General features: G+C 25.7%; 9 protein-coding genes and 1 long non-coding RNA gene across 11 annotated transcripts; 6 read left to right on the forward strand and 4 right to left on the reverse strand.

The window, feature by feature from the left end:
- Positions 1 to 3,661: 3,661 nt before the first annotated feature.
- On the forward strand, positions 3,662 to 12,231 carry LOC127279758 (uncharacterized). The gene is made up of 4 exons (XM_051302294.1): positions 3,662 to 4,808; positions 5,080 to 5,322; positions 11,283 to 11,447; positions 11,757 to 12,231. The coding sequence occupies exons 1-4, from the start codon at positions 4,428 to 4,430 to the stop codon at positions 12,180 to 12,182; spliced, it is 1,215 nt and encodes a 404-aa protein (XP_051158251.1). The 5' UTR covers positions 3,662 to 4,427; the 3' UTR covers positions 12,183 to 12,231.
- Positions 12,232 to 12,875: 644 nt separating this feature from the next.
- LOC127279753 (hormone-sensitive lipase) lies at positions 12,876 to 19,114 on the forward strand. The gene is made up of 10 exons (XM_051302281.1): positions 12,876 to 13,507; positions 14,950 to 15,151; positions 15,455 to 15,668; positions 15,995 to 16,185; positions 17,019 to 17,301; positions 17,558 to 17,780; positions 17,859 to 18,043; positions 18,112 to 18,431; positions 18,537 to 18,662; positions 18,770 to 19,114. The coding sequence occupies exons 1-10, from the start codon at positions 13,149 to 13,151 to the stop codon at positions 18,851 to 18,853; spliced, it is 2,187 nt and encodes a 728-aa protein (XP_051158238.1). The 5' UTR covers positions 12,876 to 13,148; the 3' UTR covers positions 18,854 to 19,114.
- A 714-nt stretch (positions 19,115 to 19,828) lies between these two features.
- On the reverse strand, positions 19,829 to 22,028 carry LOC127279765 (probable N-acetyltransferase san). Its single transcript, XM_051302307.1, has 4 exons — positions 21,833 to 22,028; positions 21,389 to 21,545; positions 20,268 to 20,434; positions 19,829 to 20,166 (listed from the first exon to the last, which is right to left on the reverse strand). The coding sequence occupies exons 1-4, from the start codon at positions 21,838 to 21,840 to the stop codon at positions 19,995 to 19,997; spliced, it is 504 nt and encodes a 167-aa protein (XP_051158264.1). The 5' UTR covers positions 21,841 to 22,028; the 3' UTR covers positions 19,829 to 19,994.
- Positions 22,029 to 22,356: 328 nt separating this feature from the next.
- Positions 22,357 to 27,462, forward strand: LOC127279764 (upstream stimulatory factor 2-like). The gene is made up of 5 exons (XM_051302306.1): positions 22,357 to 22,523; positions 22,782 to 22,852; positions 24,052 to 24,332; positions 24,844 to 25,011; positions 25,662 to 27,462. The coding sequence occupies exons 1-5, from the start codon at positions 22,483 to 22,485 to the stop codon at positions 25,878 to 25,880; spliced, it is 780 nt and encodes a 259-aa protein (XP_051158263.1). The 5' UTR covers positions 22,357 to 22,482; the 3' UTR covers positions 25,881 to 27,462.
- Positions 27,463 to 28,153: 691 nt separating this feature from the next.
- LOC127279755 (V-type proton ATPase catalytic subunit A) lies at positions 28,154 to 36,264 on the reverse strand. The gene is made up of 12 exons (XM_051302291.1): positions 36,148 to 36,264; positions 35,027 to 35,111; positions 34,767 to 34,879; positions 33,702 to 34,067; positions 33,539 to 33,595; positions 33,242 to 33,336; positions 32,636 to 32,907; positions 32,029 to 32,212; positions 31,813 to 31,930; positions 31,443 to 31,723; positions 31,072 to 31,261; positions 28,154 to 29,803 (listed from the first exon to the last, which is right to left on the reverse strand). Exons 2-12 carry the CDS (start codon positions 35,097 to 35,099, stop codon positions 29,711 to 29,713), a joined length of 1,842 nt encoding a protein of 613 aa, XP_051158248.1. The 5' UTR covers positions 35,100 to 35,111; positions 36,148 to 36,264; the 3' UTR covers positions 28,154 to 29,710.
- On the forward strand, positions 36,204 to 37,522 carry LOC127279768 (uncharacterized). The gene is made up of 2 exons (XR_007842692.1): positions 36,204 to 36,343; positions 37,114 to 37,522. It is a non-coding gene; the product is annotated as an uncharacterized LOC127279768 (long non-coding RNA).
- A 10,595-nt stretch (positions 37,523 to 48,117) lies between these two features.
- LOC127279767 (transmembrane protein 151 homolog) lies at positions 48,118 to 72,647 on the forward strand. The gene is made up of 9 exons (XM_051302309.1): positions 48,118 to 48,234; positions 50,506 to 50,607; positions 53,020 to 53,151; positions 59,867 to 59,947; positions 60,016 to 60,243; positions 60,463 to 60,666; positions 60,762 to 60,956; positions 63,429 to 64,708; positions 65,027 to 72,647. The coding sequence occupies exons 2-9, from the start codon at positions 50,587 to 50,589 to the stop codon at positions 65,601 to 65,603; spliced, it is 2,718 nt and encodes a 905-aa protein (XP_051158266.1). The 5' UTR covers positions 48,118 to 48,234; positions 50,506 to 50,586; the 3' UTR covers positions 65,604 to 72,647.
- Positions 72,648 to 73,185: 538 nt separating this feature from the next.
- On the reverse strand, positions 73,186 to 78,256 carry LOC127279757 (Golgi resident protein GCP60). The gene is made up of 4 exons (XM_051302293.1): positions 78,048 to 78,256; positions 75,309 to 76,375; positions 73,920 to 73,979; positions 73,186 to 73,485 (listed from the first exon to the last, which is right to left on the reverse strand). Exons 1-4 carry the CDS (start codon positions 78,226 to 78,228, stop codon positions 73,384 to 73,386), a joined length of 1,410 nt encoding a protein of 469 aa, XP_051158250.1. The 5' UTR covers positions 78,229 to 78,256; the 3' UTR covers positions 73,186 to 73,383.
- Positions 78,257 to 79,739: 1,483 nt separating this feature from the next.
- LOC127279766 (uncharacterized) lies at positions 79,740 to 81,490 on the reverse strand. Its single transcript, XM_051302308.1, has 4 exons — positions 81,009 to 81,490; positions 80,334 to 80,592; positions 80,144 to 80,252; positions 79,740 to 80,031 (listed from the first exon to the last, which is right to left on the reverse strand). Exons 1-4 carry the CDS (start codon positions 81,034 to 81,036, stop codon positions 79,978 to 79,980), a joined length of 450 nt encoding a protein of 149 aa, XP_051158265.1. The 5' UTR covers positions 81,037 to 81,490; the 3' UTR covers positions 79,740 to 79,977.
- Positions 81,491 to 82,602: 1,112 nt separating this feature from the next.
- LOC127279759 (homeobox protein vnd-like) lies at positions 82,603 to 113,430 on the forward strand. 2 transcript variants are annotated; one of them, XM_051302296.1, is made up of 4 exons: positions 82,603 to 82,909; positions 105,783 to 105,889; positions 106,111 to 106,344; positions 110,164 to 113,430. In XM_051302296.1, the coding sequence occupies exons 1-4, from the start codon at positions 82,827 to 82,829 to the stop codon at positions 110,829 to 110,831; spliced, it is 1,092 nt and encodes a 363-aa protein (XP_051158253.1). In that variant the 5' UTR covers positions 82,603 to 82,826; the 3' UTR covers positions 110,832 to 113,430. The 2 variants fall into 2 exon arrangements, with proteins under 2 accessions (XP_051158253.1, XP_051158252.1); XM_051302295.1 differs by lacking the exon at positions 82,603 to 82,909 and adding an exon at positions 102,040 to 102,492.
- The last annotated feature ends 4,827 nt before the right edge of the window (positions 113,431 to 118,257 follow it).

Genomic DNA, 118,257 nt, shown 5'->3' on the forward strand with positions numbered 1-118,257 from the left:
AAAATTTGTATACTTACCTTTCTTCTGATCGCGACACAAATAGTTACTCACTTTTGGCAAAAGCGTTATCACTGTCAACGGTTTCTACTATTAAGAGTGTCGAACGGTCTTTGAAATACTTTGGCATTTAATTATCGCCATATAAAAGCGACACTGAACGTGAAAATGATAAACATTGATTTTAAAATACTTTTTTCTCGTAACGCGGACACTGTTTACAAAATCGGGCAAAACACTAAGGATTATTGTCTTATAAATTTCCTAAATCCTAAAGATTGTGCAAATCTATATACAAAAGCGCGATTGTAAAACGAAAAGTTGGAAAGAAATATAATGACAGCTGCGGCATTGTGCTCCCTGCATGCTTCTGTCACCTAACGGCTGCAAGACGTATAATAATGCTGTCATTATACTGATAGAAACAGGTTGGTTCATCTTGCCACGAAGATATGTCAATGTGTATTAAAGTATGAAATAATGCTTTTTTAGTTTAAAGTAAGTCCATACTAAATAAGAATAATGGTTATACTCTTATAGTAATAGTGACGTACTTTAAAAGCATAAAATTGATGCCCGCGAAGTATGACATATAGTCTACCTAAAATAGCAAGAACTTCTTCCTTTTTGCTATTTTAGGTAGACTATATGTCGTACTTTGCGGGCATCAATTTTATGCTTTTAAAGTACGTCACTATTACTATAAGAGTATAACGATTATACTTATTTAGTATGGACTTACTTTAAACTAAAAAAGCATTATTTCATACTTTAATAGGTAAACGAAATTATATACGATTAAAGGATAAAGCAGTTTGGTGCTAAAATAGTTAGTTTGTTTTTTCCGTGCAGTATTGACTATAGTTATTTCTATCAGTATGTATATTACTTTTTGTCCTGCCTGGACGAAAAGTATGTCGTTTGAGGGCACGACTGTTCTGAAAAGTACAGATAAAAATACAAGAAAAAAATAATTATACAGCTCTGTATTTTAAGAAAATAATTTTATTGCAGTTATAGAAACAGTAATTCAAGTATTTAGAAGAATTGTTTATAATTCAATTTAATTTAATCGTTAATGACTTTTGAGATCGAAAAAAATTATCTATGTATACCGCTTTCAGTTTTATATCCTCTCTGATATAAATTAAATTACTATAGACAAAAAGTATAAGTTGCATAAGTGTAAAAGTACTTTTACACCCGCTTGCCTAACCCGGAACCCCGAGCGACAATGAGATACTTTGGGCCCGCTTTAAGTGCCCGAAATGACATACTTTTCGGGCAGGTAGGACAAAAAAAATATTTTCAAATCAATGTTTATCATTTTGACGTCCAGTGCCGATTTTATAATGTGTAATATTTTATAAGTGCCGATAATTAAATGCCAAAGAATTTCAGAAACCGTTCGACACTCTTAAGGCCAGGTCCAAGCCATGTCAGCTGTTCCATTGAAACTTCAAAGGAACAGCTGACTTGACTTGGACCTGGCCTTAAACCTTTGAGGACCAAATTATTTCTTAAATTTTTTATTTTTAAACAAGCTTTTCAGGGAAACTAATTAAGCTTTTTTTGTCTCAAACCACAGTTTGAAATCGGAAATTTATTAGACTAAATAAAAGACATTGATACCTATACAAAATTCAGTTTTAAAATTCAAGGAATTTATGCATGAGACGTGTATGCGCCGCCATGTTTCTTTTCATTTTCGTTTAAAAATCACACTTTTTAAACTTAATTTTTAATAACTTAACGCAAAATTATGTATTTTTCGGAGAACAGAGAGATTCCTTGTACCCTAATCTATCATCCTTCAAAATTTTAGACAAAAATCATTTCTCATTTTAGAGAGAAATGTATACTACCAAAACACATTTTCCCATACTAGGTCACGTGGGAGTTTCCCACATGCTGTCAATTTAAGAAATGTATACATTTCTAGTTCTATTTTTGAATTTTCCACAAAATTTTAGCTCAATCTGTCAAGTAATTTGTGAGAAAACCTGTATTTACATATGAAATCTCAACAATTACATGACCTTAAACAGTTACATATACTCGAGTTTGCGCAGAAAATTCATAAACACGATTTTTTCGTTGACGGTAATACCTATAGGTGTTTTCGGCGCCTACGGATCATGATTCGGATCACACAAAGGTGATCAATAGTTTTGAAGTGTGATAATGAACTAAAAAAAATTATGAAAAAAAACATAGAATATTGAGCACGACTGGGTGATCCGGATCATGATCCGTGGACACCATGAAAACACCCATTGTTTACACTGAGAAAAAAAATTTAGTCTTTGCAACAAAATTGTTTGGTTAGGCAATTTTGGTTCTTGTAACCAAATTTTGGTTGGCTGAAACAAAGTCGTAGAGTTATCTCAACCAAACATTTGGTTAGGCCAACAAAATTATTCGGTTGAACATTTTTAAATTCCAACCAAGAGTTGGTTTCGACAACAAAATAATTTGGTCCCAACCAAATTTTGGTTGCTCTGAGTAAACATTTTTCTCAGTGTACGTTCTGTTCAGACTCCAAAAACAGTTCCGTTAGGCCACTTAGGCTTAGTTAAGGTTGTGTGATTGTTGTTATTTCACATTTAAATGTTTTCCGTAAAGATTTTGTCGTAAAATACTTGATAGATTGAGATAAAATTTTGTGGACAACTCAAAAATAGTACAAAGAATCACTGCCATGTGATAGAATATTAATATTTGTCAAAAAAATTTATTTTGAAAAAATTACATAATTATGTGAAGCTCCACGAGAAAAGGGACGCTTGAACTTCTCATAAAAATCATTAGTTAAAATTTTCATTTTTAATTTTTAATAATTTTATTAAATATATTTATATTTTTTATAGACGAATTTTCATTATTTGAATTCGCATTTGACAGAATTTCTTTTTAAACGAATTTTTACTTAATGAAATTTTTATTTGAAAGCATTTTTATATTTTACGGATTTCCTCTGTACCAACTTTTTATTTAGAAAGTTTTAATTAAAATTCGCTCCAAAATATTTCTGTTAATTTTTTTTTTGTCGGACATTTACAATTTCGAAAAAATTGAAATTCAGCGTTTATCAAATAACAATTTATGCAAATGAAAATTCGGACAAATAAAGATTTGGAGAATTGAAAATTTTGGTATTTAAAAATTCAAATCACTTAAAATTCTATTGAATGAGAATTCTACTAAATGAAAATTCGGTTGAATTAAAACCTTTAAAATAAAAAGTTGGTACAGAGAAAATGCGTAAAATTAAAAATCTTTCAAATAAAAATTAGGTAACTAAAAATTTTTTTGGAAAAATTTGTTTCAAAAGAAATTTTGTCAAATGCTAATTCGAAAAATGAAAATTCCTCTAAAAAATTATATTATATCTATAATAAAATTTTTTAAAATGAAAATTTCAACTAATAATTTTTATGGAAAATTTATGAGCCTGATAATTTTTACTATTTCCTTCATTACAAAGAAAAGGTACAGTTTGAAGAAATAATTATTTGTAAATATAAACTATATACATATAAAACAGCTTTCACAGATACTTTAGCATGTGTAAAGTTCAACATTTTTTTTTATTTTTTACACACATTTTAACATTGACATGAAAATATGAGATGTTAAAATATTATACATTTAATTGTTATTAGTAAATGCTGATTTTTATTCATTTTTAAATTTACCAATCCAAAATACTTTATATAGGGCTCGTTGGATGCTGAATTGGTAAGTTCTGAATAACGGTAACTAAGTTTGTAAAATATTTCATTTTTTATTAACAAAATTTTCTCGAAAACAAAAAACGATATTTTTTTTAATCACTTTATTAAAACTATTCATTTTAAGCTTCATTTTATAGGGTAAAAAAGAAGAAAAAAATGATCCTTTTTTAAAAAGAAAATAAAAAATGTTATTGATTGTCAAAAACAACGCGAGTAAATTTTGAATTTTATGAAAAAAAGATATTCCACCATTCGAAAAAGCAGGTAAAAACCTTTAGAAAACTTATAGGTCGAAATTTTTTCCATCCCTTTATACAATAGTTATGATTTTTCAAAAAATTCACTGTTCACATTTTTGCTATTTGTATACTTCTCCGCAAAACTCAATGTATTAAGAATTTATCTCAGCGCAATTAAATTGATCAGAATTTATCTCAACTTAAAGTGAACAGTCTACATGTTGACATTTTATTCTGTGACACATTTTATCACTTTCGCAGTTGTAATAAGATTATTAATTGATTCAATTCATTGAGACAATTCTGTTTCAACGCTTACATACGTTTATCATAAAATTTTCTACTAATAAACTTTAAATCTAATTAATTTGGTTTGTTTTGAGAAAGTTATTAATTAAAAATATATAAATAGTTTATTAATTAATTTAAAAAAAATTATATTATTTTCTTAAAAATGTCTTCTAATTTTAAATTTCTTCAAGTACATATTAATCATTTTGTGGAAAAGCAAAAATTGTCGAATGTAAAAATCAAAATTTCCAATGGCAATGTGGAAGTAGATAATTTTTTGGCAAATATTTATCGAGTTCAATTGAAGGGAGAAAAAATTGATGAAAATAAAAGTGTGAGTTATAATTTGATAATTAAGTGTTTTCCACAAGGAGAAACGATTATTTTTAATGAATTTAAAATAAGAAATTTCTATCTTCATGAAATTTCTTTTTATGAAGAAAATATTCCAATATTGGAGAAATTATTAAGTGAATATGATACGAATGTGAAAATTAATGATATTCCTATTTATTATGGGAGCTGTAAAACTAAAGGTGATGAGGTAACAACATTTTTTATACGCATTTCTTTTTAAAGTATAATTGAAAATTGCTTTCTATAAATATTTTGTTGTATTTGGAAAGTTTTCAAAAATATTTAATTGTTAACAAATTATTAATGATTATGAATAATAAGAAACAAATAATTAATTAATTTTTCATTAAAAAATTAATTAAAAAACAGTTATAACAAAAAGCAAATATTAATTTAATATTAATAATAAATATAAATTAATAATTAAAAATTTGTGTTATATAAATTAATTATTCTAGGTGCTAATACTTGAAGACGTATCTTATCGTGGATTGAGGGCAAAAAAATCAAAGCTCCTTGATTATTCACATGCAGTAATGGCACTAAAACATCTTGCACAATTTCATGCATATGGTTTTATTTTACGCGTCAAAAAACCGGAATTATTTGAAAAAACTATAAAAACAATTAAAGAACCTGCTTTTTTTGAAAGCGACGATTACACGAAACAATATGGAAAGCTTTGCGATGTTGCAATAAAGGTTTGTGAAATTTTTCAACCCAAGGCTAAATTTCAGAATGCATTTTACAAAAAAAAATGCAAAATTATTATCTTTCGCATTTCTGGAAGTAACTATTTACTAAAAAAAAAAAGAAACTGATAAATGCAAATTTAAAAATTCGGGAAATTACATGTCAAAATTCATCAGTATTCTGTTGGTAATACAAATTTTGGCGGGTAAATTTTAATTCAAAATAATTCCTCAAACTAAAAATTGTTTTATATAAAACTATACACCCAAGTAGCACGATATATCAACCAGATGTTACGGTGATATCACCGGGGAATGTCACCGTGACATCAGGAAAATGTCAAAATGTCCGCCTTACGGTGATATCACACGGTGACATCGTGGTGATATCATGGTGACATCAAGGTGATATCACAGTCATATCACGGTGATATCATGCTGATATCACCGTGATATCATGTTGATATTTTACAGGGATTTAAAATTTTTTAAAAATTATTATTTTTTACTATTTTTTTTATTATTTTTATTATTTTTTTTATTTATTATTATTTTCTAAATTATTAAAAATTTTAAGTCCCTGTAAAATATCAACATGATATCACGGTGATATCACCATGATATCACCGTGATATGACTGTGATATCACCTTGATGTCACCATGATATCACCTCGATGTCACCGTGTGATATCACCGTAAGGCGGACATTTTGACATTTTCCTGATGTCACGGTGACATTCCCCGGTGATATCACCGTGACATCTGGTTGATATATCGTGCTACTTGGGCATAAAATTAAAAATAATTTTACTAAATTTTTGAAGAAATAGTTGAGGTTATGTTAGTAGGTTGAATCTTCCGCGTGCAAAACTGAAATACCGTAACTTCTTTTTTTTTACTTTTAGGTTATAATGGTCAACATAACCTAAATAAAAAAACAATTTATGACATTTCAGTTTCGCACGGCACAATATTCATATATTCAGTTTTTAATATTTATTTAAAATTCAAATAATTTAATTTTTCCCCTGTTGAAAATTCCGACCTCGTTTACGACGTCGTATTCTAAGTAGTTTGCGACGTAGTAAACGACGTAGTAAACGAAGTAGTAAACGACGTCGTAAATGAAAGCGGAATTTGGGATAGCAAACTACGTCGTTTACTACGTCGTTTACGATGTCGTTTACTACGTCGTTTACTACGTCGTTTACGATGTTGCAAAAATTATTTTAATATTATTTATTTAGTAATTTAGTAAGTCCAATATCCAATATTAAAAATTTTAATAATAATTTAAAAAATCAATAATTTAAAAAAAAATTTATTTTTATTATTTTTTTATAGTTATTATTATTATTTTATTTTTAATATTTAAATTAAAATAAAAAAATGGTCATCAAAATATTAGTGAAACCATTTCTTCCAAAAAAGAATTTGTCTCAAATCCAATAAAGGAGAGACATCGGGCAGAAAAAAATTTCGACAAAAAAAAAATTTTCGATCACTGCTTATATACCAATCTAAAGGCACCTCAACTGCGAGAAACAGTTATGATGTTCGCCCTCCCTGTGGCGTTGAGCGAACTTAAGTCCAGAGCTGAGCCATCAGCGCAGCGCGGAAACATTTGAAAAATTTGATTTTATTAGATATTTTATTTTATTTTAAATATGACAAATAATTAACTTAATAAATAATTAATGTCATAAATAATTATTAATAACATAATGTCATACTTAATAATTCGTTAATTAATTATTTTTAACGAAAATTTGACAAAAACAAAATTTGTTGGCCAAAAAAAATATTACCATTAAAAAATAATTTTTTTGTTAAAATTTCGTAGTAAAAAAAATTTTTTCAAGACAATTATTTGTGACCTAAAAAAATATCACGATGAGAATATAATTAACAAAAAAAATTACTCGTAGCACAGAAAAAATTTCACCATGAGAAAATAATTTTTTTTAAATTTTATTTGTAAAAAATTTATTGGTAGCTCAAAAAAAATATCACGATGAGAAAATAATTTTTTGTCAAATTTTCTCTGTAAATAAATTAATTAACTAAATAACGTACCGTAAAACGGGGTTATTTCGCTCATTGCGGGTAAATTCGCTCACCCACTTTTATGCTTTATTTCAGCTTTAAAATAAAGTTTAATACATTTATTACCAGGTTAAATTTTCGTAATAAAAAAATTAATTAATTTATTATTAAGCTAACTAGCAAAATTAAACGCGCGCAAGCGCGCCAAATTGAGGATTTAATTATTTGTTATAAAGAAATTAAAGATTAATATTATTAATAATAATTTAATTTATTAGAATATTATAACATATTAAATGATAATAATGAAAATTATATGTTTACAGGCCTCGGATTATACGACTTTTTCCGACTTTTTTCAAAAATACGACTTTTATCAACTTATTTTAATAAAATGCGACTTGTTTTTTACATTTGAAAAGAAAATGTAAATAAAATACATTTTTTTGGTATAAAATGTAGATCTTCTTCAGATCTTCTTCAATTCAATTATTTAACAAATTTTGAACTAAAATGATTCTTCACTAAATTAATTATTTTTAATAATTTTAATGAAATACATTACAAATTCAATTATATCAAAATTATTTTTCAATTAAAATTTTTATGAAATTTAACAATTGTTTATAATTTAAAAAAAAATATCACAATAAAATTGAATTATTTTTTAAAAATTTCAATTCAAGATAAACTAAAATTCAATTATTACCCGAAATTTTAATTCAAAATCAATTAAAATTCAATAATTATCCAAAATTTTCAATTTAAAATTTAATTATTTACCAAGTTTTCAATTTAAAATGAAATAAAATTCAATTATTTTCTAAAATTTCTATTCAAAATTAATTATCCAAATTTTCAATCAAAAATGAACTTAAATTAAATTATTATAAAAAATTTCAAGTAAAATTCAAGTATTTCCCAAAATTTTTAATTCAAAATGAACTGAAGTACAATTATTTTCCAAATTTAAAATCAAAATTAAATTTCATTATTCTCAAAAATTTTAATTCAAAATTAATTGAATTTTCAATAATTTGAATTTAAAAGCATCTAAAATTTCTAAAATTTTCCATCGAAATTTTTTTTTTTTGAAATTTAATAATTTCAATTATAACTCTAAGGAAATTCAATTATTTTTAACTATTTTAATAATATTCTTTGAAAATTCAACTATGTGAAACCATTTTTCAATTAAAAATGATTTTCAAATTATTGTATTTTGTCCGCATTTTCTAATAAATTTTTAGTGAAATCATCTAAAATTTTAATTACAAAACACTTAAAGTTTCAATTAATTTCAAAAATCTCAATTTTAAATCTTTGAAAATTCAATTAAATTTAAAAAATGTTTTCCAAAAATTGTTTGATAAATTATTTTTAGATCTGTAAAATTTAATAATTGTTTGAAAATTAACTATATCTTTTGAAATTTAATTATTTCTAAAAATTTCAACTTTAACCCTTCGAAAAGGATTATTATTAAAAAAAAATTTTTATTTAAAAATCTGTAAAATATTTTTGTTAAAATGAAAAACAAATCCACTTTTTTTTGGAATATAAATCGACTAAAACGACTGTTTTGTGTCTTTAAGTTGATTCGAGGCCTGTGTTTTTATAATTAATATTTAATAGGTAATCGTTGGCCCCTGGTACCTTAAAAATAAATTTTTTTCAAATTACTATCTTGTACGAAATTTCCTGGCGCATCTTTTTTCTCATTATAAATTTTTTGTATTTGTATACAATTTTTGAATCAATATACAACTTTAAAAAAATTTTCGTTGGTAAACGTTGTGTACTTCAGCTTCGTGAATTGAATTTTCGAATTTGGAATTTTAAAGAAACTTATTTTATTATTTTATTTTAAAGAAATTTGGAAACACAATTATACAATTTTGGCAAAAATGAGAAAAAGAATTGTCAAAATTTGACACGTCATAAGATTACTATATTCAAAAAAATACGTGAAATCAGAAAAGGCCAACTTCAAGTTAGGACAGAAAGACAGACCAAACATTTTATTATTATATAATTATTTAATTAATTTTTTTTACAGAGAAATTTTGACAAATAAAATTATTTTCTCATCGTGATATTTTATTTGGGCCACAAATAATTTTTTTATTGAGAAAATTTTAAAATAAGTAAATTTCTCATCGTAATATTTTTTTGTGCTACGTATAATTGTTTTGTTAAATCTTTTTACAGAGAAATTTTTACAACAAAATTATTTTTCATCGTGATTTTTTTTAAAAACACGAATTTTTTTTTTCAAAGAAAATTTGAAAAAAAATTATTATTTTATCATTGTGATATTCTTTTGTGCTACGAATAAATTTTTGGTAAATTTTCGTAGTAAAAAAAATCAACGATTTATTACGGTATTTAGTGAATTAATTGTTTTTAAGAGAAAATTTGACAAAAAAGTTATTTTCTTATCGTGATATAATTTTTTTAGGCCACAAAATATTTTTTTTACAGAGAAAATTTAAAGATAATTAAATTTCTCATCTTGATATTATTTTTGTTCTACAAATATTTTTTTGTTACATTTTCGTAGTAAAAAATTAAGTAACTATAATAATTACCGTAAAACAGGGTTATTTCGCTCAGTGCGGGTAAAGTCGCTCACCCATTTTTTTTCTTTAAATTTGATTAAAAACTAAAATTTAGTATTTCTATTAACAAATTTAACATTTTTACCTGCTAATAAAGGTATTAAACTTTATTTTAAAGCTGAAATAAAGCATAAAAGTGGGTGAGCGAATTTACCCGCAATGAGCGAAATAACCCCGTTTTACGGTACGTTATTTAGTTAATTAATTTATTTACAGAGAAAATTTGACAAAAAATTATTTTCTCATCGTGATATTTTTTTTGAGCTACCAATAAATTTTTTACAAATAAAATTTAAAAAAAATTATTTTCTCATGGTGAAATTTTTTCTGTGCTACGAGTAATTTTTTTTGTTAATTATATTCTCATCGTGATATTTTTTTAGGTCACAAATAATTGTCTTGAAAAAATTTTTTTTACTACGAAATTTTAACAAAAAAATTATTTTTTAATGGTAATATTTTTTTTGGCCAACAAATTTTGTTTTTGTCAAATTTTCGTTAAAAATAATTAATTAACGAATTATTAAGTATGACATTATGTTATTAATAATTATTTATGACATTAATTATTTATTAAGTTAATTATTTGTCATATTTAAAATAAAATAAAATATCTAATAAAATCAAATTTTTCAAATGTTTCCGCGCTGCGCTGATGGCTCAGCTCTGGACTTAAGTTCGCTCAACGCCACAGGGAGGGCGAACATCATAACTGTTTCTCGCAGTTGAGGTGCCTTTAGATTGGTATATAAGCAGTGATCGAAAATTTTTTTTTTGTCGAAATTTTTTTCTGCCCGATGTCTCTCCTTTATTGGATTTGAGACAAATTCTTTTTTGGAAGAAATGGTTTCACTAATATTTTGATGACCATTTTTTTATTTTAATTTAAATATTAAAAATAAAATAATAATAATAACTATAAAAAAATAATAAAAATAAATTTTTTTTTAAATTATTGATTTTTTAAATTATTATTAAAATTTTTAATATTGGATATTGGACTTACTAAATTACTAAATAAATAATATTAAAATAATTTTTGCAACATCGTAAACGACGTAGTAAACGACGTAGTAAACGACATCGTAAACGACGTAGTAAACGACGTAGTAAACGACGTAGTTTGCTATCCCAAATTCCGCTTTCATTTACGACGTCGTTTACTACTTCGTTTACTACGTCGTTTACTACGTCGCAAACTACTTAGAATACGACGTCGTAAACGAGGTCGGAATTTTCAACAGGGTCATGTTCTGTTGAAAAATCGTTATTTTAATAACTAATTTTATTTCGAAATACAGGCCATAGAAAATGAAGGAACGTATTATGTTGAAAAAATTAATAAGTTTAGAAACAATGTATTCAAATATTGTTTATATGATACAAATGGAAGTAACGCAGAACCATTTGCAACAATAACTCACGGTGACTTTTGGACGAATAATATGTTATTCAAATATAACGAGGCAAGTATCGACTATTTTTTCATATGTCCCAATTAAAAATTTTATATATTGTTTTTTGTTATTCTATTTAAATCAGGTGTTATGGCTGCGCGCGAAGTTTCTTATTTTCCAGTCAATGACACCAACGTAATTCTAAAAAGTGAGGTTATGATTACCATATTTAGTTCACGTATTAAATTGGTATCATTGGCTAGAAAATAAGAAACGTCGCGCGCAGCTATGACATCTGATAAAAACAACTTCTAGAATATGGCACATATTATTTAAATTTATTTTGCAAAAAATTATTGAAATTAATTAATATTACAGAATTCTGAACCAGAAGACTTTTGTTTTTTGGATTTTCAAATGTATCGTTATGCATCGCCAATTTTGGATATTGTTTATATGCTTTTTATTTGTTGCACCTATGAAATGCGCCAAATTTATTATGATGAATTATTAAAAGAATATTACAAGTCATTTTCAGAATTTTTAAATAAATTTCATCTCAATGCAAATCAACTTTTTCCATATGAAATATTTATGAAACAATTACAATCTTTTGGAAATTATGGCGCATGTTTGGCACTTTTTGCTCTTCATGGCTTTTTAAAAGAGAAAACAGAACCAATTATTTCTGTACATGTTGAAAATTGTTTAAATGATTTATTCGAAAGATTGGAAACCAACAAATTGTACGCGAGTATGTTGAAAGGAATTTTTAAAGATATGGTCGATAAAAATTATATATAACAAAAAAAATTATATATCATAAAAGTAAATAAAAATAGTTTGAAAAATTTTCTTGTTATTTGAAATAATACTACCCGTTATCAATTGAAGCTTTTCGAAAAGCCCTTCTACAGGGGCTTCTTTTAATAGACACAAATATAAAAACCGGTTGGACTAATAATATAACTTATATTTTATTTAAAATACTGCAATTTAATTTAAGAATTAATTACTATTGCCACTTATTTTTACTGACAATAAAAAAAAGTAAATTTTAAGTAGCTGTCAAAAACACACTCCTCACATTGCGCGTGGGTGCGACTTGGGTCGATTCGTCTTTCAGAACAGCTGTTCGATGTCATCCTCCAACTAACAAAGAGGGCATTTGAAATTAATTATTTCTTTGATAAATAATTTTAACGTCAACAATGGTGCAGTGTATAGTTATTAAAATAAAAAAAATGTGCAACATAACATGCTTGTGAAATAAAAACAAATAATCAGTGTCCTTGACACTGACAGTTTGGTGTATATATATATATATAAAAATTGAAAAGTGCAATATGTATTTATAATCTTATTTTACTTACAAATGTATTCAAAATTAAAATGTACGTCATGAAAATATTGCTTAATCATCTTACGTATTTAATAATTCAAGAAAATCATTGCTAATTTGTATTCAGATATAATTTCACTAAAAAAAAAAAAAATTACGGCAATATTTCAAACTTAACCTCACTTGCAAAGAAAACATGAACTTCAAGGGCTCTCAATAGAAAAATGGTTATCAGGAAAGTAAAAGAAAAGAATATTTAATTAATGCAAGAAAAATATAAATTTCAAGGAATGTTTTGGAAATTTAATGAAACTGCAAGTTATTTAATATTTTGACAACACTGCCAAAAATTTGTAGTGTACAAAAAAAGAAAGAGAAAAATTGTTTATTTTCAACGAAATTGTATTATTATTGGGTGAAAATTTCAAATGTCTTCAGACGATGATTTTGAGAGGCCCTTTGAGGATATTGAACCTCCGCAATGGGCTGCTTTAAGAGAGATATGTCAGGCAAATGTTTCATATTTTGCTGCAGGACAAGATGACAGCAGTATAAGGATAAAGGGTGCATTAATTGCGTGTTTAGATTACTTGGGACAATTGTATCCTATTTATAAAGAAATTGCTAAAATAGCACCGCAATTTGATTTTGATTCAAAAACACCTGGAAATGGATATAGAAGTTTTTTAATTTTAGTTGACAAATGCATTTTATACACTTGCAATGTTTCTCGTCGAATGTATCGTCAGAAGGATTTTTTATTTTTCTCCAAAACTTTTCATACTAAGTAAGTTTATTCGAGTTTTTTTAAATATAAATCTAAAAAACATTTAAATCAAATAAATAATATTATTGATTATTTAAAAATATATACATATGGGGAAATTTCATAAGAAATGTCTTTTTTTTAACTGGGATATTTTTTTTCTAAATCTTTATTAAAAATAAGAAAATACGTATTTTTCTATATTTTTATTTGAAGAGCAAATTTTCAAAAGTCGATAAATCCAATTTTCAAAAAAGTGGAGATAAACGCAGACTTATAACGTATTAAAGACTTTATTAATCGATCTGTCACTGTTGAATTGAAGAAATAAAAACTTCTAACAAAGAAATTTCAATTTAAAAACATCTGGGTTTAACCAAGATGATTTATAATTTTAATTTCTTTTAATAGAAGAAATAACTAAAATCTTAATATTTCTTCAATTATGATAGACTTTAATTTATTAAATACAAAATGTATTAAATTTAAAAAAAAATTATATAAATAATTTATTACAAATTTTATTTCTTAAAATTAACTTAAGTTATTATGTGAAAAATGTAATTTATTTAAATTTTTTTAAATAACAAAATATGGATTTATCACTTTTATAAAATTTACTCCTCATTCAATAAAAATTATGGAAGTTACGATTTTTTTAAATTTATCGTCGCCAGAAGCAAAGTACTTTTGAAATTAATTTTTCTCCGTCCTACTTACAGATAAAAAAATTATATATATGAAATTTGTTAGATTTTTCTTTAATATTTTAAATATATACTGTAAAAAATTACGTAACTATAACGGAAGCATCTAAAAAATTAAAATTACATAAGTCTAAGAAGTGCCTTTTTTCAAAACCAAAGTGATCGATTTTTGAAATTTTTTTTTAAAATTCGATTTTTTCGATTTAAATCTGATGTTTTTTATTTAAATGAAATTTCTTTATACTTACGTCACATTTTTCAAAAGTTAATTTCTAAATTATTTATTTTTTAATAAATATTTAAAAGATAAATTTAACAATAAAAACATCAAAGAAATATTTATATTTTTATCAATGAAAATAAAATTTTTGAATTAAAATCTGAAATTTTCCAACAATTCGTGTTTTTCAAAATTGTTGATTTCTAAAAAGAACAAAATAAAAACTTTGAACTAAAAGAATCCAAAGAGACATTTTTTTCAAAGATGTACGGTCTTTGGAACTTTAATAACTTTTTAATAATAGTAAAACTGCTCAAATGAATTTTTATTGATTTAATAACTTTGTGGAAAAAAATTAGAGCCACATATAATGATACTTTTTTTTGTAAAAATTGTAATATTTTTTATTGGTAAAAATAGGGAAATTAGAATATGTTCTAGAATTTATTTAAATTATCAAAAATTTATTTAAAAAATTCAGAAATTAATTTTATTATCGTTACTTAAAATAATTAAATAGAAAATTTTATTTACAGAGAAATTGAGACTTGTTCGCAACTTTTGGCCTCATTGTTCACTTTATTACAACATCTACAAACTCTTTACTCCTGGAGTATAGCAGATGAAAACAAAGAACCTTCTCTATTTGCTTCAGAAGATCATGGTCCTCAAGAACTTTTAAATCAAGCTGAAGCTGTCAATCAGTATTGTTTTTACGGCAGATGTATAGGATTTCAGGTATATATTTCTTTTAATACCTATGTATTTGGAAATATTAAGATTTTACAAAAAACTTTTGAGTGGTCCTTTTTTTGAAGAAAAACTGAAACTTTTTTTTCTTGTCAAAAATGGTTAAATTCAATACTTTTACAGTTCAGAATTAAAAATTTCTATAACTTTAAAATTCGAGGAAAAAATATATAATTTAGCCGACTTTAAAAGGTCGACTATAAATTTGACGTGAAATCGTCATTATATTTAATTATTTTAATAATTAATATTGAAGATTAGTGATAAAATAAATGTAAATCTTTTTTTCAGTTTTGCAGTAGTATGCAAGTAATATTGAGAACAATATCGATTTGTATGGCTGCATTTAGTGAATCATTTTTCCCAAAAGGAAACGTATTGGAAAGATGGGGCAATTCTTTAAAATATGTATCTGATCCTGAAGCAAAAGCTCGTTGTCTAGTTAACATATCTCAAAATGCAGATATTTCTTTCTGCAAAGCATTTTGGTTGCTCAACGAATCGGGTAAAATTTTTATTTACATGCTTATTAATAAATTAATTAAATATATCTATATCACAATGTTTCTTAACTTTAACCTATAGGTGTTCACACTAAAATTTGTTTCACATCTTTCACATTTTCAAACATTTTATAATTCAAATTTCAACATCCTTTATTTTATTAAAGTTTTCAGGAATCGACTGGCGTAAAAATTTATCTTTTCTTAAAATTTTAATTGAAATAAATCTTTTTGTATTTTTTGTTAAATAATAATTAATTTTTTAAAAGTCCAACATTCATCATTGTTATTAGAAATTTCTAATTTTTGTGACTTTTGTTTAATATAGGTATAGCACAGATTTATCCATCAATTGTGATGCCAACATTAGCCATCAATCAAATTATTTCCATACCACCTGAAGAAATGAATCTTGTTACACTGGAAAATAATCCAGTTTCTATTCCAATACCTACGAGTCATATTGGAAAGAAACCGATACATGTCAGATTAATGAGTGCTAAGCGAAGAATAGGAATGGTATGTGTGGTATTTCTTTTCCCAAAAATATTTATAAAAAGCATTCTAAAATTTTCAAATAAAATTTTGTCTTTCTCCCTAAACTTGACAAAATTTTTTTTTCCAAAAGTCGAATTTTTTTTTTTTTAACTAATTCATCTCTTTGATATTTTTTCAATGCTTTTAATAAAAATTCCTGATTTCCTTGACCTGTGGTAATCCTGAAAATATTTGTTTAAAAATCTTTATATTACATCAAAACTATTATAATTAGTTTAAAAAAATATTTTAAAACGTAACGTTTGATTTACTTGAGCAATTCTACTTTTATTGCATTACATTACAAAGTTATTAAAGTTGACAAAAGCAAAACATTTATTTAAAAAATTTCATTTTGGATAATTTTTGTTCAAAATTTTCATATCAGTTCAAATATTTTCTAAACAAAATTCTAGGGATTCAAACTTTTTAAGGTATAATATTACAAAATTATTGACTTTTTAGAAATCAACAATTTTGAAAAACACGAATTGTTGGACAATTTCAGATTTTAATTCAAAAATGTTATTTTCTTTGATAAAAATATAAATATTTCTTTGATAAGGAAAAAAATTTCAGGTATTTCTGGATCAAATTTATGATATTTATTTATTTATATTTCTTTGATGTTTTTATTGTTAAATTTATCTTTTAAATATTTATTAAAAAATAAATAGTTTAGAAATGAACCTTTGGAAAATGTGACGTAAAGATACAGAAATTTGATTTAAATCAGATTTTTTTGATTTAAAAAAAAAATCATGATTTTTATCAGATAAACTAAAAATGTGAATTAATTATTATTTAATTTTCAGGTAGGATCAGGAAGTGTGGGAGGTCGATTAGAAAATCAATCTGATGTTCTTGTGATACATTGTCATGGTGGTGGATTTGTTGCGCAAAGTTCCAAATCACATGAAGTTTATTTACGCGGTTGGGCTGTGAGTTTAGACGTGCCAATTTTGAGTATCGATTATAGTTTAGCGCCCGAGGCTCCATTTCCTCGTGCTCTAGAGGAAATTCTCTACACTTACGCCTGGGTATTAAATCACTCAAGTACTTTACTGGGCAGCACAGCTCAAAAAATTATTTTCATAGGTAATTACTGTCAATATTAATTCGTGAATATTTTTAAAATATATTAATCGGATTAAGAATTAACTTCACAATAAAATGTGTTTTTCTATTTGAAAAATAAAGAAACATTTTTTTTTTATATTTTCATAACATTTTTTTAGATAAAAATTATTTTCTTAAAGAACATTAATTTTAAAAACAATTTATTTAAAAAGTATTATTTGTTTATGATTTTTAAAAAGTTTTCCCTGATTAAAAAAATTATGAATATTTTCAGGGGATTCGGCTGGTGCTAATTTAATTTTAGGAACAACTCTCAGATGTTTTGAATTGAATATTCGAAGACCCGATGGAATATTTATGGCCTATGTGCCTGTTTGGGTGGAATTTATTCCATCACCAGCTCGTTTACTTTGTCTTACGGATCCATTGTTACCATTAGGTTTTATGATGAGATGTTTAAAAGCCTACGCTTTAGGAAATACAAAAAAATCTCAAATGTAGGAAGAAAAAATAAATTAATAACAATTTTTACATCTCAAGAATATAATGATAAATGTATTTAATTATTCTTTTAGGGAAAATGACGAAAACGACGAAAGTTCCAAATCTGATACTGAATCATTTGCAGAAGTTAGTGAAAGTGATTTAATTGCTTTGGCTCTAAGTCCTAATGGCGATGAAGATGGGCCTAAAATTTCATCATTACCTTCGGATTCAACTTTGAATTCTGTTAGTTTAGCTGATGTGGATGGTGCACAAGGTTCGTTTTTTTTTATTTAACAATTTCTTAATTATTTGCTACTATTATTTTTTTCATAAATCTTTTAGCATCAGAACTTCCAGAAGAGAAAGCAAAGTCTCAGGAGTATATACAAAAATTTTTGAATTTATATAAAAATTCTAATTTACGTTCGTCTTTTCCCGTTTTAAATGGAAATAAAGGAAAAGATAGTGAAGGATCGACAAGCTCAAAGTCATGGTCACTTTTTGGTTGGAGTTCGAAAAAAAGTGACGATGACAAAATGGACAATAGTGGCGAGAGAAGTCCTCTCGATGAATTTGTATTCAATGTTCCTCGTCATCCACTCTTGAGTCCTTACCTCGCTTCTGAAAGTATTCTCAGCCAATTTCCACCTGTTAAAATATTGGTAACACATATTTTTTTTAAAGTATATATTTGAATAATTTTTAATATAAATTGAACATTATGTAAAAAAAAATTGTACCATAATTTTTTTGTTTTCTTGTATAAGACGGTGGAATTTGATCCTTGCCTTGACGACTGTGTAATGTTTGCCAAGAAACTTCTAAAACTTGGAAATTCGATTACACTCGATATACTTCCCGGCCTACCTCATGGATTTTTAAATTTTTGCTTGGTAATTCGTAATAATATTATTAATTTTAATAATTAAAAAAAATGTTAAATAAATTAATTTTATTAGTTTTTAATTTCCAAATAATAAAAAAACAAACTATTTTTCAGATCTCTAAAGAAGCAGCAGATGGTTCAGAATTATGTGTAAAACGAATACAAGAATTGATTGAAATGGCTAAAGAAAGATCTTAATTAAATATATTATATACAGTTCTCTATATTGACAAATCCATCCACTTGAATTGATAAATGTGCAATTTCTTATCCAAAAAAGGAAAGTCCGTATGTTTCTAATGAGTTTTTAATTTTTATCTGCTGTTTCATAAGCAAAGACAAAAAAAATATTGCACTTGAGTCCAATTTTTTCGCCAATATATTATACAACATTATTCACAGTTTGTACTAAAAAACAGATGTAAATATTTTAATATCTACAAATTTTTCTCCAATCAATTTAATATATATTAATTTTTTTTTATTTATTTAATATTTGTCAATAATATATAAATTAATTTTTATACCTGATTCCAAAGAAATTGTTCTGTATACATTGGATGAAATATTTTTTAATAAGAGAAAAGGCCATTTTAATGATAAAATAGTTTTTTTTTTACGTAAAGTGCGTAGTTTTCCAAAAGAGGCTCAAAGAAAATGTAAATTTTAATTACATAACCAAAAGGTCACCCTTAATTTTATTGTTGCTTTGGAATATTTTTTTCAGAGTATTTTATATTAGACGTTATTGTTAAATTTAAATATACAAATAACGACTAATAATATTTATAAATAAATATAGTGAATATTTAAAACTAAAATTGTATACATTTTTTTGATGTTTTATTTAATTAGTGTATTTTTATTATATAAAAGCGCAGGATTATTTAATTTTTTTTTTATTCAAAGTAAATGAATATTTTTATATATTTCGTTTATTTAATTTCGATAAATTACATTTTATCTGTGATGACTTAAGCTCTCTGCTGCATTTTGTATTTAATCAATTTTCTCTAATAAAAAGAAAATAAAATAAAACTTACATTTAAATAAAAATTTATTGTTGTGAAATAAAAAATCTGATTTATCTTCTAATACACATTATGTTTATTTATCTCGAAGATATATATGTAAATAAGTTATGAAAAGAAAAAAATAAATATGCTTCGGCGATAATGATATAAGTGGTTTTATTAATTGTATAACAAAAACAATCATCTATTTAGATAATAAAAATAATGAAAACTATGATTAACTAGGGGAAATGAAATTTTATTGATAATTTGTACAATTGTTGAAAATGGAACAACATTTTGGTGATGGCTGCGAATTAAAATGCTTATTGGGAATTCGATTGATGATTAATTGAATTGTGTGGTCGAAAAGTTTTTTGCAAAACATGAGCGTCCGCTGGCTCAATTCTTTTATAATAATGATTTTTAGTTTCTACGACTTCAAATCCAAATTTTTTATAGAAATCAATAGCACCTTCATTATTTACTTGAACATGCCTATAATGTAAAAATAAGAAAATTATCAAAATAGTATTTAGAATAAATATTTTATGAGTAAGAAAAATGATTTAAAAGAAATAACTAAAATTAATACTCACAGAAAAATTGAATCAAAATTGCCATCCTTTTCAACGTAATTTAAAACATGTTGAACCATTACAGTTCCGATTCCTAGCCTGCGATAAGGATATAAACATCCCAGGGTCATTATATATAGCCTTCGAGAGTTTTCTGATGTGTCGACACGACAGCAAACGGCGCCCACCTTCAATTTTCATTACATTATTAGTTAAGGAGAAATTTAACAAAACGTGATAAATACATTTTTCCAACTATTTTTTGCAAACACAGGTTTCGCAGACGTGCAAGAAGTTAGCAATGCCATTTTGTTTTTTTCAAAATAATAATTCTTGTGTTGTGTTGCATAAATTTTTTTGAAAAAATAATAATTAGGACTTAAATTACAAAAAAAAAACATTTTTAAGCTCACAAATGCAAGTCCAGGACAAAAAGAAATTCTTATAACAATTTTCAAAATCTTTAATAATACATAATTTATTGAAAACAATTCAAAATTAAAATCAAAAAACGATTTTTTAATCCATAAATATTAAAAAATTATTATTTTTCAAAAACAAATTTTGTGTTAAATTATGCTGGACTTGAAGAATTCAGCACAAAATTTATTTTTGAAAAATAGTAATTTTTTAATATTTATAGATAAAAAACTATTTTTTTGAAATTTAAAATTGAATTATTTTGAGAAAATTTTTAATTTTTCGTGAATGTTATAATTGTTCTTTTGTGCTGGAATTGCGGAAATCAGCACATTTATTTTTTTGGAAATAACTTTTAAATATCTCTGAGAAAAAATGTTTATTTGAATTTAAGAAGAAGTTTATAAGATTTTCCTTTTGTTCTGGTTAGTTAGGAATTAAATAATTAAGTAAAAAAAATTGATATCTGAATAAATACATTTTAAGAATTCCTAAAATAATAGAATTTGAGGGGGAAATATATAAACACATCGAAGTATTTAAGACGAAAAAAACATGCGAATTTTAGGAAAAATTGAAAAAGAATTAATAACATAACAAAATTAAGTATAATCAAAGGACATTTTAATTTTTAATCATTGGTAAATTTCTTAAAATAATGATTAATTCTTTCCAATGGGTAAACAATTGTTGTAATAATACATTTTCATTGTCAAACCTACCACTATGTCGTTATAATATGATAATTTTGCAAGTTCTCCAGCTTCCAAAACATCTTTATAAAACTTCTCGTTGTATGATACTGGAAATACGACTTGATTAAGTAACTTAAGTTGTTTTATATTGTGAGGTGTAACATCACCAAGTTCTATCTTAGCCCTGTGAAAAAAATTTTATATTCTCTTATGCCTTTATAAACATTTAATTTTTGCAATTCAACGTATATTATAAAAAATTAACATCATTTTTATCTTCTCTATTGAAATGTAGTTTCAAAAAAATTGGACAATATTCAATAATATTGTAAACTATGTAAAATTCTAAAATATTAAATGCAAATAAATAATTCTAACAAAACAATTAAAAAGAGAAAATTTTTATTGTAAACATCGTGCTTTTTTTGACACATAACCTCAAAATTATGAACCTTGACTTTTATCAATTACCTTGTCATTTTGTAGGGCTCGGGCTTGGCCTCAAAGTAACTTAACGATGGACGAAACACTTTGAAAACTAACAAATTTAAAAAGATAAAGAATATTTTTGAAAAAAATTGTAAATTGACGTGATCAAAAATTCGACTTGACTGCGTCCAGGCCCGAACGGCACACAGTCCTAATTGCTGAGTGCCCTATTTCAATATTATTATTATCACTTGAAAAATTTATTAGCAATGAAATTTCTTTCACAATCTAGTTATAAATAAATAAATGTTTTACTTTTTTAATGACAACTTATATTTTAATTTATTAAAAAATCCTCTTCCAGTAATGAAAAATTGAATACAAATATTTTAGCTAATATAAAATACAAGTAATAGAATATGTAAGTAAAAAAAATAACTAATATGATATAAAAATTTATTTATGAATTTTAATAATGTTTCTTTTATAATTATTATAATTTAATACTTTATATACTAAAACATTTCAAATTTCCTACACTTTTAAGAATAGAAATGCAGCGCCAACTTGATTATTTGGATGCGCGCGCATCGACAGGCCGCCATCTTTAATATCACATGACCCTCTTTACGTGTCCCGTGACCAGCTCACGTGAATTTTGACAAAATTCAAACATTTTTTGGTCGGGGACAATGGATATGTTGGAGCAACATCTTAATCAACAGGATGTCAGGTAGATTTTATAATGTATTTTGTGAAATTAGATAAAATATCCCTTGTCAGTTGCTGTGACCATGTCGTTGTTGTCAAGGTCACAGGACAGTGCACAGTGCGCATTTAGCTATATATGTGTGTAATATTTGTACCATTTTTTTTTCTCAACAAAACGAGTACTAATAATTTTTTTTTTCTTAATTAAATAGAAAACAACTTTTTATTTTTCTATTTTGCAAATTTTGACATAAGATCAATCGTTGTTTTTTTGCTCCAGTTCTGTTACCCATAAAGACGAAGATGGAACAGGAATTGTCATTGAGGAAGCGGAAATAGTCGATTGTGATGGTAAGAATTTAACAAATTTATCAATTTTATTTAATTTAAATAGACAAAATTAATATTAATAAGGTGTGTAAAATTATGAGAAAAAAAAGATATTCTCATTTGAGGTTAGTTAGTGTGTTGACGTCAGCTTGTTGATTCTCGAGAAATTCGAGAACCATTGTTTTGATTTAAATATTTTGGTTCAAAATTTCTGTTTTCTTGAGTTTAATTATTGATTTATGAGATTTAGAAATTAAAATTGTTTTAAGGGGTATAAATTTCGGTAGTAAGACTGTTTTTTAATATAATGTTTAGAAATTCTTGATTTAAATCAAAGAGTCGTTTACATTTAAATTTTTTAAACATTTTTTTTAAAAAATAAAATATTTTTTACATTTAATTTTGTATTATCTAAGATTCAAAATTCATCTTTTAATCTTTTGGCGAATATTCTATTGATATTTTATCCAAAGTTATTTGCTTTTTGAAATATTTGTTTAAAAATCTTTATATTACTTTAAATATGTATTAACTATCATAACCAGTTAATAGAATATTAAAAAACATATCGATTGGTTTATTTGTGAAATTTTAGCTTAAATTATTAAAAAGTTATTGACGTTTCAAAAATATCATTTTAAAAAAAAACTTTCTTTTTGAATAATTTTAGTTTAATATTTTTTACAAAAGTTCTAGTTATTTAAACCTTCTACGTTTATAATATTACGAAATTATTAACTTTTAAAAAATCAAAAATTTTGAAAAGCTTTAGGTTTAAATTAAAACGTTATTTTCTTGGATAAAAATATAAATATTTCTTGATGCTTACATTCGGCTTGCATTAAATTTATCGTTTAAGTATTTATTAAAAAACAAACTATTTAGAAATTAACTTCCTTCAATTGTTACATAAATAGAGAAAAGTCAGATTTAAATAGAAAAATTGGAATTTTTTTTTACAAAATCATGATTTTTATCAACCCTGTGGTTAATGGTATTTATAAAATCATTTAAAACCTATTTCGATATTTTTGTCATTAATTTCCAAGATTGTTTAATTTTTAACAAATATCCACCTATTATCTTAATGATTTGATTATCGATTCTGTAATTATATTCTTTTTTCTATTTTGAAATTTTTAAAATTGTTTTTTTGCATATTTAACAAATTTTAATTTGTAATAATAATAATAATTTTTTTAATTATTAAAAAAAAATAGGAGACGCTGTTACTGATGATGGAATGCGTTATCAAGAAAGTCTTACTTATCGTGTTGTCCAAGTAAATGGAGCTGCACCTGGAAGTGAAATGGAACTTCCTGTAAATCAAACCGGAACTAATACGGTTCAAGTTTTAACATCGCCTCTTAATGGTCAATTTTATGTAATTGGAAACGCGAATGACGTTTTTACAACAGCTCAAACTTCAAGATCTCTCGCTCCCAGGACAGCGACACTACAATTAGAAACACCTCGAACATCTTCCACGGGATTAAAAAAAGTTAGTAGAATTTTAAAAAAAGTTTTTATTAACTTAAATAACTTTTTAACAATTTTATTTTATTTTCAATGAAATCTTCTTTATGTTCTTTCAAATGTTCTACAAATTTAGAAAATTTTTCGTTTTTGCAAGTTTTTTTCAACTTTTTTTTATTTTATCAAAAAATATCATACTAAAAAATCAATAAAAATCACTATATGTATATAATTAGTTTTATGTCAAATAGAAACCTTTTTACACAAGTTTCAAGGGGTGTCTAGACACCCCAGTTACCCTTTAGAGGGTGAGAAAATTAAGTTACTCCTTTTAGGGTTAATATTGATGCATTTTTAATCGTATTTGGTATTTTATTCCATAATCTTGCGCCTCTGATAATAAAAGACTTTTGCATTTTACACATTTCATGAAATGATATATAAAATATTATTATTATTGTCAAAACAATTTAGTTATGAATTTATTTAATGATTTTTTCACTCATTTAATTGACTTTGAATTTTATTACGTTTAGAGAGATGATAGACGAAGAGCAACCCACAACGAAGTCGAACGTAGGAGAAGAGATAAAATTAATAATTGGATTGCGAAATTAGGAAAAATTATTCCTGAGTGCAATTCTCATTCTAATAGTAATGGAAATGGGAGCAGTGGAGAAGGGAAAACAAATTATGAGACTCAGGTAATTTTTGTTTTAATTTCAGTAATATTTAATAACAAGAATCACAGTTGGATTCCTTTTTTTTTTTTTATCAAATCCTCATTATTTATTTCGTTTAAAAAAATCACTTAAACTATATACATAAAGTGATGATTATTCTTCTCTTTTTTCAATTAAATGTTAATCAAACATTTAAATTTTTTCAAATTTTTTACATTTATGAAGAAAAGAGAAGATAAGTGCAAAAGAAAATTTAAAAGTTAATAACAATAACACTTTAATACTTAAATCGATTTATAATAATAAACTCTTAATAAATTGCAATACTATTTTTTTCACTTTTGTGGTAAATTATATGTTTTCTCTAATATTTTTTTACTGGTGGCTGAAAAACTGAACTCAAGAATAGTTAAAAAGAATTTTTTTATAACATTTCTGAACTTATATTAATTTAGAAATTATTTTTTCGAAATTTCTGCACATTTTTGGCAACTTTTTGCTCTGGAAATAGTAAAAAGTACTATTCTCAGAGGAATCTTTACTATTTCACGTGTAATATTTTCTATTTCCGTAGCAAAAGTTTCCAAAGATGGTGTAAATTCTTTGTGATTTCTGTAATAAAATTGAAAGAAACAAGTAATTTAATAAAAAAAATGGATTTTTCTTTTCAGAGCAAAGGCGGAATTTTAGCTAAAGCTTGTGAGTATATAGGAGAATTAAGAACTGCAAATCAAAGTCTAGGTCAGTGTTTAAGGGACAACGAAAGATTGAGACAAGAAGTTGTAGATTTAAAGCAACTTGTAATGGAGTTAAAACGAGAAAACCTTCAGCTTAGATCGCAATTGACGTCCAATCCATCTAATTCGGAAATCGCTCATATAAGTCCTTGAACAAAAACAAACAAAAAATTGGTTTGCTTCTTTTCTCTGTAAATAATTCAATAGCGGCAATTTTTCAATTTATTTAGCATAGCAAATTAGATTATTATTATTTTCGTTACGAAAGCCAAGGGATATATTCGACTTTCAGAGAGAAAAAAAACTGCTGTCGCAAGAGTTTATTATATACATATATATATATATATTCGAAGCGATTTTAATATGTGTGAATCGAAAGCAAAAAAAATGAGATAAGGCTGTGAATATCGAATGCCGATTTGCGTTACTCTATGAGCAGTACAAATCCAATTTCAGATATCGTTTATCATGAGGCTTTATTTGCCATTAGATGGACATCATGGTAAAAGTCTAGTAGGCCATCGGCTTTTCAAATCAATTGCATATTTTTATTTTTCTTACTGTTGAAAAGCAGTTAAATATTTTTAGATAAACAAATTATTAGGACTGAGCAAATTTAGAAATGTAGTTCAAATACTTACATAAAAAAAAGAAGAAAAGAAAGATTATGTAAAGAAACAAATTATATGACGAGACAATAGAGAGAAAAAGTCGAAATATAAAAAAGAAAAAAAAATTATCAAAACCTGTGTGCCATTGGAATATCACAAGCCTAAGGTTTTAAATTCGTATCGAGATAAAATTATAAAACTTCAAAGTTATTCAGATTTAACTTGTTGATACATCATTCAAGTGTATGTAATTACATGTACATAAATATATATGTAATTCTTACATGTGTATATTTCGGTGAAGTAATATAGATATATTGATTTTATTAACAATAAACGTTCTTTAGCGTTTTTGGATTTCTTTTTTTTGATTGTTAAATATTTAGGAAAAACTTTATTTGACTACAAGGAAGTAACAAAATAGCTTTTTTAGTATGATGAATTTTATGAGCACGTACTATTATAGTAAGAATTTTTCTTTTCTATAAAAGCAAGGGACATCATATTATAAAACGTAGATTTTTATTTCCTTGTAATCATTGTAAAATCATTTAAAAAAATATTTTTAACTCTCTTTTTGATGTTTTTATGTATTAATTTTCAAAATTTCAAAAAAAAAATATTTAATCATTTTCAGGACAGGGTACATAATTATTTGTTTAAATGTTTGTTAATGTTATTTTTTGTTATTCTAATAAGGTTTCGATTATAAAAAAAATAACAACAAACAATTTTTTCTCCCAAACGCAGAATAAAAAAATAGTAAATTTATTTTTTTGAAAAATAGATTAATAATTTTATAGTTTTTAATTATATAATGAAAGAAAAATTGTAAATTTGTTACACAAAAGTGTTAGGAGAAATCATTTTGGATTCTTAATAGTTTTATTCACGTGATGTTTTTATTTGACATAAATTTACGTTGATATTTATGTTCTTTTCAAAAATACACATAAATATACATAATGTATATGTATTATATATAAATAAAATATTTTCTTTGTATCAATGCGACATCAAAAATACAAGGCAATTAAAATGATGGATCGAAATATGTATTATATCGTTAATGTATATATTGCGGGGTTATTGTTATATTATTATTAAAATGAAATTTAAAAATTTTTCTTGTTTTTAATTTACCTTTCTTGTTTCTATTATTTTACAAATTAATCCTGTTTTTTTTTTTATTATTTATAATTTTTTTCCGGCTAATTTATTTAATTTGATAATAATTTTTTAATAAAAATACAATAATTTGTAATATTAATTTACGATATTCGTACTTTTATATATTTAGTTATGTACTTCCTAATTTATTTATTAGTCAATTATCTATTCTTATAGATTTTACTCTTATTTTTAATTTTCAATTTTTGGTTTCTATTTCTTATTTTATTTTTAGAATAGGTACGACTTCAACCTCATGTTTTCTCCAATGCTAGGGTTGATTTTATTTAATAAATATTTTATTTCTATTAATGATAATTTTTTAATAAGAATAATTGCTAAATTTTCAAAAATTTGGCAAAGAATTTTATATAATTTTAAGAATAATTGAGTTTTGTAACATATTTACGATTTTTAGAATTAATTGAATTTTAGAAGAATTTTGTTAAAATTATGAAAAGCAGTTAATTTGGCGAAAAATTTGAAAAAAGAACTTTCAAAAATCAATAAGTTTGATTTAAGGAAAAGTCCCATTTCAAAATATTTACAAGAAAGTTCTATATTTATTTTTGATTAAAAAATATGAAAAAGGTGAAAAAATAGCAAAATCAAATTAATCGTAAAAGGCATTGTAAAAATTATGAATTTTGTTTGTTTGTTTTTCTTTTGTGTTTTATTGATTTTTTTTTACATATCATACAATGGAAATGATACTGAAGTTGCTGGAACAGTGGACATTTGTGGAGTTTTTTTTTTTTTTTTTTTTATTTGTTTTGTTTACTGTAAAACCCAGCACCTTAAGTTTAGCCTGCATAAAATATCTTTGTCAGTGCTGTCGAACAATCAACTTCTTAGAATAAAATCGTTATTGACTTTAAAACACGATAAACATTAATAATCTCGTGACGCTCTCTTTCTCTCTCACTCTCTCTTAAATACTGAATTAATTATAGATATTTGGAAAATTTAAAAAGCAATTTTTTTTTTCGTCGAACAGCACTGAACTGCATTATGTCAACATTGTATAATCTTTTTAACGCCTACATTTAATTTCTGTTACGTTTATAGAATATAATAATATAGTACAATATCTAATATTCCACGATTTATGCTTTTTTTCATTTGAAAGCTGTCTTGTCGTCTCAGCGAATTATTTTTCGCAACACCAAGGCCATGTGTTTAATCAAAAATTAATTATACATATTACTTATCGTATATCTTGAAACGATTTGAGAGCTTTCAATAAATGATATATATATATATATACTTTTGTAATATACATTGTAGATATCTCGCAAATTTTGCGTAACAATCCACACTGATGATTTTTCTTTTTATTTATCAAACCAAAAAATTCCCAGATTTCACAAAAGTAAAAATTTACTAACAAATGGTTTCTTTTTTCTTTCTCTTTTATATTTTTAGCAAGAGGAATATATTCGGAAACACATTTTCGGCAGATGATATTTGCGTTTAGGGGGTGTTCCATTTTATTGTCTCACTATTTGTCAATATATATTTTATTAATACTCTGCGAAAAATGAGACTTGATAAATAATCGAAAAATTAGAGTGATTTGAAAAAGAAAATTTATCAGAGATTATTTCTATATACAATAATTCGATGTAGAATACTAATTAGTCAAAATATGACCGATATATATGTTCAATCAATTAAATAAACTGAACAAAGGAAATAATAGTAGTCCCACAAATTTCATTCTTTCTTTTACTTTCTCTCCCTCTCTCTCTTTCTTTCTCTTCCAGCGAGTTTTAGTACAGGGACAGCGACTATTAAAAATTATTTCTCGTTTTTTTCCGACTTAAAAAAAAGAAAGGTCTCGAAAAAAAAATCCGGGAATCAAATACTTATTAGTTTGCCAATAAAATATATTGCATTGGGAATGTACTAAAAATTGTGCAGCAGAGCGTGCACTTGATGCACTTTTTTTCAAAATCTACCTCGAGGCGATTCACTTTGATTATTAATCGAGGGATTTCAAAAAATTAAAATTATAGAATGATTTTTTTCTTTTTTTTTTACGTTTTTTTCACTTTCTCTCTTTTGTTTTCTATGCACAGCATATTGCATACTTGGAACATCCCCAAACGATTGAAATTGGAACGTTCCTAATTGAATGGGAACCGAGACAATAGATTAATAATAATAATAACAAATAATTCACTTAAAGAGAGTGAAGAATTAATCTTCTAGATTTCTGAATGCCTGTTGAATATCTTCGTGAAGCTGATCGAAGTCTGCTCTGATTTTAGACTCACCATCTTTTACAGGATCCTGAAAAAATTGTTATTTATTGTTTTTTTCTGATTTATTTATGATTTATAATACAGTGGGTTTTTTGTTCAACTTTAGATTGAAATAAAATAGGGGATTTTTTTCAAAAAAAAAAAAAAAAAAAAAAGGATATTTTGAAAATCTATAAAATAATTTTAAATAGTTCAAATTTGTATTAGATCCATTTTCTTGAGAGACTTTTGGTCATTTTACTTATGGTAAAAAAAAAATTTTTCGGTAATTTTGTGACGTTGAATTCCGAATTTTTAAAATTTCTACATTGGTGGAATTTTGCAGAGTAAACTTTATATTGAACCAAATTTTTATATCAAAGAATTTTTATTTAACTAAATTATTATTTAAAGGAATTTTTATTTAACCGAATTTTTTATGTCAGATTCTATAATTTACTGAACAATAATTTAATAAAAAATTTTATTCATTATATTCAAACGAATTTGTAAGTAATCTGAATTTTTTTTAACCGAATACTTATCCTACGAAATTTACATTTAACAAAGTTTCTATTTAACAGTAATTTTTTAAGACAAATTCTTTAGTTTGCTCAATTTTAAATTAACAAAATTTAAATATTAAAGGAGTTTCTATTAAACAGAACCAGCAGAACTTTATTTAACGGAATTATTTATTTTAAGGAGATTTAACCAATTAATATATGCCCAATATAAACAAATTATATATTTGTTTTTAAAAACAAATAAAATATAATTAAAATTTATTTCATTAAATTTTTAAAAATGTAAAATTACAAAAAAAAATTTTTTTAACGAAAATTTATTGTTAAACAGATAATAATTATTTATAACTTTTCTATTTAAAGTTAATAAATGATTATAATTTTATCCAATTTTTATAAACAATTGCTGAATTTGTTCATTGAAAAATTCTCTACAATTCTGTTTGTTAAATATTTTAATAATGTTTTGTTTATTTTTAAACAAAATATTATTTAACAAAAACTAACAAACAGAATTGTAGAAAATGTTTTAAATTGATTTTTTTTATGTTCTACGTCTTTTAAAAATCAGAAAAAATGTTAAAAAACAATTACAACTCTAAGGAATCAAAATCTGTTGAAAAAATTTACTAGCAATTATTTTAAAAGTTGTGATAAAAATTATATAACTCGGTTTAGTGTCATAAACTTTGAATACTAATATTACTTCCTTTTTTTAAATAATAAGAAAAATTCAAAAATACTAATATTAATTCGTTTTTTAAAATAATAAAAAAATTTGAAAAAATACCTTGAACTTCATGGAACTGAGTTGATAAAGTATATTGCCCATACTATCTCTAATGACATTCCATGTGATTTTGTTATCCGACTGAGCAGTGGATTCCACGGCGTGCCTTGACATATCATAAAATGCAATCATGTTACGTAACATGCCCACAGTTTTGTAGAACGGACAGAATCGATCGTACGGTGAGTAACTATAACAAAATTATATTCAATTTTATTTTTAAAAATAGTCAAAATCAACAATTCCTTTCTTTTCTTCTTCATAAATTAAATTGTTTTTTTTTATTTGATAAATAGAAAAAAAAATTAAACAAGTATGAAATTCAGAAGTTTAACATTTAGATTGCATTTTTTTGTGTGTGTGAAACAAACCTGTTTTGTTGGAGAAAATCATCTTTGAGAAGTTTTGCAACTTCAAGTGTAATTTTGTCTCCTTCGGCAAGAGAAGCTTTACCAACCAATTGTACAATTTCTGATAAATCTTCTTCCTCTTGAAGAATTTCTTTAACTTTCGTCCTAAGGGGAACGAATTCCTGGAAGTTCTTGTCATAAAAATCATCCAAAGCACGAAGATATTTACTGTAGGAAATCAACCAATTAATGGAAGGGAAATGTTTGCGTTGAGCAAGTTTCTTATCTAAACCCCAAAATACCTGAAAAAATTATTTTATATTCAATTATATATTAATTATTACAATGTGTAATTTTTTTAAAATAAATCATTTTATAAAGCACAACTTACTTGAACAATACCAAGAGTAGCGCTCGTAACAGGATCAGAGAAGTCACCACCGGGTGGAGAAACAGCTCCGACAATACTGACTGAACCTTCACGATCTGGATTTCCTAAACATTTAACTCTGGAAGAAAATTTTTTTTTAATTATTATAACAGCGACAAGGAATTGATTAAATAAAAATTTTTGTCATTGGCATTTAAAAAACTTCGTTTAAAATACCTTCCAGCTCTTTCGTAGAAACTGGCGAGTCGAGCACCCAAATAAGCTGGATAACCGGAATCGGCAGGCATTTCTGCCAAACGTCCGGAAATTTCACGAAGAGCTTCGGCCCAACGTGATGTAGAATCTGCCATCATTGATACATTATAACCCATATCTCTGAAGTATTCGGAAAGAGTGATACCTAAAACAAGAAGAAAGGATTTTTAAGATCAATTTTCTTTTCTCATTAATTTATTTAAAATAATGATTTAATTTTTCGAAGAATATTGAATAAACAAGATATAGAATTTTAGGCCTCGAACCGTTTTCGATATTAAAAATTACGTATTTTACGTATCAAAGAAGAAAAAAAATTATTGACCAATTTATGTACTAAAATTTCATTTATATTTCTAAAAAAATTTTAAATTAAATTAATTCAAAATTAAATTTTTTAAAATTTTGCTTGCTTTATTATATAAATATGCAATAAATAAAAAAAGTTACATTTTGTCAAAATTACGGACTTTTACGTAAAAATTTAAAAATTTGATAATTTTTCTTAATTTGTGTACTTGGTTCGCGGCCTGCTGAATTTAGGTATAAATGAAAAATAAAATCTTACCAGTGTAAATGGAAGCTTCACGAGCAGCTACAGGCATGTTTGATGTATTTGCGACCAAAGCGGTACGTTTCATAATAGATTCGGTCACTCCATCAATTTCGACAGTAAGTTCAGGGAAATCACGCAATACTTCAGACATTTCATTACCACGTTCTCCACAACCAACATAAATAATTACATCAGAATTGGAGTATTTGGAAAGTGCTTGAGAAATTACAGTTTTTCCACAACCAAAAGCACCAGGAATTGCAGTTGTTCCACCCTGAACACAACTAGATAAAAATAAAAAGAATATTACTTCTAAATTATCCATTTCGAAGTGTTGATAAATTACAAATTTTACATTTATAATAATTAATTCTACAAAAAAATAATTATGAAATATTTAGAAATGATAACAAAAATATTAGGAATTTTAAGAATGAAATTTTACATCTACAATATTCAATTCTACAAAGAATAAATATTGACTAGGAAATATTTGGGAATGATAAAAAAATATTATGAATCTAACAAATGTTATAATAAGGAGAAAAATATCTACAATTTCAAGTCCTTTGACAATTATTTTAAATAATTTTTAAATATGTAGAAAATAAATCTTACGGGAATAAAGAATCCAAAACTCGTTGTCCAGTAAGTAGAGGATGATTGGCAGGTAATTTTTCTGTCACTGGTCGTGGTTGACGTACAGGCCATACCTGCGAATTAAATAATATAGGCATTAATATTATTGTACATGCAATGCAATTATCACAGCGAAGTTAAAAATAAATAATTAACAAAATTTATTATTTATAACAGATTCATTGACAATTTCAAGATTTTTGACAATCAAAGCCTGCTTTTTTATATAAAAAAAACTATAATTTAAATAATAAATAAAATTTTAATTGTTCTTACCTGCAGCATAGTATATTTTTGTCTCTCGCCATCAAATTCAGTTTCCAAAACAATATCCTGAAAAAAATTAATAAATTAATTAATGCTATCGAATTAATTGCGAAAAATTAATTATTTGAATACAATTTAAAGGGGATGATAAAATCAATAGAAATGAACTCACATCAACGGTGTAATTTCCAGCAGGTGCAATATAGGTGACGGTACCTTTGCTCTTTGGTGGCAAAATCATTTTATGTTTGACGAGTGTATTCTCGTGAACGATTGCATATAAATCACCTCCAGTAATATGACTTCCATTTTTAATATTGAGTGGATTAAATTCCCAGGAAGCCGTGCGCGATAAAGCTGGAACATTCACACCTTTTGGGATGTAAATTGAACTTGTGAGTTCATTAATGTCCTTCAAGGGACGTTGAATACCATCAAAAATACTGCCCAAAATTCCAGGTCCCAATTCAACAGAAAGAGGTTTTCCAGTTCTTAAAACTGGATCACCCACAGTGACACCGCTTGTTTCTTCGTATACCTAATTTTAAAAAATATTTAAATTAAACATTTTTTTCAAATTTCAAAAATTTGTCGTTTCCAAAAACTAAGTTGTAAATAGAGACGTATGAATAAGCTCGAAAACTAATTTGTTAGACATTTAAATTGACATAATTTCTTTACTTAGAATTTACTTTTAACCAAATTTTTATTTCTTCGAATTATTATTTAACAGAATGCGTCAATTTTTTTTTCTAGAATTATTTAAGATAAAAAATTATTATATATTATTAAAATTAAATTTAAAAATATTTTTGACTATTCTAAAAATTTTGTTCAATAAATTAAAATTTTTTCAAAATCTATACGATTGATTATTTAGAATCATGAAAAAAAAATATAAAAAATATTGAAAATAAGAAAAATTGTAAGTTGAATTTTTAAAAAATCACCAGTAAAATTTAAACCAATCAAACTTGACCTGGTTTAAAGAGGACAATTTTTTCAGAACCTAAATATGAAAAATTAAGAAAAGTAATTTTTATCCATTTTATAACTTTTTTTTAAGTTTTGAAAAAAATTTAACATTTGTAGGGCATTTTTATTATATAAACATTTAGACCTTAAAGATAAAAATTAAAATACGTTTTTTTTTTAAAAAGAGATAAATTAATTTGTTTTCTCTAAAAATTGTTTAAATATTGTTATTTTCTAAAAAAATTTTTTTTAATATTCTTACTTGAATAGTGGCCATATCTCCTTCCAATCGAATAATTTCTCCCACTAGTTCATAATAACCGACACGAACCAGTTCGTACATAGCAGATCCGGACATTTTTTCCGCGGTAACCACTGTAAATAATTAATAATTAGTAATGAAGGAAAACACTCAAAAAAAGTTAATTAAATAAAAATAAAAAGAATTAAAAAAAGGAAATTTTAAATATTTATTTTATTATAATTTGAACAAATTTTTGAAATGTGTTTTAAATTTCTTACCGGGTCCGGATACTGCGTAAACATAACCGAAGTTTGATTCCTTGTCTTCATTCCTTATCTTTGGTAAAGTCATTTTGTTTGTTCACTATAAAACAAAAAAAAAAAATTAGAAATAGTTTACATTACCCATATTTATATATCTTATTCAGAAATGAATTTGAAATAAATTAGAAATAAACAATGAAGTAAATGAAGAACGAAAAAATGTTTTCCAAATGCCCATTAGAAAAGACATATATTTAAAAACCTATTAAAAAAAATATAATTGTTTTCTTTATAGAAAAAAACTGATGCTCCACCTGTTGATGACAATATCTTGAAAAAATGTTCTTTAAATTAAAAATAACAAATTTCGAAAAATAAAGTTTAATTAAAATTTTTTTAATTATAATGTAAAATGAAAAACAAATAAACCTCACTATATTATCAAGTTCTCAGAACTTGTCAATTATTGTAATTTTTCTAATTTTTATATAAGGCGTAAATAAAACAAAAGTGAATCACAGGAAAGATTTTTAATTAATATTTTTTTATTAATTTAATCATATTTAATAATCATACAAAAATTAAATAAATAAAGTTCTAAAATTACAAGTTTAGAGAAAAATTAATAATTTAGATTTAATACGTGTACAGAACAGTAAATATTTCGTCAAACAGACACAGATATAAATTCTCAAAAGTAAAATATTTGTTTAAAAACGTAAAAAAAACATTTTAGAGCTCATTACCAGGGATTCACGTGAGCGTTCAAGCCGTTCAAAAAATAGGCGTAGCCCTTTTAAATACCGAAACGTCTGTGTTATAATTCACTTTTTATCAAATTATTTCTGACAAAATTAATACAACACTAAAATTCGCGTATCATTTAAGTGATATTAATGAAATTAAATATCCTCTCACAACAAAACAGTATCAATTTTAAAGACCATTTATATCAAAGACGATGGCGCAGAGTAAACTCGATCGATACTGTATAGTGCGTGTATATGTCAATACCATTGTTAATTTACCAAGTTTTTGAATACAAAATTATCGCGATGATTTTATAGTATTTATAAAAAAGCACAATATTAATGAAAAAAAGTAAATATTAAATTTAATATGTTGAAAAAACTTACAGTGATGTTAAACGTACTGTTACAAGTCCACCCAACAATTCAACAACTAGAGACGAGTTGACTGCTATCATAAGACAGGTCAGCTGACTGCACGTGGTGTCTGCGTACAACCAATCAAATTTCTCGCCCTTCCAATTGTGTAAATTGACCTTAAAACTAACTGGCGGGAAATTCAAATCTCAAAAAAAAACCAAGTGTAATTAAGTAATTCTTTTTTTTCCAGTTTAGTTAAAAATATTTATTATTACTATCAGTCGTAAGGTAAAATTTTTAATTTTCGAATAATTAAAAAAATAAATTTAATTCGTTCAATAGTTTTAAATTACAAAACAAATATTATTTTTCTGTAATTGGCATTTGTATAATAATTTACAAGTCTAATTATAAATTAACTTTGGATCCTTAGATATTAATACCTAATAATAATAATTTATTATAATATATAGTAATACTACATAATATATAATACAATACTAAATAAAAAAAAATTTATATGTTAAAAAATTAGTTAATTAATAATAATTGGAATTAAAATTATAGTAATTTAATAATTCCAATATTGTAAGTAATTCTCATTCAAAATGTAATATAATTTTATTATCTATTTTTTAAAAATAAATATTACATAAGAATTTTATTGATTTTTTTTCTTTTTTATTTGTATATTTATATATTGCGTAGATATTTTTTTGTTGAAGATTCTATATTTTTAATTTACATAATAAAAATTCTCATTAAGAAGTTTCTTTTCTGTAATGACTTCTCCTTTCATAATTGCATGACTTCAAAGAAGAGAAAAAGCCATTAAAATTTTCTTTGTAGTCGCTATTCGTTATATATATACTACTACTACTCATAAAACTTTTTTCCATAAAAATAATACTCTTATTTTGATATATATTTCCGTTTATTTTTAAGTTTTATAATGCATTTTATGAATTTTTTATTTTCGCCATTTTCTTTTAGGAGCTTAAAGTTCACTTTTCTTCATGAAGAGATGGTGATTCTCCTAAAACTGGTCATTTTCGGGAGAGAATTTTTTTTTTTAAGTAACTGAAATTTTTTTTTATTAATTTCTATTTATTTTCATCAAACACAGTATTTTAGATTTTCAGTATAATTATTGTTTCAAAATTTTTAATCCGTTAAATTTTATAATAAGAAGAAAAATGCTATGTAGTACCAGTATTAGCCGGAAGTGCGTAATAAGTAAATTCTTGTACAAATAACTTTTGCGCATCTTCGTGCGCAACTTGTTCTGTATCATAACCTGCAATTATTATTGTTTTGATGTTTTCGTGATTCTGTATAAACATGTAAAAATTGTATGTAAATACTTGTTTAAGTTTATAAATAAAATAATAAAGTAAACCTACTTAATGTAAAAGAAAGATTAAAAAATATATACGACAGTTGTCATTATAGAATAAGCGTAATTTTTTGGCAACTATGAAGTTAAAAGTTTAATATTAACAAAATTAATTTTTGTATTAAACCAAGTCCACTTCTGGGCCGAAAGGCTGAAGCTTAATTAATAACATTAATTCAATTACCTATTACAAACAATTTTATTAATTAAATATATTATTTCTTTATTTAATTATTTCCTTTTAATATTATTTAATTAAACTGACGGATTATTTGAAAATAATAATAATAATATAATGTTTGAAAAGACTATTATTAAATTTAAATGTTCGAATGTGTCTGTTCAATAAGCGTATTTATACATATTTCTTCTGTAATCAAGTTCGATGCTTTCAAAACTATGTTTTGCCTAAAGGCAAATTGCCTTTTGTCTGCTGACAAATATACGACCCTTTCAGTCGCGTGGATATAAATTTTACCCTTTGAAGCAAAAAAAAATATATAAAAAAAATAATAATCCCATAGAAAATGGTTCTCGAATAGTAAAATTAATATTCTTTTTTATTACATATATCAGAGTTTCTCTTATTTTTCCATGATAATGCAAGAAGCTTGTTTTTATATTTTAAACCGTTGTTATACAAAGCCTTTTTTTAAAGTCCATGCAAAGATATTCCAATCAATATTCAAATTGAGAAAAATTTAAAGAGTAATAATATGTAAGAGGTTTGCATGACTCCAAAAATTTGTGTTAGTCCGAAAACATTTTTTGGACACATTAAATTATTTACTGTTGCAAATATAAATAGAATACAATGTAAAAATAATTATTTCCATGAGAAAAAAATTACAAAGAGTTAAAAAATTATTACTATAAATAAAAAGTGAAACTTAACTTTTAAAAATTATTAATATAAAAAAAGGGCTACAAATAAAATATTAAAAAATGTTAGTAAAAGAAAATGTTCGTTTTCTTCAACTTCCGATTTGTATACAAGGGAATTTAAAAAAAATATTATCAAAATCATTAGATATTAGTCTAATCTTTAATGAAATCTTTTTTTTATCGTTTTTTCTTGCCTGAACTGAATAAGATCGCACAGTATAAAAACCAGAAAGTGTGTAGGTAAATATACCTTCATTGTTTCAATTTCATTGCATTCCTCAAGCAATATAAGAGCTCACAAAAAATAAATTAATTTTGAAAAAAATATTTACCATCATCTCCCTTATACATGTATAAGAAACAATTTAATTTTTTTTTAACATCAGTGTATAAATACAATAAATATTTTGATCTAAGTTTTAAATTAAAATTTTTATATCGTTTTCTTCTATAAAAATGAGATCAACTTTATAATTAAAATTTTTAACTTCAAAGGAAAAATTAATTAATATATTCCGCATCAAAAACGTAATTGATATATTAAAAGTTTCGAGTAAAATCTAAATAAACTTTTTACATAATACGCAAAACATAAATGATATATATGTACGAATATATTTATTCCCGTATTTTCATATTCACATTATGAAAATTGATGTATATGTTAATATTAACTTAAATTTTCCTAACTTTAAATTATAATAAAAAAACCTCTCATTTAAAAATTCAGCTAAGTAGAATTTCTATTAAATGACAAATCTATTAAATAAAAATTAGGTCAAATATAAATTTTCTTTATTAAAAGATTTGTTGAATAAGAATTTTGTTAAATAAAAATTATACGTTAAATGTAAATTCAATTTATGAAAAATATTCTCAAGTGAATATTTGAATAAATAGAAATTCAAAAAAAAAAATAATTCTGTTAAGTAAAAATAATTTTTTATGAAAATTTTTCTATAAATAAATTAAAGAATTCAAAAATTCCGTCAGGCCTAATGTGGGGAATATCGAACTGCTTATTTTTTTCATTGATTAACTAAACAAAAATTGAGAAAATTAATAATTTATAGTTAACAAGAAATATAATAATTTGCCATGTATATGTTAATTAATATTGTAAGTAATTTGAGGATCTAATATGTCACATTTATGACCTTCGAAAACCCTGTCAATTAAAAGCAATGATAATGAAGATAAAGCACGTCTTCACTTACAAACTTATTAACACAGCATATATTAAATCAAGATTATTATTATACATAAATTTTAAAAAGTTTCAAATCTTTATTTTTAACTTTCTTATATTCATAATTACAAAAGGGTAAGAAAAATTAATAATTCATAATAATAGTTTTCTATGTATTAGCATTTATTTATTTTTTAATTTAATGCGAAATATAGAATAAAAAATTTTTTATTAAAATATAATTGATACTGTAAGAAAATTTCAACAATAAAAGAAACTACCAATATGTAAACATGCAAGAAATTTAATTTTTAATTTAATTTATTATTTTTATTCGAACCAAATATAATTTAAATCAAAATTTAAATAAAACTATATTTGTCTCAATATGTATAATAACGCAATTTAATTCTTTGAAATAAAAATTCTGTTTGCCACAGATAAAAATTTTATTTGAACCAAATAAAATTTTATATTTGTCGCAAACAATAATTTTACTTGAATCAAATAAATATTTATGAAGCGGTTAAAGAAAGTATGTATTTCTTCTCTTTAGGTGTGTAATCAAAATTTTGAAGAAGATGTCAAAATAATAATTATATAATAGCTATGCACTTGTTATTTGGTATTATGTTATATATAAAATATGCAACATTTAATTAAAAAATTGAAAAATGTAACAAATATTCATTCATACAGTTGAAAAATTGTTGGAAAAATTAAAAAATACAAACTTTGAATTACAAAATATAACAATTCTTTTTGGCAGACTTGATACAATCATATTTTCTTTAAAATCAATTGTCGTACCCTTTTGGACGTCATAGAGAAATATCAGCCTACAGAGAATGCGGGTTTGGCACATCTCCAAAAAGTGAAATTGTGTCTCTCTGGCGCCCCAGATCAGCCTACTCGACAAATATATATAATATTAAGAAAAATCGATTCTCCAATTTATTTCCGGTCATTTTTTGATAAACTACAATTACCCTTGTTTTTAAATCAAAATATTTCAAACTATTTTTACAAATTTAAAAAAAAGAATACGTTTTTTTCTTGTCTTAAAAAAATATTCTTACAATTTTTTTCCCCTTGAGAATAATAATTTTGACTTTCAAATGTGTGTGTGAATATAAGTATAATATAAAAATTTTTTACTGCAGGTAATAAAAGTTTTTCTCAGTTTTTTCTTCCTATTTTTTAGATAAAAATGATGAAATAAAATTTAATCTTAGCTTAAAGATTAAAAGTAGAATTTATTTTTGCAGAGCTTGAACTCTATATTTAGTTTAACTAATGATAAAATGTTAGAAACTACTGAAGGGGGGTTGCATGAGGAGGGAGCTTTTTTCCTGCGACCCTGCCCCTGTCATTGTGATCACCCGTTTTACACGCGAGCACGTAGGCGCGAAATATTTTACAGGGGCAAGTGCAATAAAACTATCAGATTCTCGAGACAGGAAATATTCATGACTTGACCCTGACAATTGTAAATTCGTTTGTTTGCATATACGAAAGGTATATATTGTACGAATAATTAATTTCTAACGTGAAAACACATTAATTTCTGTTTTTATTTTTGATAATTTATATACGTACTTTTTAATTTTTTTATATAAGTGCCCGAATATAATTAATCATTTTTTGAGTAAAAACAATTGTTTATTTAAAAGATACAACAATAAATATTGAAAAAGTTTACTTTGAAACGTCTACACAAATAAAACTGGCTTAAGGGGCTGTGACGGTTGAAAAATAAGTTGTTTTTTGGGATAATATTTTTTAAAGAAAAGTTTTCTATCGAATGTTTTCAAACTTTACCAATATATTTTACTACAAATCAAAAATAAAAAAATTTTTTTAAGCCTAAATAGCTACATAGTAGGGACTTATCCCCTGCTTTGTAACGCTTCTAAAAAAAAGTCCTTCAACCGTACGTTGCCACGATTCCAGTCGATCCAGTCACTGAATTTATAAAATCGAAATATGCGGTTAGACTGTTAGGTATTCTGCGTAAAATGAACTGGGATATTTAACCAATATTGAAAATTGACAAAATCGCGGAGTTTTCAAAAAACGTCGTTTTTTCACCGAAAAAAAAATATTCTTGTATTCAGAGGAAAATTCCTCTTACAGAATCCTCTTGAATTTTATTCTTAAAACAAGAGTATTACTCTGTAAATAATAATATTTTCCTCTAATTTCAAGAGGATCGAAACAAAAGGACTATTCTAGAGCATTCCTCTTATATTCAGAATAATCTTTTTAGAATAAAAATAATACTCTTAGAATTTAGAATAATCTTCTATGTTTAAGAATATTCCTCTAAATTCTAAGAGGATTTTCCATAGAAAGTCGCTCATGCGAAAAGATGATTGCGTCATAAATCGCATATCATGCGTAAAAAAGTTTTAGTTTCTGTGTGAAAAAAGGGGAATTAAACAAAATGGATAATAATCTTTTAAATATCTTGATAGAGTTGCATCTTACACAATACGTGCCTATTTTTGAAGGTAAAAGAAATTTTTAAAAGTAATTTTTAAAAGTAATTTTTAAAAAAAATTTTTAAATTTTGAGGTTATGCTATTTAAAATTTTATTTTATTACGATTTTTATTTATTTTAATTTTATTTAAAATTTATTTTAAATAAATTTTCAAATTTAATGAATTATATGTTTTGCGCATAAAAATATTATTAAAAATAGATTTAGTTGATTTATTCAAAAAAATTAAAATCAAATTTATTATTTATACTCAAATAGATGTAAATCATGGAATAACAAATTTTATTCCTTTTAATTTTATAGATTATATCTATGACATACAAATTAGATGATTGCATTTTTATTATTTCAGACTTCTTTTTATGATGATATTTTCCTCTTAAAATAAGAGTATCCACTTAAATTAAGAGGAATAATTTTACTAGAGGACAATCCTCTTAAACCTAGAGGACATCCTTTTGCAGCATATACTAGAGGAAAATATGCATTGAAATAAGAGGAATCCTCTTGAAACAAGAGAATTTTTTTCGGTGTGGATCCCTCAGACCCAAACAATTTGCTTCTTCATCTACTTCTATTTAAGAACATTTTTTTTAAAATCTTTATCAAATTGGATAAGCTGATGCTATAACGTACATTTAAAAAAAGAAAGAGAATTTTTTTATGTAAAACTCTTTCTAATATATTATTTTATAGCTCTTATGTACGCAGTTGCCTGAGCTGGGTCCCTCGGACCCAGACAACTTTTTTTTCATGTACGTCAACATATTTGCTTGAAATTCGTTACTCGGGGGTTTTCGGGGTCGCTGATTACGAATTCAGTGTCCGTTTTTCAAAATTCAAAATGACGGATCCAATATGGCCGACGACTTTTGAAAAATTTAATGTATTCATTTGAAAATAGTTACTCGGGGGTATTCTGGATCGCTGATTACAAATCTGATGTTACTTTTTCAAAATTCAAAATGGTGGAACCAATATGGCGGTTTTGATTGAAACTCGTTGTTCAGAGGTTTTCAATTGTATTGATTTTTAATTTTTCCTGTCCGCCATATTGGATCTGACATTTAAAATTTTTAAAAACTTATATCAGATTCGAAATCAGCGACCCTGAAAACCCCCGAGTAACGATTTTCAAGCGAATCCGAACGATTATTTAAAAATTCGTCCGCTATATTGGATCGGCCATTTTGAATTTTCCAAATCAGACGTCTGATTTGTAATCAGCTATCTCAAAAACCTAAGAATACCCAGTAATACTTAAATTAAATTAATTACTTTTTTTGTATTGTACACTCAAATTTGCCCTGTCGAAAAAGGTGTAAACAAAAAAATGCGTGTGTATGCAAAAACTTCCTGAAAAAACCTAGATTTTTGATAATTTAAAAATTAAAATATTATTTTTAAAACTGTTTTTATTCTCCGATTTAAAAAAAAGATTTCAATAAAATTGAACTTTCTTTTACAAAATTTTTAATATTTTAGGAAAATGCATGTCATATAGATAGTTTTCTACACCCTAATAAAATTTAAAAAAAAATATTGTTACCATGATTATTCTCATTATAGTATTTTTTTTATCTTCTGTAATATTATATTTATTAATTGAAAAATTATTATTTTTACATCCCGAATAAGAAATATAAAAAATTTCGAAATTTGAATAACAACATCGTATATAGGTATATTATAATGGTTTAGATAACGACTGAATAAACAAATATGGATTTTAATTAAAGTAACTGAGCCGTGTGTATGTGTGTCTATGTGTTGGTTTTCGAATTGATTGGAAAGTTGGATAATTTATTTATATTCTATTTTTCTTTTTGTTAATATACCGGGGGAAAGATTTCCTGAATGAAAGTTTTTTAATTAGGAGGGCTCGATAATTAAGAGTACAGCTTTGATGAAGCTTCGGCAGATAATTTCGGCCTGAACGAGTTTACTTTGTAAAAGAGGATGATGCGCGTATATGCTTGAATTGCAATCGATATAGTTATCCGTCGAAGTGGCGCCGAAAGAAGTTCTTTATTATACATATATATACATATATACAGAACATCACACTGGACCCTTATATTTTTTTTCTCAAATAACCTACGGCACAATTTAAATATTATAGGTATACAAAAATAATTATAAAAACTCGAAAAATAGTTATTTATGATACAAGTGCGTAAAGTAAATGATTATAAGAGTGTGACATTTGCAGCACGAGGCGAAGTAGCCGAGTGATACAAATCACACGAGTATAATCAAATTTACGTATGTGTATCATGAAACATTTTTTGCTACACCCACCTCTAAAGTTAAGTACCTATTATGAAGAATTCCAACTCTCTATTAGAATAATTTCGATTGTATAGAATTAAAAAAATCAATCGAAGATCAGGAAAAATATCATTAAGCAGTAGGGTATAAATTTAAAAGTAAAGTTCGTTCTTTACACAGAAAATTAAAAGGCATTAAAATAATAAGCGTTACAGCTTATTTTAATACCTTTTAATTTTCTGTGTAATTTTGTGGTTTTGTATGGTCTAAAAAAATCCTTATATTATGTGAGAAAAATTTCAGTGCGTAAAGTGAATCACTTTGCACATCGTTTTAAAAAGAGCTTCTTTACACACACTTTTCGGTGTGTAAAATTTAACTTTAGAGGTTAGTGTTGCAAAAAAACTTTTTTAACACAACAGATTTTAACTTCAGCTAATTTTTTCTAATTCTAAACTGAAAAAAAGTTTATTTTTATTAAATAAATATTTATTTAATAATAGTCAACTAACCGATTATTTGAAACCATTTTTTTTTAAGTTTATATAATCCCAAAAACTCATGAAAAATAATTTTTCATTATAATTTATAATATAATTATGCATTTACTATTTGGTAAATTATTCATTAAAAGTTTGGAAAATTTTTTTTTTATGTAAAATCCACTCAACATTTTAATATGTAAATTTTCATTATTTTAGAAGCTGTCGAGAGAATATGTAGGACAAAATTGTATTACATTTTCAATTTTGGGACAAAGGTATATAATTAAGTCACTTTTAACATTAACGACTAATGAAGTTGAAATAATTTGTGCACTTTGTGGAACAAAAAAAACGCATTTTGAAAAAAATAGATCATTCCTTTCTTCAATAAAAGTAATCTATCAAGTAAAACTTATCACAAACAGTATAATTAATCATTTATCTTTGTTCTTGTTCTATATAAGTAGAGAAGTTTGTTTGTGGTCAGACAAACTTTGTAACGATCAGGATGAGTTCAATTTTCATTTGAAAACTTGTGTTTATATAGAAAGTTTATTTTTGCAATTAAATTTAATTTAATGAAATTCTATTATATCCGCACATTTGTTTATAATTTAAATTTTCATTCAACGATTATTTAACACACATATTGTGAAGGTAAATTTAATTATAAAAGAACGTATAATATATAAATAAAATGGATATACGATTGTGAAAATTAAATTATAACTTTAAATATTTATAAGAATAGAATTTCTGGAGGATTTATTAAATGTTTGCCTCGAGTCTTAATAAAATTCTTCAAGAAATTCTAGAACATCTTGAAGAACTCTTCAAGGAAAAATATACATTCCATGGCAGAAGTATAAATATAGTTTCAATATTATTTACTTTTGAATAAAAAAATTTCTATTATTACGAATGTATTTTTCAAAATGTCCTTAAGAAAAATATTATATTATAGAATTATGACTTAAAAATTACAATTTAATGAATTCTCTACAATCGTCAACTTTTTTCAATTGTTAAAAGTATATTTTTAAAAAATTATGATAACAATACAAATTTTATTTATTTAACCCTAGAAAGAGTAACTGGGGTGTCTAGATACCCCAGTTACCCTTTAGAGGGTAAGAAAATTCATATACTTCTTCTAGGGTTAATAATTTTTTTAATAATATACTTTTAACAACTGAAAAAAGTTGACGATTGTAGAGAATATTATAATAATGTAATATTATAACATTTGGATAAAAATTGCGATTTTTGACTGTTCTATAAAGAAAAAACTGAAAATATTTAAAAAATAATTATTTAACAGAAGATTTGACTTAAGTCAATTAAAATTTCTAAAAATTGATTTAAAACTTAAGTCAATTAAAATTTGGAGAAATTGAAATTCGGATAATTTAAAACTTAAATCAATTAAAATTTGGACAATTTAAAATTGGCATAATTTAAAACTTAAATCAATTCAAATTTGAATAATTTGAAATTTAAGTCAATTAAAATTTGGACAAATTGAAATTGGGATAACTTGAAAGTTAAATCAATTAAAATTTGAGTTAATTGGAATGTGGATAATTTGAAAATTAAGTCAATTAAAATTTTGAAAAATTGAAATTGGGATAATTTAAAACTTAAGCCAATTAAAATTTGGATATATTGATATTCGGATAATTTAAAATTTAAATCAATCAAAATTCGTCTAATTTGATACTTAAGTTAATTAAAATTTAGACAAATTGAAGTTTCGTTAAGTTTAATAATCGATCGATTGAATTTGCATTAAAATTAAAATTGTAATTATAATAAATTTCGTTCATTGACCAATAAAAATTAAAATTGATTGAAAATATCAATAGAAATTTAAATTCAAATTCAATTAGAAATGAAATTTGGATCGTTTAAAATTTGTATCGAATTTAATTAGGGGAGATCGGGGCTGAAAGTACCGGGGGTAAGTTGTGGATTGTTGGAAAAAAAATTCTCTTTAACTTAATAAATTATTTTTACTATAAATCAGAGTTTTTGAAAGATTCAAGGTTTTTGATATTTAAAATTTTTTCTCTAAAATTAAGGAATATTAGTTAAAAATTATAATTTTGAGTTAAACATTTATGAATTCAAATAAAAAAAATATCCCAAAGATTAATCTTTAAATTCAAAAAAGTTAGACGCGGTATAAAAAAAATTGAAAGTGGTACACTGTAGTACCGCTGTGCTTCAAAGGGTTCAGTAATAAAAATATACTGTTAAAAATAAGTTTCCTTGTAATTTATAAAAAAAGGTAATAATTCATGTAAACAGTTTTAAGTGTTTCAATTTCATATTTTTTGTTTTCAAAAAAAAATTGCATTTTTTTTTTCTTTGAAGAAGAAATTTTTCTAAGAAAATTGAACAAAAAGAGAATTGTGACAGTGTGTTTGATAGCTGTTAAATAAAGAAGGTATAATAAAAAAAAAAAAAATTTTATAGACAGGAAGATCAAAATCCGGATCGAGGCTCTCTCTTGTTTTCAGAGGAGCATAAAGTGGAATCGATCCTGAAGGATAAAAGGCGACGTCTCGACGGACCCTGGCGAATATTCCCTGTCTGACTAGTACCTCTCTATTTTCACTGAAAATCACAATGTGGAAGGGTGCTTTTTCCCCAACCAGCCAATGTTTTTATGAAAGCTTGTATGTGGCGTCGGAGAGGGCGCCGTTCTGACGACGCTCACCAGTCGCCCCTGGACGCTTCAAAGGGGTAGAATCACTCTTTAAAAGAAAATTTCATTATCAACCAAAAAGGCGATGTCCAAACGAAATTTTGCCTAAATAAAAACATTTTTTTTCACCCCCCAACAAAATGTTGTTACGCCCTCAACAAGAATTATGATATTCAGTGGATATTCTTTTTTACATGAAATTATCGCGAAACAAAGGTACAATTAATTCTTTATAAATAAAAAAAAAAATAGTGCGCCCTATTTGTTTATACATCTATAGGAAAATATAAATTTGTTTTCTAACACTTATTTCGTCATATCTGCTTTTTTTCTTTTAAATTACATCAATGTGCAATAATGTTTTTTTTTAATTTTTTTTTTTTTTTGCAAAAAGTTGAAAAATTTGTTTTTGAAAAAAAAAGAAAATTTTAAGTGTGTAAACTAATAAAGTTTTGAAAATATTTGTGAAAAATGAAAGTTTATGTTAGATAGACTAAAAATATAATTTTGTTATAATATTTCGGTAATTTTTTCATTGAAAAAAGTGGGAGTTGATATTTTTTTTTGTGAAGGGTGAAAGTTTTGCCGACGGTTCCATAAGACGGGGAAACCTTAAAAAAATAGAAGCAACTGGTGATTTACGCACGTGCTTAAATTACTCTTGGAAAAAAAGGTAATTTGCGTAAAAGAGATAATTTGATTTTTAAAATATGAGAGTAAGTTTTTCGAAATTTAACTTTTTTAAAATAAAAAAATTAGTCTTTAGATCCAATATAAAAAAAATTATATTGATAGTTTATGAAAAACGAATTTTCTTACATTTTGTAAAATATAATTTTAAAAAATAAGTTTCTTTTACCAAAACAGTAATCAATATATATAAACATTCGAATGATGAAACAGTTATAATAAGTATTACGAAATAATAATATTGATTAATAAAATAAATAACTATTATACAATCTTCAGGAATTAATTAAAATTAAATTATTATCAATTATCATTATAATTACATGATGTTTGAAAAAATTATCAAATCTTCTATAATTTTTATATGCTTAAATTTTATTACATAGAATTAATTTTAAAAAAATGATAATATTGTGAGTAAAAAATATTAAAATCAATGTTACACAACTTGTTTTTCAATTTTCAGTATTATTTTTTTCTTTTTCTTCTATTTTTCTATCCTTTCCTTTCATATGATTTTTATTCTAGCTATTTATAAATTTTATTATTATTTCAGAACTATTTTAAGACTTTATATTTAATGAAAAATATTTTGTTCTTTATTCAGATATAAATATTTATTTAAATTTCTTTGAGTTTTTTTCTTCATTTCAATTTTTAAAGAATTTACAATGATAATATGGGGAAAATTACAGCAAAAGGCAATAATCCAATTGGATCTCATTCCTGAGGGAAAACCTGTTTCATATTTTACAATTGTTACTTCATTTTTAAGTAGGTCAATTTTTATCTGAAACTATTTTCTAGCTAGATTGTTTACTTTTATATTTCAAAAAAAAAAAAAAATTTCCTTTATTATCAAAACGAGCGTTTTAATATCGAATTAAAAAGGATTGCAATAGAAACCAATTTGATTTAAATCACAATTTAAATCAAAGGGTCATTTATATTTAAATCCTGATTTAAATTAAGAGTCGTTTACATTAAAATTTTTTAAACATTTCTTAAAAAAATTATTTTTAATATATTCTTTACATTCAATTTTCTATATTCTAAGGTTCAAAATTCATTTTTTATTAGCGAATATTCTGTTGACATTTTATCCAGAGTTATTTATTACTTTTTAAGAATAAATTTTTTTAAATATGTATATGGCTTTTTGAAATATTTCTTTAAAAATTTTTTTATAACGTCAAAACCATAACAATCATTTATTTATTTATTTACAGTTACTAACCAACTTAAACAAAATTAAACTACCCTTTCGTACAACAAAATTATTAAAATAATATATAATATTCACATTATTGCACAAATATTTAACAGGGTGTTCAGTACATTTGTTAAAAAAACTTCTTTTATTTTTTAATTTTTTTTTTTAACTATTTGAGTATTAATATTTTTGATTTGATTTTTGAGTCGAAATCAAAACATAACAAAATTTTTCTAAAATTTTTTAGATTAAATAAATAATAAATACTATTATTTTTATATTCAATGTTTTTACTTTTGTTATTTTAATTATTTATCATTTCTCTTTGACTGCTTTCTTTACATTGAAGAACTTTCTTTTTGTTATTTTTTATATAAAATTTTGTTATCAAAAAAATTTATAAAAAATTAAAATTTTTTTATTACATAACAACAAATTTTAGTTCATTATTTTGTTTATAACATTTTTCTTAAACATTAAAAAAATTTGTATTTATACAAATTAACAAACTTAAAACAAAAATTTATGTGCAAAATAACAAATTTAAAAAAGATTTATGTAAAAAATAACAAAAAAAAAAAAAAATTTTCAATGTTCAAAATAATAAACTACATTTTATTCAATGGGAAAAAAGTAAGAAAAATTATAAATAATTAAAATAACAAAAGTAAAAACATCGAATTCAAAAATAACAATATATTTATGTTTTATTCAATCAAACATTTGTTTGAAAAATTTTATGTAATTTTGACACTTTTGTTGAATTTAAATCTTAAATAAGAAAGACATTAAAATATCTTTGAAATATTAAAAAAAAATTTATGAAATAAAAATCACAATTTTTTTATACATAGCTATCATCGACAAAGAAAGGAATATATAATAGAAAAATGAATCACATGAAATATCGATGAAACAAGTTAATGTATATTTCAATTTCAATTTCTCCAATATCGCAAGATTTGCTTTTATATATATTTACTTTAAAATATAAATTTGCATTATGGTATACATATTGTATAATAAAATTACGTTTTCTAGGCAATGAATTCAAACATGAAAGAAAGGATGAAAATCAATTGAAATGTTGCGTATCTGATGTAAATTTAAGTGGGATTTAAGATGAATCGTGATAATGAGGAAGTGAGTCTTTTAATATAATAAATTAATTATTTTTATACTCTAATATATATTCAGAAATTGAAAATAATTTTATATATTTTTTATGATTGGTTCTTACACTCAGAGAAAAATTTTGTTTGAACAAAATATATCAATTTTTTGGATTAACAGAATTTTTTGATTATTTTATACAAAATTGGTATCAATCAAATAAATATATTTATTTGATTTAAATAAACGTTTGGTTTATTATAAAAAATTTTTCGAACGAAGAAAGAATTTGATTGAACCAAATAAACTTTTTGATTTAAACAAAAGTTTTTTTATCTACCAAAATTTATTTGGTAGATTCAACAAAAAATTTGGTTGTTTCAAACAAATTTTATTCTGAGTGTTTACGTCGGTGAAGTTCATAACGTTTATGATCAGCGATTGAAAACTAAAAATTTATTCATCTAAAAAATAATAAAATGCAAAAAAAATTTTTTTTAAATTGTTGATCGAGTAATTGTAAAATACATGGGATTTAGTACAACTTATAATAGTTAAGTGCCACGAACGAGCGCAAATGGGAAATAAAACAAATGAATGACTACACTACTTATATTTTTTCTGACATATTGGATCCGCCATATTGAATTTTGAAAATTTTGGGAAAGTTTGGTGATAGAGGCTTTTCAATTACGAATTAAAATTAACTAATCCCTGCTGAGACCCGTGTGGAAAAGTCGACTGGGCCCCAATTTGGTCCAGACTGGGTTTCCCAATGTCCAAAGTGGGCAACCCAGATAACGCCCAAACTGGGCAGCGTAACGCTGATCCCAAAGATTTCCCAAGGTTGGGAAATCCCAGCTGGGGCCAGATTGAGTTATTCCATTTTTATTTATAATTGTTAATTAATAATTATATAAATAATTTAACAACAAAAGAGTAAATTAAATGAATAAATATAATTTCCTTTTAAATTAAATTGTATTAAAGATGACGACTAACAAACAATGTATAAAGTAAAAAAAATATTTGTGACGCGTCGCCAAGAAAGGGACCTAAGCGTCCAAGAATTGTAGGTTAAGTTTGTGTCAGTTTCATATTGATTAAATCTTTTTTTTTAATTGTGTAACAGTAAAAGCAGTTTTTAATAAATATTTTCGATATAATGAAGAGATAAGCATTAATGGTTAATATTGAAAATTGATCCACTTTGTACATTTTCTTTTCAAATATGGCAAACATAACCTGAAACTCCTGGACGCTTAGGTCCCTTTCTTGGCGACGCGTCACATTTATATAATTTAAAAGTTAAATAATAGTGTATGTATTAGATTTTCAAGTTTTGGTACAACTTATAAATGAAAATCTAGAAATAACGCAAAAAACTGCGCACGAGGGGAATCGAACCTACGACCTACGGACTTATAGATTAACGCTCTAACCACTATGCTAACGACGCGTACCTGCAGACAAGTTTTAATTTCTCAGTATCAAAGATGTGAAAAATATGATTAGGTTAGACAATAAATTAAAATATAATCACTTACTTCATTTCATTTATTTTAATTTAACATTTTTACCAGTAATTAATAAGTACCAAAGTATTTTTCCTTAAATGTGAATTTTGCCCATATTGGCTTTTGGAAAAATCTCCAAACGGCATATAAATTAAATATAAATATAATTAACTAGTTTTATTATTTCTCATTTGTTCTCAAGTCTTTTATTTATTTATAACAGAATATTAAATTAAATTTCAGTTTGGGAATACTTTGGGAAATCCCAGTTGGGGCCAGGTTGGGTTGACCCAAACTTTGCCCAAGTACAATGAAAAACAAACATTTTTTTCAGCTTTTCACAGTTGCGCTTTTTTGTATATTTCTTCAGCATATTATTTAAATAATAATTTAATTAACTTAATTCTTTTATTTCTTCATTTTTCAAACTTTGGGAAGCCAAGTTGGGCCCAGATTGGCGCCCAGTCTCACTTTGGGCGACTTTGTGAAGATTTCCACACGGGGATGTACTAAATCCCATGTAATTTACAATTTTTTAGGATGAATTATTTCTGGTATTTTTTGATAAATCAAAAAACGGTTTGGGGAGATTGTATAGCATACGAAGGAGATCAAACTTTTCATAATATCAAACGATTTGAGAAAGGCCTAAAAAACGGCGTTATTGACCCTCATCTTTTGTTAGAAAAATTATAATAATTTGCTTTTAACAATATTGTTTCTTCTAAATCATTAATTATAAATATTGTGAACTTCACTGCTATGTGTTCTTATTTGAAAAATATAATTAGATAAATTTTTTCATACCTCGGTTTTGAAATGTGAAATTTGCTTTGTTTTCTGTGTAGTCTAGTTCGTTAATTTCAAATTTTATATATTTATATGAAGTTGAGTAACTATTATTTGAGTCTTGTTAAACTTACAGCAAAAAGCAGTTTCCCAAACTCTCTGTGGCGCATTGCAGAAAGAAGCTAATTGCAAATGTTTGGTACTTTCTGTACTCATTTATGGATGCCTTGCTGCCGTTACATGGTGTCGTTGCGCTAATGTTACTAAGGTCTGTGAAAAATATTCCAATTTTAGTAAAAGCATAAAGACGTTGTCATTTTTTGTTTTTCAAAACATATTTTTAAAATATTTTATTTATTTTTTCTACACTTTTTATTATAAGTACTTTTTATTAAAGTACTTCACCGGCAATATTCGAAAAAGAGTCACACTTATCAAATTTTGACAGTTTGTTCTTTAGGTCAATTTAGAAAAATATGATTTTTTTCAGAATTTTTTACAATGTAGTTTTTTAGAAAAAAAATTAAAATCGAATACGTAACAATTATTTTTTTAAATTACTAGTGCTCTTGCTGTTAAAAACCACGGGAAATTGGAGGTTAAAGTTTCGTGGGTGGTACGCTTGCGCATAATCATATATATTGCCAACTTAATTTCCATTGTTTAGAAAGCATATTTATCAATGTTTACAGTATTTAAAAAGAAAAAAAATGGGGATTACGTATTTTTACTTTTTAAAATACATAAATCCATTAATAACATAAACATATGTGACGCGCTCTGAAGAAAAGGACCTTAGAAGCGAACGAATTATAGGTTATGTTTACGGTAGTTTTACCTTGATTAAACGTTTATTTTTATTTATGTAAAATTAAATTCAGTTTTTATTAAATATTTTAGATGTAATAAAAACTTCAATATTAATTATTTGTATTGAGAGTTGATCCTCTTTGTGTATTTTCACTTCGAAATTTCAAAACATAACCTACAATTTTCTGCTTTTCTAAGGTTCCTTTCTTCAAAGCGCGTCACATATGGTTTTTCTTCAAACTTGTAAAACCGCACCACCGGACAATCCTTAAGGAAGTTCTCTCCCTCCAACGTCAGTCAAATCAATGCCCATTTAAGTTTTCATTTGTATCGCGTAGTACTAGCTCAACGCTTGGCAACGTTGGATTATATTTCCTCCGTTCCGTTTCGTGTCGTCTGCTATTGTTTGATTTATTTTCGTTAAATAATAATAATAATAATTTATTATTTTAAAAATCTTAATTTTTTATAAGCAAATTCAAATTATTATTCATTATTATGAATCTTTGAAGAATATACTATTACATGTATATACTACTTATATTACTTTCAAATTTCGCGCTTTTTCTATTCCTAACCTACAAGACGCAACGTTGCCAAGCGTTCCCAGATAACAAACGTGTCTGGCACGTTACAGGCACAACGAGCGGCGGACCGTGTCCCTGCTGTAACGCACCTTTTGTGCCACCTACTTTATGACAAGACCGACTGTGCCAGCATCGTGCTCGCAATATTCCTGACATATTATCCGGATCTTTTGTCCAGGATATATCTGCCAATAGGCTTGTTTAAATTTCTGTTTTTGAATCTTCATTATAAATAAAAAAAGTATTACTTTCACTAATAAAATTAAATAATTTATAAATAAATTAATTTTTATTGATATTTTATTTTTTTGTAGTGATAAGCAAAACAAGTTTGCAATAATTTTTTTTATGGTTCAAAATATATAAAAATATAAATAAAAGAATAAATCTAGGGATAAGAGAAAATAACAAGATTTATTAAAAAATAATTCACAAATTTTTAAAAATGTAGAATACTTTTTAAAATATCTAAAAAATCATGAATAAAAAATTTAAAAAGTAAAGTAAATTATCAAAAAGATGAGAAAAATATAAGCCAACAAATTTTTAATAAATTAAGCAGTTTAATAAGTATAAAAATCCTAATAATTTAAGTTTTGTAAAACACACTATAGAAATGTTAAGAAAAGAAAATTCTTAAAATATAAGAAAGTTAAGGAGATTATTCATAAAATGAAGGAGTTTAAAAAATGTAAGAACAAAGCTTTAAAGAACGAAAAAAGCTTAAAATATTTAAAAATGCCCAAAACAAAAACTAAACAGCTTTAAATTTTAAAAAAATTATGAAATGTTAAAAATTGTATAAAATAAAATGTTGTAAGAAAATAGAAGAATTTATAAACGAATATAAAAAGAATCTGAAAATTAAAAAAAATTGAAATGAATTACAGAAATATTTTTTAAAAATTAAAGAAAATGTTATAACAGAACGAAAAACTATTGAAATATAGGAACGATTGGGAAATTTGTAAAAATACAGGAAAAAATGCAAAAAAAACTGACTAGAATCTATTAAAAAAGAATAATATAAGGAAAAAGTTATTCAGTTTAGAGAAGGGACAACATTTCTAAGAAATGAAAAAATTATGAAAAACTATAAAATTTATTAAATGAGCAAAGAATGATAAAAAATTATAAAGGAACTTAACAACACAATGAGAAAATAACGTATAAACACACACAGCACATGATATTTTCTAAATATTTCTGAAATATTTCATTGAAATTTTGAAATATTCCAATGTAAAGTCCTTGAAATATTGCTGAAATTAGGGAAATGTCCGCCTATAAGTAATATTGCCGTGTAATTTTGCTGAAATATTTCATTAAAATATTATAGAAAAATTCCAACTTAAATGATGCTAAGGATCCTAAGGTGTTGAACATGTTAGAAAATAACGATTGATTTCATATTTTAAAAAAGTTTCTAACTTTGAAATATTTTTTGAATATTGCAGAGTCTTCATTTGTAATATTGCAGGAGTCTTAATGTGTAATATTTCAACAAAATTTCACGGCAATATTTCTTATAGGCGGACATTTTCCTGTTTTGATCAACATTTCATGAACCTTGCATTGAAATATTTCAAATCTTTCAATGAAATATTCATGAAATGTTTATGAAATATAATGTGATGTGTGGGAAAAAAAGAAAATCCTTAAAAAAATTAAACGATTAACTGAAAAGTTTTTTAAAAATTGTACTAAATATTAAACAAATAAAAATTCATGAAACGAATTGAATTAATTGAATAATAAATTGAAAATTGGATGGAATAAATTTTAAAAAAACTATGAAAACTTTTAATAATGCTAATAAGTTTATTTTTGTCTTACTTTAACAAAGAAATAAATTAATGAATTAATAAAATAAAGATAAATTTAATTATTAATGTTACATTGAGAATTTATATCGATGGCTCCTAAATGAAAACACGTTATTCGCGAGAGCAAACAAAAAACACCCTTATTTACGAAAAAAAATAGAAAACTCATCTGAAAATTTTGTAACCTAATTTGCTTAACTTTTGCTATGTTTTTATTTTAAGCCAATATCAAATGTCTAAATAAAGTAATTTAAGGATACAACGTTAGTTTGACACAATATAAACGTTTAAATTAATTTAAATTTTAATGTATCATTCATACTTTAAAAATAACCATTAATTAAAATTGTAACATAGCCTTCAAACAACTGTCATTTTGAATAAGATGTTTTCTATTTGTTTTTCTTAATAAAGTGTTTTCTATCTGCACTCGCGAAAAACGTGTTTTCATTTAGGGGCCATCGATATAATTTACAAGAATAATTTTAGAATTTCTTTTGTAACTTGTTTGCTACTTAAGTTTGATGAATTCGTAAATATAATTAATCATTAGTGAAAAATTTATTATTTTAATGAATATAATATATATTGCATTTAACAATCATGCGATTATACGAATATTCTTAATAACACAAAAAATAATCATAGAATATCTTGAAAATTATTACAATCTATATAATAATATTCAAAATGTTTGATCTATTTATAATAAAAATAATTAATTCTAAGAAGAATATTTGAATAAATGAAATTTTGAAAAACAATAATTTTAAATAAAAGTATTTTATAGTTCATTTTTAGGACAGAATTCTTGTAAATAAAAGCAAGTGCGTTGATAGATCAGTTGGTTAGGCATTAGGTTTAGTTTGCGTTAGGTCGCGGTTTCGATTCCCCTTGCGTGCGTGAGATAATTTAACTTTAAGATAAGTATTGTAAATAATCATACTGAATTAAATATATGCATTTCCGTGATTAAATTCCGAAAACAGCTCATTTTTTACTAACGAAATATTTTTGAACACTATTTTTTTAGCTATTTAATCAATGAGATGGTTGATTATCTGATAAAAAAAGTTACCAGAGCACATTTTCAAAATGTTAATCAGCACGTGTAATTTTTTTACTGAAATTGTTTAAATAATCATTAAACGTATCTACATAGACGCAGTTTCAATTTTTATTTTAGTAAAAAACATTTTCTGTACTTTAATGGATCGGACCGCGGGCGGGCGATATCGCCAGCAATGGCGCGTACATTGCGCTGCTTATGTGCCGGCACGTTGGTCCGATCAATCGGACTGAGGTCCGGCACACGGCCTGCAATTATGCAGGCATTTTGTTATCTGGGCGTTGTGCTAAGTAATTTCTGATTGTCAAAATACGGTGTTTTTTTAGACAAAATAATTAATTGTGAGTCTCCTAAGCCAGGTCTGATCAATTTTATTAAAAGTAAGTGAACATTGGCTATTAAACTTTATGTATATAAAGTTCCAGTAATATCTTTTCGTCAGATTTTTCACAATTTGAGATTTCAGACCAAAAAATTCAATTTCCCATAAGAACCCGTGTTAAATGTGAAAAGAGAAAATTATTTATATCTTTTGTCAAAATCCACCTAGACCTCTAAAAATTTAACTACATCTTCTTTAAACCATTATCTATCAGTTTATCAAGTTTGATAATTAACTCTTCGTCATTTCTGTTTGCGAGAGAACTTCCTTAATAAATATTACATAATTATCTTCACCACTTTAAACAAAACATGATAATACTAATAGATTGTATAGAGTTCCAGAAAATTAATTCTTTGAATATAGCTAAATTGCATCGCCTTGAAGACTATTTTTTAGGACAAGACGATGCGCGCGCATCCGTTGCCAATCGTTGACTAAAAATATATTTCTTCACATAATCTACTCTTCTTACAATTTCAGTTTATTAATATTATTGAAATTATAAAACATTTTATCTGAGAGGATATAATTTTTTTTTATAATTTTAATAATATTAATTAGCTGAAATTGTAGGAATAGTGGAACACGTGAAATAAATTTGTTTGTCAACAGTTGGCAATGGATGCGCGCGCATCCTGTCGTCCTAAAAAATCACTTTGAAACAGCCCATTGTGGAACCGACTTTAATGTACAGAATGACATTTTTTTAATGTTTAGAATATTCCTTATGTTACACTCTTTCATGATAAATAATAAAGTGTAAATCCGCAATATTAAAATTCGTTCAAGATTAAAAAATGATTTTTAACTACGTTTTTAACGCAAACAAAAATATTTAAAAAATCAATTTGAATCAATTTTGTATAAGATATAGTTATTCACTTTTCAGAAAAAATAATGTTGAGTCAAAATTTTGTGTCAAATAATTATTTTTTTAACATTTTAATTTTTCATTTGTTAGAATTTACATTTTTAAAAATTCTTAAAACTTCAAATTTTTATTTTACAGAAGTTTTATTATTGTCCGAATAAATATCTAGGTAGAAAAATTTTGGGCATAAAGTTTAAAATTAACCAATCATAATTTTCTTGATAACTTCTGATTGATTAATTTTATACTTTGCGTCCAAATTTTTCTGCCAAATATTTATTTGAACAAATGAAAGTTGATTTTCTGGAACTTCAAACCATTAAATACAATATGTACTACCTATTACACCGTCCGACAAAATTCAAAATTCTTTTTCACACACGAAAAAATCAATGATTTTCAGAAACTAGGACCAAAAAAAAGATACCCGTGTCTGGCCGTTTTGCTAGATCAGGTCATTTTTTGCTTTTAGGGGTAAAAACAACCCTTAAATGAAAGGTGATAGGAAATCTTGTACAAAAAAATAATTTTTTATGAAACCTGGTATCTCGGGGTTTTCCGGGTCGCTGATTACGAATCTGATGTCAGATTTTCAAAATTGAAAATGGCGGATCCAATATGGCGGTCGAAATTTATAAAAATTCACCAATTCATTTGAAAGTTGTTACTTGAAGGTTTTTGGAGTCGCTGATAACGAATATGATGTCAGATTTTGATAATTCAAAATGGCGGATCCAATATGGCGGTCGAAATTTCTAAATATTAATTATTTTTTATAAAACTTGGTGTCTATTATTTATAAAAAATAATTAATATTTATAAATTTCGACCGCCATGTTGGATCCGCCATTTTGAATTATTAAAATCTGACATATTCGTTATCAGCGACCCTAAAAACCTTCAAGTAACAAGTTTCAAGTGAATTCGATGAACTTTTATAAATTTCGACCGCTATATTGAATCCGCCATTTTGAATTTTGAAAATCTGACATCATATTCGTAATCAGCGACCCCAAAAACCCATAAGTAACAACTTTCAAATGAATTGGTGAATTTTTATAAATTTCGACCGCCATATTGGATCCGCCATTTTGAATTTGAAAAATCTGACATCAGATTCGTAATCAGCGACCCGGAAAACCCTGAGATACCAGGTTTCATAAAAAATTATTTTTTTGTACAAGATTTCCTATCACCTTTCATTTAAGGGTTGTTTTTACCCCTTAAAGCAAAAAATGACCTGATCTAGCAAAACGGCCAGACACGGGTATCTTTTTTTTGGTCCTAGTTTCTAAAAATCATTGATTTTTTCGTGTGTGCAAAATCATGTCGGACGGTGTTATTCAAATTCGTCAATGTGCTAAAAAAATTGATAAATTTTTCTTAAATTTCACAAATTCATCTAGAAATATATTATTTTATTATCCTTTTATAGGTCGTCATCAATTTTATGAAAATACCCATTCGAAGCACAAAAAATGTTTCGCCCTGTGACGATGGTTACATATACATACCTGTAAGTAGAAAAATTAATTAATTTTATCTAAAGAAGACATCATGTAATTTTTCTAATCAATGTCTCAGGTTGCATTTATGGGAATGTTATATCTTGTTTATTTGGTGGAATGTTATCATTCTCCAATCAGAATTGACCTTCTACATGCGGAGGGCCAAAGCAGTGTTCTTGCCAAGTTGACCCAACTGAAAATTGCTCAGCCAACAATTTGGTGGAAGGCCATTTCCTATCATTATGTGCGTAGAAAGAGACAAATCACTCGTTACAGAAATGGTGATAATTATACAACAACTCAGGTCAGCTCTTCATTTCAGAAGTAGAAAATAAAACTAGGAATTAAAAAATTTATAAATAATAAAAATAAATACAATCATTCTAATTACTATTCAAATATAAATATTTTATTTGCATCAAATAAATTTATTTCAATTAAATAAACTCAAATGATAATAGTCAACTAACGGAGTATTTGAATAATTTTTTTTTCTATTAATATAAAAAATTTACGTCAATAGGTTTATTACGAGAGAGTGAATACACATGCTGCAACATCTTTTTATTTTTACGATTATTGTGGAGTCAAAGACATCAGTAAAGAGTTAATTCTCGATCCAAAAGTACCAATTACAAAAATCACTCTAACGAAAGGATTCGCATTTTCCAACGTGAGATCGGCCACCGAATTCGAAGAAGCGAGATCACGTTTTTTTGCAGAACAAGTATATATTTTATTCTAATTTTCATTTATTGCGCGCGATGAAAATTTAAAATTTTTTAACGATATTACACTATCTTCTTTTTATTATCATTATAGGAATTTAGAGACGATTACATGGAAATGAGAGAGAGTCTCGACTTGGGGTACAATTTCAATCCTATTACTTTGGTAGCGGTCCTTGGTAATCCCTGGTTCACCAATTCCTATGTATATTGGTGTCTGAGTGCTCTTTTACTGAGCTGGCCACTTAGGATCATCATTGAATATAAAACTCAATATGCAGATTATCAGGTAATTTCTTTTCGCTAACAAGCACTTTGAAAAAAATGTTCTACTTTCTTTCTACTGAGATATATATACGTAAAAAAGATCATTTTCAAACAGCGAGAAAGTGAGAGAGAGAGAGACACGAAATTGGAAGTGCAGCCTTGTAACTTGATTCAGAAAAGCGCGAGAGATGAATATATTATTTTTAGAAAATTCTTGAATTTCTGATTCCGGATGGTAAATTGAATTTTTTAAAAATTACCTGTAACTTTAGAAGAGATAAAGAAAGTTTGAGAATAATGTCTCGCAATTTGTTTGCAAAATATGTACCAAGTTTGTCGTAGGCAAAATAAATTTTTAATTTTAATTCATAATTTACCATTTTGGATTTTTATAATGTATATATTGTACATATGTAAAAATTGCGTCTCGGTATTCTTGCATAATGAAATAAAATTAACATCACGAATTTATTAATTAATTAAGAAGAGGGAGCAGTAAAATTTCGATTTAATATTCATGTTGTTTCGGGGTGCCAATTTATTTTCCGACATTATTAAGAATTTAAAATTATCGTACAACATGAAAAAATTGAAAATTTTTTGATAGAATTAAGGTTACAAAAAATTTTTCAAAAAAAAAAATGTTAAATTGAATAAAACATAAATGCCTATTGTTATTTTTACATTTAATGTTTTTTTTAATTTTAATTATGTATAATTTTTATTGAACTACTTTTTTACATTAAAAAAATTTTATTTTTCTTACTTTTTCAATTTAACAATTTTTTAATTTATTTCGGACATAAATTTTTTTTTACATTAAAAAATTTTGTTTATACAAATAAGTTTAAAAAAAATTTATGTAAAAAAAGCAAAGTAAAATTCGACGGATTAAAATTTTACTGTTCCACATCCCGTTAATTACAAAAATTTATTGTTCGTTTTATTTTATAATCATAAATTTTAATAATTGTTTTTCTACTACAAAATGAAAATTAGAACCAATTGACATCGATGAAGTTCACGTTTATGATCAACGAATTAGAAGAAAAATTATTCTTCTATCCTATAAATTATTATAATTTTTTGTCTAAAAATATTTTTGCAACATTTCTCGATTAATAAATTTTTAGAACAAAAATTGGTAAGCAAAAATTTTTATTATTTTTAGCGTGAAAAATATTTTTTATTTTTAATCGTCGATCATAAACGTAGTAAACTTCACCGACAACCCGATTGGATAGTAATTTATATTTAGTTGTCACATTTACTTACCATAAATGTATGTTAGATACTCGCCACTTAATAATTACAAATTTTTTTGTAATGTGTATATCGAAACATAACCTCTAAACCTCAACTTTCATCAAGAATGAATATTAATATTTAACAATCCTTATGATTCATGTCACTGAACACACAATACTGACGACTGACATTTAAATAGTTTTTAATATTTTTTGATTCTCTACTGTAAACAACTGCGTATACATATAAGGGGGATTTTACATGAGGCTACTTCCACCACTTCTACAATAGCTAAATCAAATTGCCTTGAAGAAGCAGACGGTGCGCACGCATCCATTGCCAACTGTCAAGAAAAGAATTATTTCGTGCGTGTTCCACTGTTCCTGCAATTTCAGTTTGTTAATGTATTATTGATTTATTGATTATATTATTGATTATATCTTTAAAAAATTTTTTTTTTATAATTTCAATAATATTTAACAAGCTGGAATTGTAGCTGTAGGAATAGTGAAACACGTGAAATAAATAAAGCTATTGTAGAAGCAGCTTGAAATGATCGAACGTTTCTTTTCAAACGCGCTCATTCTTTAGTAATTTTTTAAATTAAGAATGTTGATCATTTTCTGAAATTCTTAGCACGTTAAAATGATAAATATTGATTTTAAAATACTGTTTTCTTGAAACACAGACTCATTTAACAAATTCGTCTGAAATACCAAAGATCCTTATCTTACAAATTTCCCAAATCCGAAAGATTGTGCGAATCAACGACTTTGATCCCTGCATGCTTCTGCCATCTGACGACGAAAGGACGTAATGAACCTGTCATTATATTACTTTCCTACTTTTCGTTTTGCAATGTTTATAAGTTAAGGATCCTTGATATTTTGGCCGATTTTATAGGTCGATAATTAAAGGACTCTCTTTGACAAAGAATTTCAAAGGCTGTTCTTAAATAATGAAATGAAATTTGTTCTCAATATCAATTTTATTTCGATTAGTAAAATGCATTTTTGAAAAAATAAATTTTTTTTTACTCACTTTAAAGTTCTCTATTAACAATAGACCTTTTCATGCTGATCGTTTTATCCTTATCTAGCGCATTCAATGACACATGAGTTGGTAAGGACAGAATGATCACCATGAAAAGGTCTATCCGGTTATTATAGATTTAACAATTCCTTTTTCCAACTAAAACTATTTGTTAAAATGAAAGTCAATGCAATGTATGTTATTTTGATTTTAGATAACAAAACTTTTTGGTGTAAATTACGACACACCAATGACATCACAAATACATGCGTCTTCCAGTCAAATAAGTGCTCCAGGATCATATATGTTAGCACCGAGTTATAGCGAAGCACTTTTAATGGAACCTGTAATATCAAGAACGGAAGAAACATCAGAAAGAGAAAATCTCATAGAGGCATTTGAATCGGATATGGTACCAAGTTATTCCGAGGCACTTCTTTACGAACGAGCACAACAGAATTCTTTGCAAACTGATATCAATATCCAATATCATCAGATTCAATCCTCAGAACCTTGTGAGTGTCCATGTCACATTGGAGAATTAGAAAGACCCAATGAATTAGATCCAGAAGCTTCCACTTCCAAAATGGAAAATAATAATAATAATCCTCGAGATGAAAGAATACAAATAGAAAATACAATTCAAACAAGATCGGAAACTATTAATTTTAGAGAATCTGAAACATCAACAGCAATATATCAAACAAGAAATCGACTAAGTGATTGTAATTATACTACACAATTGAAAATTTGTAGTGACTGTCTAAGAAGTTCAGCGAGTGATCCCAATAGATTGAATCGTGATTTAAGTGAAATTGGATGTAGTCGATTTTTATCTCAATTGAGGCGGACAAATTCTCGAGAGAGTTCCTTAGAATTATTAAACGCAGCAGCAGCATGTGCAAATACAACGAGAAATTTCAACAGAGATATTTCAGAACCAGATCTACGAAAAAATTCAGAATTAGTTGATCCCACATTGAAATTCCTCTTGGCAAATGGTCGAAGTTTAGAGAATATTTTAGAAAATGAAGAATCCGATGTATTGAAAAAGAGAGCAATGTCTGAGCGAGCTGAAGCATTGATTTTAGAAGATCAAATTGATTCAATTTCCACTGTAACGCATGAGGAAATGATTTCAAGAGGTGCAATACCAAAAAAATTGTCTAACAAAAGTAGAGTTACTGTAAATCCTATTTCGGAAGTAGTTAAAAGAATCCCCACGTCGAAGACTTATTTTTGTCTTAAGTCAATTCTGAAAAATAAACAGAGACGATATACAATGGTGACTCCTGAAGAATTTCAAGCACTTGATCCAGATAAATCTAGCGGTGAAATAGAATTTTGTAGAAATAGAGAAACTATTCTTCATCTAACCGATGTTTCGGCTCAATGTCGATGTAGCAACTGTGATAATGATAATGTTAATGGCGTCAATAGAGAATCTGACGATTTTTCCCGAGAGAACTGTAGTTTGAAATCGGAGAATTCTAGGTAAGGCTTAAGGGTGTTGGAGCCATGACAAAAAATTAACAATTATTCTAAGTTCTATCACATGAAGTAGATTAGCAGATTAGCAGAAAAGATTTTAACCAATCAAAATGGAGTTGCTTACGGCAAATATTACCTTGCTGCAAGAGACTAAATTTTGATTAGTTAAAATCTATTCTGCTAATTTGCTAATCTGCTCCATGTGACAGAGCCTTTAAACCATGTTTAGTTTGAGGTTATTTTCTTTGCTTGAACCTCCTTAAATTTCGTTTAGCTTAAAAAAATGGTTCTTTATAAACTAAATTGTAAAAATTCTTATAGGACGCTGATATTTGCAAATCCAATTCAGAAGATTTGTCCATCGGATCCATTTCAAGGGAAAAATGTCGTTCAAAGTGATAACACGGCAAATAATGAAGATTTTTCAAACTTACCCGTCTTATCAAGGTTCAGGAGATCATTGACTGAGAGAGAAGTTTCTGCTTCAAGTAGCCGAAGTCAATGGACGCAGCATCGAACCATAAGTACAGGACCTGATGAAATTTTTTCTGAAAGACACGATCCTGCCATTTCCCTTCCATCGTACGACGGTATGACGATACCTCCCGATTCTAGAATAAATTTGCCGAACAACGATATTCTTTCAATAAATAATTGTCCGTCATTGTCACAAGAGGACCAAGCAAGTCAAAATCAATTTGGGTCTGATGACCAATCGAGTTCACAATTCAACATAGAAAGGCCCAGATTGACTCGATCATTAACTGAAAGGAGAGTCAAATCAGACCAAAGAAAACGCGATCCAATTCTACGTAATAGCTTCACAGACAGAATAGATTATTCATTTAAAGGAAGCGATGGCAAACGCACGAATCTCAATATGGAGACTTCCTTGTAAATTATATGGGATTAGAGCTCATATGCACTGTAAAAAATTTCAGTATATAATTACATGATGCAAGTAATTTTACACAAAATTGAAATGTAGTAAATTTACTACGTCTGGACAATAGGACGAGACGCCTACTTTTTCCTCAATTTTTAAATAACCGAATTTTTAATTAACATAATTTAAAATTACAAAAGTGTTAATAAACCGAATTTAAATATTTCAGAATTTTTAAAAAACCGAATTTTTATAGTTCCAAATTTTCAGTTTACACAATAAAAAAATAATCGAAATACCATTGGTTATAATTTTTATGTTCTCGAATATTAAAATTACAGAAAATGAAAAGAGCAGAAGTTTCACTTGACAGACTTTCTGTTCAACCTAATTGCGATCGGACAAAATTTTAAGAGAACAGAAATATCAGTTAACATAATTTCAATTTTGCAGAATTTTTAGTTAACATAATTTAAAATAAACAGAAATGTCATTTGACATAATTTTTATGTTCTCGAATTTTAACTTTTCCGAAAATAAAAATAACAGAAATTTAACTTGACAGACTTTCTATTCAACCTAATTGCGATTGGACAGAATTTTTAGATAACGGAAATATCAGTTAACATAATTTCAATTTTGCAGAATTTTTAGTTTACATAATTAAAAATAAACATAAATGTCATTTGTCATAATTTTTATGTTCTCGAATCTCAAATTAACCGAAAATAAAAACAGCAGAACTTTCATTTGATAGAATAAATCCATTGTTGATGATTGTTTAAACAATGAATACACAATGGATTTGGTATGTCAAGTGAAACTTCTGCTGTTTTCATTTTCGGTTAATTTGAGATTCGAGAACATAAAAATTATGACAAATGACATTTATGTTTATTTTTAATTATGTAAACTAAAAATTCTGCAAAATTGAAATTATGTTAACTGATATTTCCGTTATCTAAAAATTCTGTCCAATCGCAATTAGGTTGAATAGAAAGTCTGTCAAGTTAAATTTCTGTTATTTTTATTTTCGGAAAAGTTAAAATTCGAGAACATAAAAATTATGTCAAATGACATTTCTGTTTATTTTAAATTATGTTAACTAAAAATTCTGCAAAATTGAAATTATGTTAACTGATATTTCTGTTCTCTTAAAATTTTGTCCGATCGCAATTAGGTTGAACAGAAAGTCTGTCAAGTGAAACTTCTGCTCTTTTCATTTTCTGTAATTTTAATATTCGAGAACATAAAAATTATAACCAATGGTATTTCGATTATTTTTTTATTGTGTAAACTGAAAATTTGGAACTATAAAAATTCGGTTTTTTAAAAATTCTGAAATATTTAAATTCGGTTTATTAACACTTTTGTAATTTTAAATTATGTTAATTAAAAATTCGGTTATTTAAAAATTGAGGAAAAAGTAGGCGTCTCAATAGGACTGTTTAGGCTAACGCAGAATAGCTCCACGATTAGGCCTAAGCAGAATAAAATCTCTAATCGTAAATCTTAAGCTTTTACATGAGAGAGAAAAGGACAAAAGATATTTCTATCCTTTTCTCTTTCATGTAAAAGCTTAAGATTTACTATTAGAGATTTCATTCTGCATTGGCCCATAGGTTCATGAGATAGAGAAGAACACGAATATATTTCTGTCATGCTTTACCGTTCGCGAAGCTATTCTGCTTATATAGGCCTTTATGCTGAATCTACAATGGCTGCGCAAACGTTCACGTCGACTTTTGCGCAGCCAATGTAGGTCCATCATCCAAACGGCTTGCTCAATTAAGGCCTGAGCAGAATAGAAACGTAACTGGAATCGTAATCACAAACGCAACCAGAAAAATGAGTTAGAGAAAGATAGACATATTGTTTGTCCTTCTTTAACTCATTATTCAGGTTGCGTTTGCGGTTACGATTCATGTTACGTTTAAATTCTGTTCAGGCCTGTAGGTAGTTCAAGTTGGGTGGGGTCTATTTAATACAATATAATTAGTAAAAAAAAATAAAATCGTTTTTTATTATTGTATTAAATAGGTCATTAAAAATAGAAACTAAATTCCTAATATACTTAGGTTCCAAAATTTCATTTAAGCAAGATATTAAAAAAATTCGACTTAATCCCGTACATTTATAATGTTTGTGCACCAGTTTACCCCCACCTTGACTCTTCCCCCCCAAACTTGAGCTACCTAAAGGATGTTCTACAATAAATGCAAAAGGCCAGTGCAAGTCCAAAAAACCATAAGTGCAAGAGAGATAGCTAGACTATATATCTCTTTTGCACTCATGGTTTTCTTGGACTTGTCTTTTGCATCTATTGTAGAACCTCCTTAATAAAGGCCTGAGCAGAATAGAAACGTAATCGGAATCGTAATCGCAACCGGAGAATGAGTTAGAGAAAGATAGACATATTTTTTGTCTTCTTCTAATTCATTCTTCTGGTCGCGATTCTGGTTACGTTTCTATCGTTTCTATTTTGTAACTTGTTTTTTTTTCTTTACTTATAGATTATGTATGTTGCCCATTATGTTTTTTCTTTTTAAAAAATATAGAGATTAAAATTATGGAAAATTTATTCCATGGAAGGTAGAAATAATTATTTCTATCAAATTTTCCATAATTTTAATCTCTATTTTTTTAAAATGAAGAAACATAATGAGCAATATAACCTAAATAAAGTTACAAGTAGTATATTTATAAGTTTTGCACGGCAGCAGGTGACCACAATTTTCAGCGTTGGACGTTGTAAAATTACACAGAAATTTTTTACAGTGTATAAATATATAATATTGTGATTTAGAGCCCAATTGACGAATTTCATTAACGGAAAACATTACGGAAATTCTCCTTATTCTCTATTACTATACCTAATAAAATATAAATAATAATTGTAGATGAATCAAAATGAAAAATCAAAATTTTCTGAAAGAACAAAATAAAAATTATTCAAAGTGTTAGCCATATATATTTTTCGATGAATTAAAATTGAAGAATAATTTTTCAAGCACTTTAAGAGAAACTAGAAAAATGCAATTAAATGTCAAATTAGATAGAAGCAAAAAAAAAATGTCAATATATAATATTATTGTTTTCGTAATGTTTCTCCACTTGAAAACCTTTTCTACCGGAGTGTTCATCGCGTGTAACTTCTCTCAATGTCGGAGTAATTATTATTATATAATAAAAAAAAATATTTCTACCTAAGTCCTTCGTATTAAAAAAGTAAAAAAAGCAAAAAAAAAAAAAAATAGGTGTCTGATAAAAAATTGATTGATAGATGACATGAATGTTTTGATTAAATTCGGCTTTCCGTACCTGCTATAGTAATTAAACAACTATCGATGTGAAAGCTAAAAACTAATTAGTGAAAATTATATTTAAAAAATTGAAATTTAACATTGAAGAAAAAATATTCTTCGTTTAAGGAGAGGGTTTGTCTTCTAAAATTGACTACAATTTTATACTTAAAACGAAAGTATTAGTCTTCGATTGAGATTATTTTCCTCTCATTTTAAGAAGAATGATAACCGTAACATAACCTCAAACTAAAAAATGGTTTTTAACGCAAACAAAAATATTAGAAAAATTAATTTCAATCAATTTTGGAAGATCCAATTATATACATACATATTTTAGAAAAAATATTTTTTTAAAAAATTATTTAATAAAAACAAACATTAATGTGTATTTTTTCTTTTCCTATTAGACAATATTGCTCAAAAAATTATAAAATCTAATTTGATTTATTTGGCCTCAAATTTTATATATAATAACCAATGGTTTTCTTTATTTTGAAATTTTTTAGAAACTTCTATTTTTTATGAAATTTTATATCGTAATCTAGAGAAAATGTATAAAAATGAGAAGAATTCTCTCAAACGAAGAATATTTTTTTTTACAGTAAAAATGTGAAGTTGTTTGTATATCAGTACAAACGCATCAGTAAAATCGATTCTGAAGTATATGAAACAATTTTTTTAAAATTGGTCTTTCGCACAGATTGACGTTAAATATTGAAATTTACGATAGAAAAGTAATTTATAATAGACACACATTACTTCCAAAACTAGAGTTGCTAGAAACTGATTTTTTTAAATATCATTTTCATATTCTTTAATTATTTATTAATTTAATTAGATTACATTTGTCAAGTGTTAATTACTGCAATTTCAATTGGAACGTTAGAAAATAATTTCTAATTTTAATAAACAACTCTATTTTTGTAGAAATAAAATAATGCGGACAATCATTTAAAGCGGGGGCAACTATTTTCGAAAATGGACAAGATTAATTATTATAAAAGCTTTTAGCTTGAAAATATTTACATACTAATATAATTAAAGTTAATTAAAAATAAATTAAAACTTATTTTACATAGTTTAAAGTATTTTCAAGTAAAAAGGTTCATGTATAAAAAAACGCCCCCGTAATGATTAGAAGAAAACAAATTACGAAATTCTTGTGCCACTAAACAATTGTGCTCTAGATTTAGAAAAAGAGAAAAAAATTAAAACAGTATTATTTTCCGTCCGGCTGTAATAAATTTTCTAAGGTACTTAAAAGAAAATGCCAAAAAACGATTTTTCGAAACTGGTTACTCTATATAGATATTAAGATCAGCTCAATTCCACAGATAGTTCTAGTTCGTTAATAATTATTGTAAAAAAAAAAAATTAAAAACTAAATTACATCTTTTCAAATCCTTCCCTTTCTCCTATCTACATTTTTCAAAATCTTATATTTTTTAAATAAAAAAACTTTACAAATATTCCCATAGCAGTAGATTATCAAAAAATATTTTTTAATGTAATAAATTAAAAAGAATTTTTATTTAAATTTTAATAATCTAAAATAAAAAAATTTCATATTTTCTCTAGTGAAAAAGTTTAATCAAAAGAAAAAGAACTATCTGTGAATCTTACGAAAAAATATTATAGACTTGCCAATACATAATTTTCTTGAATCTTTTTTTTTGATAGCCTATATTTACCTAGGAGACTCATTATAATAAAAAAATTCATTCAAAAAATTCCATTATAAGAAAAACAATAGAATAAAATTATTAAAAAAAATTTATTATAAATCGTATCAATATTTATTTTTCATCATATTCTTTTAACTAGATATAAAAAAAAAGTTAAAATTTTTTTTTCAATCTACACCTCGTATAAGTTTTTAATTGTTTTCTTTTATACTACTTCACAAACTTTTAATTTTATAACTTTTTTATGTTAAGAGCTGTTAATTAAATTTTAAAATTTCAAAAACTAAAATTTTTTTCCACCGGTCAAATTATAAATGAAGTAAAATTTAAATAACATATTTTTTAAGAATAGACTTTTTTTTATTGAAAAAATGAATAAATTTTTTTTAACTATAATATTTTTTCGTAAAGATAACTTAGAACGAGATATTTAATCGCTTCATTTATTATGCAATAAAAAGTTAGAAAAAAAAAATTAAATCTGATGAAAGTATAAAGAAGCGAACTGGTCGATATAAGTGATGCGTAAGTTGCGTTCACAATAGCTCAAAAATAATCGATTATATAATTTAAATGAAAAGCTATTTAGCTTTTTGAAGTATACAATTACGAAAATAACACAAAAAGTATGGGATTTACTATTATAAATATTGTAAATACCTAAACCTTATATTTAAATTAAAATATCAAGTATATTTGTTGTATTTGTATTTTAAAGCTCATACGTGTATTTTCGACTAAAACGTTATTAATGGCACATTACTGCTGTCAATTTAAGCTTATGCGACTCTGGTATAACGATAGTTGGAAAACTTTTTTGGGTCTGAAAACAAAAAAAAAAATATGGCTTACAAAAGAAATTCAAACTTGGTAGATTATTTTTTAGATAGAGAAAAAACAAATCTCACACTGCACACGCAGATCGATATTTTTCACTGCACTTAGATTCATCAAAAAAAAAAAAAAAAAAAAAAAAAATGAAAAGTTTTCAACCCAAAGAGTACAATTTTACTTAAATATAACAAATATATATTGTATATTCGATAAACAATATGCAACTTATGCCGTCTCAAAAAAAAGTGCTCTTGTAACTAAAGTAATAGTGCAAGTTTTTATGTAAAAATTAAACAAACAAAAAAAACGATGCATTAGTTGCAGAAATTTATATAATGCACTTGCTCGAAATCAGCGCGTCCACTTGTATATTAATACGCTAAAGCGAAATTTTACAGTATATTTAGTGATATTAATATAATTATTTACAAAACAATTCGTGTGTCAGAATTGTAACAACATAAAAGCGTGAAATTCATGGTTGACGTATAAATAAATGTTGAAGTACAAAAAAAAACTGACTTATTTCAATTTTCCATTTCTATGGGGTATTTCTCAGGAAATATTCTTTTTGCCTGTCCTCAAGATATTTGAAATTTTTTTACATTTATTAAATTATCTCCATGAGAAAGCAAAGTGTTCATGAATTCGAACACAAAAAATTCATACATCAACAGTTTTTTTATATTTATTTTTTAAATTCCAACTCACAAAACAAAATATTTCAGAAAAATGAACAACAGTAAAAGAGATTTCTTTTTGCTCAATATATTTCTCAAAAAACACACAATATATGAAATATAATTGTTTCTTCTTCCGATAAAACAAATGCATGGTATACAGATGTTATTTAAACACTAAAACGCAAATAAATAAAATTATTTTCATTTAAAAATGATCAATTCGCAAGATTAGAATTTTTATTCATTCAAAATAAAACATCTTCTACATATATATATTTTTTTTTATTTTTAAATGAAAGTAAAATTTTTAAAAAAAGAATTATATAGTAATTTTAAATTTGGATTCTTAAGAAAAAATTCTATTCTCGAGAATTAAAATTCGTTTATATTGTATATAATAATAAGACACATATGAAACAATACAATATATATATAGAATGACTATAAATAAAATTTTTTTTTTAAAGGAAGAATATTATGCTGTATAATTTGCCACATTTTAAAATTGCACAAATTATAATTTAATTGATAATTATCTTTTATTTTTTTTACAATAAAAATTTATGCAGTTCTTCCTTTAAAAATGCATAAAAAAATTATTATATTAAAATTCAACATTTTTCAAATTTATATTTTATAAATATAGTTGAAAGTGCAAAGTGTGTTCATTACACCGTACACAAAAAAAAAATATTTTATGATGATATAGTAATAATAATAATTATGTGAATCACCAGACTCGGATCATTAATACGTCAATTAAGAATTGTGTGCTCTCTAAATCTGAATTATTAAAAATTTTAAAATTCGAACTCATGACTTTTATATACTATAAATCAGTTAATTTTTATTCTTTACTAATCATTTAACAAAAAACGAACAAAAAATTTTCACTAATTTGTTGATAAAATTTAATTAATTTATAGCAAAAAGTCAATTACTAATTCAAATTAATTAATATTATTTTAATAATTTAAATTTAGAGAATAATATTTTTTTTCATTTATAAATGTGACAAAACTCAACAACTTTGTTCCGCAATGGCATAATTTTTACAATACAGGATTAAAAAAGTATCCTATGCAACTACACAATAAATATATATATATATTTTTTTTCGAGGAATATATTCCTCGCTTTACATGAAAATAGGTCACAGAGCTTTTTTTTGCCAAATTAGCATTAATAATAGACTGACGCAGATGTGTCGGTGGCTAGTGTTCAACAAATACACATTTAAATTGTAATAACTTTGATTTTTAATTTTTGTTTATGACACTAGATACTAATTCTTCGTTACGCAGGGCGTTGTGCAATAAACTCTGTAATAAAGTGTTTTACTTCGCCAAAGTGAATAGGAATTGTCAAACTTGAGAAGGTATACACCCTGGAAAATAAGTTTATTAAATATTTATTGCCCAATTTTTCTTTATTCGTTATTTATTTATTTTTATTAATTTTTTAAAATTATTTTCTCCAGATATTTTTAATTATTTAAATTGTAGAATTTTAATTTTTTAATATTATCTAAACTACATTTTTTTACATTAATATTTGTTTCCAATAAAATTTTTAGGCCAAGAAAAAATATGTTTTCAATTTTAAAAATTAATTTATAAAAATAAGTAGAAATAAATAAATAAAGCTTTTGTTCGATTTATAATTCCTTTAATTTATGTTCAAAATAAAATTGGAAATATGTCCTATTCTCATTAATTTCCTTGAAATGTATTTCTAAAATTTTTTTAATTCAAAAACAAAAGGAACAATTTTTTCAATTTCGATTTAAATCAAAGATCTAAAATTTGATTAAAAACTCACCTCGCCAGGATATTGATGACTACCAGCATAAACTTCGTCTTGTGAATCTCTCCTATAAATCTACAAAAACCAGATTTATTAAAAATTTGTTTAACTTTTAAAAAAAGTTCTTTTTGTAAAATTAATTAAATGATTTAAATTAAAAAGTTGTCTACATTAAAATGTTTTTGAACAAAAAATTATATTAAATTTTAATTTAAATTAAATTTTTTTATAATTTTACTAATATTAAATACATTTTTCACATTTAATTTTGGATATTCTAAAGTTAAAAATACATCTTTTAACCTATTGGCGAAAATTGAATTGACATTTTATCCAGTTATTGACCTTTTAAAATTAAAAAATTGTAAACACGAAATTTTAAAATATTTGTTTAAAATCTTTACATATTACGTCAAAAATATTATAATTAGTTAAAAGAATATTTTAATTTTTGTATTCATAGCGACAGATTTTAAAACAAACTAGTTTTTATGGTTACATAAACTAAAATTTAATTTTAATTTATCAAATTTTGTTCAAAAAATTATAACATTTTACATAAAATATAAAATATAAATTAATACATCTTATAGTTTATAATCTGATATTAATTTTCAAATTTAATGTAGAGAAATTCAAAATATTTTGTCTTCGAAAACAAACTCACGTCGTTTTTTTAAATTTTCCGAGTTTTGTTTGTCAAATTTTAAAAAACTAAGGAAAGATTCGAATTCTTTTCCAATTATAAGTTTTTATAACTTTTTATAATAAAAGTTTCGTATTTTAACTATAGTTTCAATAACAAAATTTGAAAATTCCAAGGTGAAACAATTTTACTATTAATTAACTATTAATTAACTTTTATTAACGATTACTATTAATAGTTATCACATGTAATCGTAAAATTGCAAAAAAAATCTTACTGGAAAGTTTTCGTAGAATTCGAAACTGTTCTTAGTTTGTTAAAATTCGACAAAGAAAACTCGGAAAATTTGAAAAAGAGCCAGCGGGTCAAAAGTCTTTACAGTTTTCCAGAATTTCTTGGATTTCTCTGCCGTAAGGAAAATTCGCTATAAAAACGATATTTCTTTTACAATTTTTTGAACAAAATTTGACAAATTAAAATCAAATTTTAGTTTGTGTAATCACAAAAATCTGTTCTTTTTTAAATTCGCCACTGAGAAAATATAAAAATTTAAATTAAAAAAAGCGAGAGAAGGTTTTGTCCTTTTCTTTTCAGAAAATGTTCAGAAAGATACTACGAATAAATTAAAACAGAAATTGTCGAAAGAATGCAACTTGAATGTTGAAATTGTTTCCAAGGTACCGTGAAATAATAACGATTTTTATCAACCCTGTTGTAAATGAAAAATGAAAATTGTAAAAAGAAAAAATGCAACTTACAGGCACAATAACACTGATTCGTGATACAAATGGCTTATTAGATTCCTGCCTTGGTTCTCCATCAACAGCACCACTTTCCAAATCTTCCCTTGACTCATAATCTTCATCGTCTTCGTCTTCGTCGTCAGATTCACTAACGTGAACAGTAACTTGATTGGTGTCCGATTTAATCCATTCAAAATAAACCCCAAATCCAATATCGTAACCGTCAGTTGCAAATTCCCAAAAGAGACACGAAGCATTATCTTGCGTTGGCACTCGAACTGTAATTGTTTTACCATGTCCAACTTTAATTACCGCATCGCCAGCTTCTTTTTTAATCATATTTTTAAAATCCTCCACTCCCTCTTTTGTCCACATTTGTGATGGTTCTATTGGCGGCCAATCTTGTTGCTCGTCAGAATCTTCTTCATTAACTCCTTCCTCATTCAAAAGTAAAGGTGCGTCTTCAGTTTCTTTAATTTTCATCTCGCCACTATTGTCACCACCTTTCAATGGTTCATGATCCTCAATGAGAATTTGATTTTGATGCAATTGTTGCATATATTTATGATAATGTTGTTCCTGCAATTGTCTTATGAGAACGCCTTGCTGTTCGGGATTACCTGGATATTGTTGTTCAGCGTAAGCACGAAATTGATGATAAGTTTGTTGATTAAGTGCCTCTTGTATTTGTCGCCTTTGATTTTCTTGTTTTAAACGTTCCTCCTCTTCTTTTTCCTTCTCCTCTTCGAGTTCTTTCAGTCTTTTTTCCTCCTCAACTTTTTTCACTTCCTCTTCTTTTTGTAAACGCTTCTTTTCTTCGATGTCACGTTTCAATGCTTCGACGACAGTTTTAAAAAGAGGACACAATTTATCGAGTAAAACAACAAAACCTTCCATTGCCTCGTCTTTTGTGATATCACCGAGATTTTGCCATGCCAATCTTCTGTCTTTTCCAATTACATCTAAAACACCTAAAGGCGGTGCATTTTCGGCAGTGCATTTTCCATGAGTTACTTGCTGTGTAAAGGCAACGAGTTTCAATTTATCTTCGTACGATAGATGAACTGCTTTTCCTTCTTTTTCTAGACAAAAAAAATTTTATTTATTTTAATATTTTATTTCAAAAAAAAAATATATATATGTATATATATATGTACATTTATGATAATTTTATGATGAGCCAAAAGTTTTGAACGTTCAAATGAACGAAATTTTTTTTGCAACTTCTTTAAGTATGAATTTCATTACAAAATTTTGTTTTAAATATCTAAGAAGTTATTAATTTAATAATTCTTTAATTTACTGTTTTCTTTTACATTGATATTATAATTTTTAATAATTTATAGATTAAACAAAAATATCGTTTATGTGAACAATCAGAACTTTTGGTTCAAATTTTATGTACATTTGTGCTGCAAATTTAAAAAAAAATAGAACTCGAATTTCAAAAAAAAACATTAAGCTTTGCAATGCCAATTATATGTAACTAAAAATAAACAATTATTTAAGATCAGAACAAAAAAAATTCAGACAACAATTTTAAAATCCTTTAGTAGTAATAAATTATTCAAATTTAAGTCCGATTTAAATTTAAAAAACGATTTTTAAACTAGAAATTTCAAAAAAAAATTTCAAAAAATTTTTGTTCGAATTGTGCGAGTTCAGCACAAAAAGAAACAAATAAAACATCTACGAAAAATTTTTTTAAAAGAGTTTAATTTAAAAGTTCAAAAATAGGTTTTTTTGTTCAGAATTATTAAAAAATTATTGCTTTGCAAAAATATATTTTTTTATAAATCTAAAAGTTTTCAACGTTTTTTAAATTTTTTACACTTACGGACCTAAGGCCATAAACTTAAAATATTTATGAATATTTCTAGATAAAAAAATATTTTATTGAATTTAAAAGTTGAATTATTTTCAAAAATTTTTAATTTTAAGTACATGTTTTATTTATTTATTTCATATCTATACAGTTATGTTGGAAAAAATCTCAGCTTTCAAATAAAAATAACAAAAAAAAATGTAGTTTAATCAAATATACAAAATATATTTTATAATTATTTCTTGTCTAAAAACAAAATTCACAAGAAAATTTAAACTACCAAAACTTTAGGATTGAACTTATTTCCAACCTATTGTGTATATTTTTCACGTAAAGATATGATATCGATATGATAAACAAAGTTAGTTCCGTTTTAAAAAATGATATTAATGTTTAATTAAATTTGCCACGTATGATGATAATTTTCTCTTACTTTTTAGTTTTCGTCAGTAAATATTTATAATAATAATTTTTGATCAATATGCATAACTAGACTTTTTAAATAAGTAAGCGACTTTAACTCAGTTCTTAGAGGTTATAACCTTATGCAGTACATCGACATTGAGAAGAAATTTAATGTGAGTTAGAGGTATATTACACAAGGGCAAGACTACTTCAACTGAATAATTTACAAGAATATGCCTGTGTTAAATGTCAATACTTTTATGGATTGCCAGTATATCGGTCGCGATGAATAAATAATACGAATGGATAAACACAAAATCTTAGTTGTTTAAACTGACATTGAAGCATTTTGATTAATAAAGATATATTTATGAAATAAAAAAAAGGGATAAGAGAAAAACAAAAAAAGTTTTTTAATTAATTAATGAGGGTTTTTTTTTAATTAAGTAAAATAAACGAGATAATCAACCCTATATTGTCAAAAAAAATACATATATAAAGCTAAAATGTCAAAATATTCTTACCTTTATAAAAGTTAAGGGCGATTTTATAAAGTTCCCGCATCTCGAAACCTGAGAGATGAGGTTCGAAAATTTTTGTACTTTTCGATTCATTTGAATCATTTTTAATTTTCTCATCGGATAATTCTAATTTTTCAATTTTTTCCTCCACCGCGGAGATGTTGTTGCCGTTCGTCGACGCCATTTGTAATTTACTGACACGTCAATGTGCAGTGATGCCAATAGTAAAACATCACCGTATAAGGTTTTATAAACACTGTCAATTTTCAAAAAATTCTAAAATCACTATCTTTCTGACAAATTTATTTAAAGTAAATAATAAAGGTTTGTTTATTTTCTTACTTTATAATTAAGTGAAATTCATATTAAATTGAAAAAATCAATAGCAATTGTTCAAATAATCTACCTTACAGTAATACCAATCACTAGGGGATAGCACTAGTCATATTTAAACATAATAAAATAATTTATTGATGAAATAATTAAAAAATAACATTTATTACAAACAAACAAAATTGAATATATTAATTTTAAATATTTTTAAAAATAAATAAACATGTCAGTAAGTTTTAAAAACCGAATAATTTTTAATATATAATAAAACACAGAGGTTTCTAATTTGACTAGTGTATTTGCTTTTATGAGAGGGAGTTTCAAAATACTTTCTTTTGATTTGATTATACGAAAAACAATAATGTTAATTTATTTTTTCAATTCACTTAAAATTCTTAATGTAAATTTGACAAATTTAAACCCCGTTTAAATGATTCTATTATTTGTTTCTAATGATTGTAAAACTAGAGATTTAAAAAAAATAAATATTTAAAGAAGATGAATTATAAAATATTGTAATGAACAATAATAAAAAATTTAATGTCTAATAAATAATTTTTGAATTTAATATTAAGACATTAAACTTTTTTCATATATTATAGACAATAATAATAATAATTTCTAAAAATGTATATGTAAAAAAATTACATTTTTCTTAAAAAGCAATGTTAAATTTTTATTAAAAAAATTTTAATATTAAATTAAAGACACAATTTTTCCATTAAAATTTTTTATTTTTATTTATTTATTTCTTAATTAAAAAAAGAAATTTAAAAAAATTTGACCATATCTTCTAAAATGTGGAGGGGAGAAATTAAAATGGGAACAGAGATCGATATGAAATAACTGTCATTTTTATTTGAAATTAATATAGATATAAGGCTAAGCAATTTTTTAGAATTTCTTATCAATACAAAGATAACAATTTTGCTTTGAACCAGAGATAAATATCCTATCAAATGCCACTAATAAATCTATATATACATATATATTGAAAGAAGGGCGAATGTTATGCCTAAAATTTTTAACATTTCTACATTTGAAAATTTTTTTTTTAAATTAATTTTAATATATGATCAATTTTTAATAAAATTAAAAAATTTTTTAAAGTTATTTTTAAAAATAAATTTTTATTTAAATTTAAATTTTAGTTTTTTATATAATTTTTAATTAATTTATTATTTATTTAAATTGTTATTTAAAAAAAAATTATTTATTTATTTTTTTAAGTAATTTATTTTAATAGTTATTCAAAAATATACAGTTATTAATAAAAATTATTATTTAAAAAAAAATGAATAAACATTTTATAATATTTAAGTATAATCGATTATATGAATGAAATAAAATTTTTTAAAGCACACTTTAGTTAAATTAACTTAATACATTCATTGAGCACTTAAAGATTTATATATATAGTTAAGTCAACCAAATGTTTCCTTCACGGTTAAAAATTTGTTTCACGTAACTAAATTTTTTTATCGATCAAATAAATTATTAAATTTAGACAAATATTTAAATCGAATTAATTTTTGGTTAGGTTAAATAAATAATATTTAAAATAACTTAACATACATATGATTATACAGAAAAAAATAATTTATCTGTCTGAAATATATTTTTTTTCTAATTGGCCAGAACACTCAAACAAATCCTGTAAATTAATTATTTATTTTTTAATTATAATATAATAAAATTATAAATTAATTTTATTAAAATATTTAGAATAATTAATAAATAATTATAATAAATTATTTAATACGTACTTTTGTGCATTCGTGATTATGGGTTAAATTCATATTTTTCACGAATAGGGCATCTCCCTCATTATTTGCTGCAAACATAATAAATGCTGGGCAATTTGTTTTGAAAGTCCTGGAAAAAGAAATGAAATTTTGTTATTATTAAAATTTTGTTTATTATAAATAAATTCCAAATTAATAAACTTTTTATTACCAGGACTCTCGATCACCAGTACTGGTGGATTGCATATTGTGGCCAACCTTTTTACAGCAGAGTTTGAGATTGTGATATTCTATTCCATCCTTTAAAACCTTTTTTCGCTTCTTCTTCAGCCCTTCAGCTTTAGATAAGCAATTTCGTTTATAAAAGATGGAATAGGTTTCATTTTGCAACTCATTCACCTTTTTTTCAAGTTCCGCTAAACTGGAAAACGTGTCTCCAATTTTGAGACGTCCGTTAGAAGTATTATTTCCTATAATATATACGTATTCACAAAATAAAAAAATGTATTTGTATTTCTAAAATTAATTTTATTTGGAAATTTAAATTTTAAATATTAAAAAATTAAATAAACTATTTATTAATAATTTATTAGAAAATAAATATATTGTAAAAAATTTTTCTTAAAAATTTAGTTTAAAAAAATTGTTTAAATTTTTTTCTGCAACAACATTAATTTAATAATTAATTAAATGAAATTAAAGAATAATAATAGAAAACAAATATGTCTCCAATTTTGAAACGTCCGTTAACGTATTATGTTCTAAAAATTTTTATTTTAAAATTTAAAGTTTAAATATAAAAAAAAAAAAATAAACTATTTTTTAATAATTTATTAGAAAATAATTATAACAACAATATTAAATAATAATTTAAAAATTGACGTACCTTCTACAGTTTCACAAATTTCACTCATTATTCAAATACTATAACGATAACTTTGATTATAATAATCTAATAACCACAAGGGTTGACACACGACTACACTCACGAAATACAAATTTTGGATAACAATAATTTTTGACAGTTGACAATACTCACCTTATTTAAACGAATAGTCTAAAATAAACAACCCTACCAAAACACTTCATTTTGGAGCTAATAAACTTTGTATTAAATCACATTTATATATTTAAATAAACGATTGCCTTATTTTAAATTGAATTTTATATACATTTTATATAATAAAATATATTTTATTATTCTAGAATAAATAAGTAAAATACAAATATATGTTAAATACATACTGAAAAATGAATAGTTTTCATTTTGATGATTTTTTAAAATAAGCGGGCTAAATAGCCAAAATCCCGTATTTCTCCCGCTAGCGGGCTAAATAATCTATCACCACTATTCCTCCCGTTAGCGGGCTAAATAGACACAGCGTATTTCTTAAACTAATAAGTGTCAGATTTTGTTATCAAAAGGCCAAGGGGAAAGAAGATGAAAAAGATTTTGTGAATTTTAATTTAAAAACTGTAGTAATTTCAATATAATTTACTTTCAGTTCGTTACAATGCAAAAGATGCAATTACAATTAAAAAAATTTAAAAAATTGGCTTTTACTGATTTGTTTAATCGATTTTTATTCAAATTCAACTGTCACTTTGAGGTTATGATGTTTTTCATGTAAAATTTCATATCGCCAAACATTCAGTTTTGATTAAATATTTAGCTATTATGGCGAAAAAATTCTTAGATACTGTTGTACTTTTTTCGGTTTACAAATAAACGAATATATTAAAAAAATGCGTTAAAAATCATATTTATAAAAATAGAATATACAAAAGTTGACAGGTAGTGTATTCGAAATATACATAGAGTTTGCGAAATATATTTGTGAAATAAAAAATTGACCAGAAAAATCCAGATTTAAATTTATCAGACTTTTATTTCGTTTAGACAGAATACAATCAATCTATTGTCACCAATATCAAATAGATCAAATAGATAACGTTGTCGGCGTTCCTATCTCTAATCTGGTAGCAACATTTTTGATAGAATGTATAGTTGATCAATATATTTCCTGAAATTATTATCAGTAAGTGAAAACATATGAATACGATCGGTTCAAATGTTAAACTGATTTCAGTGAAAATTTGTCAATTTTTTTATGTACCTTTTTTTTAAACATATATAGAGTATATTATAAGAATATTCCAATTTAAAAATTAATTATTAAAACAATTATTTGCTTGTAAACAAACTTAATTTAAAAAAAAATAACAATCCAAAATGAATAACCTATAGTAAATATGTACTAATTTAAAAAATTGAATAATAAAGTTTCATAATAAAATAAAAAATTGGTAAGACAAAAAATAAAATTAGTTTTTATAAAAAAATATAATGTTAAAATAATTTTTTAAACTAATATACATATTTGCAAGTAATTTTTGCTGTACAATATTTTTTTTGTATAAAAATCAATAATTTTATTTATTTACACAATTTTAAAGTTTTTTAATATTAAAAAATTTTTTACAACTTGTTTTATGTATTTTTTTTTGTCTCTTGTATAGAGCGAAAATTGAATAACATGTAACAATTATAATAATTTCATGTCAAATTGATAAAAATCTAAAGATATATAAAGTTCAAGAGTGAAAGTGTTTTAAATCATATAATATAAAATCCCGAAAGTTAAAAGAAAAAAGTTTTTTTTTTTTTTTGAGAAAGTGTCTCTTCAAAAAAATATATAACAAAATGACTTCCACTTTTGATGATTGCTATGATTCTTCTTGGCATTTAATTCCACCGGATTATGTTAGTAACGAAGAAGATTACAGGCAAGTATTATTTATCCTGCGAATACAAACGTCAACTTAAAAAAAAAAGAAAAACTAATTTTCTTCTTTTAAAAAAAAATGTCTTACCTATTTATTTTGTATGGGTACTATACAATAGATTTTATAAATTCGATGCACAGAAAAATAAAATAAGCCTAAATTTCTTTTTAATGTATCAAAAGTACAATTGTTATAAATAAGAAAGAAAAAATTAAAACTCAATAATTTTTTTGTGTTAATTTTATCTATTAATAATAAGAAATATTTATGAAATTTAATTATTGTATATTTTGACATAATGAAAAAAAAATTGCAATTTGCAATAAAGAGCGGAGTGTCTCTTTGAAAAAAAATGCAACCAAAAACGGAAATGAGCATTTAAGAGGGTCACGCATATTATAGGGTGACTGAATATAAAGTGGTACGTCATGTTACCAATGATGACTAAAATCGAAAGGGCCGATTGCAGAATATTGAGCACCTGTTGGTTTCCACCATAAATTTGAAAATAGCCGTAACTCGATCTATATGATGAGCATCGCTCATGTAACGATTATTATCCTCATCTAATCTTGTTAATTAATTTATTATTATCATTTTTATTTTTCATTTAAATTATCTTTATAGGGTATACACAAAAATTAAAATCTATATTATTTTTACACAAACATGTAGAATTTGATTTTAATTATATTTATTTGAAAAAAAATGTTATGTTATTATAAATTATTCTCTTTAATTACGAAAAATTATTATTTTTAATATTATAAGGGTTTATCAATATCAGAACATAATCTCAAAATAAAAATGCGCTTCATTTTGGAAAAATACTCGATAATTTTGTTGCAAATAAAAAAATATAATAATAAAATAGTTAAATATAAAAATTGAAAATTGTTGTTTACATATAATAAAACTTAATTTCAATTAATTTTGGAAGATTTAGTTATATTCACTTTTAAGAAAAAATTATGTTGAGTCTAAAAAATTATATTTTTAACATTTTGATTTTTTTAAGGCCAACGCAGAATAGAAACGTAACCGGAATCGTAACCGCAAACGCAACCGGAATAATGAGTTAGAGAAGGACAAACAATATGTCTATCCTTCTCTAACTCATTCTTCCATTTGCGTTTGCAATTACGACTTCGGTTACGTTTCTATTCTGCTCAGGCCTTTAATGAGTGAAATAAGCCATTAAATTTTTTTTTAGTCATTTTTCAGTTTTGAGGTTAATTTATAGCATAGTTTGTAAGTTTAATTCTAATATATGGAAAATATCTATCACTTTCATTTAAAAATATTAACGTTAATTTCCACTGGAAATCAAGTAGAACGTCCGAAATATGACATATTTTTATATTTTTTCCACCTGCTTCACCCTGCTTTTTTCTATTCTATAGTTGCCCGCCGTGTATCGAAAAAAGCTATCATTCCCTGCAAAGTGTCAAAATCGAACGTTCCACTGATTACTTTATAAATTTATTGTCAATAAGATTTTGACATGATTCTTAACCAAAAAAATTATTATTCGTGTACCGTGGATGTACCAGTTACCGTCCATGTCCCAGTTTCCGTCCATTTTACAAATATCTCGTATAGTAATTTAAATTATTTTTTAACAATAATTTATTCCTTTTGGCACACAATCGACTTATTAGTTTAAGTAAACAAATAAAAGAAAATAATTTTTTTATAAATGTTATTTTGAAAATTAAACTGGACGGAAACTAGGTCTTAGGTGGACGGTAACTGGGACATCCACGGTATATTTTATTCTATGTGTGTATTAAATTTACTATATTTTTATCCGTGTACACTTTGTATAAAAGTTTATTAAAAAAAACAGATATAAAAATAACATTTACAAAACACGCATAAAAGAATACGGTTATAAGACTGACAGCAGTTTGAAAACATTTGAGTAGTTGCCATGATAACATTTTATTTTCTATATGCTTTTCAAATTTCTTATACGGTAAAATATTTTTCGAGAATTTGACCGAATTAAGAGACATTCGTTCAATATACTGCGAGTACGTTGGGAAAATTAGAATTTTACAAACGCAAACAAATGAATGCAGATTTTGCTAACGGATATTTCTCGATTATTACGATTATTACATATAGTATTTTAATTTTATATTTCTTTTTATCACAAAAATGATAAAAAAATGAAATAATCGAAATTTTGTAAATGTAAATAATTTTATCAGTTTTCATTATTTAAATAAATAACTGTATATTGTACATTATTGTTACTTTTTATTAACCAAACAGGAAGTGTGAAAAAAATGAAATAAAAATAAAACGATTGAAATTGTAAGAAATATATAGGTAGAATTAAGAAAAAAAAAAGAAAACTAAAAAAGTCTTAAAAAATATAGGAAACGAGGGGATTTGGGCAATGAAAAGGAAAGCAAAACTGGTGGAAATAACTTCTTAAACGGTTCGTAAAAAAAGAAAACTGTCTCGTTTTGTAGTAAAAAGGGAGGTATTAACTAGCCGTACGAAGTTTGGGTCACGTTTTCAAGATTGGTGTGTGATGTTGAAGCTGTTGAGTGTATATACATGAGACCCTTGGGAGAAAAATGGCCCTCGAAGGGACACCCGTGGCGATTTCTACGAGGTCGCTACGAGACGTAGTACTACGTAATTCATTCATTCACAAACATACATATAGAGATACACATATATAGGACCCGCTGAGGCTTTCAAACCAATTTATGAATGAACGTAAAAACGCTATACTTTCATTCATGCTTCTGGCCTTTTTTTACCTCTTCTCCTTCTTCCTTCTTTTTTCACTTTGGATTCATTGGAATTTTGTCACCTTTACCCAAGAATGCCGGAAACTCATAGGAAATACTTTCAGTGCGGTCACATTCACATTTCCAAAAGGCATTAAAGCTGCATTCCTCTATTCTTTATTTATATCAAAAAAAAAAAAAAAAGTTTGTTCCCTTTTTGTGCAAAATGTATTTTAAAAGTGGAAAATTTCCTCTCTTTTCATTCAAATAATAAAATGTATATTTGCTCTTATATACAATTTTTATTTGTCTACAACAATAAAATCATGTAATAGGTTTCCATTTTTACGTTAAGAATACAGAGGAAAAAAAAATGTTCAAAATTTCTAAATCTGTGTTTTTAGAAATGTGATAGAAAAGTCAGTTGAGCTCAATTTTTTCTTTTTTTTTTTTTTGAAAGTCAAATAGAGTTTAAAAGTTTTCTCAATGAGTACTTATATCCTATTGAATTTTTTGAGAATTTTAATACTTTCGAGGGTATAAGGATAAAGAATTCGAGGAATTGAAAAGTTGAATTTTTTGAAATTATTCTGAAAGCTTGACTCGAAATATGAAAAAAACTCGAAATTTTGAATATAAATCTTTTTGAACAAGCTTAGAATTTTCAAATTCTTGATGCTGAAAGTCTACAACGTTTATGATCAACGATTAGAAAACAAATTATTTTTTCAAACGGAGAATTATAAAATTTTTATCTAAAAAAATGTTTTTTTTAAAATAATTTTTAAACAATGAAAAAAAATCGATAAAATAGAAATTTTATTGAATGAATTTTCGGTAACGACAAAATTCTGTAATATGAAAAATAGGTTAATTGGAAATTTTGTCAAATAATAATTCGAACAAATGAAACAAATTCTTTTAAAAGAAAATTTTTTGTAATCAAAGAATAAAAATTCTTTTAAATGGCAATTTTCATTATTTTTCATTGCAGATTTTTTTAATATACTTTTTTCATGTTTCTGAACAATCAATTGTATGGATTTTGAAACAATAAAATTTCTGAAAAATAAAAAAAAAATTGTAAAATTAAAAATTACTTTCTTCATTTTTCATATAGTAAAATATGATTTAAAGCACGGAAAGAAAATAAATACCTATGAAATTTTATAAAAGCATTTTCAAATTATTTGTAAAAGTATATTTTCAAGTCGTGGTAAACATTGTAAAAAGCGAAATTTCCATATAGGTAATCTTTAATAAACTTTATACAGGATATTATAAAATTTAGTATCATTTAATAATGAATCAAATACGTTCTATCAAATTTTATAATAACTATTTTAAATTTCATAAAAGTTTATTAAAGATTAGTATTTCTTATATAAAAATTTCGCTTTTTACAATATTTTCCACGACTTAAAAATACTTTTACAAAATTTAAAAATGCTTTTATAAAATTTGATATTTATTTTCTTTCCGTGGGTTCTAAAAAAATTTTTAAAAAATTGTTACCCCTAAACAAGACCAATTATGTTTTATTTAAATTTATCAATTATTCCTTAAAAATTCAACTTCTTCCACAATTTTTATTATATTTTAACAGCAATTTTTTGTAGGCATTTTTTCATAATTCTGCGAACAGTCAATCGTAGGGAATTAAATTTTTTTTAATATTTTCCAAAAATAAAATTTCTAAAATGGTCAAAAAATTTTTTTTTAATTTTGATAATTCACAATAATTTTAGATCCCAAATAATGACAGAAAAAAAATTGACACACCTTAACAACATTAATTTCGATGAATTGAAATTTCACCGATTTTTCCCCTTAATTTTTACAAATTTTCATTTGTATATAAGAATTATTTTTTAATAGAATTTTTAAAGCTCTGAATTTTCATTTATGTGAAATTGAAAATGCCCAAACAAATAGCTGACAGAAAGTTTTTCGCGCTGTTTTTAAAATTTTCCTATCACGATTTTTTTGATAATTTTTTATTGGTCAATTTTATGAATCGCGCCAAAATCTTTCTGACGATCTTATATTCGGACATTTAAAATTTCGGACAAACGAAAAATCGTCGTTTTAAGAATTATATTAAATAAGAAATTGTGCAAATGAAGATTTGATATGAATTAGAAATTTTGATACATAAAAATGCATATTACTTAAAATTCTATTAAATTAGAATTAAACTTAATTAAAATTCGGTTAAATTAGATTTCTTTTAAATAAAAAATTGGATAAAAAAAATTCTTTGAAATAACAAGTTCGGTACCTAAAATTAAATTTTGGGACAAATGAAAATTCTATCAATTAGAAATTCTGTTAAATGATTTTTCAGTAAGTAAAAATTCTGTAGTATGAGAAATCGGTTATATGGAAATTATATAAAATAATAATTCGAACAAATCAAAATTCATCTGAAAGAAAAATCTATGCAATGAAATTCTACCCAATAAAAATTCTTTAAAATCTCTATTTATGTTAAATGAAAATTCGAACAAATAAAAATTCTGCGAAGTGAATTTTCAGTTATATAAAAATTCTGTATTACAGAAAATCAATTGTTGAAAATTGCTGCAAAATACTAATTCGAACAAATAAAAATTCGGCTCAAAAATAATTATGATAAATGAAATTCCACAAAATGAAAATTCTAACTAATGATTTTTAGAACATAATCATGTGTCCCAAAATTTTGTTAAGTAAAAATCTGCGTTCAAAAAGAAATTACAGTAAAGGATAATTCAAAAAATGAAAATTCGTCTAAAAATAATTATATCTAATAAAATTCTTTAAATTGAAAATTTTTCTTAAATCATAAAATTCTTCCAATAATAATTACTTTTTTTTAGGTAAAAGTCGTATACATACTTTACTGAAAAGAGAATAAAATTAAAAAGAAAAAAAAACCTGTAATTCCAGAAAAAAAAGTTGGAACACTAATGGAAAAAAATGGAGTTTCTATATATCAGTATATATCTCAGAGGATGAGGCACTATTTTCCATGAGAAAACGTTAGATTCTCAATATAATAAAGTTTGAAAACCTATAAGGTTTACAGTGATTTTTGTCAGGTGTGAGGAAAACGTGCCGTCGTGAATGGAAGTTCACCCATTTATAAGATATCCACAATTCAATATTAACATGACAATATTAGTACCTGTTGAGAGTGAGAGAGAGAGAGGCATTGGGAACCAAGTGGCAAGTGTAGAGCTGTAGGTGAGGGGAGGCGGGTCACAAGACACCTGAGAGAACTCACCCCTGGATGGTTACTACAGGTCGCTATTGCCCTCTCTTATATTTATTACCAGTACGTGCCTACGCAAACTTTTTCCAAATTTTCAAATTTGACGCGTATTCCCTTCTGCATTGTCAATAACTTATTTTAAACTTTAAATGTTTATAAGAAGTGGGGGAGGATCCATTCTTCACGAACGTAAAATGTTGGAATTTTAATTTCTAAAATCTTCTTGCCAAGTCGAGTATTAGACACTTGTAAAGGATTCTTAACTCTGAGTGGATATTCGAGTGCCATATAATCTCGAGTACCAATAAACCGTCCGGCAGGTACCACTCAGAGGATGATTTTCGGATTATCTCAAATAACAATTGAGAGTCATTTTTGTTAAAATAGAACCTGCACCTGACAAATACGTTGTAATGTGCGAAGGTTGGGGAGGAGCTGTAAATTTTCTAAACACAAGCCTCTTCAAGTTTTCAAAAATTTTCACTATGTACACTCTCTCTCATAAAGCTAATTGCAAACAGATGTTGAATCTTTTGCAACTTTCTTTGCATTTCGACAACTAAGAAAAGCGTTTTTATTTTCATCTCTCGACTTTCAAGGAAAGTGGTTTTTTTTTTTTTTTTTGAAAAACTAACTTTGAGGTTTTTTTTGTATTCCAATATATTGAATTTTGAGTTGAAGTGAAACTTTTTTTTTACATTTTCTTCAATTTACCCGAATTTATATTTTAATTTATTATTATTGTATTATTTTAATTTATACTTAAAATTTATTATGTGAAACATTTTGATTTTTGTAAGAGAAAAGAAAAGATTTTTTTTTATTCTATCAATAATTTTTTATGTAACGAAAAGATATGTACGATAAGATAGATTTCTTTTTTTTTTAATTTTTGAGCTACTTTAATATATTTTCTATTATCACACGCTGACTATTATCTCGATCGACATTCTAATCAGAGATCAAATGTGATAGAAGAATCGTGATCTAAAAATGTATATAAGCATTTTCGTTGTCGCACGACAATCATCCGCGTTGATATATCGTGACTGAAATATCATCCTGCATAACATATACCTATATATGTTGTAAATTAACATTTATCTTCTTCAATTTGTTATAATAAATGAAAATATAAATAAGGAAAAAAGATATATAAGTGAAAAATATATCAAAATATTCTAAATTTAAAAAGAGCTCCAAAAAATTTACTTTTAATGTAATAAAAAAAACATACTTAAGTAAAGAATAATATATAAAATAAAATTTATTTACTTCAAATAATCGGTTACTTGATTATTATCAAATAAATATATACTTAAACCAAATAATTTTTTTTTCAGTGTAGATTATAAAAGCTTATCATTTAATTCCAAAAACAATAAAATTAAAAAATGTATATTCAAACCTATTTAAACCACTAGTATTTGACTAGTACATAATTTTAATTATTTTAAAAAATTCAATTTCTTTAAATTAAAGTATATTTAAAAATTCAGTTATTATAAAATAAGTACAATTATTTTCTATTTTAAAAATTTGTTGATTCCATTATTTTGTAAATTCAATTCTTTACATACTTATTTAATAGTTTTTCTATATGACCAATTTTTCACAAGTAAAGAAAGATAAAAAAAATTAAAATTTCCAAAGAAAATTTTTTCCAAAATCAATATTTTTAAAAAATAATTTTTTCCAATACGTATTATACGTTTGCTAAAATATTTTTCTTTTAACAACATTATTTAGTATTTTTATAAAAAAAGTCTTTTTTCAAAATTTGAATTTTATATATTACTTGGACAAAAAATGTAATAATATTTTTATAATAATAATTATAATAATATAATTAATATTTAAATTTATTTTTGTGCCATTCCATGAGTTTTTTAGCACTTTTCGGAGTAACCTTTCCAAATTAAATGAAACATTTTTTTTATAATATTTATTAATATAAAGGTCCAAAATAATCACTTTTTAAGTAAAAACAATTGTTTATTTAAAAAAAACAACAATAAGTAATGAAAAAAATTCACTTTTTTTCTGCTATAGTTGCGCGCGTCGTTCGGAAATTGTCGCTCTCGTTATTGAGCAGAAGCTCATTACACTATAGCGTATAGTAGAAAACATGTTGTGTAAAAAGTAAACAAACATTGTTTAATAAATTGTGAGTTAACTGTTTTCTAATACATTATTTTTCTTGTGCGGTATTAAAGCGTGAAAAATAAGGAAAATTTTGATCTTTAAACCAATTTATTTGGAGTAGCAGAAAAAAAGTGAATTTTTTTCATTACTTATTGTTGTATTTTTTAAATAAACAATTGTTTTTACTCAAAAAGTGATTATTTTGGATCTTTATATTAATAAATATTATAAAAAAAAATGTTTCATTTAATTTGGAAAGGTTACTCCGAAAAGTGCTAAAAAACTCATGGAATGGCACTTTTATAAAAAAAATTAAAGTGTTTGATAAAAATTGTATTTAAAAGTCAATTGAACAAAATCACCATTATTATGTCGAAGGTCGTGTATAAAAATATTATACATCTTGAGCTTCATTTCATGGAGTATAAAAAAAGGATCCTTTTAAAAGAAAAATTCAAAAATATTTTTAATTTAAAAAAAATGGTTAAATTTTTAATTTTTTAAAAAATTGTTTGCACCTTTTGAAAGAGCAGGAAAAAACTTTTACTCTACTGTTTTTAATAGTTATGATTTAAAAAAAAAATCCAATTCATTTCCCCCTTCTACAATTTTTGATAAAAATTAATAATAATATTGTAAATTATATAAAACAAAATAGTAATGAAAAATAGTAATGAAAAATAGTAATGAAGCCCAAGTTTTGACGTTATGTTTATGTAAATAAAAAAAATTTAATTAATATTTTAAAAATTGTTAAATTCAAAAAGTGAAGTTATAAATTCATTAAATTTTACAAAAACATTTTTTCATACAATATGATTAAATACATACTCTATATTTTTCCTCTATTTTTTTTTCTATTTGTCCTTTAAATTCCAAAAGTTTCCATTCAATTCGAAACTTAAGCAGTGCGAAAATCTCGACTTAGCGCCTATGAGAAGAAGCTAAACAGCTTCAGAACTGTGAGAAAACGATTTTCCGGAAGTTTATAAGAAAGAAAAGAAAAAGAGACGAGTCAAGCAGCTCACCCTTTTGTTGTGTGTCTTGTGGCCGTTTTTCAGCAATTCTAAGCATCTAAAAGTAGTGGGAGGGAATGTTGTTAGTATCTCAAAAGTTTTCAAGAAGTATTTAGTGATTAACTCCAAAAACTCTTCTCTCGGGGTCCCCAGTTAAAATATTTCGTAAATTTAAAAACCGTTCTTAATATAATATCTCTTTTCAAGTAAAATTCTAGATTTCTCAAATTCCGCACTCTCTGTGTTAAAAGTTAGACTATTTCAAACAAATCAGGAAGCAGGTCACAACCAGTTAATCCATAGGGCAATATAAGATAAATATATTATAAAAACCATAATACGCAGCCAAGGATTTTCTTTAAAAGCTTTTCAATTTTTTTTCTCACACCTTTAAAAATTAGAACCAGTTAAAAGATATATATATATATATATATATATATATATATATATATATATATATATATATATATATATATATATATACCTTATTCTGATTGATTAACCAGGTATATCTATATTTTATTTTTTTATTACTGATAAAAATCTTATATTACCAATAATCAAATTTTGAAAAATTCACATTTTTGTTTACGTTTATTTAATACAAATAAATGATTTATTGGTCTATTATCCATTTAAAGCAAATATTTACTAGACCTAAATATTTTATTTTATCGTATCTAATAAGTAGTAATTTTAAAATAAAATATATAGCTATTTTAACTGAAATAAAAAATTATTTAATTCAAGTTAACGTCTTTCTTCATTCAAATTTTTGTACATCGAAATTAAATCTAAGAGTTAAATTAAGTAACGAAAATTAAGTTAAATTGAATACATAAATTAAATTAATTAAAATAACCTTACAAAACCTTCTCATTATAAAATTAATTTAAAAAAAAAAGTTTTAAAAAAAGGAAAAAATAAAAACAGAATATGTTGCTTAATTTTTGAAAATTGCACAAAAGAAAATGATTAATTACTCAATGATTTAGGATCATCACTCGATCTTGAAGATCGCTAGCGAATTGTGTGGTGGTAAAACAACGAGACGTAGACAAATTGGGTTGCGTGTTTGAAACAAGTTGGCACAGCTATCGCCAAACAGTCGTGGGATCCTCGCAAATGTTTGACGATCACTCTTCCCTAAAGCTTTTTCTTCGTTTCTCCTTTTTTTCCCAACCTTTTTTTTTCCTCTACTTTCACGACGAGTAACAAGGGGGCTTCAACGACACGGCAGTTTCATCTTTAAACTTGATTCTAACCGAATTAGATGAGAATGACGAGGGCAGGACTTCCTTTCTTTCCTTTTTTTAGCACGATTCTCTATTTCGTCAAAAAAAAGGAAAAAAAAATTCTGAGAAATTTGATAATCACACGAAGAAGAAATTAGAATACATATTTCTCCTTTGCGTTTATGAAATTTCTCAGAATTTTTTTTATTTATTATTATATAAGTATGTGATAATTTTTTATATATAACTCAGAGAAAAATGTTTTGTTTGAATTAAATTTGTATGAACATAATTTTTTTCTTTTTGTAAACAATAAATAATAATATTGTATTCTCTTAAAAAATATTGTAGAAAATAGAAATTTTTTTTTATCAATCGCAAAACAATTATGTAATTAAAATAACAATGGTATGTAGAAATAATAATAATTACACTGCAGACGACACAACTATGGTAACATTCACCAGAGTTGGGAATGTAAATTACTAGTCATTTACAGTAAAAAGTCCAAAATGTGAAATCTTCGGGGAAGTTTTTTAATGGTGTGTTTACACACCTCACTAGTATATTGGTTAAGCCATTCGGATGGGTTGAATTTTCACGGCCGTGTCACTTAATTTGATTGGCTGTACTAAAACTTTCATTTTCACAGTTTTAATCTTTAGAAAACAAAAATGGAATTTATTGTACATTCAAGCAAATTCAACGATACGACCGTGAAAATTCAATCCAATAAGTGATTTCTTGACCAAAATACTGGAGGTATAAAAGCACCTTAACAAAAAAAAATTAATTATTATTTTTAAAATTATATTATAATATTTCTGAAAAATATTATGGTACAAAGAGAAATGATGAATAAATTATAATTGTAATATAGAATAAACATAAAACTTTTAAAAAACTGGTTCGAAAAAGGTATCACATTTTGGACGTTTTACTGTAAATTGCATACATAATAATTTAGATTCCCAACTCTGGTATGACTATACCAATGTGTCGTCCCCTACTGAAAATCCCTGTACAAGATCTTGTACAATTTCCTGTACAGGATCAGCAACTGAACTTGTACAAGTTCTGACCAGTTCCTGTACAGGAAAATGCATACGAATTTGGAACAAGTTCATGTGTGAGATCTTGTACAAGATCTGGTGCAAGATCTTGTACAAGAAAGATACTTGTACAAGAAAATGTACATGATCTTGTATAATTTCATGTATAAGTACTTGTACATGAACAAGTTCATGTTCTTGCACATGTATAGTTGTAAAATTTTTTTTCTTTAATAAAATTGGAGATTTTGATAATATTTAACCACTAAGATTCGTAACTCATGCATGCTAAAAACTATTGCGCAGCTGTAAAGGTTAAAGTAAACTATTGCGCAGCCTTTGAAGTTTTTAATTTTTAGTAAAGAAAAACATGAATTAACTTGTGCAAGAACATGGACGTGTTCATGTACAAGTACTTATACATGAAATTGTACAAGATCATGTACATTTTCTTGCACAAGTATCTTTCTTGTACAAGATCTTGCACCAGATCTTGTACAAGATCTCACAAATGAACTTGTTCCAAATTCGTATGCATTTTCCTGTACAGGAACTGGTCAGAACTTGTACAAGTTCAGTTGCTGATCCTGTACAGGAAATTGTACAAGATCTTGTACAGGGATTTTCAGTAGGGTCTGCAGTTTAATATTTATTATTTCTACATTCCATTGTTATTTCAATTACATAATTATTTTGTGGCTGATTGTGGTTTCAATAATCGCATTTTCATAAAATAATAATTTTAATTATTCAAAAATATTAATAATATTATTATTTATTATTAATAATATAGTAAAATCAAGAAATGAATTTATAAACTTTTTAGTGTAACTGCATACAGTCCATAAAAATTTTACTTCGATACCAATTTTAGGTATCAAAAAATGATTTCAAATAATTTCCAAAAATAATCCTACACTGTTAGAAAAAATTGTAAATTTACAACACTTTCATACAGAAAATGATTGAAAATTTCAAAAATTTGTATACGAAATAATTTCAAACACAAATGTTTGAAAGTGTTGTAAATGCGGATTAAGTTGATACCACTTATGGGTATCAAAACGTTATATACATAATAATTTGATCAAAATTTTAGGATGAAATTAATAACTTCAGAAAAACTGTTAAAAACGAAAAGAATTTTATTTTCATATTACGGTAATTTCCTCCATGTAAACTATAAAAGAAAAACGGTAGCAATTTGTAAATAGCGTGATATAAGATTTTTCTAAAATATAGGTAAAACTTTATATTAACATATATAAACGTAACCGGTCACTTTGATCATATAGAGATTTCGGGCGGGATCAATATATTCCGGCGATAAATCAAGGAGTCAAAATCATATACCATGAGAAATTTCAGAAGATGCGGTCCGCCCTCTTCCGTACTTTTTGACTTTTTCGTATATGGCCCATAGATGTGAGGACAATAAAAACACGTTGAATGAACCGGAAATCGGCTCCTGCACTTTAAAAATGTTATAGGGGCATATATGTATATATATACCTGTTTCCCTACGCGCTTTATATACACTTCACTTCATTCTTGGACAAGCACTCGGTCCACTCGGATGTTGGGGTACTTAATACCTATTAAATTTGGACCTCCCTTTTACATCGACGCGTAACACCGGGATACAATACAAGTTCGACTCCTATCCGCAAAAGAAGAAGAAGAAGAAGAGGAATGGTAGACTCTTGAAAACTTGACATCTAAAATGGTGCGTGTGACTCAAGAGACAAGAATGCTTAAAAAAAGTGACCTGAGAAGATCAGGCCAATCGGACCGACAAATGACAATCTCGTCACATCGAAATTTATTTTATATACAAACAATTTTTAATATGTTTTAAATAAATTATTTATTGTTTGATAAATTTAATTTTTTTAAGTTAATTTTTAGAATAACTTAATTTTCATTGAAAAAAGTAAAAATGAAAGTTTCAAATTCAGTTTTCATGACGTTCGACATTTAAATCTTTTTTTGAAAATTGCTTAAAAAATTGTTTAAAGTAAGTTGATTATGTGTGCCAAATTTCAGAATGGCATCTTTTGTGGTTTAATACTTATATTTATAATTTAGAAAGCCATTGTGTTTCAAACAGAAAATGAGTGATGATTATAGACGATTTCAAATATATGCAACTGAGTTTTTTTTTGTTGATTATATGGCCTATTGTAATGCAGGTAGCCAAAACAAACTGAGTTCACAGTAATGTTTAAATAAGAGACATATTTTGAATTTCCTTCAGTTTATAACCACAAAAATTCGTATTATTTTTGTGGTTATAAACTTAAAATTAAAAGTTACTAAAGGCCAACGCAGAATAGAATAACGTAACCGGAATCGTAACCGCAAACACAACCGAAATAATGAGTCAGAAAAGGGCAAACAATATGTGTATCCTTCTCTAACTCATTCTTCCGGTTGCGATTACGATTCCGGTTAAGGCCTTTCTCCAATAGGTTCCTGAGTTTTTGCGTTGAGTGACTGACGCGTTGGTTTGCAAGCGCAGTGACGTCATCAAAGCAATGATACCAATCGCGAACAAACAGTTTGGTTTATGATTTTAAGAAACTGAATTTTTTAATTATATATATTAAATAATTAGAATTATTAAAAGCCGTCGAGAAACATTTGCATTAAAGTTTGTAAAGTTGGAAAACAGGGATAAAAGGAACATAAACCAAACTTTTTGTTCGCGATTCTGGTATCAATGCTTTGATGACGTCACTGCGCTTGCGAACCAACGCGCCAGTCACACAACGCGCAAACATTTAGGAACATATTGGAGATGAAAGGCCTTTACGTTTCTATTCTGCTCAGGCCTTAAATTTTCACTAGAGCAGGGTGCGGTAGTTGACAAGAATTATGACAAATGGCGACTGGGGCGGACAATGGAGACCAACCAATTGGGATCTAAAATACTGCGATACGCCATCTGGTGAGAGCCTTGTTGTGGTGGCCATGTTTTTATTTCGTGTTTCTCTAACATATACAAAAGAAAGAGATAAAAAACCAAGATGGTTGTCACAAGAAGGCTCAGGGGTGGGTCAGTTTCGCGTGATTCCTGATCCCAATTATATTGAAGCTGCTATATTAATGAACGAAAAAATTTTAGTTTAAAAATCTCTTGTGAATTCATAATAGTACAAGACACCGGCATTATATTAAGTAATATCTTTGCAAAAGCCGTTCGCGAACGTGAGTTAGAAAAGGATAGAGATATATTTGTGTCCTTTCCTATCTCAGGCCGCTTCCACAATAGCTAAATCGCATTATATGAAGACGATTGGTTGGTTTCTATTGTCCCCACTCGCCATTTGTCATAACTCTCGTCAACTATCGCACCCTAGTATAAAATTTTAGTGACTTTCTTGTTAAAATTAAAAGTTACTATAAAGTGACTAAATTTTTACTAGAGTAGGGTGCGGTAGATGACGAGAATTATTACAAATTGCAAGTAGGGATTTTGGCGAGTGAGGACAATGGAAACCAACCGACATTATATATATAGGACCATTGCCAACTATGTAGACCAAAAAATTTATTTCACTTGTTCCACTATTCCTACAATTTCAGCTTGTGAAATTATACAACATTTTACCTGGGAGGATATAAAAGTTTTGTTTTTTTTATAACAAAGCAAATTTTTGTATATTATTTTAATAATATTAATAAGCTGAAATTGTAGGAATAGTGGAACAAATGAAAAACAATTTGGCCAAAGCACAACTGAGTCGAGTACGCAAGTCGGATACGGGATACGTAAGTTCCCGCAACCGTCTTTAATTGTGCGCGTTAAAAAATGGTTGCGCTAAATATTGGCGGAACCGTTTTTTCAACGCACAATTAAAGACGGTTGCGGGAACTTACACGGGGAAAAGAGAAACGTTGGGTTAATACCGTTTTCCGATTGGTTCAACGTCAGTGGGCCCTGTCACGATTTCGGCATTGATTCAACAGACTTTTACTGTTGAACCTACTGTCCATCTATTGTTACAAGTAAGTTGATCTAACAGACACTGCCTACAGCGCTCCTTGCCGTTGAACCAATCGGAAAACGGTATTAATCCAACGTTTTTCTTTTTCCCGTGTACATATCCCGTATTCGACTTGTGTACCCGACTCAGTTGTACTTAGGCCATTAAAGCTATTCAAAAATATAAAATTCTTTTTTTTCGGAGATTAATACATATAGGAAGTAAAATTTGAGGAGTTCAAATTTTTTAAGTCTGAATTTTTTTACAGTGTATCTGGTTAAAATGTTATTTAATTTTTATAAAACCAGAAATTTTTTTGTAAAATTTTAAGACTAATAAATAGAATTTTGAAAAGTTTAATGTCATTTGTTGGATCCATTACTTAAAATTTTGCAAATTGAATATTAAATTCATAAATAAAAATATATTTAAATAAGGAAATAAAACAATGAATTATACTTATAAAATTATTATGTCTAGAATGCAATTGCGAATAAGAAGAACAGGTAATATATATATGTATAAGTATCAGTTTCTCTTGGACAATAGTACACCTTTCAACCCACTTTCACCCCTTATCGACCAGTTAAGATCTGTATGGATATATAAAAAAATAATAAAAAAAAAGAATGAGAGTGGAAAAAAAAGTGGAGTGAGTGGAAAGCCAAAGTGACACGGTAAAAGCACCACTAATGCTTTTGCGCATTAAAACTAGACTCCTAATAAAGTGTTCCCTGGGGTTAAAAAAAATACTGATCGATGAAGCTACCCGATTGGTCAACTTGCACACTGAAAGGGGTTTGGTCGTTTCTAAATTGAGAATTCGTACTGGTTACCATTTGAGGGTTGTTTCCGCCCCTATGGAATTGAAAATATCCCTGGCTCCACCCCTTATTTTGTGCTCACACATTTACCAGGAAACTTTACCAGTTTCCACTTCTCTTCTATATACCTGCTCTTCTCATAAGTGCCCCTTCTTCCTTATATGTATAGTATGAGCTATCTTTTATTCCTTTTATGTACACATTATGCAAACAAATATTCACATAAACATGCATTCAAAAATCGTGTATATGTCAAAAATTTATGCTGACTAAAATGCATTATTATTATTATTATTATTTGGTAAAATAATTATTCTATATCATTTCCACTATTTTTTAAAAAAATTTAAATTTTTTTTAATAATTATTTTTACAATTATAGGGTAAGTGCATCAATTACGGCGAATTCATAAAAATAACTATTATTATTATTATTATATTTAATATAATTGTTGCAAAATGATTTTAAAAAATTATTTTAATCTTTTTTTTGATACATAAGCCTTTTGGTTGAATAAGTCTTAAATTGGGTGAGTTCTAATCCAGAGATCCCGTTCCGAATAGGTTGCTTATGCTTAAGCTTACTCCTATATCGGACATTTATGTATTTTTCTAAGACTTTATCAATAAATTAAGTACATAGGTTTCCTCTCGAGATTAATAGATCAATAATTAGTTAATTTCGGTTAATCATTAATTGATCTATTCTTCTCGTTAGGTTTTTCCTCCGTTTTAAACGGTAAATTTAATTGTCTTTATTTAAACTTTCCGCTTTCTTAAAGAATTTAACTATAAGATTGAATCCGCGAATCAAAGAGCGAAATTGACGCTTGCGCGTTAAATATGCAATTCAGCTCGTAACAAAATTGGGGCTCGTCCGGGATAATAATAAAATTTATTTAATTCAAGGATGGAAAAAATTTTTTTTCAATACTTTGTACAATAGAAATGTCGAATTTTTTATTTCAAAGGTGTTTTGACTTGAATCGCGCCGTAATAGGTGCATTTTCCCTAATATATTACAAATTTAACAGAACTTATTTTTTAACAAAATATTACTTTACTTATTTGATTTGATCTGTATAATTATTTTGACTGAAACTTTTTTTTCATCAAAAACAATATAAAAAACTGTATTTCAAAAATTTTTAAATTTAGCGCTTTTTTTAATTTCGTTAATTTATTATAAATTGCGCAGTTTCGAGAATTGTTGGAAATTCAGAAAAAAAAATTCCGGATAAATAAAAGCTAAAATATAAATGAAAAAAAATTGAATATAAAACAGAAATTTCGTCATTTAAATTTTAGACAAATGGAAAGTCGTCATATTTAGAAATTTTGTGGAAATAAAAATTAAAATACATAAATGAAAAATTTAAAGAGAACGAAATTTGGACAAAAAATTTTAGAAAAAGGAAAATTTCAAACTATATATACAATGAAATTCTATATGAACTAAAAATTCGAATTTTTAGGGAAATTTAAATAAAACAAAATTTAGACTATATAATTATTAAATTCAGAATAAAATATATAGAAATTCAAATAAAAAAAATTTCTGACCAACAAGAATTATAAAATAAATGAAAATTTAGATAATTAAATTTTAGACAAATAAAATTTCAGTCAAATATAAAAATTCGTATACTTAGAAATTCAAATAAACTAAATTTCAGATAAACGAATAATTATAATAAAAAAATTTTTTAAGAGAAATTAAGAGAAATAAATGTTTGAATAAATAAAAATGTTTAAAAACGAAAATTCGCATTCTTGGAAATTCATATAAACAAAATTTCAGATAAATAAACATTAAAATAAATGAAAATTCGTTCAATTAATATATATTTTGGACAAATTAAATTAAGGCCAATAAATGAAAAAATAAATGAAAATTCTGATAAACGGAAATTCTAATAATTACATTTTGGGAAAATGGAAATTTAAAAAAATATGAAATTTGAGACAAATAAAAAAAATTCAACCAATTATTATGTTTTGTACAAATTAAATTTCGACCAAATAAATGAAAAAATAAATGAAAATTTTATAAAAATTAAATTTTGAGAAATGGAAATTTAAAAAACATATGAAATTTCGAACAAATAAAAATTCGTTTGTTGGAAATTCTGACAAACAAAATTTCGAACAAATATAGAATTGGAATAAAAAAAAAATTTTAAACAAAAATTACAATATTTCTTTAAAATTTAAACGATTACTCGAATTTTGAACAAATAATTTCCAATACTTTGAAATTCAGACAAAAAAAAATTTTGATAAAAAATAAATGAAAATTCTAAAAAACGGCAATTTGAACAAATAAAAATAAAGTCAAAGGGCGATATTAGATTTTATCAAAACCCACTTTATTCATAAATATTTATTTTCCGCATATAAAAGCGCATATAGGATAAAATAAAGTTGTAAATATAAATTCGAATCTTAAAAAGTTTCTAATGAAAATAGCAGCTCTTCATCGAATTAAATGAAAGTTGGAAAAAAGAAAAGTAGACTTGAACTCTGTATAGCGTAAACTGCCTTCTTAAATCGCCCTCTAAGTCTAAAGTACCTCGAGTTTCTCGACAGAGAAATAAAGAAAAATCGTATAGAACGAGGAATAACGGGTCTTGAAAACTCATACTATCCTCAAACACCCCCCCCCCCACCCTTAAAGTCTGAATATGTAAGGGGGTGTAGGCAACCCTCCACGCATCGTTCAGGATGCGCCGACAATACTAGAAGAGAAATTTCCGTAACTTTTCACCGTATAGGAAAATTTCAAATCCCGCCCCAAAGAAGAACCGCCCTCGGCGTCAAGGGTGCTTGAAAACTCAAACTCAACAGAGGTAGGGAACACTAGTTGTCAAGTGTTCGTCGAGGACACTCAAAAACTACAACGTTTGCCCTTCGTCCTTCATAAACGATCTCTTATATTTTCTTCACAAAATCCCCTGTGTTAACAAATATTTTCTATATTTTAGGAAAAAAAAATCAGTTTTAATTAAGTGATTGTATTTTAGTTAAAATATTAAATATTTGGAAAAAAAGTGATTCGAGTGTTGGATTATTAATTATATTCGATATATATATAGTGCTATTACAGTGATTGCGAGGAAAGTGGTTTTTTTTCTTTTGAAGAAAAAAAAGTGCTGTTAGTTGGATATATATAATATGTACTGACAAAAATAATTGATAGGAGGATATTTGTAATAATGGACCTTCTGAAAATGGCGGACAAAAATAAAATAGTGCCATGGTGGTTACCCTATCAACTTAATCATGTTTGGTATAGTCAACAGCTTCTTAAATCAAGGTAATTAATAATTCGAGCTGGAAATTTTCAATAATTTTTCTCACATATATTTTATATGAAGAATTTTTTTAAATTGAACCTTTCTTATGCATCAGAGAAAATTCAAATTATTCTTTAAATTTGAATAAGAATTCATTGTTTGATTAAATTTTTTAAAATTTCTACCAATTTTTAGAGAATTTTCACTAATTCCTTAGTAAACAAAAAAATATTACTAAAACCAAATAGTAATACTATTTTGATTATAAATTTACGTATATAATTATTTAATGAACAATTATTAGGATTAAATAATAATTGAAATTTTAGGATGAAAATAGTTAATAGTAAAGGATTATTAATTGATATTTTATTGATTTATTCTTTCCAAAATTTATACCACAAAATTATTTAAAAATTTAGGGTCGGTATTATTTTGACACAAAATTTTTCATATATGTATTGTACAACCGGTAATAATGTTAGTTTCTACTATTGTTATATTTTTATTTAAAAAAAATAAATTATTTTTATTTATACAAAATAACATTTAAAATTTTAATCCTTGTACAAAACAACATTATCGCCGGTTGTACAATATAATAATTGTTACGAAAAAAACAAATTTGTGTCAAAATAAAATATACTGATACGAAATTTAAAATTAAAAAGTTCTCCACAGTGTAACAATAATAATATCGTACAGAATTACGAAATATTTCTTACACGTGGATCAAGATAGGTCACTTTTCCTTATCTTGTTGCCTTATATCCCTTATCAAAACTTATTTTCTCAACATCTATAATAATTGTTGATCGACACAATTTTTTATTTAAAAAGCACCTTCCGCACGTGAAAGCGTGCATTGAATATAAAAACTTGCTATTTTTAGACTGAGAGAATAATTTTAAATCAGATAATTAATAAGTATAATAAAATTATTATCTTTTTTTAACTAAAAGTGTAAATAATAAAATAAATCGAGAATTATCATACATATATTTTTTTTGCGGTGTCACCCCGTGGTTTTATTTCATGAGACGCACCAATCTTATATAGCTTTTGGAGATTTAAACCCTCCGACATTTTCCTCAATATTTATAGTCATTTCGGTGATTCCGATGCTGGGTTGTGTAGAAATTTTCGATTTTTTTTACTGATTAGTATAAAAGAACCTAATTATTAAATAATAATTATTTGAGTTAATTAAAAGGTATTTATTTTGAATACAGAAATTTTTGGTTAAAATACAGTTTATTTAATTCAAATAAAAATTATTTGGCTTCAGTAAATATTTATTTAATAATAGGCATAAGTAAATGATTATTTAAATCAAATTTTTTTCCAGTGGAATTAATTACTAAATTATTATCTTTATAATAGATTTTTTTTATATATTAAATTATTAATAAATAATAAAAAGATGATATCGTTGACATTTAAATATTTCTTAAAATTATGAGTGTCAGATTTAGTGAATTTTAGTTTTAAATAGTAATTTATTGAATAATTAAAATACTTTCAATTAGTTACAATTCAAAAGCTATAAATCAATTACAATTAAAAAGGAATTGCAAATTTTCTTTTATTATTGATTCTATTAGTAGATTTACTCAACTATTACTTTGAGGTTATGTATTGTTTTTTTAAGTAAAATTCCATGCCAAACAATATATCGTTCGTTCATTTTTGACTAAATGTTTATAGCTATATATCATGACAAAAAATTATTAGACAGTTGTACTCGTTTCCATAAATTAACATATTTATAGAGACGGAGGAAATGTCTTTTTAAAATTAACAAAAAAAACTTTTTCTAAAAAAAGAAATGAAGGCAAATATCGAATATATAATATGAAGAAGAATAAAAAAAAACGTTCTGAAAATTATAACAAAGACGATTTAAATATATATATATGAGAGGCTCTAAACCAAGGAAAAATGGAAAAATCACGTTAATTCTAAGAATCCTTTTTTTTCTTCTCCATAAAATTTAAAGGAGCAAACTGAAAATTCGACGATAATACCTATTTAGCGAAAAATTCTTATGGACTAGTTGATGGGGGATGATGTTATTGAAACGATGGAAAAGAATGGCAACGAAGCGTGTGGCTGTACGTGCCACGATAATGGCACGTTTAGCTTACGGTTTTCAAGGCTTGAAATTTGGTTTTGTCGAAAGTTGTTCAGAATTGGCAGGTTGTTTAGGGACCTCCGGCCAAGGTTGCAAAGCAGGTGAGAGAGAGAGAGAGACTCGAATCGGCTTTTCCAATATACCTATAAAGGACACGCATTTTAATTGTCTTGAAAAAGAATTCTGGTGGCTTCTTGACCAAGTGTCATACCTTTAACAAGTCTCAACTTATTTCACACAAACCATTTCCGGTAAGCGGAAAGAGAGAGAAAAAAGGGAGTGCGAGGGTGAGAGGTATAGTTTCCAAATTGGATTGCAGGTCCTTTCCAACTTTAATCGCATTGTATTCGCTCCGACAAACTTTACGTGAAACGGCTGAAATAATAAACGAAAAGCGAAACTAGATCCAATTACAGGTTCACTTCAAAAAACTTTACCATTTCAAAAACTTTTGTCAAAAAAAAAGAGTTGCTCTTTTTCTTTTCATTTTTTATCTTTTGTTATTTCATATTTTTTAAATATATTAACTATTTTATAGACAATTAAAGTGAAGAAAAATTTATTTGGTTCAAATAATCGGTTATACTTGCGTCTATTATAAAATAAATGAATGAATATAAAGATTATTATAATATAAATAATATTCATTTGGACCAAGTAATAATTTTGGTATTTAAAATAAATATCTTATTATTTAAATCAAATAAATCTTTTTTTTCTGTTACTAAATAAAAAAAAATTAAAAATGATTATATACATATTATATTCGTTTGCTTATCTTAAGGCCTTTATTTTCTTCAAAGCAAATTAAATTTATTTGAAATAAATAAATTTTTATTTGGCTCTAAAGTTGTCTCTAAATCCGAATTAGGTTTAAAAACAATTATAATTATTATAGTAAAACCTTAGCTCACTTTTTGCCTCGCAGCAATTAGTAAAAAATTACTAATTTAAAAAAAAAATTCGATTTAACTAATTTAACTAATTTTTTACTATCAAATTAGTTGTTTAAAAAAATCTAAACTTCTAAAATTGAATTATAAACGCAATATTTATAATTTAGTTTAAACTAGAGGACAATGTGATATTAAATAATTGAATAAAATGTATAAAAACCTTACAAGTGAATATAATTATCAACGAAAATTTAATTTTTTAAACAAATTTATGTTGCAGATTGTTACAAGAAAGTATAAAAATGCCTCCAAGAACTGGATTCCATATTAGTGATATTTTAGGATCAAATGACACGAAACCAGCGCCGGAAGAAACCGATGTACAAAGTAAGTTTAATATATTAAATTAAAAAAATTTTATTTAATTTGAAAATTAAAATCAAAATTAAATTTGAATTATCAATTACTAATAAGAGTAATAATAAATAATAATTACTATTATTAGTAATAATATCAAAAATTAATAATTTATTAAAAAATTTAAATAAATAAATTTAAAATTGTATTTTCAGTATTTTCTTTAAAACAGAATTCATTATTGTTTTCAGATGGAACGACGGTTTTATCATCAGTAAACGAAATACCTTTTGCCTATCAACAACTTTTGGATGCGGCAATGCTTCATCCGTCGGTTCCAGTTCATGGGACCAATTTTAATATAAACAGGGTGTCTGGACCAACGGCTCCTGGAGCTCCTGCTGGAGGTTTATTGGGATGCTGGCATAATCCAGTTGTTCCAAATTTACCTTCATCTTTACCTCAATCAATGGACGAAGTCGGTGGTAAGTCTCGATATTTTTTTTTTATTATTTCTTTTTTATATATTATTTCGAAATTTCTTTATTATACAATTAAAAAAAAAGAAAATTATTTAAATGCCTTAAATTAATTTGTTAGAATTTTTATTTGATAAAATTTCCTTTAAGGCGAATTTTTATTTGTTCGAATCGCACATTTTTTAAAATTTTCTTTTAGCCAAATTTTTATTATAATTTGTACTTTTTTTTATAGAATCTTCATTAAACCAATTTTCTAAACAGAATTAATTTATCAAAATTTCCGACGTAATTTCTGATTATGGTTAATTTTGAAATTCACACCCAAAAGCTTCTGGTATAGTAGTATTATATAATTCGAACAAAGTTCCGTCAAATAAACATTCGAACCTAAAAAGAGGTTTTTAGTAAAAAATACTAAAGTCAAGCTGCGACAAAAATAAAATAAATATCCTAAATCCTGAAATATTTATCAAAAAAAAAGAGTGGGGAAATTTTTTTACGGTAAAACGATTACATTTTTCATCCTAAAAATTCCATTGTAAATATAAGATTATAATAAATTTCATAAGAGAGAGGGCACGGGACAATCAAAATGTAAAAACCGGATGTGACAATGATCATAGTCAAAGTCAAGAGAGTTTGAAAAAAACACAAATTCTTTTTTTTCTGTTTAGATACGCGTTGCCGAATCTCAAACATTCAAACAATCTTCAAATCTTTCCTTCATGGTTTTTTTTTCCTTCTTGAGACATATATATATTTTTTTTCTTTATTCCTCTCACTCCAATATATATATATAAGGTCGCGCGTTAAACTGGTCGCAGGGGATAGGTTTCAAGCAACCCTTATTTATTTAGCACCCTCCAATTGGTCCGTGTCGGCTAAGCAGGATCTAATAGGTCTATAAAAGATCCTCGTGTTCTGATGCGGCGATTGGTTGTGCGCCAAAAGGAACAGATGTCCTCATCTAGTATGTGGGGACAGATGCGTGCCCATGTACTAAGATTCGACCGCAGCTTTTTTTTTCTCTCTCTCATCAATGAATTGAATTTCTGTCACGCCCAGAAGCGTATTGTTACAAATATATAAGGCCACCCATTTTTTTTCTTCCTCTATCTTATTCCTTTTTTATAAAATTTTCCACTTTAAAGAATTAGGGTCTAGCGTGTGCTTGCACTAGACAGATTGTATCGCATCCGGATACCTTTTTATCTTTTTTTTTTTTAAAGAAGAAAACTTCCTAACTTTATTGTATAGGATAAACTGACTTACCTCGAGTTTTAAACAGAATTAGTGTTGCTGGAAACTTCTTAACAAGATTTGAATGGATTGGTTCCTTTTTTTAAATTGGACGTTTCGGCGCGTTTTATTGAAGCTATTTTTCACGCTCTCAATGCACGGGGCTGTATCATTAATTCGAGAATCATTGAAATCTTTTTTCAACATTTCTTACATATATGACAAATTGGTGTATAAAAGTGGAAGATTTTTTTAAATTTTCGTCAACTTTTTATTTTTCTGAAATAAATTTTTATAGTTTGCTATTTAACATTTGTGGTATTCAATGAATCGTTTTTCTTTTTCTATAATTTTCTTTAGTATTTAAACGCTAAAATTGAAATGAATGAAGGAAAGATTCAACTCCACATAATTCAAATTGGTTAAAAATTTTACCAATTCAAATTTATAATTCGAACTTTGGAGATTTATGACGGACTTAAAAAATGTTTCAAGGGTTAAGATATGGTTTTTCTTTAGCGTACTTATCATTTAAAATAAAAAATTATTTTTGTTTTTTGTTGTTGTTGTAAATATAATGCAACAATGAATAGAGTATATATGTGATAACATATATAATGGAATTAGAAATTAGTCGAATCGCTGATTGTTGAGTTAGTTCCTAATTGAAATCACACAGAGTGTGACTGTTGGTCCAAAGTAATCTCCCATGAAAACGATACTTTTGATTCTCCATAAGTCCTTATATATATGGGGTCGTGTAGATATCAAATGGGCTTTATATTAGTTCACACCCTCCTCGAGTTTTAGGGGTCGAGCATCGTTCCCAAATATATTGTACGTTTCAAGAACGAAACCCACGATACATACATCGTCCAACATTTAATGTTTGAAGCTCTCTTTTCATATACATATACATACAGCAACCGTATATATACTTGGTTTTAATCTGCTATTCTGCTGGTTAAATTTTAGGGGAGGGGGTTGTAATTTCACGGCACTGCGTTACGTACGCGTGTGTGATGTTCACTAACCGCTTTTTTCTTCCTCAAACAATATATTCTTCTTCCTTTGTCTGTATAAAGCACAAAATTATAGGTTATTTTATCATGATATGTGACACTCCGCGACAAAAGCTATACCTAATCTCCCAAAATTTTTAGGTTATATTTGGTGATAGCTTTACCTCAAAAAAAAGTTCTATTTTAATTAGGCAAAATTAAAAATAGATTTTCTTGAATATTTTGTAGATGTAATAAAGACTTAAACATCCTGTAGTTTGTATAAATAGTTGATTTATGTATATTTTCACTTTAAAAATCAAAAATATAACCTAAAAATGTTGGGAGCTTAGGTACCTTATTTGTTGCGGAGCGTTAAATATAGTTTTGTCTATACCATAAAGATCATATATCATCATATCAATTTCATTCCAAACTATCATAAACATAACCTGTGTAATTTTTTTGCTTTTTATATGTTTCTTTTCTAAGAAGAGTTTAAAATATGATAAAAAATGTTTGTTTTCTGCGAAAATCGTAATATTTTGTTGAATTATTATAAAATTATTGTAAATTTATAGAAAATTCGAACGGTGACGTCACTCCTAACCTCAAATTTTCTGACAATTTCAAAGTATTTTATAATAATTAATTCAACAAAATATCATTATTAATTATTATAAAATACTTGGAAATTTTCGGAAACTTTGAGGTTAGGAGTGACGTCAGCGTTTAAATTTTCTAGATTTCCAATTACTTTATAATAATTGAACAAAATTTTACAATTTTCGAACACAAGAAAAACATTCCTCATCATATTTTTAAGACTTCTTTATAAAATATCAACTCAATTCATTCAGTATTTTACAAGAAAAATAGTCGAAAAATTAACAATCACGTGACCTTTAACTATAAGAAATTTTTTAAAAGAATTTTCTTTAAATGTTGCGATGATGAAATTATTATCTGACAATAAAAAAATATACTTTTATATATATGTGAGGTTGAAAAATCAATGCATCATCGTTAAATGTTGAACATATATATTTTTTAGAGAAACGAAATGGATTTAAAATATACAATATTAAATATTGATTTGTAGGTATATATACATCTGCCTTTGATCAAATTTAGGTATACAATAATTATATATTTGAAGACTGATGTCGATAATCCTAGGCTTTTTAAAAAGTGCAGCTGCACTCTTTCGTAATCATCATTTAGGGTTACTCATATCGACCACGTCATTGCCAATAGGGTCTTGTTCTAAATCTCTTCTTCCAACACATTTTTCTCTTTTTACTAATTACTTCACGTCACTTAAAAAAGAAAAATGAGTTTTATTCGAGTCAATTCATTCTCTCAATAATAATTATAGTTAATAAAAAGCAAATTCTAAAAATTCAGCTAGAAACAAAATTCCATTTATAATATGAAATTCTATGAAACGAAAATTATAACAAATTAATTTTTTTCTCCGTGAATAATTTTTTTATAATAACAATTGTTTCTATTACAATTCTTTCGATAAAACTTATTTTCTTTTATAGTTTGTCTAAGTAAGTTTTTTTTATGATTACAGCTCTTCAACAACCAGACTCGACAAGTCCAACAATTTCTGATCTCTCCTATCCTAGTCAACGGGAAAATAATAATCTTCCTGAATGCAAAGAAGAAGATGAACTTCAAGAAGAGGAACTTCTTGATGATGACGATGACGACGATGATGACGACGATGAAAGTCGTGAGGAGAAGAAAAAAAATAAAGATTTATTGGACGATTCAAAAATGAAAAGTCCACGTCAACGTCGTTCACAAGAAATGGCTGAGGAGGAAGCTGAGCATAAAAAGAGAAAAAGACGTGTTCTATTTTCAAAAGCACAAACATACGAATTGGAAAGAAGATTTCGACAACAGAGATATCTTAGTGCACCTGAGAGAGAACATTTAGCATCGATTATTCGTCTAACGCCAACGCAAGTGAAAATATGGTTTCAAAATCATAGGTACAAGACGAAAAGAGCAGCAACCGAGAGAGTTGAAGCGGCTGGTAATCGTTTGGATTGTTCACCAAGAAGAGTGGCTGTTCCAGTTTTAGTAAGGGATGGAAAACCATGTCAATCAAAACTTCTTGAACCATGTTCGGCTGCAGCTGCAGTGGCGGCCGCTGCTGCGTCAGCCAATGCTGCAGCAGTTTATGCCACGCCAAATGGTTTGCCAATGCATTCTTATATGCATCGATGGTGGTAGTATAGTTGTTGTTGTTTCAGGATTGTGATAAAAATGTGGAATAAGAAGACAGTATGATTATTTAAATACTAATACCGACCAAATGTTTTCTTATTATTGAGAAACTTAAATTCAATTAATTAGACGCTTCTAAATAATTATTTAGTCGAAACATTTGGAGCGCATGAATTTTCTATAATTTTCTAAGAATTTTATTTAGATACAATTATTTTTTAGCCGAATTATCATTTTTTGAAATTAGTAAGAATTATTCTTTTTAAACCAATTGGAAATTACCCGGAAAATTGTGATTGGTTAATTTTAAAACTCACGCCGAAATCTTTCTGTCGATTATTTTTTCGGACCATTGATTTTTATCGGAAATTCATGCACCCGGATATTTTCAACAACAATTTTTTTTTACTATTTGCAAAATAATTTCCTGCATATGCAAATAACAAAAGTTCAATTTTAAAATATTATTTTACTTCTTATTCCACTTTTCATATAGAAATATCAAATCTTAAAAAATTAGGATTGAAATTTTTTTGTAAAAAAAAGAGAAAAAAGAAAGCGAAGAAAAGTGCTATTTGTTATAAAAAATGTGAAGTTCGCGTCGTGGCGCCCACTGCGAAGAAAAACAAGAGTAATTTGGTGCAAAGAAAAATGTCAGTTTTATCTCTCGATTGAATCGAGATTTATCTGTCGTTTTTTTTCCTTCTTCAATATCCAGTGTGTCCCAGTTAGAAATTTTTTAGGCTCAATATTAAGATCTCATTCTCACGTGTATATACAAAATTATTAATGCTTGCGATGAAAATTAAGTATATAGAAAATAAGGCATAAATAATAAATTATGCCAATATATATATATACATTTAGGTAGCAGAATCTCGTAAGTTTTTTCCACAAAATATTGTTGAGTGTAATTTAAAAATGCGCGTGAATTTTTTTTTCACTCTTTGTATATTATAACATTTTTCAATTAGAATTCAAAGTATAAATATTAATTTTTTAAAAAAAGATTTCATATTAGAGAATTCGATAATTATGATATCGATAAATTGATCTCCGATTGCGAAAATAATTTTCCCATTGATCTCACTAATAAATAAAAAAAGAAAGCAGTCAAAAGAGACAAATTTCTCGAATTGTGAAAAACTTTTCTCATTCGTATAAGAATCAAGTAACATTTTCCATTGGACATTGAACACGAATTCGAAAAAATCGACGCGATGAAAATAAAAATTGACCTAAATTGAATTGCGAAAAATGTACAGGATGTGTTTGTCGAAGAATTTGAGACACCAAAGAAAAAGTAAAGCATATTGCACATTGTGTTCCTTTTGTTGAGCAGAAAGAGCCTTAAAATGTCATGTTTTAGGTTCTGAAAACTATCTTTTATGAGGAAGTTTCGCTCTTGCACTGTATGCGACTTTTATCGAAAATCTTATACTGATGCTGAATTTATACTATATTATATATGTTAGAGTAAAAGATTCTGTTATGTTCGAAAAGAACTTCCTTTTTCAATTTCCAAATTTATTTTACAATGTAAATTTATAGCAAAAAGGACATTGTAAATTCTAATGATGACTCATTCTGAAAATGATAATAATAAAATGAACAAATATTGAAATAGTAAATTTCAACAAAATTCAAATAGTCAAATAATAAAAAAAATAAAATAAATAAAATAGCAAATACAATTTTTTAAAAATTAAAAATACAGTAAAAGTATAAAAAAAATTTAAATTGCTATTTTCTGTATTTCTATTTAATTTGTTCTTTTTATTAAATTATATCATCCTTTTTGATAAAAACTATTTATAAGTTTTGAAATTTTATAAATAAAACTAAATTTATTACTGTAAATAAATATATTTATATATAAATCGAAAAAAATATTATTGCAAGAAAAACAGAATCTTTTTATAATGTATTTGCGTCTACCTAAATATATATGTATTCTATATATTAATTCGAAAAGTGACGTATAAGTACGTCTTTAAATTTTTTTCCATTAGTGATGTCACGCGAGCGATAGAAAAAAAAATCGAAACAAATTGTGTGGGTGTCGACGCTGCGCGATGTTAATATTTTACCTCCGTCATCAATGACGCATCTTTTTCTCACTTTAAAAAAAAAAAACAAAAACATATTTCGTGGATTTCAAAGAAATCCTACACTGTGCAAAAAACCGGAAATAGTTTTAAAAAAATGGTAAATCGTTAATTAAAAATACAAATTTTTAATAATAATTTCACATTGAAATGAAGATACAAAAAAACAGAAAAAAATAAAAAAAATTTAGAAAAAATAAAATAAGTTTTAGGCAGATATTTAAAATGATTAACGATTTACAATTTTGAAAGAGACAAAAGATTTTAAAAAATCATTTTTTTCCGGTAAAACTTAGATTAAATGTATAAGAGAGTATGTATAAGAAAATGAATAAGATCAAAGTGTGTAGTGTTGTTATAGAAAAAAAGCAAAAGTTTTCTTATATCGTGAATTTTAGTTTAATTCGTATTATAAAAATTTGTATATATGTACATTGTGTATAATATTCTATAGTGAACTAATATATCAGACGCATATTTAATAAATCAGATTCATTTGAAAAATTATAAATTTTAGTTTTGATTTTGTTTATTTTCCTTTATATATTCCTCCAAATCCTTTAATAAAATGAAAATTACTGCAAAATACATAATTTAACAAAATATTTGCTGATTTTGAAAAATTGATTTCTCTAGTGTAAATTACAATCTAATATTAAAATCCATCAATTTTTTTATTAATACCTTTTTTAATAAATAATTTTTTCAATTTTTAAAAATTAATTTCTACAAAATTTTGTTTAAAAGTTATTATAATAATAATAAAATAAATTCCAAATACAAAATAATTAGTAAATACGAATAATAATTAAATAATTCAACTTTTTGTTTATCATCTATTTCTATCAGAATCTTCTTTAATCCAAATAAGATGATAATACAGAGTACCCAAAAAAAATATTTAAAAAGAAAATAAAAAACTTTAGAGGTGTATGAAAGAAACGGAATTTCTCGTCTCGTCTCGCATGGCTTCAACGAAAGATTCGCTACCTTCCCTTTTTCATGGAGCACCGGAAGAGTCCGCAGTTTGAGTGACGCGCTTCCGACTTCCGTTTCCGAGCGGCCATGTTGTTACCGGTTTAGATTTCCTGAGGGCATGCACTGGATCGAAAAGTCAGGAAAGTTTTCGAGGAGCCCCATTAAGTTGAGTTGCTAATAAAAATTAATAACACATCTATTTGAGAGATCTTACAAAAAAGTTTATTATCAACGCTTTATTTAGAATGGATTAATTTCAATTAACGCCAAATAAAATCATTTCTTAAAAAAGACAAAAAAATATTAATAAACAAAATTTATTTTTAAAATAAGAATAGTATATACTGAATTTTGAGATAACTTCGAATAATAATATACCACCTAATCCAAGCTTGCATGGTAAGCTTGCCGAAAGATTGTACAGTAAGATTATCGCAAGATTGCTCAGTGAGCTTGCACGGTAAGCTTATCGCAAGGTTGGTGCAAAGTTGCCAAATAACCTTGCCAATCAGCACAGATGGTTGCAGCAAGTTTGCTCGGCAAGCTTGGTGCAAGCTTGCGGAATATAACAAAAAAATTTTGGGCGGAGGAATTTAATTTTGTACATACATTGAGCACCAGTTGCTGGGAGGTCAAAAAATTTACTGCGCAGCCGTAAGTGCTTGTCATTGCAAGTGCGCATAGTGCTCATTTTCAATGCAAACTTCTGTGCTGATTGGACAAGGTTATTGGCAACCTTGCACCAATTTTGTTACAAGCTTACCGTGCAATCTTGCAGTAACCTTACATTGCAATCTTTAGGCAAACTTACCATGCAAGCTTGAGTTAGGTAGGACATTTGAAGCTTGCCGTGCAAGCTTGGCAATAGAATAACCAGAATTCTGGTTAAATTAACTAGAAATTAATGTTAAATATAGCCTAATAAGAATTTTTAAAAATTTTTTTAAGTGTGAGCTGTAATCAAACCCTTAGCAGAATTTTCATTGGACAGAATCTCGATCTATAGCAGAAATTTCGAATAGCAGACCTATTGGACAGAACTTTGATTGGTCAGAATTTTCATCTGACAGAATTATCACATAATGGAAATCTCACCTTATAGAATTCTCATTAGACAGCCACTGAAAAAAAATTCTAGTTAGAATAACCAGAATTCTGGTTATTGTAACTAGAATTCTGCGGTTAGAGTATATTTAACATTGTGATTCTAGTTAGGTTAACCAGAATTCTGGTTATTTTAATAATAATTCTATAGTTAATGCAACTAGAATTCTGGTTAACTTAACTAGAAATTAATTTTAAATATAGCCTAACCAGAATTTTTTTTCAGTGAGAATATATGAATTTTGCAAAACTTTCATTGGACAGATCAAAGTCATTGTTAAAATTTTTAAATATGCTTTTTAACAATGGCTTTGTCCGTGTTCAAATGAAAGTTCTGCAACATTCATATTATGTCAAATGAGAATTCTATCAGGTGAGATTTCTCAATTTCTGTTAAGTAATAATTCTGTTAGATGAAAATTATGATCAATCAAAGTTCTGTCCAATACAAGCTCTACTATTGGAAACTCCTGCTAGACCGATATTTTGTCCAATGAAAATTCTGCTACACTCATAATCTGTTAAATGAAAATTTCGTTAGGTGAGAATTCTACTAAGAAGCATTTCTGTTGGATGAAAATTCTGTCCAACTAAAATGCTTGTTGCCTTATACTTCTGTTTAATAGAAATTCTGTCAAATGCAATTTCTGTTATACATAAATTTCTGTCAATTCGAATTTCTGTAATATGAACGTTTGGAGATTTTAATGCGTCTCATAAAAATTACTAATATAACCTAAAATTTGTTGCCTCGAAAGTTTATTTTCTTGTGGAGCGTCACAAAACTTTTTTTGTCGGTTGATTCAAATATATAGTGGTACGAATATATATAACCAAATATAGTTAAAAGCTTCTTTCTTAGAGAATATAATACACCTTACAGGATAACGAAATTTACAAAACTAAAGTATCTAGCAAATTTTTAACTATAGGACGTTTGAAGAAATAATCTCCCCATAAAAACAAGTTTTGCCATGTACTGCGTCAGATATTGAAGATGAGACATATATTTTTTCTGAAAAGAATATTGAGCATATTATCCCCAGTACACGATAAAGATACATAAACCCATATCATTTTTGTAACGAAATACACACATATATATATATGGGAAGAGAGGAGAAGAGATTAAGGTCCCTTTTGCTTTGAGTCGTTCGCGGATTGGACGATGACATTGCAAAATAAATGGGGTGGACAGCGGCCGGCATATGCTTTCAGAATCTAGTATATATATACAGTACTTATGTACGTCATCAACCCTATATAGAATATTCTACATGGAAACGTGTGAAATGGCTGTGCGACCAACCGGAAGTACTAGATAACATTCAAGCTGATGGTGCTGCTATGATTTATATGACCACCTCTAATCTTGATCTGGACACAGGTCACCAGTCACCTTTGTCAAGTATTGGACCTGAAGTGACTTCTTCATAAATCTACCTATATATATATACTGGTTCTATTGAATTTAATAAAAGAAATAAACAACACCAACTTTTTCAGTTTTTGATAAAACGGTTTGGAAATTGGAGCATAATTGAAAATTAATAAAAACTATACATCTTATATGATTTTGAAAATCGTCTTAATGTATATATGCCCTACCAAAAATTAATTTATTTTAGGGGATTGATAAGAATTACAGAACAAAACCCCAAATAGTAGGGCATTTATTTGATTTAAAATATTAGAGCTCTAGTCAGGGCTCCCCAGTTTTGCTATTTTAAAAAAATGTGAATAAATTAAGATTCAAAATTTTGTTTAAAGGATAAAAATTATCTTCAAAAAAAAAACTTATAATTTTGTAGTTTAGATAAAAAAAAATTAATTTGAGACTAAGACGAGCAATAAGAAAAGGTATATCATTCAGAACACTTTTTCAATCAAAGACCCTTTACAGGAGTGGTTGAATTACTAAATTGCACATTAATGGTTATATAGCTCTGAACCATAATACATATTAAATTATGATTTCCAAGTGGGCGAATTTTTTGGAGAATTAAATTAAATTATTTAAATTTCTTCAAATTGATTCAACCTTTTTTGGGAAATATTTGTTAACTTAACAAATTTTTTACTCTATAACTAATATTTAGAGAAAAATGGCCAGAGTCTTATCAGTATTTTTAGAAAACAAAAAACTTTAATTTATATATTTTCATATATTGTCTATTATAAATAATATCAAATATTTTTGGTAATTAATTTTTATATTAATTCAATAATAATAAAAGAAATTAAAATAATCAAACTATAGTTTACCTATAAATACAAATATACTCTAAAATAGGGAAAACTAGTCAGGGCCTCAATAGGTTTTTTTACTTCTGAATGAAAGTATAAATTTTTTAAAATAATTACCTTATTTTTAATTTTAATTATGCACCCACATACAATTTCTTTTTTTTTGACCTATTTACAGACCATGTTACCACCTATATGTTTTTGGGGTTGTTGAAATAGAATCCAGTCTTTTTCACCCCATCACGTCAAATTTTTGACATAACCTCAAAAATTCTTTAAAGTATCTGAAAAAAAATATTTCTTCCCTGATTACTTTATGTTTTTGGGATCGCAGAAATTAAATTTGAAGTCCATTTTACCCCATTACTTCAAATTTTTTATATAACCTCAAAAATTCTTTACAGTATCTCAAAAAAATTCATCTTTGGGATCAGGGAATTTTTACTTTATATTTTTGTAGTCGCTGAAACCAAATCCGAAGTTCATTTTACTCCATCATGTCAGGTTTTTGACATATAATCACAAAAATTTTTTACAGTAACTCAAAAAAAAAAATTCTTGCCACGGTGTTAATACATGGCATTTTTACTTATTTTTTTAAAGTTATATTAAAAACCTGACATGATGGGGGTAAAACATAGATTTCAAATTCGGTTGAAGTGTTTCAATAGAACTTGGGATCTTCCAACAGTTCAAAATTTCTATACTGCACTGAAAAAAAAATTATATTTGATTCAAGTAATCGGTTACTTGATTATTATTAAATAAATATTTACTTAAACCAAATAATTTTTATTTGAATTAAATGAACTATATTTGAAACAAATACCATTTAATTGACTCAAATATTAATTATTTGATACAAATAAATATTTATTTGATAATAATCAAGTAACCGATTATATTTGAATCAAATAAATTTTTTTCAATGTGATTTTAAAAAAATGATAATTTTTACTAATCCAATTTCATGTAATTATTTCCATTAGTCTAAA

Source organism: Leptopilina boulardi, unplaced genomic scaffold (genome assembly GCF_019393585.1).
Source record: "Leptopilina boulardi isolate dan_hultmark-lab unplaced genomic scaffold, ZJU_Lbou_2.1 LbouV2_223, whole genome shotgun sequence".
Taxonomy (NCBI): domain Eukaryota; kingdom Metazoa; phylum Arthropoda; class Insecta; order Hymenoptera; family Figitidae; genus Leptopilina; species Leptopilina boulardi.

Excerpts from the sequence above, each read along its gene's own strand:
- LOC127279758 (XM_051302294.1), top strand. The coding sequence starts at position 4,428 with ATGTCTTCTAATTTTAAATTTCTTCAAGTACATATTAATCATTTTGTG. Across the intron at positions 4,809-5,079 it reads GTAAAACTAAAGGTGATGAG|GTGCTAATACTTGAAGACGT; the intron begins GTAACAACATTT and ends TAATTATTCTAG. Across the intron at positions 11,448-11,756 it reads TGTTATTCAAATATAACGAG|AATTCTGAACCAGAAGACTT; the intron begins GCAAGTATCGAC and ends TTAATATTACAG.
- LOC127279753 (XM_051302281.1), top strand. The coding sequence starts at position 13,149 with ATGTCTTCAGACGATGATTTTGAGAGGCCCTTTGAGGATATTGAACCT. Across the intron at positions 13,508-14,949 it reads TCCAAAACTTTTCATACTAA|AGAAATTGAGACTTGTTCGC; the intron begins GTAAGTTTATTC and ends TTTTATTTACAG. Across the intron at positions 18,044-18,111 it reads TGATGTGGATGGTGCACAAG|CATCAGAACTTCCAGAAGAG; the intron begins GTTCGTTTTTTT and ends TAAATCTTTTAG.
- LOC127279765 (XM_051302307.1), bottom strand. Across the intron at positions 20,435-21,388 it reads CATATTATAACGACATAGTG|GTGGGCGCCGTTTGCTGTCG; the intron begins GTAGGTTTGACA and ends TGAAAATTGAAG. Across the intron at positions 20,167-20,267 it reads AATTTTGATTCAATTTTTCT|GCATGTTCAAGTAAATAATG; the intron begins GTGAGTATTAAT and ends TTTACATTATAG.
- LOC127279764 (XM_051302306.1), top strand. The coding sequence starts at position 22,483 with ATGGATATGTTGGAGCAACATCTTAATCAACAGGATGTCAG. Across the intron at positions 22,524-22,781 it reads CTTAATCAACAGGATGTCAG|TTCTGTTACCCATAAAGACG; the intron begins GTAGATTTTATA and ends TTTTTGCTCCAG. Across the intron at positions 22,853-24,051 it reads GGAAATAGTCGATTGTGATG|GAGACGCTGTTACTGATGAT; the intron begins GTAAGAATTTAA and ends AAAAAAAAATAG.
- LOC127279755 (XM_051302291.1), bottom strand. The coding sequence starts at position 35,099 with ATGACTTTACCAAAGATAAGGAATGAAGACAAGGAATCAAACTTCGGT. Across the intron at positions 33,337-33,538 it reads AAAAATATACTATGCTGCAG|GTATGGCCTGTACGTCAACC; the intron begins GTAAGAACAATT and ends TTTAATTCGCAG. Across the intron at positions 31,724-31,812 it reads CTACTCTTGGTATTGTTCAA|GTATTTTGGGGTTTAGATAA; the intron begins GTAAGTTGTGCT and ends TAATTTTTTCAG.
- LOC127279767 (XM_051302309.1), top strand. The coding sequence starts at position 50,587 with ATGAATCGTGATAATGAGGAA. Across the intron at positions 50,608-53,019 it reads TGAATCGTGATAATGAGGAA|CAAAAAGCAGTTTCCCAAAC; the intron begins GTGAGTCTTTTA and ends TTAAACTTACAG. Across the intron at positions 53,152-59,866 it reads GTTGCGCTAATGTTACTAAG|GTCGTCATCAATTTTATGAA; the intron begins GTCTGTGAAAAA and ends ATCCTTTTATAG.
- LOC127279757 (XM_051302293.1), bottom strand. The coding sequence starts at position 78,228 with ATGGCGTCGACGAACGGCAACAACATCTCCGCGGTGGAGGAAAAAATT. Across the intron at positions 73,980-75,308 it reads GAATCAGTGTTATTGTGCCT|ATTTATAGGAGAGATTCACA; the intron begins GTAAGTTGCATT and ends TGGTTTTTGTAG. Across the intron at positions 73,486-73,919 it reads GTCATCAATATCCTGGCGAG|GGTGTATACCTTCTCAAGTT; the intron begins GTGAGTTTTTAA and ends CTTATTTTCCAG.
- LOC127279766 (XM_051302308.1), bottom strand. The coding sequence starts at position 81,036 with ATGAGTGAAATTTGTGAAACTGTAGAAG. Across the intron at positions 80,253-80,333 it reads ACTGGTGATCGAGAGTCCTG|GACTTTCAAAACAAATTGCC; the intron begins GTAATAAAAAGT and ends TTCTTTTTCCAG. Across the intron at positions 80,032-80,143 it reads ATAATCACGAATGCACAAAA|GATTTGTTTGAGTGTTCTGG; the intron begins GTACGTATTAAA and ends ATTAATTTACAG.
- LOC127279759 (XM_051302295.1), top strand. The coding sequence starts at position 102,392 with ATGGACCTTCTGAAAATGGCGGACAAAAATAAAATAGTGCCATGGTGG. Across the intron at positions 105,890-106,110 it reads GGAAGAAACCGATGTACAAA|ATGGAACGACGGTTTTATCA; the intron begins GTAAGTTTAATA and ends TATTGTTTTCAG. Across the intron at positions 106,345-110,163 it reads ATCAATGGACGAAGTCGGTG|CTCTTCAACAACCAGACTCG; the intron begins GTAAGTCTCGAT and ends TTATGATTACAG.